The 144,179-nt window shown below is 39.2% G+C and overlaps 1 protein-coding gene across 1 annotated transcript; it reads right to left on the bottom strand.

Moving 5' to 3' along the window:
• Positions 1-48,186: 48,186 nt before the first annotated feature.
• Positions 48,187-111,185, bottom strand: NDFIP2 (Nedd4 family interacting protein 2). Its single transcript, XM_060079815.1, has 8 exons — positions 110,847-111,185; positions 75,439-75,604; positions 71,567-71,703; positions 64,966-65,059; positions 57,275-57,399; positions 53,812-53,878; positions 51,018-51,123; positions 48,187-49,615 (listed from the first exon to the last, which is right to left on the bottom strand). The coding sequence occupies exons 1-7, from the start codon at positions 111,165-111,167 to the stop codon at positions 51,020-51,022; spliced, it is 1,014 nt and encodes a 337-aa protein (XP_059935798.1). The 5' UTR covers positions 111,168-111,185; the 3' UTR covers positions 48,187-49,615; positions 51,018-51,019.
• Between the last annotated feature and the right edge of the window lie 32,994 nt (positions 111,186-144,179).

Below are 144,179 nucleotides of genomic sequence, written 5' to 3'. Positions count from 1 at the left end.
TAAAAACTTAAGTATTGAGGAGAAAGCAAATATGCTAAAAACATAATTGAGAGTGAAATGTATCTGTGATCATCCTGAGAGGTAGGGATAAAATAAGAAACACAATCACCTATGTTGATCCTTTGAACGCAGAAGTGACAGCACAGCAATTTCTTGACTAAAATAGTATTATTGATATCATCTAGGATTTTATACTGTGTGGCTCAATAGCTAATGTTCTTGACAATGGTTTTCCAACAAATACAGAAGTCCTCTTTAAATGACTCTTTCTTGTATAACCCCCAGCTTTCCAGAGAACACATCCTGGAGATAAAAATAGGGTCATGAGAAGAGTATTCTCTAATTCTATGCCAATTGAGAAAGTGCAACCCATGGTAATTCCTCAACAAATGAAAAGTCCCCAAGAAGGGCCTTCTTGGCTACAATTTGGCACCCACAATTTTCTTTCTCTCCTGTTCTATAGTGACAGCTCTGTCACTGCTGGGGCCAAAAATGGCGGCTACATCACTGTAGCTCACAGAAGTGGCCATCACCAATGGTTGGCAAGGACATTAATGTTGTTGCTAAGAGTTGATGTCTGTCCTGAGACTGCCACCTTCCATCTGAATACACTAAGCTTGACTTTACCTTAGGGGCTTGCCGTAGCTATTCCTCTGCCTGGGAAGCTTTTTCCTCATGTCTTCATGTGGCTAACTCCTTCAGGAGCCCATGTCTCTGCTCAGATAGCCTATGTTTCCCTGAACATGCTACCTAAAGTTATCATTATCCCCTAGAACCTCTCTATCCCATAACCCTGTTTTATTTTGGACTTGGATCAAGTCACCAAAACAATCAATCACTCCTTCTTTCTGATTCTTCCTAGAGGACCAAAAAACAAAACCAATCAAATCAAAACAAACAAACAACAAGAAAAACACTTAAAGTTGGCCACGTTAATGGGCAGATGGTGGGATGAGTTCCTCAAAGTTGTGCAGCATCAAATAAATAAAAAGCAGTCAGTGTCTTCCTTCTATCTGGTTTTGAAATTCAGGTTTACTTCCAATGGGTCCTGATTGGACCTTGTGCATCGATATAGCAAAATGTTAAAAGGTAGCAAATATATTTCAGGAGGTTTTTCCCAAATTAAATATCTGCACAAGGGACTTCCCTGGTGGTCCGGTAGTAAAGAATCTGCCTTGCAATGCAAGGGATGCAGGTTCAATACCTGGTCAGGGAACTAAGACCCCACATACCATGGGGCGACTAAGCCCACAGCGCCTCAACTACTGAGCTCACGAACCTCAACTAGAGAGCCCACATGCCACAAACTACAGAGCCCACACGCTCTGGAACCCGCACGCCACAACTAGAGAGAAGCCCACACACAGCAAAGAAGAGCCCATGCGCCCCAACAAAAGATCCTACAGGCCTCAATGAAGATCCCACGTGCCTCAACTAAGAGCCAACGCAGCCAAAAATAAATAAATAATTAAAATAAATAAATAATAAATCTTTAAAAAATCTGCGCAAATTAATAAGGTTAATGTACTACTAACCTCAAATTTTCCATTTGTCCCCAAAGTACAATCAATTAAACATATTTTTTTAAAAGAAAAAGTGCTGATCTCTAGAACAGAGATGCTGGCACATGTGGTGTAAATAGGAAGAATTTCGACTGAAACGAGTACATCTCTGAGAAACAGGCACTCTAAAACTTAGAGCAGTGAGGAATCCAGAAAGTTTCGTTAGGTGTGAGAGGAAGTTCTTTATTTAATGGCAAGCCAGAGCATGCGGAGATGGCAGAACTATTCCATAAGATTGCACAGTGGCTCCTTACAAACTGAAAGGATTATTTAGCCATAATCTCCGTACTTCCCAAAACAATGACACTGTGATTACAGCGCATGCCCAATACGGATAAGAATATTTTTATTACTCACCAAGTTGACTTCAAAAAGGTTCAGGGCCTCCCTTGTGGCGCAAGTGGTTGAGAGTCCGCCTGCCGATGCAGGGGATACGGGTTCGTGCCCCGGTCTGGGAGGATCCCATATGCCGCGGAGCGGCTGGGCCCGTGAGCCATGGCCGCTGAGCCTGCGCGTCCGGAGCCTGCGCGTCCGGAGCCTGTGCTCCGCAACGGGGGAGGCCACAACAGTGAGAGACCCGCATACCGCAAAAAAAAAAAAAAAAAGGTTCAGGATTCGTTTGCAGAATTTAAGACAAGATTTAAACAAGTAAATAAGTATTTGCTTAGGTTGTCCTTTTTGAATGTTGGCATGAAATTGAGGCTGGTTATGAAATATTAATATGCCGACTGCCATGGTGTAACCTGAACTGGATGACCTGGCATTGCTATTGAAGTCTCAAGGCCACAACAAGGTATATTAAACTTTGGGAAATACAGTCACAGGACACAGCAGCAGAACTTGCAAAAAACTCTGCTGTGATATCGCAAGGACTGTTTAGTTAGTATTTATAGCTCATGTTTCCCAGCCAAGTCTCTTAGGACAAAAAAGTAGACTTGGCATTCATTGCAAGGACTCATCTACCCTCTCAGACTTCCAGGACCAAGTATTCACGAGACTATATGAGAGTAAACTTAATTTTTTTCCATTATAATGTCTGTTACAAAATTGGTGACTTCAGGAAAATATTTTGACCAAATCTAAAGATAATAAACAAAAAGGAGTTGGTGGGGGGGGATTCAAATTACACTTCTTCCTATTTCCTAAAGACAAATTTGTCCTGAGAAGTAGAATCAAACATCTTTAGTTTAAAAATAAAAACTAGGTTAAAAAAAAAAAAAGAAAGATATACCATGCTCTTTGATAGAAAGGCAAAAATATCAACTTGGATTTTTCCTAAATTAGTATGTAAATTAATTCTAATAATCATGCACATGGATTTTTTAAATTAGATAAACTAAATGAAAAAGAAAATAAAAACTTAGAAATAAAACAACAAAAATAACCACAAAATTTGATGAAATAACAATAGAATATTTCTATATGGTAAAAAAAATATATGTGTATATATATATATCTTAAATCAAGTCAAAATGCTAAAAACAAACTGGAAATATTATTTGCAATTCACGTACACAATGGGGAAAGGACAGTCTCTTTAACAAATTGTGTTGGGGAACCTGGACAGCCACATGCAAAGGAATGTAACTGGACCACTATCGTACATTATACACAAAAATTAACTGAAAATGTATTATAAACTTGAACCTAAGACCTGTATCCACAAAACTTGTAAAAGAAAACATAGTCGGTAAGCTCCTTGACACAGGTTTGGATGATGATTTTCTGAATCTGACACCAAAAGCTAAAGCAACAAAAGCAGAAACAAACAAGGGGGACTACATCAAGCTAAAGAGCTTCAGCACAGCAAAGGAAACCACCAACAAAATGAAAAGGCAACCTACTGAACAAATGAATGTATTTGCAATTCATATATCTGATAAGAGGTTAATATCCAAAATATATAAAGAACTCATACAACTTTATAGGAAAAACAATTTTTTAAAGAGCAGAAGACCTGAAAAGACATTTTTCCAAAGAAGACATACAAATGGCCAACAGGCACATGAAAACATGTTCATCATTAATCATCAGGGAGATGCAAATCAAAACCACAATGCGATATCACCTCACACCTGTTAGAATGGATATTATCAAAAAGACAATAAATAACATGTTGGTGAGAATGTAGGGTGTGGAAAAAAGGGAACACTCTTGCACTGCTGGTGGGAATGTGAATTGGTACAGCCACTATGGAGAACGGTATGGAGGTTCCTTAAAAAACTACAAATAGAACTACCATATGACCCAGCAATCCCACTACTTGGCATATACCCTGAGAAAACCATAATTCAAAAAGAGACATGTACCAAAATGTTCATAGCAGCCCTATTTACAATAGCCCGGAGATGGAAACAACCTAAGTGTCCATCATCGGATGAATGGATAAAGAAGATGTGGCACATATATACAATGGAATATTACTCAGCCATAAAAAGAAATGAAATTGAGCTATTTGTAATGAGGTGGATGGACCTAGAGTCTGTCATACAGAGTGAAGTAAGTCAGAAAGAGAAAGACAAATACTATATGCTGACACATATATATGGAATTTAAGAAAAAAATGTCATCAAGAACCTAGGGGTAAGACAGGAATAAAGACACAGACCTACTAGAGCATGGACTTGAGGATATGGGGAGGGGGAAGGGTAAGCTGTGACAAAGTGAAAGAGCGGCATGGACATATATACACTACCAAACGTAAGGTAGATAGCTAGTGGGAAGCAGCCGCATAGCACAGGGAGATCAGCTCGGTTCTTTGTGACTGCCTGGAGGGGTGGGATAGGGAGGGTGGGAGGGAGACGCAAAAGGGAGGGGATATGGGAACATATGTATATGTATAACTGATTAAATTTGTAAAATAAAAAAAAAAAAAAAAAAAAAAAAAAACCACAATGCGATATCACCTCACACCTGTTAGAATGGATATTATCAAAAAGACAATAAATAACATGTTGGTGAGAATGTAGAGAAAAAGGGACTCTTGTGCACTATTGATGGGAAAGTAAATCGGTGCAGCCGCAGTGGAAAACAGTATGAAGTTTCCTTAAAAAATTAAAAATAGATCTACTGTATGATCCAGCAATTCCACTTCTGGGTATTTATCTGAAGAAAATGAAAAGACTAACTCAAAAAGATATATGTACCCTTGTGTTTATTGCAGCATTACTTACAATAGCCAAGATAACCTAAGTGTCCATCAAATGGATAACTGGATAAATAAAATGTGAGATATAAAATATATATATATATATATACACACACGTGCACACAATGGAATATTACTCAGCCATAAAAAGAAGGAAATCTTGCCGTTTGCAACAACATGTATGAACCTTGAGGGCATTATACTAAGTGAGATAAGTCATTCAGAAAATAGAAATACCATATGATTTCTTGTATATGTGTAATCCAAAAATAAAACAAAAAAAAAAAACTCCACAAAAAACAAACTCATAAATGCAAAGAACAGATTGGTGGTTGCAAGAGCAGGAACAGGGGATGGGGAATGGGTGAAATGAGTGAAGGGGTTATTAAGTAATTTTTTTATAAAAAGAAAAGTGGCATTCTTGGAATAGGCTGCATACTCACAAGAAGTAGAGAGGTAAAAACACTAGATATACTTATTTATTATGTGATGTGATACAAAATGGTTTGTGGAAAATGCTTTTGAGACACCATATCTATGGTGGTAAGGAACTAATTTTGGATCTAATCATCATTCTTTAGAAAAGACTGTAATCCAAGTTAGAGTTAAATAAATAAGTAACCTTAAAACAAAACTTTTTAAAACTCAGTATGAAAACTTACGTTATAGAAACACAACTGAGATTTTATGGATGTGGGTGGTTAAACATATGTGGGCCACTGAAAATTTAGTTAATCTGAAAACCTTCAGAATATATTTCCTTATATGTATTTGTCCATAGTAGGGTTAAAGCTTTTAATCTGCAGTCTGTCTAGTGATCAGAGAGGTAATAGTTAAGGAAGAAAAAGAAAGAAAGAAAATGCCCCAAACAAACTGAGAATAGTATTTGCAATTCATGTCAAAAAAAGTCTAATTTCTCTAACACCAGTAGCTTCTAAATATCAATAAGAAAAGACCAACAAAAAGCAAGCAAAGTTTAGAAGCAGATTAGTCACTGAAGAATAAATACAAATGTCTCCTAAATATATGAAAAGATCTTCAATAAAGAGTAATTTTAAAATGCTAAACTCTACTGAAATTCCATTTTTCACCCACCAGATTAGCAAAGTTCAAAAAGTTTGATGAGGTACAGTGCTGGCAAGTATATAGTGAACCAGGAATTAAGCTGCTGCTGGTGTGTAAATGAGTCCAAACTTCATGGAAAGCAATTGGCAATATCTATCAAAATTTACATGCACATACTTATGGAAATTCCGCCTCTAGGAATTCAGCCAGTGGAAATACTTGCACATGTGCAAAACAATATTTACATAAAGATCTTCACTGTAACATAGTTTGTATTAGCAAAAGTTTGGAAATTGCCATCAGTAGGGCATTGCTTAAATAAGTGACAAGTCATCTAAACCATGGCAGCACTCTTGCTTTTCTATATGATGATCATTCTCCAACATCTGTTTTGCTAACAGGCTGTATTTCGCTAATCCTCTCCCCATCCCTAGGAGATTAGTCTTGAAGAGTGTAAATCGATCATGGACATTCCATTCTCCTTGTTGGAATACAATAGAACCTCCAGACCACTGTCTCTGGAGGAAACCAGTGGCTGGGGGATAGGAACTGAAAGGAGATTTACTTTTCTCTAAATGCCTCTTTGAACTCTCTGAATTTTTCAACAAGGACAAGTATGTACGGAAAAAAATACATGAAATTTGTAAATAACATCATCTTCCATTTTTAATTAAGAAACTGAGGCCTAAAAATTATATTTTTGAAGGTTTTGAAAGTAGCAGCAGAAATGAAACCTAAGTCTATGTACTCTAGCTGTAAAGTGAGTCCCAGCAAGGCCCAGCTTATCTGGAAATAAGGTCTGTTATTATTTGCTTTAATATCATCTCTTTTCCCTGGTGAATATGCAGAATGGTTTAAAAACTGATAACCTGTAAATTCAGGCAAAAGAGTTCAAATTCTGTCTCTGCCACTCCTTGAGAGCTATATGAGTTTCAGCACGTAATGTACTTATTTGCACCTCAGCTTATTCATCATCAAACAAGATAACAATGAAACCTCGGGGCTGTGAGTATTCAGTTACAGCTGACCCTGGAGCAACACAGGTTTGAACTGCAGGGGTCCATTTGTAGGCGGATTTTTTTCAATAAACACGACAGTACTACTTACCCCTCCTTGGCTGAGTCTGCGCACGCAGAATCGTGGATGCACCCACCTTGGGACTTAAGTAGCAGTGGCTTTTGATGTCCATCGCGGGTCCTGGAACCAATCCCCCAAGATACCGAGGAAGGACTGTGGTTTAAATGAGATAAATTAGAAAAAGCTGTTAGCCTTGTGCTGGGCTTTTATGTAGTGCTCTAGTGGACATCGGTTGTTGTAACGTGCTCAGTTAATGAAAGTACATTCAAATGAAGTTTTGGTTCAATATTTTGGGAATTTCTCAGCATTTCTTAAAATAATCTGAAAAACCGCATCAGGGATCGTAAAACTAAGATTGGGATAACTCCTTTTAAATCAGCTAAAAGAGTATTCTGAGCAGTGTTTCTCACACTTAAGCTTTGCCTGAACATTGGAATTACTTGAAGAGTTTTTTAAACTACTGATGCGTGAGTCCCACCTTCGGCGACTCTGATTTAATTGGTTTGGGCTGCAGTCTGGGCAGCAGAATTTTTAAAGAATTTTTAAAGGTCTAATGTGCAGCCAAGGTTGAGAACCACTGGCACAGACTCTTCATAAATCATCTGCTCTTAAGTTATAACTATTCTCATGGTGTTGGTAGAGGTTTTGAGGGCTTATATATTTCTCTCAAAGATTAGAAATTTCATCAGGACAAGAATTATCTCTTTCTTTCTAATTCTTTTTCTTTTCAAGCTCTGATTTCTATCTTTCCTTTCATCTCATTAAGTGCCCAGTTGATTCTCTATCTTCTTCTGTTGATTGATTGGCTATTAAAAATTGCAAACTCTGACAGCAGCTGGAAGCCTACCTCCTTAAAGAGTTTTCCTCAGGCTCTTTTCTGGGGCTAATGGCGGACTCCGGGAGAGCTTATGCCAAAGAGTACTTCCCAGAACTTATGCTGCCAGTGTCCTTGTCCCTGAGGTGAGCCACAACCACCCTCCGCCTCTGCAGCAGACCCTCCAACACTAGCAGGAGAGGCCCTTTAATCCTCAGCACAATGTATGGCACATGCAGAAATCGTTTAGACAAAAAAGTGTTTCAAGAGAGATTCCAGGAGAGGGGGAAGATGGCGGAAGAGTAAGACGCGGATTTAACCTTCCTCCCCACAGATACATCAGAAATACACCTACACGTGGAACAACTCCTACAGAACACCTACTGAACGCTGACAGAAGACCTCAGACCCCCCAAAAGGCAAGAAACTCCCCACGTACCTGGGTAGGGCAAAAGAAAAAAGCATAAACAGAGACAAAAGTATAGGGACGGTACCTGCACCAGTGAGAGGAAGCCGTGAAGGAGGAAAGGTTTCCACACACTAGAAGCCCCTTCTCGGGCGGAGGCTGCGGGTGGCGGAGGGGGAAAGCTTCCGAGTCGCGGAGGAGAGCACAGCAACAGGGGTGCGGAGGGCAAAGCAGAGAGATTCCCACACAGAAGATCGGTGCCGACCGGCACTCACCAGCCCTAGAGGCTTGTCTGCTCACCCGGCGGGGCAGGCGGCACCGGGAGCTGAGGCTCGGGCTTCGGTCGGAGCGCAGGGAGAGGACTGGGGTTGGCGGCGTGAACACAGCCTGCAGGGGGTTAGTGCGCCACGGCTGGCCGGGAGGGAGTCCGGGAAAAGTCTGGAGCTGCCGAAGAGGCAAGAGACTTTTTCTTCCCTCTTTGTTTCCTGGTGCGCGAGGAGAGGGGATTAAGAGCACTGCTTAAAGGAGCCCCAGAGACGGGCGCGAGCCGCAGCTAACAGCGCGGACCCCAGAGATGGGCGTGGGACGCTGGGGCTGCTTCTGCCGCCGCCAAGAAGCCTGTGTGCGAGCACAGGTCACTCTCCACACCTCCCTTCCGGGGAGCCTGTGCAGCCCGCCACTGCCAGGGTCCTGGGATCCAGGGATGACGGCTTCCCCGGGAGAACGCACGCCGGCCTCTGCCGCCGCAGGCTCGCCCCGCCTCCGTAGCCCTCCCTCCTCCCGGCCTGAGTGAGCTGGAGCCCCTGAATCAGCGGCTCCTTTAACCCCGTCCTGTCTGAGCAAAGAACAGACGCCCTCCGGCGACCTACACTCAGAGGCGGGTCCAAATCCAAAGCTGAGCCCCAGGAGCTGTGCGAACCAAGAAGAGAAAGGGAAATCTCTCCCAGCAGCCTCAGGAGCAGCGGATTAAATCTCCACAATCAACTTGATGTACCCTGCATCTGTGGAATACCTGAATAGACAACGAATCATCCCAAATTGAGGAGTCTGAGCCGTGTGGATGAAAGGCTCTTGGTGCTGCAGCCAGGAGTCAGTGCTGTGCCTCTGACGTGGGAGAGCCAACTTTGGGACACTGGTCCACAAGAGACCTCCCAGCTCCACATAATGTCAAACGGCGAAAATCTCCCAGAGATCTCCATCTCAACACCAGCACCCAGCTTCACTCAACGACCAGCAAGATACAGTGCTGGACACCCTATGCCAAACAACTAGCAAGACAGGAACACAACCCCACCCATTAGCAGAGAGGCTGCCTAAAATCATAATAAGTCCACAGACACCCCAAAACACACCACCAGATGTGGACCTGCCCACGAGAAAGACAAGATCCAGCCTCATCCACCAGAACACAGGCACTAGTCCCCTCCACCAGGAAGGCTACACAACCCATTGAACCAACCTTAGCCACTGGGGGCAGACACCAAAAACAACGGGAACTATGAACCTGCAGCCTGCGTAAAGGAGACCCCAAACACAGTAAGATAAGCAAAATGAGAAGACAGAAAAACACACAGCAGATGAAGGAGCAAGATAAAAACCCACCAGACCTAACAAATGAAGAGGATATAGGCAGTCTACCTGAAAAAGAATTCAGAATAATGATAGTAAAGATGATCCAAAATCTTGGAAATAGAATAGAGAAAATGCAAGAGACATTTAACAAGGACCTAGAAGAACTAAAGATGAAACAAACAATGATGAACAACACAATAAATGAAATTAAAAATACTCTAGAAGGGATCAATAGCAGAATAACTGAGGAAGAAGAATGGATAAGTGATCTGGAAGATAAAATAGTGGAAATAACTACTGCAGAGCAGAATAAAGAAAAAAGAATGAAAAGAACTGAGGACAGTCTCAGAGACCTCTGGGACAACATTAAATGCATGAACATTCTAATTTTAGGGGTTCCAGAAGAAGAAGAGAAAAAGAAAGGGACTGAGAAAATATTTGAAGAGATTATAGTTGAAAACTTCCCTAATATGGGAAAGGAAATAGTTAATCAAGTCCAGGAAGCAGAGAGTCCCATACAGGATAAATGCAAGGAGAAACACACCAAGACACATATTAATCAAACTGTCAAAAATTAAATACAAAGAAAACATATTAAAAGCAGCAAGGGAAAAACAACAAATAACACACAAGGGAATCCCCATCAGGTTAACAGCTGATCTTTCAGCAGAAACTCTGCAAGCCAGAAGGGAGTGGCAGGACATATTTAAAGTGATGAAGGAGAAAAACCTACAACCAAGATTACTCTACCCAGCAAGGATCTCATTCAGATTTGATGGAGAAATTAAAACCTTTACAGACAAGCAAAAGCTGAGAGAGTTCAGCACCACCAAACCAGCTTTACAACAAATGCTAAAGGATCTTCTCTAGGCAAGAAACACACAAGAGAAGGAAAAGACCTATAATAATGAACCCAAAACAATTAAGAAAATGGGAATAGGAACATACATATCAATAATTACCTTAAATGTAAATGGATTAAATGCTCCCACCAAAAGACATACTCTGGCTGAATGGATACAATAACAAGACCCATATATATGCTGCCTACAAGAGACCCACTTCACACCTAGAGACACATACAGACTGAAAGTGAGGGGATGGAAAAAGATATTCCATGCAAATGGAAACCAAAAGAAACCTGGAGTAGCAATTCTCATATCAGACAAAATAGACTTTAAAATAAAGACTATTACAAGAGACAAAGAAGGACACTACATAATGATCAAGGGATTGATCCAAGAAGAAGATATAACAATTGTAAATATTTATGCACCCAACATAGGAGCTTCTCAATATATAAGGCAAATACTAACAACCATAAAAGGGGAAATTGACATTAACACATTCATAGTAGGGGACTTTAACACCCCACTTTCACCAATGGACAGATCATCCAAAATGAAAATAAATAAGGAAACACAAGCTTTAACTGATACATTAAAAAAGATGGACTTAATTGATATTTATAGGACATTCCATCCAAAAACAATACACTTTTCTCAAGTGCTCATGGAACATTCTCCAGGATAGATCATATTCTGGGTCACAAATCAAGCCTTGGTAAATTTAAGAAAATTGAAAGCGTATCAAGTATCTTTTCCAACCACAACACTATGAGACTAGATATCAATTACAGGAAAAGATCTGTAAAAAATACAAACACATGGAGGCTAAACAATACACTACTTAATAACGAAGTGATCACTGAAGAAATCAAAGAGGAAATCAAAAAATACTTAGAAACAAATGACAATGGAGACATGACGACCCAAAACCTATGGGATGCAGCAAAAGCAGTTCTAAGAGGGAAGTTTATAGCAATACAATCCTACCTTAAGAAACAGGAAACATCTCGAATAAACAACCTAACCTTGCACCTAAAGCAATTAGAGAAAGAAGAACAAAACAACCCCAAAATTAGCAGAAAGAAAGAAATCATAAAGATCAGATCAGAAATAAATGAAAAAGAAATGAGGAAACAATAGCAAAGATCAATAAAACTAAAAGCTGGTTCTTTGAGAAGATAAACAAAATTGATAAACCATTAGCCAGACTCATCAAAAAAAAGGGAGAAGACTCAAATCAATAGAATTAGAAATGAAAAAGGAGAAGTAACAACTGACAGTGCAGAAATAAAAAGATCATGAGAGATTACTACAAGCAACTCTATGCCAATAAAATGGACAAACTGGAAGAAATGGACAAATTCTTAGAAATGCACAGCCTGCCAAGACTGAACCAGGAAGAAACAGAAAATATAAACAGACCAATTGCAAGCACTGAAGTTGAAACTGTGATTAAAAATCTTCCAACAAACAAAAGTCCAGGACCAGATGGCTTCACAGGCAAATTCTATCAAACATTTAGAGAAGAGCTAACACCTATCCTTCTCAAACTCTTCCAAAATATAGCAGAGGGAGGAACACTCCCAAACTCATTCTACGAGGCCATCATCACCCTGATACCAAAACCAGACAAGGATGTCACAAAGAAAGAAAACTACAGGCCAATATCACTGATGAACATAGATGCAAAAATCCTGAACAAAATACTAGCAAACAGAATCCAACAGCACATTAAAAGGATCATACACCATGATCAAGTGGGGTTTATTACAGGAATGCAAGGATTCTTCAATATATGCAAATCAATCGATGTGATACACCATACTAACAAATTGAAGGAGAAAAACCATATGATCATCTCAATAGATGCAGAGAAAGCTTTCGACAAAATTCAATACCCATTTATGATAAAAACCCTCCAGAAAGTAGGCATAGAGGGAACTTTCCTAAGCATAATAAAGGCCATATATGACAAACCCACATCCAACATCGTCCTCAATGGTGAAAAACTGAAAGCATTTCCACTAAGATCAGAAACAAGACAAGGTTGCCCACTTTCACCACTCTTATTCAACATAGTTTTGGAAGTTTTAGCCACAGCAATCAGAGAAGAAAAGGAAATAAAAGGAATCCAAATCAGAAAAGAAGTAAAGCTGTCACTGTTTGCAGATGACATGATACTATACATAGAGAATCCTAAAGGTGTTACCAGAGAACTACTAGAGCTAATCAATGAATTTGGTAAAGTAGCAGGATACAAAATTAATGCACAGAAATCTCCTGCATTCCTATACACACACTAATGATGAAAAATCTGAAAGTGAAATTAAGGAAACACTCCCATTTACCACTGCAACAAAAAGAATAAAATACCTAGGAATAAACCTGCCTAAGGAGACAAGAGACCTGTATGCAGAAAATAATAAGACACTGATGAAAGAAATGCACGTTTCCAATAATAATTATTTTGATTGTGAAAGGAATAAGTGAAAACCTTAGGCAAATGATTAAATCGGTTCCATATAACAATCATTTAACATCCCTCATTTAGAAGAGAAATAATTTCCCTTAAGCCTTTCCTTGTTTGCCAAATCTATCAGATCCTACATCCCTGTCTAAAATTTAATGTGGTTACCCTTATTCCCAACCCTGTAAAATTTGTCATCTAAACACAAAGCAAGTATGTCATTGTTGAGATATTCCTTTTCCCAGTGAACTCTTAGAAGGAAGATATGATATAAAAAGCAAAGGGAAGGCAGCTAGTAGGCATTCATTCGCTCATTTATTCATTCCACAGGTGTGTACTGAGAACCTGCCAGGTGTCTTGAGAGCCTGCCGGGTGGCCAGAGCTATGTGAGGATCTGTGGTGAAGTACCAACCAGGACCAGCGGGGGAAAAGTGATAAATGTTACAACGAGGAAAGATGGCGATCATCAGCAGGAGACCTCACGGAGTCAAAAACTATAGAAGTGGGCTTCCCTGGTGGCACAGTGGTTGAGAGTCTGCCTGCCGATGCAGGGGACACGGGTTCATGCCCCGGGCCGGGAAGATCCCACATGCCGCGGAGCAGCTGGGCCCGTGAGCCATGGCCGCTGAGCCTGTGCGTCCGGAGCCTGTGCTCCACAACGGGAGAGTTCACAACAGTGAGAGGCCCGCGTACCGCAAAAAAAAAAAAAAAAAAAAAAAAAAAAACTATAGAAGTGAAGCTTGAATGCACCGTCCAAATGGGGCTGGGCAGGATTGGTGCCCAGGCATGGAGAACAGGAAGGTCTGGGTGAGAGAGAGCACGGTTCGTTAGAATAACAGAAAGAAAGTGAGTATACCTGGAGTGTGTGAGAGGGAAAGTGGTGAGAGAAGAGGCTGGAAAGGTAAACAGGAACCCTAAACCTTGGAACCCCTGTCAAGGGATTTGGATGGTATCCTAGGGGCACTGGGAAATCATTAGAAGATTTGAAACAAGAGTGGGAGCCTCAGATTTCTAGGGGTTTTTTTGTGTGTGGGGGGGTTTTGCTCTGTTTGGTTGCAGTTTGGAGCATGCTTTTGAGAGGAGAAGGCACGAGGCAAGGAAACTGGTTGTAATACTCCAGGGGAAAATCCTTGTGATCTAGTCTTGTGACAAATGGAATCAGAGAAAGGAAGGGAGCATTCTTCCTAAAACTCAAATCTGATGATGTCACTCCCACACTTGAAACTCTTCAAACTTTTCCCATTGTTCTTAGGATAAAATTTCAAAAACTCTTAAGACGGCTTAAAGGGCCCTTCACGTTCTGGAACCCCCTTCCTCCCCGCTTACACACCGACCCTCTCTGCTCCTTGTATGTACTAAGCTCTTTGGACCTTGAGGTCTATTACACATAAGCTGCCTAGAAACTTCATAAACTGTTTGGTTTACTGAGGAATAAATGAATGAAGTGAATGATTTAAGAGATATGTATCAGTTGGGCTTGTAATTGATAAAACTTGGAGGGGAGAAGGACATCAAGGATGAAACACATGTTTCTGGCTTGACCAACTGGTTGGTTTAGGGAACCTCTGAAGAAGAAGCAGAGAAGATCGTTCAATTTGGCTTACATTGAGCTTGAAACGGCTGCAAGTTATCCAAGAGGCTATCCTAAACAAGCTATTGGACCTCAGTACTTAACATACACCTGATTCTGTACCAGGCACTTTCACACCTATTATCTCCTGTAATTAACTAAAGCCAAATATAGATGAAAAACTATTAACTATATGATCTAATTTTAAAACAGGTGCTGCACTAATTATGTTAATCCAGACTATGAGTAGCCCACATCTATTCATCTGCGGAAATGAGAAATTTATCCCTGGAGGAGTTTTAAACTATTGATTTCAATCACTTCATTTCCAAAGTATCCCTATGGCACAATTATGGGAAGACTTAAAAAACAAAAACAAGTGTAGATGGGTTGGCGAATAATTTTATTCCCATGGAGCCATTTTAGCCTGTCCCAGTCTTTGGCATGAGTAATCATGGGGCCCAGCTCATTTTAAATAAGCCCAACAGAGGTAAAGAGGAAAATGCTCAGCCAACATTCTGCATTCCATACCACCCTCAAAACCAGTCCCTGCAAGGGTTCTCCCTTCCTACTTTTGGCAAAGTATTAAAAGCCAGACCTGTGAAATATTTCTTCTACCTGGTTTATATATTTTATGTATCTTTGTTTCATCTCCAGGTGCAATATTAGCATTCCAGAATACATTTCGATTGCATCCTTCAAACCTGCGGACTCTAAGTTCCCCAGCAATAGAACCAAGCTCCTTGCTCCATAATATTTTAAAACAATGTTTCTCATCTATAGCTCAGCACACTGGAATCAACAGGGCTGATTTCTTAAAACACAGACTTGGGTTCTTACCCCCAGATCTACTAAATCATCATTTCTCAAGACAGGACCCAGGACTCTGCATTTGTAAAAAGCTACCCAGGTGCCATATATATTCACACTAAAGTTTGAGAATTCGGATAATTTTTCTTAAGTAAGGTAGACAATTCTCACTACACATCTGGCTCTCAGAAATAGTTATGCCTTCTCACAGAGAAGTAATATACCAGAACAATAAATACATTCAATAAGTTAATAAAAATTTGAATCCACAAGTAAAAACAAGAGACTGTTTGAACACTATGAATTGGACTCCTTGAAAGAAAATTTTGGAAGATTTTACCCACCTACTGCTGCCACTAGAATAATTGCTGGAGAACAAATATTTTACACAGAACTACTAAATACCAGGTAAGTGTTCACTGATTACAAAAAAGTAAGCTAATTAAAGGGGGTACTTTATTTTTTTTAATTTTATTTCATTTTTTTAATACAGCACGTTCTTATTAGTTATCTACTTTATACATATTGCTGTATATATGTCAATCCCAACCTCCCAACTCATCCCACTAAAGGGGGTACTTTATAATTAAGGTATCTTATTGAGAGTAGGGAATATTCACGTTACAAAGTAATTCCTGTGTTATGAGGGTTTTGTTTTTAGATTTTGTTTTGTTTTGTGCATATTTGTTTGGTTTTTGGTAAGTGCTTTTCAAAGACGTTTTCTAAAAGGAATGGCAGAATTGACTCACTGAATTAAACCCTCAACTATTGCCCACAAAACTTCATTCAATGTCTGTATCTTTCCCATAGAAAGATTGTGTGTGTGTGTGTTTATATATATATATTTAATACTCAACCTAAATACAGATATTTCAGTGTGTTTAAGACTCTTGTTTTCTGAGACAAATAAATACTGTTATTTGAGAGTTGCTGGACAAACAGAGATATGTGAGACTTAATCTCTGTGTTTCTCTGCATTTTTTAAATTTGAAAAAGAGAAGACAAAATCACTTTTGTGAACATTTTCATTCACAAAGCTGCAGTCTTTCTTTTATTATTCAGATACTGAAAGGTTAATTTTTAAGTACTTTTCGTTTGCGAAATAAATAGAAAATTCTATTATCCGTCAATTAAACATAGGTAAGAAGTAACAGACTTTGAACAGAGGAGAGATACATATTATGCATGCAAGGAAAATTAAAACTCGAGATGCTGCTGGGGTGCGGGGCACGTGCTTTGATGTACAAAAGAACCATTGTTCGTGTGGGACAAAACCTCCCCAGTATGGAACAGAGATAAAAAGGCGGGAGTTTCTAGCAGATCAAGGTCAACTGAGATCTATGAATAACATAAATGCTATTAATCTAGTACCGAATGAATCACGGGAGTTCAGCAGGGTATGGTTATGTGGCAGTGTTCGTGGCAGGCGTGTTTTATGTCACTTTTGTATTAGATAATGAGCATATTCATCCAGATTCCTAAACACCATCCAAACTGGCACAGAAGAAGCCTTAAGGAGCTTGAGAGAACAAATCAAAGAACTAGATCTGAAGCTCAGAAAGGTAATAGGGATGTTCAAACAGTGCGGCAAGTTATGTCTGCAGGCATCCGTACAATCTCACCCTGCAGGAAATAGCGTGAGAAAGGATTTCTTAGTTGGATGGCTAGCAGCTTATTATGTATAATGTCGCCTCCCTCATTATGTCCTGGTTTAATACTTAGAAACGATGCAGACAGTAATACCTTAAAAGACTGGATGCTGGAAAACATGGAATTCTTTTCCTCTGATGACTAATTTAAAATACAAAATGAGCTACTTCTTTCTTCAGGGAAACATTATAAAATCAGTAAGTATCATTCTCTTTTTTTTCAGATTAGAATCTACCTAAACGTTTGGGATTCCTTTCATCTAAGTCTTATTGAAATATATTATATATATATGTTTATTTATTTACATTCCACATCCACTTATATTTTTTTATTTTTAAGTCTTTATTGGAGCATAGTTGATTTACAATGTTGTGTTAGTTTCTGCTGTACAGCAAAGTGAATCAGCCATACATATACATATATCCACTCTTACTTAGACTCTCTTCCCATATAGGTTATCGCAGAGTATTGAGTAGAGTTCCCTGTGCTATACAGTAGGTCCTTATTAGTTACCTATTTACATATAGTAGTGTGCATATGTCATATATATGTGTATACATATACATATATATATAGTAGTGTGTATATGTCAGTGTGTATATGTATATTTTAAAAGCACAATTAAAGGAGTTGAAAAAAGGAAAAAAAGAGTTGAAAAGGAAGGAGACCTGGGCAGAAAACAGAGGACTTGTAACTGGTGCTAGTAAACAATCCAACAAAAAATAGGAAGGAAACAAAAGAAAGAGAAATAAGAATAAAAGAAAGTAAAAGTAAGGAAATAATATAAAAGTGAATTTTTTTAAAGTAGACTGCAAAGCAGTACACTTTTCACTAAGGGACTGCATTTCCGTCCACCCAATGGAGCATAAAACCTTATAGAAATACATTAAAAACTCACAAAAAGCAAGCACCATAGAAGATTGGCCCATGATGACATCTTAATTTGAACACAACTGGCCACATGTACTGAGCTCCTGCCGCTTAGACCCTGTTTCCACTTTATTCATTCTTTTATTCAATAAATATTAAATGCCTTGAATTGGGCATTGAGGGTACAGAGGTGAACAAGACATACATAATTCCTGCCTCATAAAGCTTGTTGCTTTAAGATTTTTTTAAGATCCAGAATCTCAGAATGTGACCAACTGGAAACAGAGTCTTTGTTAGGATTTTGAGATTAAGTCAACCTGGATTCAGAGTGGGCCCTAAGTCCAAGGACTGTTGTCCTTACAAGAGGAACAGATGTAGAGACACAGAGAAGGTGGCAGAGGGAAGGTGGAAGCAGAGATTGAAGTGATGCATCTACAAGGCAGAGAAAGTTGAGAACTGCTAGCTGCCCTCAGGAGCTAAGAGGGCAGCACGGGATGGTTTTCCCTCAGCTTGCAGAAGGAACCAGCCCTGCTGACTCCTTGATTTCAGACTTCCTGGCCTCCAGAACTGTGAGAGAATGAATTTCTGTTGTTTTAAGCCAACCAATCTGTGGTCATTTGTGATGGTAGCCCTAAGAAACTCAGATAGTGATGCACAGAATTAATGCAGACGTCAAAACCCAGACTACAGTACCACTGAACATGTGAGCAGCCAGAGGAAACAAAAATGCAGACATCAACAAAATCCTTAATAAAGGAACCAAAGAATGAAGGTGGGCTTGCCAACAGAAGGGACTTTAAGATGATCTAGCATCATCCTATTCATTTTAGAGCTGAAGAAACTGAAGGGATCTGTCTTTTGGCTTCCTTTCTCCTTTGTCTCAAGTGAGATGTAGATGGTCTCTTCTGTGTCCGGCAGGAAATCTCTGTCTGGCTGACACCCCGAATGATTCAGCTGGATTCCCAGGGAGTGGGAAGTTCTCACCAGCAAGATGGTAACTATAAAATGCTTTTACTCTAGAGTACTTAACCCGTAGGTCACAATGGGAGAAGCAAGAAATATGGACTCCTGTCCTTTAGAAACACGTCCACAATCCCAAATATGAGACCTGTTACATTTAAGCTATAAGTAAAGTCAAACAAGTATATTTTTGGTTCCTTGGGTTAAAACTAAAGGCTTAAAACAAGGCAAAAGAAAGGGAAAGTGTAGAATATTTCCACCAGTGGCATTTAAAACAAGGGCAGGATGTTGCTATCCGGCTGATAGCAGACCAGTTCTATCAAACCAGAAAAACCGGACAACACACACACACACACACACACATACACACACCCTATTTAATTATGTTGAAGGACTACGAAAGTAGCCAAAAGCTTGAGGGGGTCAAGATCCTTGGCAGAAGGAAAGTTAATTGAGAAGCTGGAGAGAAAGTGGCTGCTGAGATGCAAAGAAACTGAGCACAACCGTGAACAGTCTCATGGGACAGGAGAGTCAACAACGGGAGCTCAAGACCATCAGGAGACACAAGGTGTGAGGAACCAAGATCCCAGAGAGAAGGGAAACACAGGAAAATAAGCCGCTTTTGCTCTTGAGATGCTCATCCGTTCGTCTGTGGTGCAGGCCAAGAGATGAGGAAGCGGATCCAAAAGGTGCTTTGCTAAGCGGCTGAAACACTGAGCAGAGCTATTGGCAGTCTCACTGCACTGGGAGATCCAAAAAAAAAAAAAAAAAAAAGAGTATGGGGGCTGCCAACGTGGAGGTGCCCAGGCAAACATTTCAGGGTTTCAAGTGAGATTTCCTACACCTTCAAGTAAGGGCAAACCCCAAGTAGAGATGCCTTAAAGATTGGAACTCGGCCCCAAATCAGCTTGTTCCCTGACTGGTTTAAGGTGATCTGCTTGTCTACTACCTGCCTTCCAGAATCTAAAGAAATTCTCTCTGAAGAAAGAGAACATCTTCAAGCCTTTCTACAGTTTTTCACATGTGAGGTCCAGCCTTCCCTAGAAGATGAGCAGACACACTCGAGAGAAAGAACTAGAAGGATAAAAACCATCATGGAACCAGACCCAGTTATGATTCGGCTATGGAAATGATCAGACCCAAACTTTAAAACCAGAGCAGATTTGCACATCCCTTTACCACAGACAGTTCATAAAGCATCACAGACAAACTTGTAGTGCATGAAACTAGAATGGGACCTGGCTAAGCATCTTGGTGACTCAGAAACTTCTCCTCTGAAGGCTGTTGTCCTGAGGAAGAGGAGGGAACTCTGACCATTGCCCCAGAGGCTCAGTCCTGTACCCCCTTAGTGGCTGAAGCCAGTATTTCCCAAAATACTGCCAACCTGGCAGTCTGCATAAGGGATATGCAGACCAAGTCCTGGCTCAGGGATATCCTTGAGGTAACAGCTTCTGGGACCAAGACAAGCAGGCAGAAAGGAAAGTGAGGGGGCCCCTGGCTTTCCCCACTGGCAGCATCAGAAAGGCTCTGAACGGAGAGAGGAGCTCTGATGCTGACAGGTGCCAACCTGGGAGGGAACCACTGGCTCCACGGTACCAAGACAGGCGACAGGCTTTGCTCTGGTCACTCACGTCTGTGCTCTGGGTGTCTTTGCATGCTAAAAACCAAGGACAGGGCTTCCCTGGTGGCGCAGTGGTTGAGAGTCCACCTGCCGATGCAGGGGACACGGGTTCGTGCCCCGGTCTGGGAAGATCCCACGTGCCGCGGAACGGCTGGGCCCGTGAGCCATGGCCGCTGAGCCTGCGCATCCGGAGCCTGTGCTCCGCAACGGGAGAGGCCACAACAGTGAGAGGCCCGCGTACCGCAAAACAAACAAAAAAAACAACAACAAAAAAAACAAGGACAGGGATTTTGCCCTCTCTCTCCCTTCCCCTAATGACTTTTAGTGGTGAAGCAGTTAACGCAGTATTCCTCCTCTTGGCTGGGACTTTGCATGTTTTATTGGCACCGTCTTATCCCAGGAGACAATAGCAGATTGTGTGCCGTGTTCGCAGAGGGATCTTGTCCTGGCAGGCAGGCTTCCAGTCAACACGCTTAACATCCTCTGTAGAGACCGTGCCGCGTGCCTTGTTCCAACCTGACTTTCAAGTGTCTTTTATAAAGACAATCATCCTAATCACAACGGGCAACTGCGTGAGAAACTTGCACAGATCTGAAGCCAAAAATACTCCTAAGAGAGTTTGATGGAGAAGCAAAGAGAGAGAGAGGATGCCCCAGAGAGTAGTAGGGAAGGTGGCCTTGACTGAAATCCCGGGACCAAAATGCTCCTGACCTCCTGCCTGTTCCCTGATTAGAAAAAGCCCTTCTCTTCCTCATACCTCTGACCTGGTTAACAGCCCTAAACAGCTTTCTGTTGGGTAATTTTAACCACAGCCATCACCCAGGTAAGGAGCTTTCCTGGCAGAAAGGTAAGAAATTTCAAGATACGCAGAACTGCCAACCAGGGCCCGAGGGTCTGTGTCCCCGACCAGCGGCCACGCCCTGAAACCACAGTCCCTCCCCAACAGCCAGGGGGAAAGCACCCCACAGGTCACCCCCAGGAAAGGCTCTCTCGGGCGACGAGAAATATGAACTAAGAGAAACAATGACTAAAGCCCTCGTATAGGCACAGTTCATAAAGCACAAAGCATGCTGGACTTCCAGATTTCAAAAACGTATGTGAAGAAGACAGATTTTAAACATAAGGAGACAGATTCATCAAGGTAAAGCGGCTTGCCAGAGGTCACGTGGCTGGCAGATGACAAAGCTGGTTATTCAAATAAACTTTCTGGAGGAGAAAAGACAAATCCATCACACAGAAGAATTCCCAAATAATTTACAGAGATGCTCTGCCCTCAAGGAGGTGGCACATAACTGCCCACTCCGTACGTGTGGGCTGAGCACCGTGACAACCTTCCAGGAGGACGGCGTGGGGTCGTGAGGGTAAGTTCACTGTGGAGAAACCTGACACAACCTCAGCCATCAGGTGGTCAATGGCAACATCAACACTGATAAGTGACATGGATAGTATGTCCCCTTGATTGGATGTGATGAGAATGGCACTTTACCTCTGTGGTCTGCCTCCCAAAAACCCATCAACCCAGTCCAATCGTGAGAAAAATAGCAGACGAATTCCAACTGAGGGACATTCTACAAACACCTGACCAAACACCTGACCACCACCTTCTCAAAACTGTCGAGGTCAGCAAAGACATGGAACATCTAAGAAACTGTCTCAGCCTAGAGGAGCCTAAGGAGACATGATGATTAAGTATACTGTGGTATCCTAGACAAAATCTAGATGGGAAAAGGTCATGAGGTGAAAACTAAGGAAATCTGAATAAATTATGGACTTCAGTTAATGATGATGTATCAATAGTGGTGCATGAATGGTAACAAATATACCATGGTAATGTAAGATGTTAACAATAGGAGAAACTGTGTGCCAGGTAGATAAGAATGCTCAGTAGTATCATCTCAATTTTTCTATAAATCTAAAACTGTTCAAAAATTAAAATTTCACTTGACTAAAATGCCCAAGTATCTCTGCCTAACATCTTTCTACAACAGCACACAGTTCTGTCTCTTATTAAGCAAGCATTTTCTTGGTATGTAACTCAGTTAATTAAGTTTAGCTCCCTGACCAGACACTAGATTCTGAGAAAGCAGGGACCACGCCTGGTTTTGCTGAGCATTTGACGCCTACCACTTTGCACAGTGGCTGGCACATAGTAGGTGCTCAATAATGCTGAATGTATGAAACTAATTCCAAGGGTGTTTAGAACAGCTTTCTCTAAACACATTAAATTCAAACATTCAATGCTAGGTCAGAAAGGATGCTAAAATATTTAAAGTATCAAAACAAGAAAACAGGATCCCAGCACTGATTTTAATTAAGGTATTAATTCTGATGGTGGGGATTAACATGGACATTTAAGAACAAAGCACAAAAATATGAAAACACTTAACACACACACACACACAAAAAAGAACAAAACACAAACCATATGATCCAGCAATCCCATTCCTGGGCATACATCCTAAGTAGATGAAAACTCTAATTCAAAAAGATACATGCACCCCAATGTTCATAGCAGCACTGTTCACCATAGCCAAGACACAGAGACAGCCCAAGTGCCTATTGATAGATGATTGGTTTAGGATGTGGTGTATATATATATCTATATATATATCTATATATAGATATATATATACACACATATATATAATGGAATATTACTCAGTCATAAAAAAAGAATGAAATATTGCCATTTGCAGCAACATAGATGGACCTAGAGAATATCATAAGTGAAGTCAGACACAGAAAGACAAATATCATATGATATTACTTATATGTGGAATCTAAAAAAATAATACAAACAAATCTATATACAAAACAGAAGTAGATTCACAGAAATAGAAAACAAACTTATGGTTACCAAAGGAAAAAGGGAGCGGGAGAGGGATAAACCAGGAGTGTGGGGTTACCAAATTCAAACTACTGTACACAAAATAGATAAGCAACAAGGATTTACACAGGGAACTATATTCAATGTCTTATAATAACCTACAATGGAAAATAATCTGAAAAAAATATATATGTATAACTGAATCACTTTGCTGTATATCTGAAACGAATACAATATTGTCAATCAACGATATTTCAATAAAAAATAAAAATAAAAAATTTTAAAAAGAACAAAGCACAAACTAGAGCAAGGTTACAAGCATGAGTTGGAACCCACATTACAAAGAAGAGGAATCAAAGAGTCAGTGAACTTCAAGATACATACAAACAATGTGGTATCACATTAAAAGTCAGTGTTATCCATGTGTACTCACAGAAATACAACATTTGTAGGCCTGAAAGTTATCCTTTCACTTTCTTGGCTTCTTGGCTTTATTCAAAATTCTTTGTACAGTATGAGTTTCCCTACAGAAAGAAGACAAAATATTTAAATGGTTACAGAATAGATAATCACCCCATGAGGAAAAGTTAAGAAGTTGAGAAAGGTTAGCCAGAAAAGGAAAAAGCTAATAAGTGATCAATAAAAACTACTTAATATGTAACAAGTGTCTGTAAGGAGAGACCTGACTACTTTTGTGGCTTCGCAGAAACCCCATAAGAGAAAAATTAGCTTAAATTGCCGAGAGCCTTTTTCATCAGAAACTTCCTCTCATATCTTGGATAGCTTTAAACTCAGAATGGCCAGCCATCTGGTTGACATGGCCCTACCAAGAAAGAAGGGTGGCCTTCAGGAAAGTCTTTTAGATCCTTATCAATCTATGATTCTATTATTTGACTCTGTCTTGACTCTGCACATAAATAAAATGATGGCCACAAGGCTTTCTTCCATCACCAGCCGGACCACAATCTTCACGTGGGCAGAAACCATTTCTGTTTTGTTCACCTCTCTCCTCAGCACCTAACCTTAGAGCCTGGCTTTTTGGTGTTCAATCAACACTTGTTGAACATGCACGTTAATAAGTAAATCAACATTGAATCATGAAAAAGATGGGCAATTATTTTCTGCTTTTTTAGACTTATGAGAAATCAAACTAGAAGAACAAGAGCAAAAGAATGTTGCTATCATTGATTTCTATTCAATCATCTAAAAGAACTTAAGTAGATATTCTACAGAAAAGCCTAGGAAAAGGCATTAACACAGTGCCTGACCCACTATAGTCACTATGGCAAATATAATTTACAAAGATGGCCACGTTTAATGTATAACCCATCCCACTCTTCTTACAAAGTGACACTGACACACCTCCATTAGGGTCCACATTCCCTTTTCTTGAACCCAGGCACACCTTGTAACTGTCCTAAATGTTACAAAAATGATGCAATGTTATTTCCGAGTCTAAGTTATACAAGGCAATATACGGCTTTCTCTCTTTCCCTTAGAACGTTTACCCTTGTAACCCAGCTACCATGTTGGGGAGAAGCCTAGGCCACATGGAAAGGCCACAGGTGGTGACCCAACATCAAGCACTAGACATGTGAGTGAATGAGACTTCAGAAGATTCCAGCCCCCAGCCTTCAAGCCTTCCCAGTGGGGCCCCAGTCACCATGGAGCCATCTCTCCTGTGCTATGCCTGAATTTTGGACACACCAAAATCATAAAAGTTAATATATGATTATTTTTATCTTAAACAACTGAGCTTCAGGTAATTTGTTACACAGCAATAGATAAGTAATACAGGGATTACTCAATGTTAGTTCAATTGGTTTAACTGGTTTGAATATCCCCAGGTCAGCTGAACAAATTTGCTGAACACCTACTCTTATATGTCTGGCACAGTTTTAGGTGCTAGGAATACACACACTTGAGTCAGGCCCCTCCCTTCTACTAGCTTCCTGTAAGGGGAATAAACACAAAGTAAAAAGTGAATTTCAGCATAATATGATCTGTCTTTCTATTACTAGTGGATCCTTCCTGGCTCAAACTTGGATCCTGAAATGGGGAGCTGGTGACCCCTGTGGGCACCTCTTAAATTGATTGGCATGTGATCTCCTGGCTTTTCTTGTGATGGCGGGGACAAGAAAAGTAGCTAAAGAAGGAGGTGGAGGTTATGTTTACAGTGGGCTGGGGCTCCTGAGGAGAGGGAGAGGTACAGAACAAGGACTGGCATCGTTTACACAACCCAGGCCTGATTCTGAGTCTCTTTGAGAGGGGAGTCCATTGAGAAGTGAAGAGAGTTAAGCTTTTGAAAGATCTTGTGACACCCTCAGTGCAGTCAGGGCTGTTTCAGGGGCCCAAGTGGCAAAGGCAGAGTCTGCAAGACATCAATACTGTGTTACCGTGTTGGTTATTTCTTATTAAGTTAATACATTCATGGTCTGGGTTTTTTTTTAATTGTGATAAAATATATATAGCATAAAATTTTTACCATTTTGGCCATTTTGAAGAGTACAGTTCAATGGCATTAAGTATATTCACAGTATTGTGCAACCATCACCACCATTTGTCTCCAGAACTTCTTCACCATCCCAAACTCAAACTGAAGCTCCACGTCCATGATAACTCCCCGCTCTCCCTCCTGCCAGCCCCTGGTAGCTTCCTTTCTACTTTCTGGCTCTACAAATTTGACTATCCTCGGTACTGGTTCATGAACTCAGGAGCATCCCAGTGAAATCTGAGACCAGCGCCTTACATGGAGGTGCAGGGAGGGACCGAGAAACAGGGTGGTAGGTGGCAGTTTTAACAAGCAGGGGAACTTACTTATGAGGCTTGTCTTTAGGGGCCGCAGGATGAGTGTCTGTCCACCCTGCCCGCCGGCGTCTTAACTGTTTATACAGACGCCTTAAGGGGGTTCAGTCACGTATGCATCAGATGGTCTCAACAACACACTGCTCCCTCCAGCCTGCGTCCTTGAAAATGTCTCCTAGTGTGGGAATGGTGAGTGAAATATACATTCACAGGACAGGGACGGGGGTAAGGAGCCTCCCATTGCCCAGGTCCAGTTCACGGGTGAACCAGCGGTCACGTTCTCGCAATGACCTCCTCCAACCCGCTACCCCTCACAACCTGCTCTGACAATTTTACACGCCCCTCATTTTTCACAATGTGCCCTGAGCGGTCAGCAAGGGGTGTCACTAGCGTGGAGGTAGTTCATTCGGTGGCCCTCTGGCTGCACTGGGGGCCGATACCACAGCAATGATATAGGCACGTGCAAGAGAAAAGACAGATTAAGAAAATGATTCCCAAAATAAGTAAGAATTTTTCCATTGAGTTCCATCATCCAAACTTTGGATTTTTTAAGTCCCCTGGGCCAGGGGTCAGATCATTCAGTGTTCACTAGTGTCCTCATGTGATTTAATAAAGATGACACATGAGCAGACTCATGAGGTATGAACACACAACAGTCTGTTTGGATAATGACACAGGTGCCTCCTGCGAGGCAGTAACAATGTCCAAGGCCATCCTGTTTTGGAGAACAGCTTTTCTCATTAGAGATTTCAGTATTCAGTAATGACAGGCTTTGCCAGGTATTACTTAAGTCTTGTTCCAGGCCAATGGAAGGGACAAAGATCGTGGCCAAATGATTGTACCAGTGGAAAAGGGAACATGCGCACCTGGCCTTGAGGAGAGGGAGGTTGGCAATGTTTGTTACTATGGGGTGGATTCTCTCCTGCGCCCAGGGAAAACCCAGGGCGCAGCTGCCCAATCTCCCAGGTGGCATCCACAGCCACAGATGTGTACCATGTAACCACTGGGTCCCACTGGGGGTGACCCAATAAATACATGGGCATGAGCGGTGCAACAAGTCAATGCCACACCAGTCACTATCCTTTTTTTTTTTTTTTTTTTTTTTGCGGCACGTGGGCCTCTCACTGTTGCGGCCTCTCCCGTTGCGGAGCACAGGCTCCGGACGCACAGGCTCAGCGGCCATGGCTCACGGGCCCAGCCGCTCCGCGGCATGTGGGATCTTCCCGGACCGGGGCACGAACCCGTGTCCCCTGCATCGGCAGGCACACTCTCAACCACTGTGCCACCAGGGAAGCCACAGTCACTATCCTTTAATGTGACAGAATGACTGCACAGTTCCAGTGATAGCCATCCCTTATTCCTGGTACAATTGTGTTGGTTCTATTTAAAGTGATTTTTCTATTCCCAACACAGGGGTGCCCAGGTGCTCAAATGTCTATTATCTGGGTGAGTGACATGAACCCACCCCAAGTCTGAGTATACTTACCCATCGGTCTAGTGATGGAATTTTTAGGGCCCTGTTGGTCAGTAGGTTGATGCTTGCCTGTGTAGTTTAATTGATAGAAAAAGAATACCCATGCATATTGATAGCGTGTGTCACAGGCCAGGTGTCCGGAGCAGTATGGGTGATATCAGATGAATTAAGAGCACTAGTCCTAGCTTGTTCTTCCCTAATGTACTGCTTTAGGGCCTTCCAATCCCCTTCCTGGAGTGGTGATGCCCACCATGGCAATCCTGACAAGCTAGAGAGGGGCAGCTGCTCACATACCCAATAGCTGGATTGATTCCTTTGCCAGGCATTCAAATGGGCCAACCTGTCCCTGGTTGGAAACTCCAGTGAACGGCTTCAGACTCCTTTGGCAGTTGCCATGGGTGTTGTTTAGAATACACAGAACGTGCTGTTACCAAATTAACCAAATCACTGTCTATCAAGGGCAAGCCGGCATCCTTGGCAAATGCCATCCCACCCAGGTGCTATGGTTGGCACTTTCTAAGTCCCTAATCTGCTGTGTCTACTGAAGGATCAGTTGCTAGGGTTCATACCCAGGCTAGGGCAGCAGCTTCCCGATTGCCAGCGGGTGTCAGCACCTTATGAGCCAGGACGAGGAAGACAGTGAGGGTGTCTTTCCACACATCCTGACCCCACAAGGACTTATTCATGATCATCCACCCTTCGGCTTCCCACTCTCCAAGCCACAGGGTTAACCCCTTTAAAACAGCCCAACTAGGGCCTCCCTGGTGGCGCAGTGGTTAAGAGTCCGCCTGCCGATGCAGGGGATACGGGTTCGTGCCCCGGTCTGGGAGGATCCCATATGCCGCGGAGCGGCTGGGCCCGTGAGCCATGGCCGCTGGGCCTGCGCATCCGGAGCCCGTGCTCCGCAACGGGAGAGGCCACAACAGTGAGAGGCCCGCGTACCGCAAAAAGAAAAATAAATAAATAAATAAATAAAACAGCCCAACTATTAGTGCAAAGGGTTAACGGCCAGGGCTTCTGAGTGAGCACCAGCCAGACAGCCCTGTTCAGCCCACTGGCTGCTGCGGTTCGTTCCTGTTTCCGTCCAGATGGTGTCAGTGTTGGGCTAATAGAGACTGCAGTCCGTGTGGACAGATGGCCCCAACTAGACCATCTGCACGCCAGACATCAGTGGGAGTTTCCACCCTCCGTCTCTAAGGGCTGCAGGGGCCGCCACAGCTATGGGGCAGGGAGGGGCATCTGGGGGATCCACATACTCCACAGGGCCTGGAAGCACCCACGTTTCTAGAGACAGTGGGCTGGCGGGCAGGGTGCTCCTGTGCTACAAATGGGTGTGTCATTTAATCAACGTGGGAGTTTAAGCCATGCCAGAGGTAGGTCAACAGAACGTATTTTTAACCCACCGCTTGATAGGAAGGGAAGTTCTTGCCAGGATATATTGTTCCTTCATGGGAGGCTGTACCTGGAGGGGCTCTTGGTACACCGCAAGGGGCTAGTGCTCTCTGGGGGTATCAGGTTTCTGCCCTCTTCCAGAACTGAGGCCAAAATCCTAGGGGTGCTCTCTCCTTCTGTTGTCTCTGCCACACTGCCCAACCCATACCTTCCAGAGTCACACATGCCTCTAATTCAAATGGTAGCCTGCTTGGGAGATGCCCAGAGCTTTCATCGGCTTCACTAGTTCATTTTTGCCTGCTTGAAGGGAGCTTGCTGCTCTGATTCCCAGGCCCACACGTGCCCTTTCTTTACCAGGCGGTATAAGGGACAGAGGCACTGTGCCAGGTGGGAATAAAAGTCCTCCCAAACCCCAGAATCCCTACAAAGGCTCGCACTTCTTTCACCTTCTTAGGGGTTACACAGGCTTGCACCTTATCAATCATAGCTTATGGGACACTCTGGGTCTTGCCCAACTAAACGACTCCCAAAAACTTTACAGTGGTGCCTGGACCTTGAGTTTTCTGTGGGCTTGCTGCCCATCCTCTCCCTCACAGATGTTCCAGTAAAGTCTGCAGAAGGTCCTGCAGCAGAGGCAAGACTTCATATGTTAACATTATATGATCAGTGTAACAGGCCATTTTTCTGCAGTGGGGAAGAAGAACAGGGCCAGATCTTGGGCTACCATTCCACGACATACATGGGATGTCAGGGAGCCTGGGGGAACCACTTGTTGCCCCTCCCACATGAAAGCAAATGGATCTTATGCCTAGGTGGCCAGCAGTGTACTGAAAAAAGCATTTGCTAAGTCTAGTACAGCATGGTACATTCCTGGGACTGCAGCCAAGGTATCTAAGATGGTGGCAATGTTGAGCACAGCCTCATGGGTGGGAGTACTACCTTGTTCCGTGCTCAGTGGTCCACGATCATCTGCCATGAGCCATCTGGCTTTTTTTACCAGCCATACTGGGCTGTTCAGAGCACTAAGGGCAGGACATAAAATACCCAGTTCTTGGATGGTTTCTTTTTTTCTTTTTTTTTTTTTTTGCGGTACGCGGGCCTCTCACTGTTGTGGCCTCTCCCGTTGCGGAGCACAGGCTCCGGACACACAGGCTCAGCGGCCACGGCTCATGGGCCCAGCCGCTCTGCAGCATGTGGGATCCTCCCGGACCAGGGCACGAACCCGTGTCCCCTGCATCGGCAGGCGGACCCTCAACCACTGCGCCACCAGGGAAGCCCTGGATGGTTTCTTTCATTTCCTTATGCCCCCAGGCAGTTAACATTGTTTGACAATTACCACTCTTCCCCAGGGGCAGTAGATTTACTGGTTCCCAGTTGGCATACCCTTCAGCACTGGTTTGATTACCCTAGCCTGGAGGCAGAATTCACTGACAGAGGTTTGCAGTTTGCTTTTGTAGAATATCAGTGCCCAATCCGTTCTCTGGTATTGGAGAGAGAAAAACCTCGTATCCTCGTGGGGGAGAACACGAAACTTGTAGTGTCAAAGGGACCTTCGCCCTCCATAACCATTGATGGCACTAAAGGGACCAGAAAACTTCAGAGGGTGACCATGTATTAGGGTACATTTGGCTCCAGTCAACCAGAACTGTCACCTTTTGTTCATTTCTGCGGGAGTCAGTGAATAGTGAACTCAACAGGATGCCTCCGATAGCCTCCAATGGCCCTCACCTGGAGGTGATCTTGGCCTGCATCCTATACCCGGGGCATGGTGGCAGGGGGCACCCTGAATAGGACTGTATCCCTGAGGCCTCTGCTGGAGCAGGCAGGGCATCGGGGATGGTAGGGGCAGATGGGCAGGTCTGCACTGTTCAGGTTTTAAGGGTTTCCACAGGCGACCAGCACTGTGTTTCAGGTGGGTCCTGGCAGCAATGAGGTCAAACCACATTTGCTTCCACGTCACTTTTACGAGATCCTTTACAGCCGTTTGGGATAGCCTTTCGGGTTTTTGAGCTCCCTTTCTATCTTGGGTCTCTCCCGTAGCCCGTACCTGTTCCACGGATTTGTCAGTTTCCCCCCAGATCAACAGTGGGTTGCCTAGCGTCACAGATGTCTTGCCCACCAAGGGGCTCAGCATGGATATCAGCGTCCAAGCTGGGTACTGGTGGCAGACTGGAGTATTTTAGCCTTCATTCCTGCAGTGAATGTGCCCTGATCGGGGCTTTCAAAAACAGGGGTGTGGGGCTTCCTTGGTGGCGCAGTGGTTGAGAGTCTGCCTGCCGATTCAGGGGACATGGGTTCGAGCCCCGGTCTGGGAAGATCCCACGTGCCACGGAGCGGCTGGGCCCCTGAGCCATGGCCGCTGGGCCTGCGCGTCTGGAGCCTGTGCTCCACAGCGGGAGAGGCCACAACAGTGAGAGGTCCGCGTACCGCAAAAAAAAAAAAAAAATTCATTCAGACACCACTTACAATTATTACCGTCAATAAGTATACCATAATTTGGAAAACTGTCTTCTGTGAATGAGATGAATGGCATTGACAGCGTACCCGTTCACCCTCTGCAAGCTCTCCTACATCCACACCCAGGAGATCCCACCATCTGGAATCTTAACTCCATCACGCATTGTCCTATTAGGAAACTTGATCCATCAGGAGCCTCCTCTCTCCTCCCATATTTTGACCTCTTTCAGCTCTTCTGGTTCCCATCTCTTGTGCTAGGACTTCATCACCTGTCCCACTTAAGTCTCCACGCTCTTCTTTCATCACACCCTACCTCTCACTTCCTGCACAGAAACACTAAACTGCTTGAGTTTTTAGCACATATTGTTTTCTCTCACCTTCTTACCATTGCCCAGGGTCTTTTCTCGGTCTATAATTCCTTTCTCTACCTCCCCTCCTCATCTGAAAAAGAAAGATAAGAATCTATGGACTGAAAGAGGATAAGAGGTTTGATTTCTTTCTTTTTATGATCTCTAATTTTAAGTGGACACAGCATATGGACAAGTTATATACGTTTGCTCAGTTTTACCACCATCCCTCATTCCCAGCCACCATTCTTTTATAAAACTCTATTATAAAATTTTTAATATTTTTTCCATTCTTTACTCTGGCATCAAAAGACCTTGTGGATGTATAATACTGACAATAACACTACCAAGTCCACAAGTTCAGCTCTGAGTACAAAGTAAAAGAAATGTGTCCAAAATGTCTCTTGCCACAATATAAAGTCGCTCTCAGCAGATATAACACATTTTTCTATGTAACATAAATTAAATCTTTAAACCATATCTTGTTGCTAAAATAAAAGTGCTCTCTAATTTTATCTAGATATCAGACAATATAAATATTTAGAAAGTTTGTTATACTTAATATAATGATCTTTCTACTACCAATTAATAATTATAGAATTACTATATATAATATAATGTTTTTGATTTGCTTAAATTATTTGACCAAGGTAATCTTTCCTAGAAGACTTCAAATGGATGGATTTTGTCATCAAGATTTTTGTTCATGTCAGTATTTGTAGGAAAGAAAAATCTAAAGTCAAATTTTTAAAATAATTTGACAGTGTTTATAGGAAAAATACTCCGTTATAGAGAGAGACCTAAGCCTCTTGAAGATCTTATGAAATTTCTTCCTAAGTTTAATTTTTCCAAGGTCACAGGAGGAACAGAAATTTTAGTTTGCCACCTCAGTTTCCAAGTCTAATACCTGCAACTTTTTATTGCAACAGTAAAGCAGCAGAAATTACAAGAACTTTCTTTCTTGCTACAGACTGCCCATAAATCCTACATTCCACTGGATTCTGGACAGTGGGTACTAGATGAGGCACATTTCAAATGCCAGTTTTTTATAGAACATGTCTACAAAAAGATTAATCATTTTAATATTGTTCATAGTTATCCTTGAAACCTGGTACGCTAGTAGTTAGAGAATATCCTATATTTTACACTTCAAAGTTCTCAACCTATAAGAACATTTTTTGTTCTTTCACATATCTCACATCATTTCATCGCAAACATAATCTTGGTTGTGAGGCAAGTGCCCTCTTTTCTTATTCCACTTCCTTCTGAGAGAATTGCCTTAGTCTGCATTTGGGGAAGCCATATGCTTCAGGGGAAGCTGGGTAATTCTGCCTCTGCTGTGATAATGAGATTGCCTTTGTCAGTGACTGGTTTGCGAATGACAAAGAAATGTGAGGGCAAATCTCTGAGGGACTTCTAGAGAGGTTTTAAAGCACACCAGGGGAACCCCTCTCTTTTCTTGTCTCTGGAAGCTGAAGCCACAGAAGAAGAAAGTGAGCCCATGAGAGGCTGTAGGTCAAAGGCCCAGGCATTAAACGGAGTGGATGGGAGGGAGGAGACGGAGGGCAAAATACTTATAAACAATAGAAAATATATATAAACGTAAAATAAATATATAGAAAACATATAGAAAAGTGTACAACGGCACGCTGACATAGATCCTTAATGCAACCAAAACTCCAAAGCAGTAGCACACCTCAACAAAAGAGAGACTGATGCAAAAAACATCAAGGAATGAGCTACAACTACATGTATCCCCTCACCATGTATCCTCTCTTATCGACTCTCTTCATCTCCCCCAACTGTAGCAACTTTATCTAGTCTTGGGGCTGGGGCGTTACCTGGATCTGTCCAATATTCTTTTATGCCTCTTGTTTGTGTCACAGGGTTATTTTACTTGGGTCCTTCAGAGTTCTGATTTTTGACACTGATTTCCTTACAACTCAAAATCTTTTTATCTTCAACTACTGTCCCTGCCATGAATGTCATACGTGCATTTGAGAACATGAAACTAAAATTGACTTTTTTTTATTAGTCAAGACCCTTACTTGATAGTCCTGGCATTGCTGTTCTAACAAGCAGACGCTGAGAACACTTAGTACTACCTTCCCTGCTGCCTGCCTAGAGAACGCATGGTATGACTCACAGGCAGATCAAGGAAAGAAGTATAGATTAATATTTTAGGTTATCATCTCATTACACTAAAGAAAAGTTTGCAATTATTTGGATATCTTATTTCAAAATAAGTATGGAAAAATGTAAGACATTTTCCTTTAACTTATCCTAAATAAGTGAAATAGAACATTTATTGATGATGTATTGATGAACAGCAAACCTCTTCATGAAAACCCTGATTCATTTTTATTTTCAGTTTAATTTTGACATATTGTGAGGGTTCTTTGTTAAAGATATGATGTCGGGCTTCCCTGGTGGTGCAGTGGTTAAGAATCCGCCTGCCCATGCAGGGGACACGGGTTCGAGCCCTGGTCCGGGAAAGCCCCACATGCCGTGGAGCCACTAAGCCCGTGCGCCACAACTACTGAGCCTGCGCTCTAGAGCCCGCGAGCCACAACTACTGAAGCCCGTGTGCCACAACTACTGAAGCCTGCGCCCCTAGAGCCTGTGCTCTGCAACAAGAGAAGCCACTGCAATGAGAAGCCTGAACCCCACAACAAAGAGTAACCCCCGCTCACTGCAACTAGAGAAAGCCCGCGTGCAGCAGCAAAGACCCAATGCAGCCAAAAATTAAATAAGTGAATAAATAAATAAATTTTAAAAAAGAAAAAAAGAAGATATGATGTCAAGTTAAAACATTTCTTAAGTATATTTCCAATGGGACAACCTTATCCAACAAAAATCCAAAGTTCCAATTTGCCCGGCCAATTTGATGCAGTCCTGTTGTGGACGTGGATCAGGACCGCAACAGTAACATGGGCACCAGTCACAACCGTGGCTCTTTCTACTGAAGAACATTTCCAGTTTGCACTGGGAGCTGCATGTTTCGCTCTATATGGGAACAGCCCTACCCAGGCTGCCTGCATCCAGGGTTTCAATGCAGTTTAATCCAGTCCCTCTACACAGTGTCTTTTCCTATCAGGTTATTTTCTCCTATCCTGGATTTCAGAGCCAGGTGACCTAGGTCAGCTCACCACAGCAGTGCTTCCTTATATAAGAGTTTGATGGGAAAGAATAAAGTCTACAACTTGTCAGCTCATTTCTGCTTGTAGCACTGCCAAATGTGGGGGCGAATTTCGCTTCTGTTTTGCTCTACATGCCAATGAATGGTTGGGTCATCCTTGGGGCTCCCTTATTCGTTAGTCTTCTCCTCCCATTCTGTCTGTCAAGTGAAGTTCTTTGTTCGAGACATAACACACAAGGCACTGCCATAAGATTACTCAGCCTGCTGTGACAGTCAGCTTGACCATTAGGGTCCCTGGAGCTGACCAAAGAACCATGATCAGAATCTTCATCCTTTTGGCTACTGTTGAAAAAAGCACTGATGTCATATTCCATACAGTTTATAGGCTGTGATTTACCACTTCTGGACAATGATTGTATTCATCGTTTAATTATTACATATAAAGCTGTCATGCAGGTCTTTATAAAGAATTTTTTCTTCAGTTGAATTTTTTCCACGTGATAAATTCCCATAAATGAGATTATTAAAACTACTACAAATGACAATTATGACAATTGTATAGAAATAAAATTTAGAGTAAAACCTTTTTTAGAAAAAAAGAGAACACAACTTGCCTGAAAATTTGTGGCAACTCTGCGTGGGGTCAAGACCTGGGAGGAAAGTGTCAAAATGAAAATTGTATTAAGGTAATGAGATTAGGAGTGATTCTTTTTTCAAAAATTTATAAACTGATGTTAAATTTTGCTGGAATTTTTAAAAAGAGCACTGAAGTTTTCTAATTATAGGGGACATGAGTTTCTCATTGAAAAAGTATTTATTCTTATTCTCTAAAGAGTATGTGGGGCTTCCCTGGTGGCGCAGAGGTTGAGAGTCTGCCTGCCGATGCAGGGGACACGGGTTCGTGCCCCGGTCCAGGAGGACCCCACATGCCATGGAGCGGCTGGGCCCGTGAGCCATGGCCGCTGGGCCTGCACGTCCGGAGCCTGTGCTCCGCAACGGGAGAGGCCACAACAGTGAGAGGCCCGCGTACCACAAAAAAAAAAAAAAAAAGAGTATGTGGAAACTTAGTGACGGTTTTCTTCAGAACATTAGAGCTTTTAATGACATAGTCAAACTATACTGATATTGTTTGCTGGGGTTTCAATAGTTGAAAAGTATCTAAAGAACAATAACAACAACAGAAAGAATCTCAAAGTACCCTGTTTTTATTGTGCTGCTTTTTCTCATAAATATGCACATTTGGGGAGTTGTAATAATGACTGATCTACTAATTCAACATAATTGAATGATCATTTTTTCATATTTTAGTCTTCATTCATTCAGATTTGAATTTAGTTTACATCTTGTATGTAGATTCCAGAGGAAAGACAAAGCAAACAATGAGAAGGAAAAAACACTGAGCGTTGGCTGGATTTGCTTTGTGTGAACCAGTAATAAAACATTTCCTCTATTTGTAAAATTGTCTTAAAGGATGGAGAATAGCATTAATGCATTCTAGTAGCTTACTTTAAATCAACATTTAAACTTAAGTCTTTATTCCTTTTGCTTCTAAGTATCATTATGTATCACTTTGTCCTTACTTCGACAATTAGGTAATCTCTAGCATTTAATAGGAAGCTTTTGTTTTATGTCTAGAATGCCCACGTTCACTAAAGTAGATACTATTTTTAAAAATTAATGTGCCTCATTAATTTCATTCTGAAATCACAGTACAAAAGTGCTGTAGACTGCTGCTGTGAATGTTGGGTGTTTTTTTTCTTTTTTTGGAGGGGGGAGGTTGTGTGTTTTGGTTTTGGTTTGGTTTGGCTTTTTGCTTAAGATTTTATGCTGTATGGTGCATGTGTGTGTGTGTGTGTGTGTGTGCGATTCCCACCTTGGTAAGTTTCAGCAGGGGAAATACAAGGAAAAAGAAGTTACAAGAAGAAAGTTTCTATCACCTCGTATTTGTCAATCTGGAAGAGAGTTTTGCAAATAGGTCACTCATTAAAAGTTTATATGGTAAATTCAGGAAGGCTCACCCCAGGGAGAGCAAGAGTGAAGGTTTTATAGAGCATTCTGGGTGGGCAGAACCCAAAGCTTATGTAAACCATTGCTCTTTCAAATACCCCTCTAGCTCCTCAATGAACATTCAGCTACTCCTTACCCTTAAGTAAACACACTCAAGAATCAAAGGAAGACAAACTCGGTTACACAATTCAACAAACTATTCATTTCTCATGCACCTTTTACAGATATGTGAATGCTAAAGAATGCTGGACCTGGAGGAGAAGAGGGATGTACAATAAATTACTTAAGGAATTAGCAGTACTTTTTATTTTCTTTACTTAAGAATGTTATCTTTTCCATTTTTAAAGATTTTCGAAAGTCACCCCCCAAAACGCGGCCGCTCCGGCTGGCCTTGGGGGCGGGGCTGTAGAGGAACGTGCCAAAGCCGCAGAGCGCAGTGAGAATTCTACTAGAGAGGAAATGGCTGCCTCTTCATCATCCTCCTCAGCCGGTGGGGTCAGTGGAAGTTCTGTCACTGGATCTGATTTCAGTGTCTCAGACCTTGCCCCACCACGGAAAGCCCTTTTCACCTACCCCAAAGGAGCTGGAGAGATGTTAGAAGTGGTTGAGAATCTGCCTGCCAATGCAGGGGACACGGGTTCGAGCCCTGGTCTGGGAAGATCCCACATGCCGCAGAGCAACTAGGCCCGTGAGCCACAACTACTGAGCCTGCGCGTCTGGAGCCTGTGCTCCGCAACAAGAGAGGCCGCGATAGTGAGAGGCCCGCGCACCGCGATGAAGAGTGGCTCCCGCTTGCCGCAACTAGAGAAAGCCCTCGCACAGAAATGAAGACCCAACACAGCCAAAAATAAATAAATAAAATACTGAATACATAACTACTTTAAAAAATAATAATAATAAAATAAATAAATAAAGTGTACCTTTCTGGCTCAAAAAAAAAAAAGTCACCCCCAAATCTGTGGCATAATCAACAACAATATACACTAGAGATGGAAACATCTAAGATTTTTTAAAGCATTTTTAATTTTTATGGACATGGGCAACTAAATAGATGATCTGCTTCCTTAGGAAAGCATAAAACACTTCTCCAGTAAAAGCTAAAAATGATTCCTACCTCCAAGAATCTTGCTAGCTTTATTTCCCAGGTAGTTTTAGAAAAATTTCAGTTTATGGGCTCCATTGTACCTCTGGACTCTTTAGTCTCATAATTCAAGGTCACTACTTCATAGTTCTCTGGGTAACCTTGTTCCTAGAATTCTCCTTCCAAGCTCCCATCACCAGGGCTCTGGCTCTTATACTTTCCACACAGCATCAAGTTCAGGGCTTAATAAGCATAAGGCTTTACCTGCTTCTATTAGCATTCTTGAGATACATTAAAATAAATAGCCAATGACTAAAATTGCTTGGATTTTTCTCTACTCTAAATGACTTAAAAGATTACATACTTACTTGAACAGTCACATGAGAATTTCTTGACATTATTTTTCCTGGTTTAGATTTTTAGTTAACTACACAATTGAAATCCCTGTTATATGACAAGAGATTTCTGAATGAAACCTGGACGTTTCACATTATGTTTTGAGACTGGATCTTAATGAATACCTTCTGTTTTAGAGGGCTTTCTCTGGCCAGGAAAAGGAGTTGCTGCCTTGTTACTGCAGGCAGAGTAGAAGCCCAGGTCTCCCACTCAGCCTGTACTGACACCCAAGGAGGGGGCCCCCTCATTACTGCTGAGGACGGAAGGGTGTTCCAGCTCCCCACATGGTGTCCACTAACCCTGAGGAGGGGTGGCCTTGTTATCACTGGATGGCGGAAGTCCTGACTCCCCTCTAGGCCTCTCCTGACACCCAAGTGCAAGCTCCCTACTTGGCCTTCTCAGCCCAGGGGAGGGAGGGTGCCTCGTTACAGCCTGGCAAGCATGGAAGTCTAGGCTCCCCACTTTGTTGGTGAAGGTAGCAATGAAACCATGTTTATTTTCTGTGTGTTTGGCTGCAGCAGAGTGGCTATTGTCTAACAGTTTTCTGTCTTGTTAGGTTGGCCCTTTCCTGGTCCTTTGTAGAGAGATCAGAGTTTTGCTGGGGGCTGTTTGTGTCTGTGGCCTTTAGTGTTTCCCGGTTGCTGGCTTCTTTGGCTCCATGTCTGGGATATACAAAGCAAGGAAAATTCAGGGAACTCACCCCCATGTTGTCTCCTTGGTCCCAAGGTTCCTAGCTGGTCTGCCTTCTTCCCTCCACCTTTTCTCAGTTAGGTATGTTCTATGTAATGTTCAGATACAAGCCTAGCAAAATATGTGCAAGATCTGTATGTGAAAAATTACAAAATTCTGACTAATGAAATCAAAGAAGAACTGAATAAATGGAGAGAGTTTCCATGTTCGTGGATGGGTAGACTCAATATTACCAAGATGTCAGTGCTTCCCAACTAGATCTATATAGATTTAATGCAATCCTACCTAGGATAGACTTTCACATATTTGGTCAGAACTGTTTTGAGAGCAAAATATTTGGGCTTTGAAGTTAAATGGAATTTGAGTGTAAATTGTGGTCATCTCATAATGGTACAGTTTCTTCAGATTTTGTTCTAGATAAAATAAAACTGCCTAAAAGATTTCAGCTGAGGACTCCAGCTTCTAGGAAGATGGTATAAACATACTTTCCCTATTCCTCCCACTAAATACAACTAAAAATCCTGCTTTCACTACATCTGCATCAGAATTTTGCTACAAATTTTGATAACTTGACTTTTCATCTTCGTTTAATTCAAAATATTTTAAAATTTCTCCTGAGATTTCTTCTTTGAACCCCATGTGTTATTTAGACGTGTGTTGTTTAATCTCTACATATTTTAGGATTTTCCTGTTATCTTTCTGTTATTGGTTTCTGGTTTAATTCCACCGTGGTCTGAGAACAAACATGGTATGATTTTTATCCTTTTAGATTTTTGAGGTGTGCTTTGTGGCCCAGAATGTGGTCTATCTTGGTGAATGTTCCATGTGAACTTGAGAAGAATGTGTGTATTGTGCTGTTGTGGATGAAGTAGTCTATGATGTCAATCATATCCAGTTGACTGGTGGCGGTGCTGAGTTCAGCTCTGTTCTGACTGATTTTCTGCCTGCTGGATCTGTCCAAATATCCTGCCCTAGAAGACTTCAAATATAAGAATTCAGATAGTCTTGCGTTTGAGGCATGTGTATTGAAGACAGCTAATGGGACATCTAGTCAACAGCAGACCTAATGGGATGTATACTGTGAGTTTCTGAGGAACCCCAGATTTGGGCAGAATTGGGCAGATGTGCTCTCCCCAGGTAGTACTGGACCGTGGCGGGCTTCCCTGGGCAGGGGTGGAGCAAAGCATCCCTGGAGAACAGAGCACAGCTGGAGCTCCTGTGAGCCACCAGCTGCAGGAGGAAGAAGACGAGCTGAGCAGAGCATACCCCGGTATGTACAGTTCAAATTTACCCATGAAATAAGGTATTCCCCTGGGGAAGAGCTAATAAAGAGGTGGAAGAGGTCAGGAGTTATACCAATTACATGCCTTCCACACAGATGAAACATCAGAAGTGGTGACCTCCCACCCCTTCCAAGAGTACACATTAAATCTTAAAAAAAAAAAAACAACTCACAAACATGTACGATATTAGCATTATTGGAAACATTTTCCCAGAATGTGAGGACCCAGAGATTTGCCAACTGTAGATGAATGGCTGAAGTTAATACACAAGATGAAGCTCACATTACAAGTAATGTCTCTTGCAGAATATTTTATATTCAGCCTTTACTCTTGCCTTCAGACAATGATACACTAGGTTTGCGCTAGCCAAGAAATGGTAAGAGAGAGAGGAGGGGGAAAGGAAGAAAGGGCAGGAAGTCAGGGAGGTAAGAACAAAGAAGAGACAGGGGGAGAGAAAGGCAGGGAAGAGGTCATCGCTGTTAACAAGGAGGTGTGAACAGTCCCAGGGTTTTTCTACCCAGAGTTGAGAGCGTGGTCAGTTTCAGAATCTGGACCCTGAGCGGGCAAGAGGAATTTCTCTCTGTAGGGCTTCTGTATATCTTACTGCTTTAACTTTTCTCTGGTAAAAATTATTTTTGTCTGGGGAAGAGAATTTGGGGTGGGGAAAAATGTATTTCTGATTAATATTAAGGGGGAAGGGCTTCCTTGGTGGCACAGTGGTTGAGAGTCCGCCTGCCGATGCAGGGGACACGGGTTTGTGCCCCGGTCCGGGAAGATCCCACATGCCGCGGAGCGGCTGGGCCCGTGAGCCATGGCCGCTGGGCCTGCACGTCCGGAGCCTGTGCCCCGCAACGGGAGAGGCCACAACAGTGAGAGGCCCACGTATCACCAAAAAAATAAATAAATAAAATAAACCAGGTGCAAGGAGCTTGGATGGTCAGTAACCCTGTGGGCATGCAAGACTTGTAACTTCTTTTTCACGTTGATGGCCTGAGCAGTTCTCCTGTCAATTTTTGGGGAACAGATAGTTATGCCTGTGTATCAGTTTGAACTGCTCTTAAGTATCAGTAGTAAAAAACTTGACTAGTAACAACCAAGCAAATAACTTATTTTTCTCATTGAGCAAAAAGTTGGAAGGTAGGTAGGTAGGTCCAGGGCTGGTGCAATGCTCGATGATGTCAGGGAACCTCACAGCTCCTCCTTCCTTAACACTCTTCATACTTAGTCTACCAACTGTTGCCTCAATGGCATAAGATAGCTGCTTAAGCTCCAGATGTCACATTTGAGTCCAAGGCAGGAAAAATTGGGGAAAAGGAAAGGAGGGGCTTTAACCATCTGTTGCTTTAGCCAGAGAACCCTGGGACACAATTTTGGCACTGAAGCAAGGAAAATTAACTTTAAACCCAGAATCATTTTGTTCTTCTCTAAACCTGCCCAGGTTGGTTATCCTCATCAACCCCAACCCCTTTCCACCTAATAACCTGGTTCCAGAGAAATTCTCACCAAAACAGCTGTAAGAGATAATAAGACAGGACATTTAAATGCTGCAAATACCTGATCCTGGAGCAGCCCAGCTCCCAAAGGGCTTGAAGCCACAAGTCACTCTTCATCTAGAGACTATAGGACCACGGAAATAAGCCTTGGTTTCTCAGGAATAAACTACATTCGCAGGAAGAAATAATACTCTCCCCTGAGAGCTGCCCCCTGGAATACAGAGAAAAAGGCACGTTCTCTCCAACATTGTGCCTGGGAACATCTCACCTTGATGAAATTAGAAGTCATGCTGACATCACAGAACACAGGGCCATTCTAGTAAAATAATGTATGTGGAAAATGTCTGTGAGAGTATATGATAGTTAACAGTGGTTAGTTCTGGAGAGGGAGAGGGAGTTGGGAGATAGGTGAAAAGGAGATATCACAATTGATTCCATATATTTCTTGTACCCGTGTATTTGGAGAAGAGGGTGCTTGTACTATTGCTGGCTTCTGAAGTTAGTAATATGTCAAGTGGTAAAGTGAATGGCTCCAACGGCAGGTGGAGAATCTCGGACTTGATTTTTTAAAGGTGTAACCGTGTGCTGGGCACACTGGACTCTGAAGTTGCACTGGGCCTGGATCCTACCCTCAGCGGAAGTGACTAGGCGTGAATGCAAATTACTCCGACCCAGAGAAGAGGTGAAGAGGTTCAGGTGCAGTATCATGGGAACTGAAAAGAGGATTAGTTCCTTCTGAGGAGGAGGAAAGAAGGAAGGGAATCATGTAAGAGATGGTAAAACATGAAACGTTTAAACATACGTGCACACTCCCATCTTTCCCAGATCTAGTTCCAGTGTCATCTCTGCAGTGGAGGGTGCCTTAGTTCTCTCAGAGATCAATTACTCAGGCCCATGATGTTTGTTCCCATCTATCTCACGTTAGCACCTTTTTCTGTTTATAAATCTGCTCCCATTAGCCTCTGAGTTAGAGGCCAGAAAGCATCTTACATATCCAGGGACACACACAGATCCCGGCCCTAGCAGCTATGCCACCCACCCCATCCATCCATTCATTCAATTTGTCAAGATCTGTGCTAGGTGCTGGGGAGGCAGGCAAAGCTGAATAAGATAAAATATCCACCACTGGGGACAGAAACACAAAAATCAACAGTGATGGCGCAGTGTCATAAATGCCTTGACGGGAATAATAGAGGGGTCTAAGAACCAAGAGGACCAGAGTCAGGGCAGGAGGATGAGAAAGGCTTCCCCAAAAGAGAGAGAACTGCAGCTCTTTTTGAAGAAGATGGGAAGAGGAATAAGGTAGGAGATGGATTTCATGTGGCAACGACAGCATCATCCCTTCAAGAACTATGAACTGGCACTCAGAAACATCTCACCCCAATTACGGTCACGGTAGAGTCCAAGGGACTTAGCTCCAATCTATGTGTTTCCCTTTCAAAGTCACAGACATTAAAAAAATAAATAAATCCAAGACTAAGAACCCATCATTCATAAGAGAAAGCTGGTGAAGTAATTTATTCTACAATCAGAAACCACCTGCCCACCAACCTATTTTCCGTTCACTTCCCAACCAGGATTTCAGTGCACCGGCTCCCTGAGCAAAAGCAATGAGTCACCAATGAGAGAGTGACAGCATCTCATCAACTCACAGCGGAACTCTGAGGGACTGGCCTGCAGGCTTCCGAGCCCGGGGACCTGTGTGCGCTTCCTCTGCCCCACCAGCTGGAGCGCTTCCACTCTTTGCATAACTGGGCCCCTTAAAATCAATGGTCATCTAGGCAACTGTTGCTTTAATTCCACTTGCCACAGAGGAGATACAGAGAGCCAGCGCTCGATCAGCATGATGCTACTATAATCACCCTTTCCAAAGGGACTGGCAGATAAAATGCCCACATCAGGCAAGGGCTTACTTCAGGTCCTGGAGGCATCTGCTAACACTAACTGGCAGCCCAGTCAGCAAACACAGAGCTGAAAGATGTAATAATAATGTCTACCTTTTCCTTTTGCATAAATCTCACCTAATCCTCAGGTACATATTGTGCTTCCCAACAAACAGATGGGGAAACTGAGGTGTGTCGGTTAAGCAAATTGCCTGAGCTTGCATGAGGGCTGATATTTGAGTCCGGGGGTAATCTAGCTCTAAAACCCAGTCTTCCTGTTACACAAAGCTCCCCTCTCTTAATCATCCACAGGCTCCTCAAGGATAGAGAAGGGAAGATACTAGTGGAAAAACGTTATATTTTTTTGAGGCGAGAAAAATCAACTATATGGTAATTAATCCAATTCTGCTCGCTTTACAGGATTATGGAGAAAGTAACTGCCTTCTCAGCACAAACAGTTCTATTCTGTCCCAACGCTCCCACACTGCCCTGCAGATACAGCCCTGCGGAGAGCCACGCTGTGTGTTTAAAGGCAGGAAAACCAGAAGGCTCTCAGTGAGAGAGGTCATGAAGCAAGAACTCCAGAAATGCTCATTAACCGTTTGAGATCTGTATTACATGTCTTTTCCTTGCCCTGCAAAGTCTGACTTATGCGTTGATCCGAACACTTGTAACTTCCTATCACTTATACACAAGGAGATGGATATAGAGAGAAACACATGATAAGAGAGGGATCAGCAGGACTACTAGACCAAAATCCCACAACTTCAAACTATGGGAAGGAAATGTGCTGTCACGGGGCAGACGTACTGCATTGGAATCTCTAGAAATGGAGGCTGGGATGTTAATTTCCCCCAAATTCCCAGTTGACTATAATGCACCATATTGAATAACAATCACAGCTCCAGAGAGATATTCAAAGAATCATTCAATCAAAAATTCACCTCTGGAGATCCTGTAGAATTAGGGAAATGTACGACCCAGCTGTCTCTTAAAAGTTCATAACCCTCAGCTGAAAATGGTATTTAAGGTGAGGGTTTCAGCCATTTTGGCGAGTTACTCAGTTTTTCTGGGTCTTTCCCATGTATACATGTTATTAAACTTTTGTTTGATTTTATCCCGTTTGAAAAAAGAAGGTTCATGAATCTCAGTGAACTGACGCTTTCCAGTCTCATCATTTAAAAAATCTGGATTTAGAAAGTGATATTTCACACTTTATTATATTAGGATGAGTGGTCACCAATGCTTGCTAGCAATTAAGGGTCTTTAGGTCTTCTCTCTGAATGAATAAAATGGGAATTAAAGGTTTACAGCCCAAATGCCATAGTTAGTCAAACCAAATCACTATGCAGGAATTTACATGGCTGAGAAAACTAAGTTTGATGGAAAAGAAATAACATATTTCCACACTAGGGATTTATGCACGAGTACAGTTCTTACACCTCTGAAGAGTTCATCTTTCCAACAAGGTTATTTGTTACTCTTCACATTCTGAATCCTCCAGATTGCGTCTGAGCTTTGGGCAAACTTTTGTTGTATTTGCTGATCTCACTATGCTTCTGGTAAAGCTAAAAGAAGAAAAGAAACTGCTTTAAGGAAGGATAGTCTGTGGCCCCTCTTGCTGTCACTAAAGGTAAAGCACTGATTTAATTAAAACAAACATGAAGGAGTAGGAAAGTAATAAAGTGGGTTTGTTTGTTCTTTTTGTTTTGCAAGCTTGAGAGGAAAACCACCTCCAAGATTATGTGAACCAGCGTGTGATCTGGGCTTGCTATAACGTCAGCTGTTAAAGGGGCAATAACCCTATCTCTTCCCTATTTAGATGCTGAATTTTTTAAATGGTTTCCATGAAAACTAAGTGGGTTTTTTAGAAGCAGGTAGCTTAATCTCTCAAAACAAAAACAAACAAAAAAAGAAAGCTAAGTTGAAAACATCAAGAAAGAAAAGTGAAAACAAGCAAACATGTTGAGCTCAAAATAAACATTTTCTTTTTAACTGCTTAACTTTTATGAAGTATGGAATGAGCTTTTTCTGTTTTTCTAAATAACTTTAGGGAAGGTTGCATTTTAGGTCATATGTCCCAAATAAGAATACACACCCATGGGGCTTCCCTGGTGGCGCAGTGGTTGAGAGTCCGCCTGCCGGTGCAGGGGACGTGGGTTCGTGCCCCAGTGCAGGAAGATCCCACATGCCGCGGAGCGGCTGGGCCCGTGAGCCATGGCCGCTGGGCCTGCGCGTCCGGAGCCTGTGCTCTGCAATGGGGAGAGGCCACAACAGTGAGAGGCCCGCGTACCGCAAAAAAAATAATAATAAAAAAGAATACACACCCATAAGCAGGTCTGATCTAAGGTGACGACTAATCTTTTGCAAAGTAGAAAGAAACATAAATTATCTTCATAAAGCTGATGCTTTTGCATTTATTAAAATTAAATTGCAATCTATCTCCCAACATACAAATTACTGTGACAAGTTAAATGATGTTCCCACACTCCAACCTAATTCCATGCCAGTTGTTTTCATGTAACATAAGTTTGATCATATAAACATTTTGTGAGGCCAAGGTGGTGATAATATACTGTGAATCAAACTGATTTTGAAAAACATGCATGACAGGTTCACATTTCCACATTTACTGAACTTTATTAACACGTATAAAACATGCTTTATATATGGGCAAGGACATTCAATATTAAATGGCACATTGTCATCTAACAGTTGAACTTTATCAAGAATGAGGTTTTAGAACATAATACACTAATTTTCATGACTATTTGAAGAATTAAATAGCAAACAATTAAAATAACAATTAACAGCAGTTTAAACATACAAAAAGCTCAGTTTACTATTTACCATAAGCGGAATCATTCCAATACAACTTCTGTTTAAAAAAAAAAAAAGAAAAAAAAATAGTACTATGTGTGTTCTACAGGCCAACAAAACGGGTGTCTAGACAGGGCTGATTAGGTGACTAGGTGACTCCTGCCCTAATACTGCAGTTACTTCTCTCAAAGGGCAGTGGGTTTAGGCAGTCACTTCTCAGCACAGTGTACAGGGTGATCATATAATTTCTCCTCCAAATTAGGACACTTATGAGAGAGGAGGCACTATATAAGGTAAGGAAATAGGAATAACCAGATCTGTTATGAGCAAACTCAGGATATATATGTCACTCTAGTTAAATACAGTATCAGCTGCACTATCATTACCTTTGTGCTTTTGGGGACAGTATAGACCAGTTGAAAAAAATTATATTAAATTAAGAAACCCTGAATTTTTCTCCAACTGGACTTTCTGAACTCCACTTTTCCTGTCATCAGAGGTTTTGCTGGAAATATCAGTGATTATTGTCTTAACAGGTTAAAATTTATGAACTTCAAAGGCATGGGATATAGCTTATAGACTCAATAAAAGGCTAGAGATTAGTATTTTTTTCTATTAAAAAGAGATTTTCATTTTAACCAACTATAGAATTTGTCTTTTAATTTCTAAGATGTATCCTGAACACACCATATAGAAAATGTATTTTTACCTTAAATTCAGTTTATTTCATAAAAACATAAAAATGGATTTTTCTGGCCATAACTAGCTTATTCAAATATAATAGAAATAATGTAATATATTTTTTGTATTAACTTCCGAGCTCCAGTTCACACTCATTCAAAAATTGTTTATAGATACCCTAACAAGGATTTTGATTTTCAATCTTTAAGGCAGAGTGCAAAGGCAACTAAGTATCTCCAAAACACAACAGCAGCTACTCTGTCCAAGCTCATAGGAAATGAAGGGAAGTACGTAGGATCTGATAAATCCAGAAGAGAATGTTGTTTTTTAAAATAATATTCTGATTCTCCTGATTGGATGATGAGATTTAAGACTACCAATGAATTGTACCAATTAAAGAGGATCAGGTAACATCACACTTGAATCTTACAGATTTGGGGGGAAAAAAATCAAAACAAAAAGGGAAGTTTTGACATTGGGTCAACATCCACATGCAGAAACTAAGTATTAACACCACAGAAACAAAAATAAAATTTTAATAAATTGATGTATGATAGATGATCTAGATATTTTAACTTACTATGTATCATAGCTTAATTTCATTAAAAACTATTACAAAGAACAAAGTACAGGTCTACAGGACAATTAATGTGCAATAAAGAGATCTAGCACGAGTTCACATTTCTTCTAAGTAAATTTTAACTTTAATTAATTTCCAAATCAGGCAACTAAATCAAATATTTTGTTTCTTTACCCCAGGCTATTGTTTTACTTCAATGGGTGTAACAAAGGTACTTTAACCAACAATAAAAATTCTAGCAGGGGAGGAGAATAAATGAGGGAAAACAAGAAAATAGGAGTCTCAATTAGCAAAACAAAACATGTTTTATTTATCAAAGACAATGAAATAAATCAGAAAATACAGAGAAATACAAAAAAAGTTATAAAGCATAATAAATTTTATTTTTTCAGAAATGGAAAAATGACCCTGAATAGTTTTAGATGTATCTTTTAGTAGTCAGTCAGTGTCTAATAATAAACAAGCAATCAATTTTATATGTTCTATATAGCTGTATCAACTGATTTTTAAGTTTAAAAGATAATTCCCATCATTTTTAATGTTGCATTTCAAAAGCAAAGATATAACTGAAGAGAAAACAGATGAGACATAAAATGATTTGTAAAATGTAGTAGCTTACAAATGTAAAATAGATTCCAGTTGTAATAATATTCACACACACTCTCGCAACACACTCACACCCCTATATTCCACAGATACATTTCCATAACTTGAAAACAGATATTTCACATATCTCAATTCAGGAAATGATTTTTACAAGTTAATCCTACAATCAGAAAGCAAGAAGCTATTAAAAGCACAAGTTTTTATTTGCTAAATTAAACTAAACATCTAAAGGAAAAAATATTACAATGATATTTAAAGATACTTTTTATTGGCTTTTTAAAAGACAAAATGCAAATGAGAGTATCTTATTCAGAAAATTAATTTTCAAAAATGTCTTAAATGAAATAAATATAATATCGAATACAATCTCTTCCTGCAAGAATCTCTAAGATGGACAATGCTAAAAACCAAACTTCTCATTTGAAAAACCCTAAAACTGTCATGTCCCTATAAAAAAAAAAAAAAGATTTTCTTATAAAGGACATGTGGCATACCCACATTTTCTTAAAATTTGTCCTAGAACTATCTTTAACACCCAAATTTTCTATATATATTAAGTTCACTTAATTTAAAGTTAATGAAGAGATATCTAGACACAATTTCTAAGAAAAAATGAAGAAAGTAATTTATGCATGGTTATTTACAGAAAGTTTTGCTAAATAATGATGTAAATATTGGCTCAACAATCTGACAAAGCCTAATAATCAGCACTGCAGGTTTCAAAAAACTCTATATATAACAAAGGATGTTTCATGTGTAGAGTTACTAGATAAATCTAAGAGCCAGAAACTAAAGTATTTGACATGGTTAATAGTTTCATTTTTATTATATTAAATGTCAGGTCAGAAGTCAATGGCATTTACATGCTGGAAGACTGTTTATCACTCAACTCTTTCAATTATATCAAACACTGATTAATCAAATGTGACTCCACTTTACTGCTACAACTTTATGGTTTCTTTCAAGTATACCCAAATCTTTTAAATGGGCACATATGCAACTGTGCAAAACAAATGAAATATAAATATTTAAGAGAATGAACAGAAATGGCTTTTAAGCATAAACCACTCTGCCATTCAGTTATGAAGCTCTATCTTTTCTTCACTAATTTGTCTTCTGCTTTTAGTAGTCTTCTATCTTATTAAAGTTGCAGGTTTACAGACGATCTGGAAATTTCACATTGATATAAGAAAGGAATGTCTGGCCGATGCAGTCTAGGGACAAAAAGAATTAGCCTTAAAATGTATTAAGTTGCAAACGACAGCATAATGAAAACCGATCTTATAAGCAGTATTACATCAAGTATATAATATCCTTTTGGTAAGAATGACATAAGGTAGCATATATCAAAATATATTCTAAAGTTTAGGTTTCTAACCATCTAGAAAATATTTACATTATAGTTTACTCTTGAAAATGCAAACAAGGTAATCACACTGAATATTCACAGAATATCATTTAAATTAGTAAAATTACTTTGCCTTTTATCTTACAGGTAATACCGACAAACTCTTAAGGTCACTGCTTATAAAGACATTTTACCAGTTAAAGAGAAAATGTGACATCTTCTAGGGGGAGGAAGAAACCTTAGTGGAACATTTAAAGTGATATTTAAATATAATCCATGCAATTGTAATCATTGTTCTCTTTAGCAGAAATAAGTAAATCATGTCAGCTTATGTAAAACTCATATAAGCATAAAATTTAAGCAACCAAATCACAAACCATACAATTTATTTATACTTAAGTCATAGCAACTTGAAACATTTTGTACTTAAAGATACATCCAGAAGTTAAGTGCTTTAGTGGACATTTTGCTTATGCAGTTCAACTACTTTAAAAGTTCAAATCAATGAAGTGTATGGTACTTGCTTTAAAAGTATGAATAGTATAGCGAGTAGAGATATGAGGTCTCTTCATGTGAAGATCTACTAGCTGCACAATAAATAAATGCCTTTACTATAGACACAGCCTCCAGAAAATCACTGGATAACCAGTAAGACAACCTCTGCTCATTTCTTTATACTCCCATTTATTCAAGTTGCAGCCTTCGTTGTTGATACAAACTGGCACACATTAAGAAAATAGTAACAAAGCTCCTATTTTCTTCACACAACTTTTATTCATTGATCCAGTTTGTTAAGAACAGTGCATGGCAAGTTGCTTTTCAATCACAGATTTGTTTTTTTGTTTGTTTGTTTTATCCACCAGATATCTATGTGAATTTCACACTGTTTTATGCAAAATGCCCATTCTCTCTGTGTAAGTGCTTTGTTATATTTTGTTTTTCAAGCTTTCAAATGCTGTGCTGGTGGTTACTTCGTATACATCCTGTGGTCAAGCTTTAAAAAGAAATTTAAAAGTCTGATTTAAAGTTTCAGTTTACTCATAATACATTTTTAAAAATTAAAATGTATGAAATTCAATTTTAAAAATGGAAGTTATCTTAAAAGTCCACAACCTCTTAAATTTCGGTAAGTGACTGTTAACAGCATAAAAATCTATTAAATATGCTGAATTTGAGTAAACAACATGAGTACACATTAAGCATTTAATATGCATCTGGTGAATTTGAATACAAAAGGAATAAACAATTAATATACTAATATTTCTTACCTCTATAATAAGAAGAAATATCTTGTTCTATGAGCAGCTGCCATGCTTTCAGACATGTTTCTGACTTTTAGATAATTAACAAATCCTCTGAAGAAAAGAAGCAGGCCTGAGAAGGTTGAAATAATACAGATATGTTATGTTCTTACACAGAAAGGGGACACAATAAATTTTAGATAGACAATTATAAACAAGATCCTCTTCGTCTAAAGAATTTAACATGTAGGATTACAGTCATTCCATAATATATTTTACATTATAATGACAACTCTATTGTAAGGAAATATAATAAAATTTTACTGCCACCCCCAAATTCTTTCAATTTGTTACACCTAGATGTATCTAAAATAAAGCAATAAATCTAGCCATGAAAATCCAAAATTACACAAAGATACACACTTACTAAATTATTTCTTAAAAGCAAAGCTACCTAATGCATTTAACTCATAGAAATCCCATTTTATACCAAACTTTTTAATTACTATAACTACTAAGCAAACTAAGACATATTTACTGATATAAAGTATTCAAGAGAGAACATATGCATGTAATTGCTAACAATTGTGGGATAAAACCAATAATAAGCCTGTCTAGCAAGATCAGGTGCCTGTCATCTGCAAGATCTGCATTTAGAGATATGTGCATTATGTAAATAATTTACTTATTAGTTATTATTTTCAAGTAATAAAAGATTAATTTATAATAAAAATTAAGTTGAGAAAAATCAAGAAGACTTTGGAAGCAGCCACTCTAGTGATTTCTTAAATGATTTGAGATGCATCTTCTATCTACCTCAGTGTTCTCCTCTGTAAAATAGCATTTTTAAATAATAATCATTTACATTAATAATCATTTATAATAATCACAGGTATCTTTAGTAATCAATAAAACAAAGCCTGTGAAATGCTTTAAAGTTTCAGGTGAAAAATATGAGCTAAGTATAAAAAGCATTACCATTATTAGTAGAGCTAAGTCTTTGATATACTTAAGCATACAATTCTAAGGGCAACATTTATTGACTCCAGTAAATTTTTAACTAGGTAATGGTGGGCAGGAGGGCAGGGACCAAAATATATGTACACATGCAACTTTCCTCACCAGGAGGAAGAGTCTGTCAATTTAAAATGTAAAGTCTCAACTGAAATTTGTAACCCAATTCTAAGACAATAATCGAAGCACTAAAATAAGAAGCATGGTTATAATAAATTAGAGAGGAAAGATAGAAGAGATATACAAATAATGACTTAAACAAGTGGTATAAGTTTCACCTAAATCTGATCCCATCTGCTCCCATATCCTCTTTCCACTTGTGACTCCCGCTCTGAATTCTACCCTCATGCCCTTCCAGATGCTGTTCAAAGATAATGATATTGTGATCCAAACGTAAAAGTACTACTGAAACATGTACACCAAAATTACTTGTGAAATCCCTTCTTTTGTCTATGAAGCTGCTGATTCTAAGACACATTTTGTTCTGCTCAGGCATTTTCCAAAATAAGCCAATTCGCATCTAGAAACCGATCACTCAGCAGCTATTGTTTCTCAGCGTTCTATGATGTGCTCAGCACTCTTCTGAGTATTATGTGAGAGGAACATTTTGATCATGAATTAAGTCTTCACATTCCCCTAAATGCTAGATTATGGCTCTGATATGGAGCTGGGGCTGTCCTCTGCATTCTACTCTGTCTCACAGTTGCCTTCCGAAGGCTCCTCAATCCGCTAATAATATTTGTAAGCAAGTATCTCATTCAATATGCTTAAATACCTAACAGACTTCATCAATTTTTTCACTTTTAAGGAAGAAACTCAATAATGAGCACAGAATCAGTCAGAAAACAATTAACAATACAAAAAACTAGCTAAACTTTTGTACAAGTCTGACTCCCCAACAAAACCACAACATTAGAATAATTTCATTATAAATATTAGAGAAACAATCTAGGATTTTTAGTGACCTTAACCGACCACTAAGATTTTGTTTCCCCAAAGATCCAAAAGATGCAACAGCAGGACTAAATAAAAACTCAAGGAGAACACTGCCACCTACTGAAATGCTATTTTCTGTATAATTATGTTACTAGAGAAATGTGGGCTCTTAAACCTAAATAGAAACAAAATGTATTCGTCATGTCAGTAAATAAATTTGAAATGTGGATTAAAGGTATCATGTGATTTTAAGACTAACTTAATTATCATATATCTAAAGAGGAAAACACAAGGGATCAAAAATCGGAAATCCATAAAATTCATCAATATTAATAAAAGACATGCCTTGTAAGAAGAAAACTCAACAGAAGTACTGTGATCATTAGGCATGAAGCCTTTCCTTATGCCTGACTGATTACTGATTAATGCAGGGTACACTTCCAAAGTGTAAAGAATGTTTCAATGATCCAAAAATAAAAGAATGGACAGAATATCCAACTATCCTCCTCTCAACACTTCCTACGATCATTAAAAGAAAATTATGCATGTATATTTTCCAAAATAAATGCTGAAGGCAACTATTTTTTAATCATTTTAGGATTTTCAAGTTTTGTAGGATTGACTTATCATTCAACCACTGATTCTTTAAATTGACAGGCTCTGAATTTTAACTCAGAAATCCAGAATGCTACATAGAATTATCTAAATAGCCAAGATGATATAAGTGTTTGGATATGAGGATATTACAACAGGAAAAATTTTTTCCACATAAATTATAAAACAGTATATTTACATCTCACATTTTTAGGAAACATCAAAGTTAAACTAAATGCAAATTAGTTATACTGAAATGCATTAACAATAAACTTACCAAGTACAAGAAATATCCACCAAAGCCAATACTGTCCATTGAAATATCCAGTAAAATAATCAGAAAACTGTGGAGTAAACATAAATATATTAACCGTATTTGTGTACCTAAATTTGAAAATCATAAGTCTTAGTTTCAGAATGATTTACCTCAAATAATCTTTAGCACTTAAAACAGCACGAAAAGAAAAACAGAAGAGAAAAAAAATACTTAATGACATACACATATAATTATTTGAGAAAAAATAACAGCAAACACACTTATGCAAAATATTTTAGAAACAAAAAATAGTTTCAAACTGCTTGTAAAGAAGAAAGATAAGTGCTATATATCTGAATCCAACATTTTCTCATTAAGGAGTTCACATGTCAGTTCTTTTTTCATAATCTCTCAAAGCCACAACTACCATCCCAAACACACTACAGCAACCTGCTGCTTTAGATATTAACACCAAAAGCCACATTAGTTTAATCTTATCAGATGGGGATGTTCTGCTGACCTCTAAAAGGAAGAGCTTTTGACCTTCTATACACCCCCTACTGTTAATCACTGCCAAGAATACTAGGCACATAAAGACCCCCAACTCATTAGAGTCTTTTTATTTTCAAACTAGATGCTCCAGCATTCATTTCCCAACAGTGAGCTGAGAACAGCTAAATGAACCTTGAAGCGGCATTTCAACAGTTCCTATTAGTGGCCGTGGTAGACAGTTTATATCCTCTGTGAAGTGAGGATATGAACAGGCAGATGGAAGGCAGGGTTTGATGATACTGGACACAGGTATCTTCTCCTTGATTAGACTAGGGACATGATGATTTATTATCTTCGAAAAGTTTTCTTTTTAAGTCAGTCTAATCTTCCTGCTTATTTAATCTACTCTGTTTCCATTGGTCTCTAAACCGAATCTGATTTAACTAAAAATGAGTTTGTTAAATGCAGATTTGTCCTCAGATGTATCTATCTCCAACTTTATAGGTAATTATTTCCAACTATTCATTGGTAATTTCCATAAAAGCTTAAAAATCTTATAGGTGTGTTTATAACAAAAATGCCTACAAATTGTAGTGTTACTAGTGAGGAAGCATATCCACTAAAGGTTATCTAAATCTGTTTTTAAAAGCTTTTAAGTTATTCTCACAGGAAGTATTTACAATATATGAACCATGGTCTAAGTTCTCAGCTTAGAGTTTTAGAAATTACAAAGATTAGAGATTTCAAAGTACCATCATAGATGCAAATCCCACATGCTCCTATACCTTTAAAATATGTACAATAAAGGGAGAACTAGAAAATTGTGGAAATATAGCTTGTAAAGTAGGAAAGCACTATACTACTTTTTAATCAAATGATTAATCATTAGAAATAAAAGGTTTTCATACAGGTTTTAGAGATTATAAGAACAAAAGGAATAAAGAACCAAAGCAATACATTTTTAACTTTCTAATTTTTAAATATATTTAAATATATATATTTCTAATATTTAAAATATATTTAATATATATTACCCGACAAGAGGCAACCAGAAAAGAACAATGTCATTCTTCACCAAAAGTACGAACCTGCAGCTATTCTTTATTTATTCCCAAGTGAAGAATAGAATTACCTTCACTTTGAAGTCAAAGAGAAAAACTCACCATGTAAAAAGGATAAGCTTTTGGGCTCATTACTAAGTTATCAAGTGTTTCAAAATACTAAAAGTCGGGCTTCCCTGGTGGCGCAGTGGTTGAGAGTCCGCCTGCCGATGCAGGGGATACGGGTTCGTGCCCCGGTCCAGGAAGATCCCACATGCCGTAGAGCGGCTGGGCCCGTGAGCCATGGCTGCTGAGCCTGCGCGTCCAGAGCCTGTGCTCTGCAACGGGAGAGGCCACAACAGTGAGAGGCCCGCGTACCACAAAAAAAAAAAAAAAAAAAAAAAAAAAAAAAACTAAAAGTCATAGGGCTGAGCCAAGCTGTGTTTTTGGGTTTTTTTAAATAAGTAAATAACTCATGTTGACTGGTCAACCGCAGGCTGCAGAAATCAAGTTTTGGAAAATAAATTAACCAACAATAAGAATTTATCTGATTTAAATTTGAAAAAAAAGAATTCATCTGATTTCATTTTATTATATAAAAGTATATATTTTATTAGTTGTAAATAGCATTTAAATGTGTGGGTAACTTTTAAGAAGAGTTATTAATTAACAAAGCCACTTTCCTAGCCTTACCTAAAGAAATCAGGAGAAAAGCTTTGTAAAAAGGAGCCAAAAGGGGCCTTCAAGGGGCAAAGGAAAAGAGCTGGGGGAAGATTATGTTAACAATACTACTGCCTGTAAAATGGGTACAAAAAATTATTCAGGGGCTAGAAAAGCTGTTGAGATAGGAGAAAGAAAAGGACTTCTTGTTATCCCCCTATACACTACCTTGTAAATGATACGAGACAGACAGAGGGTGATTTCCAGGGCCAACAGGAAAATAAGAAGAAAGGCTTAGAAGGAATGTAAAAGAAAAAAAGATGAGTTCTCATAACTACCTCAAAGGCCTGTACTGTACTTTTTTAGCTCTTAATGTTACCAAAAAAGAAAAAAAAGAAGAAAAATAAAAAAGAAACAGTGAGAAGATATTGAAGTCCATGATAATTTCACTAACCAATGGAAATTTTTATGTTTTAAAACTGATTTTAGGCAGACCTACACTATATCACAATAGTGGCAGCCATGATTTACTGAGCACATATACTTGTGCAGCAACTGAGCAAGGTACTCTCAATATGTCATGTTCATGCCTCACATAAATACTGAATGGCAGCTATCATCAGCTTACCATGAAGAAACTAATGCTCAGAACAATTTAAAAACTTAAAGTTAGAACACTGATATACAAAAAGATGAGATTCAAACTCAGATTTATCTGATTTCAAAGTTCTTTCCACTTACTGAGACTTCCCTGGTGGCGCAGTGGTTAAGAATCCGCCTGCCAATGCAGGGGACACTGGTTCAAGCCCTGGTCCGGGAAGATCCCACATGCTGCGGAGCAACTAAGCCCGTGTGCCACAACTACAGAGCCTGCGCTCTAGAGCCAGCGAGCCACAACTACTGAGCCCGCGCGCCTAAAGCCCATGCTCCGCAACAAGAGAAGCCACCGCAAGGAGAAGCCCATGCACCGCAACGAAGAGTAGCCCCCGTTCACTGCAACTAGAGAAAGCCCTCAGGCAGCAACGAAGACCCAATGCAGCCAAAAATAAATAAATAAATTAATTAAAAACAAACAAACAAAAAGTTCTTTCCACATACTAACAAGCTCTCATATAATACAGTCATAAAATGTCCACACCACAGAGATCACTATGATAGTTAAGGATAGAAGTTAAGAATGTCTCAAAATAATTGAGCTCATATACACAAAATGAACATCTGTGAACCACGTAGGAAATTTTATGTATTTTAATTTTAGAGACAAAAGTGATAGAGGCTATCAAGACACTCACCCTGACAATAAGGATCCATTTGATCAATGAAAGGCCAAATCCACAGATGGCACCATATCTTCCAGCTATGGTATTGGTGATACAGAAGGATAAACAAAATCCAAGCCAGTTGAAAATAAATGCCACTGAAAGCAAGAGAAATAATTAATTCTTTTAAAGACCCCACTTTGGAAGCAAATTAACAGAGACATAATATAAACATCAATAATACTTCATGACTCAATGGAAATAGCAGTTCTTTCTCTTAATTCTGTACTAATTAAGTCTTGTTTATAGACTATAGTTTACCTTTTGCAAATGTATTAGTTATTTACTATACATTAACAAGTGGGTAAGCTTGGTTTCTTGTCAGTTTGGTCAACAAGGATCAACACCTTACAGCTTATCACCAAAAGGTGAAACTGCATTTTTTTTTCTTTTATACACACATTTGTTATTGAAGCTGCATTTTTAAACCAGTTAAAAATTAGGTCACAATGTAGCTCCCATGTGATCCTACCCAAAAAGTCTAGTCTAAGCCATCATCAGCCAGCCAAATTAAAAAGCAATATTAAAGATGAGCCGAATAAATTATAAACTATTGTTCCCAGAGCAGATACTGTTCATTGCCTTCTCTTCTTACCTAACAAAACCTGTTGTTCCCCTTCCCAGGAACCCACCAACCTTTAGAGCCTGTATTTTTAGGAAAGGCTGGACCCCATACTTAGCCCCCAAAGGTGAGTCCTCTCTGGGACAACCACAGAAGGCCCAAATTCCTTGCCAGTGAATTTTTTTTTAATAGGACCTCTGAAAAAATTCTTAAAAACACAGCAAGGAGAGGGAAGATGGAATATAGGTAAAACAACAGTGGTTTTAAACTGATCATTGTTGAAGCTGGGAGATGGATACACAGATGTTTATTATTTATTACACTCTTGTCTAGTTTGAGAATTTCTACAATGAAAGTTTTTTAAAAAGAAAAGAAGAAAAGGCCCTTCTTCCACTGGGTATCACGTTTAACTGTAATGCCTGGAACTGCTGCAGGGAGCTTGCTATCAGCCTGAGGATTAAACCATCCCTCCAAATAGTGGGGGAGTGAAGAAAACCAAAGCAAAGCAAAGTAGAGCCACAGCACTGATGTGGTCTGTGCCTGAGGTCTGCTCATCCAGGGACTTCTTGTTTTGTGAGATAATCTCCTAACTATTTAAAACAGTTGAGTAAGGGTTTTCTATTTCTCATAGCAGAAACCATTATGACATAGGTCCTTGAGATATAATCAGAGTACCTTATTTACATCCAAGATAGCAACATCATCAAAATAATAATAGTAATAATAATAAAACTAAAGATCAATTTGAACCTAAATCTTGTTCAGTGCCCAGCCTCTTACCCTAAATATCTCCAACCAAGCCTCAGGGAGAATAAAGTAGATTACCTAGAGAAATTCTAGTTTTTCAGAATTCTAAAGACAAAGAGGAAACATTTTAGGATAAGTTTAAATGAAATGGCTATTTCTTCGAAGTAATGCCCCTACTCCTGTTAATTTCTTCCTTCCTAATACTTTCTAGTCGCAGCTTTTTTGATCATTTATGGGAAACTGTACTATATGGTGTGATAGTCAGAAAAATCAATTTTGAAATAAGAGACTCGTGTTTGAGTCACATCGTACTCACTCACTAGATATATGACCTTGGACTCACTGCTGACTTCTGTTGAGCCACAGTCCTCTGATCTTTAAGTACCTACTTCACAAGATTGATAAGAGGATTAAGTGAGAATGTGAAGAGCTTAAGCATAGTACAGAACCTGGCACATGGTGACTGCTAAAAAAATGCTAGCCATCATCACTACCCATACAAAATGATCTCTTCACATTACAGACTAGGTCCCATCTTTCCTGCAAAACAATTTCAAGAGACACTACTATAAATAAAGCTTGCTTACGCTCTACCGTACTGTACGACAGAGATAGGATATTTCCATCATTGTAGAATAATCTATTGCACATAGCCACTCTGTATCAAACTGGCTAATATTTGTGTTAGCTGTAGGGAAAGCACATAACAAAAAATAATTTTATATCTATTTAAACTAAAGAATTTATATTACCAAACAGCAGTAGAGATTCCCAACTGGTTGCTACCTATGTGTTAATGACAGGCTGAGATATTTCTCTCCTCAGCCCTTAGGGCAGGCAGGTGAGGTCTGGGGCAGAGGACAGACTGCCACCAGTCCTGAGCACCTTACTCTTTCATCTCAGTGTGCTATAAACATTCTATCATTTTGCAAGCATGTCATGTTGTTGAAACCTAGGAGGCACTGATGGAGAAAATCCAAAACAGCAAAACATTCCAAAAGTGTATTTTCACCTTTTCACTTGAGTATGTGTATGTTTAGCTTTGGGGAAAAAATAACTTAAACACTGTCCAATTTCTTCAAAATCAGATTTACCGATATCTATTATATGTATCATTGTACCCAAAAGAGAAATAAGGTTCAAAAGAACGTGAGCCACCATGTTTTCTTTATGCTCTCCGCCAGCAGTATGAATTCCTGTAAATTGTGCTCACGTGATATAATTTGTCATAGACTGAACTCTGTCCCCTCAAAATTCATAGATTAAAGCCCTGACCTCCAGTGTGACTGTATTTAGAGACAGTGCCTTTAGGGAGGTGGCTAAAATTAAATAAGGTTATAAGGGTGAAGCCCTAATACACTAGGATTGGTGTCCTTATAGGAAGAGGAATAGACACAAGAAAGCTCTCTCTCTGCACACATGTAGAGAAGAGGTCATGTGAGGACACCACAAGAAGACAGCCAACTGCAGGCCCTAAGAGAACCCTCACCAGAAACCAAATTTTCTGGCACCTTAATCTTGGACTTCTACCCTCCAGAACTGTGAGAAAATAAATTTTCATTGTTTAAGCCACCCAGACCGTGGTTTTTCATTATGGCAGCCTGAATAGACAAATACATAACTTAATCATCTTTAATTGGTTTAAGCACTAGGAAAACAGAGAAGTTATGACTACTGAAGCATAAATAGGTTCACTTTTTATGCCCCTTGGCCTATAAAATAGCAGTAAAGCTGAATAGGTCTTTACAGTACAGAAAGAGCAAAGCATTCAATTCTGGATCCTCTATGACATGTCTGTCTCAGTTGTCAAAAAAGAGAATTTAATAAATTGTGCACTAAACCTTAAGTATGTAAAATCCGTAAAAGAAATAATGTGTAGTAGAGGCAGGTGAACATATACATGCCTAAGAAAGAAGACAAGAACAGAAGGACAAGTTAAAACTAAGAACAGTTAGGCTCCACACAAAGTCACAAGGCAAGTAAGAAGCATAGCTGGGACTGGAGCATCCAAGTCTTTCATGCCTATATCCAGTGATCTTTTTATTATATATACCTCCCACTTACCCAAAGAGGTTAGCAGAATAATCTAGAAAGCAATATTGTACACTGTAGTTTATCCATTAACTAGTAAGGCTACACTTTAAAATTTTCAATAGCCACAAGATACTTATTAATAATAAAGGGGAAAAGAGTAACTTCATAGTGAAGAAAGCTGGCGGACACTATCTTAACCTGATGCAAGTTAGCATCGCTAGTAATAAGACATATCTAGAGGATTAAGTGAGAATGTAAAGAGCTTAAGCATAGTACAGAACCTGACTGCTAAAAAATATATAATTTGTTGCTTCTGATTTGATGTACTGAAAAGAACACATCATTTCTGTGGTATTCTTGAGGGGGAAAAAGAAAAAAAAGGAAAGAAATGCAAAACCTGAATCTAATCATGAGGAAACATGAGCTAAATCCAAACTGAAAAACATTCTACAAAATAACTGACCAGTATTCTTCAGAAGAATCAAAGTTGTTATGAAACAAAGAAAGACTAAGAAACTGTTCCAGGTTGAGGCAGACTAAGGAAACACAGAAACTAATATAATATAATCCTGAAATAGATCCTAGATCAAGAAAAGGACATCAGTGGGACAACTGGCAAAATCTGAATAAGGTCTACAAACTAGTTAGTAGTATTTCGTAATGTTAATTTCCTAATGTTGATCATTGGACTGAAGTTACATATGTTAACACTTGGGAAAGCTGGATGAAAGTTATATGGCAATTGTACCATTTTTGCAATTTTTTCCTAAATTTAAAATTATTTCAAAATGAAAAGTTTAAAAAGTTTTAAGTTAAAAAAATTTTTGATACTTGCTTTGAAAATAAACAAATAAATATCATAAATGAATGAATACCAATATACTAACATTAAGCACTTATTAATTTTTTTATCACAGAAAAATCCTCATTATATATAAATGCACCAGGTTTCAAACACAGTAAGTTCCCAGACAAAGAACAATCAGTTTCACTATACTTGATTCTGAACTGCATAAAGGCAAATTCCTGTCTTATCCTCATGCAATTCTCTTTGTTTAAACTATCAGCCATTGAGAAAAACATGAAGCTAACAATTTATTAATTTTAAGACATTTCTACTAAATTATAAGCAATGAAATGACAAAATTATTTTTCTTATAAACAGAACAAATTCAATAAAATGTTCACAAATGTTATGAGTTTCTTAAGGTGTAGTTATTTCTTAGATGTCCCCCCTTTCTGGATTCACTTACAGTATGCAACCTCATCTAAAAGCTATATAAAAACATAGCTTTACATGAACAGAATAAGTCATCAATGCATTGTTTTTCAATGTGTAGTGCCCAGATAACCCCTTTAAGAACTGTCACTTTTATGACTCATCCATGGTAGGTACTTGAAAGAATTTACTGAATAAAGATGCTCAATATCACTAATCATTGGGGAAATGCAAATTAAATCACAAAGAGATACTACCACACAACTATTAGATTTCTAAAATTTTTTAAACTGTTAATACTAAATGCTGATGAGGATCAGAGCAATAGCAACTTTCATTCACTGCTGGTAGGAATTCAGAACAGAACTGAAAGACAGTTTGGCAATTTCTTACAAATCAGAATTCACATTTCAAAGCACCTTTCTAATTCTTTTTAAAGTTATGTATAAGTAACTTAATATCTTTTTAATTATGTTTCCCTAAAGTCTAAAATGGGAATAATGCTGGTGATTAATTATTACTAGAGCATGCTGACGTAAAGATTCACACACAGTACGAAAGGCTAAACCTTAGAAAAGTTTTCTAAACAGAATCCATTACATTTTTAAGCATTAGAGGTCAAGGTCATTTCCACAGAATGTCAATTATCCAACGAACCAAACCTTAATTTCTAGCTTTTAACTAACATATAACTGACTTCTATTCCATTCTTTTAGAGACAAAATCTCTTAAAAGTATGCTCAGATACAAGCACATAAGGCACATATAAGGCATTTTTCAGTAACACTTCAAGGGATTAGGAGAAGCAAGACATTATCAGGGGATACACACATTTCGTTCTTTACATTTTCTGAACATGGACGAGCAATTATCTTACCAAATTTACGCATAAACTTTTTTTAGGGTTACATGTGGTAAGAGACTGAATTGTAGACATTGAAAACAGGGAAAGAATTAAACCAATAAAAGGTTTTAACTGAAATATTCTTATTGATAATCACTGAAGTTTTATTTGCACAACTTGTATAACCTGAAATGCTTAAATTATAAACCACGCTAAAGAAAATCTATTTCCAGACCTTAGAAATAGACAATAGAACAGAACCTAGACAATAGCTACTGAATAGTTTAGAGTTTGGAAAATATAGCAAGTTGCAATTTGTAGAACAGCCACTAGATGGTAGTGACTACAAATAAATCTATGCTCATTAAAGCAAATAAACTGAAGTAATGGCCTACAGCCTACCCAAAGAAATGTATCAGGAAATGAAGGTGAAAAATAATTTATCATCTTACTCTTATAATACTGGTGCAGTATTTGTAGAATAGGAAGCATAAAGATATAAACTGTAGAAACATAATTTAGTAAAAATGTAATAAAAGGCAGGTAATTTACATTAATATATTAAATGTAAATATTTATATTCATATTAATTAATGTACCACCAGTGGCCAAAAATAAGGTCAACCTTATTTTTGTGCCTAGGTTACTGTGCATTTACAACACTGGTGTATCAGTGAAATGCTGTCAGATCTAAAAAAGAAAGATTGATAAGAAGATAGCATGGTTAAGTGAAATATAGAAATGGAGAGATAATAACTAAGCTCTGAGTCAAATAATTAGATGGTGTCAAATAACATGTTTTTATTCCTAAGAAACAGGTATTTATACTAACTACAAATAACTACAATAAATTTCAATTCTTTCTTTTTCTAATGAAGATTTCTTAAAAGACATAACCATGAAAGGAATTAATGTTTACACTACTCTTTTTGTAAAGAAAATATGTGGGAAGCCTGTTATTAATATAAAGGGTTACCAGGTTGAACTTAACCTAAGAAAAAAATTAAAGTTCACTAGACTAACAGTACAAAACAGAGTTATTTGTAGCCAAAGTGTTCATTTCCTTTTCATCATACTTAACATCATATCTAACTACAAATTATAACTAAAACCACAAGACACAAATATTGCATATACATTAGCTGATTGCCAACCTGAATATAATTTAGTAAATCTGAAGAGAAAAAAGTAACTGCCTGCCCATCCACACACACAGTTCTGAGCGGTTCAACTACTTCTATTCTTCAGTAGATGAAATGAAATAAGGAAAGGAAGCAAGAAACCATTTCAAAATGGAGGAAAAGGTAAGGGAATTTTCAGACTCAAAAGTAACTCAACTTAGGAAGTATGTATTTTCTATTTTGTCTATTTTTTTTTGTCTATTATTAAAGTTGAATGTGTACTTTACATAGGTAAAACATTCCTCAGTTCTATCATCAAAATTAACTCTACAGCTGAAATAAATTAAATCAGCATTCTATCAAAGAGGGTATGAAAGCTTGGTCATTTAACCAGGTTGAGGGCAGAAATTAACCCTATCATAATCTAATAAATGTACTTAGTTGAATACTGGGTTTCCAAAAATTATTTTAGCAATTTAAACAGTTTGAGTGTCATAATATTATTTACTGAGTGTACCATGTGCCATTCCTGAGATAGGAACTGAAATAATGAAGACTATAATGAAGTCTTTCCACAAGTAGCTTAAGTCTACTTTATAAAGTCAAATGTTAATTTAAGAATGTTGCAAAACGTTAAAAATTTACGGTTTCTGGTCTTCTAATTACTCGCCATTCCGCACAAATAAGACAAACCTTCATATTCCTGTGTCTCAAATCACATTGTTCCAGTTCCCCAGAATATCTCCTTTTCCAACCCTTCCTCCTGTTTAAAGACACTCAAGTGAAAGTTCTCTGCTCCAAAAGCAGAATTTATCATTTCATTATACATGCTCCTATAGCCCCAGCATTCACATACAAAAACATATTTAGCTTTAAATATGCTTATATATATCGCTATACAGTCAGCATCTAGCATAATAACTGCAATACAAAGTTACCTGATAAGTGTTTAACAAATTCTAGGATTTGTATCATATGATCACAGTTAGTTAAATGTCAGGAGCAATTTACCTTTTAAACAAGGTAAGACACACACTGACAATATCTGCCTTCCCTCACTGTCTATGTTACTTTAAATACATACACAACCAATAAATGCAAAAAAATAGTTTGGAAATAGTTTCAGTTTTCACTTACTGAAAAACGCCAGCATGAAAATCCCATCATTACCCACTCTGAGCTGGTCTGCATCACTGAAGTCATCTCTTGTTGGACACTCTTCCTCCTGAATCTGTAAAACATAAACTATTAGAATAGCTCACTAAACTATTGATAATTACAACTTTATTATCTTAAGTGTAAAGATAAAAATTTAAATAAAATTTAATGTCCTCAATGTATAGTACAGGCAAAATGAGATAATGAGTACAGTATCTGATACATAGTAAGTACTCAAAAAACATTAGCAAGTATTAATTTTTCATGGACATCCCTGAAAAGAGTAACTTTAAAAGTAAACACGGGGCTTCCCTGGTGGCGCAGTGGTTGAGAGTCCGCCTGCCGATGCAGGGGACGCGGGTTCGTGCCCCGGTCCGGGAGGATCCCACATGCCGCGGCACGGCTGGGCCCGTGAGCCATGGCCGCTGAGCCTGCGCGTCCGGAGCCTGTGCTCCGCAACGGGAGAGGCCACAGCGGTGAGAGGCCCGCGTACCGCAAAAAAAAAAAAAAAAGTAAACACAAAAAAGATAAAAATGGAATAACATCGAATTAATGAAAATGACATCACAGAAGATCGACGTGACACTGCTGCATCAGTGTCAAATGGAAAGAGGATTTTTCATAATCAGTGGTGAACTCTAAATTGGTACAAACTCTATGGTTGGCAATACTGATCAAAAATTAAAACGTACACATCCTTGACACAGTAATTCCAGCTCATGAAATATACTTATAAGAAATGATGTATTACAAATAATTCACTGCAGCAATGTTACTAAGAGCAAAAACTTAGACACAGTCTAAATGCCCATCAATAGTAGGCAACCGTCAGGGGATAATTCTCTGTGAGTCTTTCATGTTTCTACATGTCTCCCAGGTAGAGGCACTGGCTACCTTTTTTCTGTATTATCTTTTCAAGGATATTTATATAGTAGATGGCTTTGGGAGAGACAAATAGTATCTCTCTCCAGAGCAGAGATGTAGGCATGCTTATTGGCCATTAGAAAATATTGGGTTCCCCTGAACTCAGGGTTCCACACTGCGAGCACAGGCATCACTTGGCCCTCTCTTGAGTTGCCCTGCAGGATCTGAGGCTCAGGAAACTGCCATGAGAACATGCTAATACCCTGGCTACGACTACTGCTGTGAATAATAAAGTTTCTGTCTCTGACCCAGCAGTCCTGTCTTCTGTGAGCATCCACAAAACTGTGACAAGCTAATCAGTTATCTTGCAAGTAGGCTAAAGTCTCAGACCGTTTATAATTCTTGAGATCAATGAAATAAATTATTGTATATCTAAAACAATGAAATTCAAAAAGCAATGTAAAGATTTAAAAATAAATTACAATCTCCAAAATATATTAAGTGAAAATCATTTATAGTACAATACTTTTGTGTACAAAAATAATATACAAACACATTATTGTAATTGCTTATAAATGTCGAGAAACTTCTCTGGAAGCACGTACAAAGTCTGTTATCACTAATTGCCTCCAATATTCAACAAATATTGATAGAATACCCATTCTACATAAGACTGTGCTTCCTGGTACTTGGGATATATGAATGTACGTAAAAAAAAAAGATGTTTGCTTTTCTGAAGCCTATATCCCAGTGAGGGGAGCCAGAAAATAAATAAAGACATAATAAATAAGTTACTTATACAAAAGGTATATAAATGCTCTGCAAAAAAAAAAAAAGTAAGGAATGTATGTTTAGCAAAAAAAATGTAAGGAAAGGATGTTTAGAATATTTAGTAAGGGCTACAGTTTTCAATATGGTGGTCACATAAGCCTCATTAAGGTGACACTGAGCAAAGAATTAGAGAGGTAAGAGAGTCAGCCATGCAGATATCTCATAGAGTGTTTTAGGCAGAGGGATAAGCCAGTGCCAAGTTCCTAAGAGAGAATCAGACCTGGCATGTTACAGAAATAGTAAGGAGGCTAACATGGTTGAAACCAGTGAATAAGAGAGAAAACAGGAAGAAATAAAGCTAGAGTCCACTAAAGGACCCTGGATTTTACTGAGTGAACTGGGAGGTCTTACAGAGTTTTGATCAAATGATTGACATGACCTGATTTACAAACTCATTATCTCCATGTTACATATACATAACCTCATTGGGTGTTAATTTTCAATTCTGTGTTAGTACACACAGAGGCACAGAGGCTCAGAGAAGCTCAGTGCCTTGCCCAAGATCCCATAATTAGTTAGGTCAAGGCAGGACTTAAATCCAGGATACCAATGTTCTTTCCATGCAATCATGGTAGTCTCACTACATATACTGCTTTTCTGAAAGAAAAAGACTTTCAAAACCATATTGCTCATTATTTAGGCAAAAGATCCCTTGAACTCTGCAATCATATATCCTTATGGACTTATGGTCAAGTTAATAATTGGCAATGATTAAATACATATTAATGAATTTTTATATCATTTCAAGCTAATTCAAGAAATAAACATTAAAGCACAGTAGAAGGCCAAAAAAAACACTGTCGATATCATGGCAAGAATATAAAATTTCATACTCTTTTTGAAACACCAGTCCAAGAGATTTTATCATAGGACATCATTTTTTTTTCTTTTTTAAAATTTATTTATTTTTATTTTTATTTTTGGCTGCGTTGGGTCTTTGTTGCTGTGCGCAGGCTTTTCTTTAGTTGCGGCGAGCAGGGCTACTCTTTGTTGCGGTGCACGGGCTTCTCATTGGGTGGCTTCTCTTGTTGCACCTAGAGCATGGGCTCTAGGTGCGCAGGCTTCAGTAGTTGTGGCACTCGGGCTCAGTAGTTGTGGCTCGTGGGCTCTAGAGAGCAGGCTCAGTAGTTGTGGTGCACAGGCTTAGTTGCTTCATGGCATGTGGGATCTTCCTGGACCAGGGCTCGAACCTGTGTCCGCTGCATCGGCAGACGGACTCCCAACCACTGCACCACCAGGGAAGCCCAGGACATCATTTTTATTTTGCGGTACGTGGGCCTCTCACTGTTGTGGCCTCTCCCGTTGCAGAGCACAGGCTCTGGACGCACAGGCTCAGCGGCCATGGCTCACGGGCCCAGCCGCTCCGCGGCATGTGGGATCCTCCCGGACCGGGGCACGAACCCATGTCTCCTGCATCGGCAGGCGGATTCTCAACCACTGCGCCACCAGGGAAGCCCCCAGGACATCGTTTTTAAAAAGATAGAAGACATATGCACAAAGATGTCCTTTACAACATTAACACTGGAAAACACAAACACTCTTGAAAAGAATCTAATTGTTCACTAGAGAGGAATGGCCACTATATTATAGTATATTGATTCCATGGAATTTCACTCAACCATTAACATAACAGAAAAATATTTACATAAAATGCTTTAAAAAATAAAGATAGTAGCTATGCAATAATTTCAATTACATTAAACATTGACTTATAAACCCTAAAATTGGTAAAAAAAAAAAAAAGAAAAAAATTAAAATGAAGAGCTGTAATAGGACAACAGTCGTATTTTTCTTTCTAATTTCCCACAGTGGCTAATTTAAAGAAAGCATTCATTAACTTAATTAACTGTTATTTACTAAACACCAAAGATGTGCCAGATAATAACTAGGTGCTAGAAATGTAAACACAAGGTCGTCTTGGAGTTGTTCACAATTTATCAAGTGCTAGCTCTTACATCAAAAGACAAGTTACTGACACACAATTTTAAACAAGGTACAAAAAAATGAACCCTATCCACTATATATGGTCATAATATGAGACTAAGTGACAAGCCATGTTCTAAAAGTTTTATAAAGTGAATCATGTGAAACAAATATTTTTCAGAGAAGTATTAAAAATGGGCAATACACTTCAGTAGATCAATGAGTCATCAGATAATCATACCTGCAACCCTACTCATGAGAAATAAGAAATAGTAGAAAACAGTATTGTTTCCAAGTCTCCAGGCTACCTACATTCCCCCAAAGAGACTGGATTTAAGAAATAAACTTTCAGCTCATCCAGCTGAGATTCATTTACAACTGAATGTACTCAAGTGCTAATCAGACCAGTTTTTTATCTGAATCAGGTATAGAAATTCATACTGAATGACACTTTGCAGAAAGAGGGTGCTGGAGCACTGGGATAGAAACTGACAAATTTGAAAGATTTTTTTACAAGGACCTAAGTTATGTTAGTCTCTTCATACAACTCTGTTTTTGCTTTCCATAAAATTTTCCACAATTCTCACAAGCTAGAGTTACAATGGTATTGGAAATGGGTAAAAACAGAAAACTTTTCTTTATGGACATATTCCAGCTCAGGCTGGGAATCACATTACTTTCTAAAAACAAGACACTGGAAATGATGAAGGGTTTTTAACAGTAACACTTCAGAGTTTTCTTTCCAAAAGGTAAAATCACCTTTATGCTTACCTCAAAGCACAGAGAGCAAGACTTAATGATTCCTACTTTCTCTTTAGAGTTCTATCCAACTGTGTAGAAGTTAGGGCAATAGAGGACCCAAGGTCCTAAACATCCTTTAAGGACCTTTACCATTTCCAAAGTCCCTAGGAAAACACTCCCTGAGAAAAGGAGTTACTGTCCTACTTCACTGAGAGTGTGTGCATGTAAATATAATGCATGTACAAACACACAGGCACTAATAAAAACGCCACACCTTAATAGATCTATCCTCCTTCTCCATAATTCTCCCCTCCCAACATCAAAAATCCTTACTGACTGAGCTATATTTATGCCACGGTCTTATCAGAAACTTACTTCCCCCTCAGAAGGAAAAGAAATCAATAATAGGGGCTTCCCTGGTGCAGTGGTGCAGTGGTTAAGAATCCGCCTGCCAATGCAGGAGACACGGGTTCGAGCACTGGTCCGGGAAGATCCCACATGCCATGAAGTAACTAAGCCTGTGTGCCACAACTACTGAGCCTGAGCTCTAGAGCCCGTGAGCCACAACTGCTGAGCCTGTGTGCCACAACTACTGAAATCCACACGTCTAGAACCCGTGCTCTGCAACAAGAGAAGCCAGCACACCGCACTGAAGAGTGGCCCCCGCTCGCCACAACTAGGGAGAAGCCCACGCGCAGCAACAAAGACCCAACACAGCCAAAAATAAAACAATTAATTAATTAATTAATTTTTTAAAAATCAATAATAAATTTGAGGTTTACTACCTTTACTTATGTGCCCAAAACTATTTATGATGACTTTTAACTCTGTGTGTGTTGGAGGATGCGAGTGGGAACAGGCCTGAAGAGGGTTGTGGCTGATGAAAGAAACCTGTCCAGGAAAAACGCTTGCTTACCCATCAAATAATCTATGCGCTGGGCTCTGGCCTGATGGCAGCAGGATAAGAATGCTATACATACAAGCACCTTCTTCTCCCTTTTCCCCTCACCTAATTCTAGCTCTCCTGTGTCACGTGATATTTCTGTGTCTTTTTCCTGAACAAAATGGGGTTAACCCAGAATCTGACATCTCTAAAGACTAAAGCAAGAAATAAAGGTAACAAACTCTAGTCCTGCTTGCAGCCACATTAAAATGTAAATAATTTCTACCTTTTACCTGTCTGAAGAATAGCATACATACACCTCATTGATTCTCCATTACTGAGACAGCCACTCCTTTTACCAGAACAGGAAATAACACACGTGTGTATCACTGACTCTATTATTAAGACAGGGAGATGAGGGAGAAAAAAGGGCGGTGGAATCTTTGACCATCATTCCCAAATTCTAGGGTGGCATGTGTTCAAAGGACCAAAAAAAAAAAAAGCGAATTGACAAACATAATTTTGTAGGCCTGGTAACTTCTTTCTTTGTGTCTTTAACCTACCTTGAGTTCATTCATAGAGTCACAAAACTGGCTATGCTAATATATAAAAAATGAATAGAAAAAAATGATCTATAATTATAGTTATGCACCACAGAATCTAAACTATATAAGAAGGGAAGTAAGGACATTGAAGACACTTCAATGACAGTGAAGAGGTCAACGGGGTGGGGGTAACTTGAATGAGGGAGTCGGAAGTATGGGGGATGAAGGTTAGTGCATGAGATGCCTGAAATCAAGACTTAGGAAATGATAAATTATTGGTAAAGATTCCACCCAGGATGACCACAAGCGAAGACAGGGTGCAGGAGAAGACCAATCGAAATCGAAATCGAAATGAGAAGGTCAAGGAATGCAGAAGGTAAATTTTAATAGGAGAGTGCCCCAAAAGGATGACACAAATAAGTAGTAGTAAATACTAAAACAACTACAAGCACAAAGAACTATTATTTATTTATTTATTTATTTATTTATTTATTTATTTATTTTTATTTTTTTTGCGGTATGCGGGCCTCTCACTGTTGTGGCCTCCCCCGTTGCGGAGCACAGGCTCCGGACACGCAGGCTCAGCGGCCATGGCTCACGGGCCCAGCCGCTCCACGGCACGTGGGATCTTCCCGGACCGGGGCACGAACCCGTGTCCCCTGCATCGGCAGGCGGACTCTCAACCACTTGCGCCACCAGGGAGACCCACAAAGAACTATTCTTGATATTACTGAATATACGTATCAATTAACACAAATAATATTCTCAAAAGGAAATGATAACATTGTCTTACTCTTTGAGATGTTTCTGCTGCGGCTGCAGCTGCCATTGCAGCAGCTTTGGCCTTCTCGGCTTCATCGTACGTAGGAAGAGAGGTAGCAACACTGTAAGGAGGTGGCACAGGGTAAAACTCACTGTAAACGTCTGTATCTGAAGAAAAGGATTTTTAAAAAAGATAACCATTAAAACATACTAATATTATGTTCATAGCCAGAACATAATTTAATAAGTTACAGAACGCCACTAAAGACTATCACTGCTATTTGTAGTCCTATGTTATAAGTTATATAACATATAAATTACTACTACGTTGTATATATTATTTAGTCCTATATTTATTATCAAGAGAAAGAACTGATAAATATCATCTAACAGCTGATACACCACCAAACAAGAACATCAAGAATGAGACTCTGAAAATGTGGGCAACCCAAAGGAGGTAGACTCACCTCACCATATATGAGCATCATCTATGTTCCTACTGCTATGCTCAAAGACTTTATTGGCCCATAATCTCACAGCCAAAAAGTAAAAATATCAGGAATAATGGTAACAAACACTGAAACAGCACTAGCCATTTACTATAACACTGCTAAATACATTAACCTTAGCAAGCAACTCTGAGGTTCAGTTAAGTGATTTGCCTGGTATCACACAATCAAGAAGTGGCAGAAGCCAGGGATTTCCTGACTCCAAATACCTTATTATTTATTTATTCTCATATTTACTTGATAATATATAAGACGTTAATTTTTCTACACAGGTCAATTTTAACAACTCCTAAGAAAACTCAGTATTTCTCTTTGCTAAAAGATTGATGATTTTTAGCTCCTTTTTTACCCTTGTCCCTCCTCCCATTTTTCCCCCAGCTACCTAGTTCTTTAGGTTTTCTTTTGCAGAAGAATTTCTTCCTCCCCAATTTTTAAGCTATTTTTGAAATATGATCTCCAGAAGTATATTGCAATATTAAATATAGACTGCTAATTTTTTTAAAAAACTGCATCAGTTATTGCCAACTTTGGTATAAGTAAAATCATACACACAGGTCAATCAATTGATTAGACTTATGCTAGAATCACTGACATAAAAAACAGGCAGATTCTAAAAGGAGTACATACCACAGTGTTTGACATCACCTCTGTGGTTTCCTCTATCATAACTAAAGCATTTTTACGTCTTCTACATTGTTTACAATTTTACCTATCTTTATCAGATTTTCTTGCATTTTCCACATGAAAAAACACTGCACTCCAGCAATATTTTTCCTGTTGTGTTTTAATGTACACAGGTTTTAAAATAAGTATTTTTAATGCTATCAATAAGAGCTAAGGATCTGAAGTTAGGCAATTTTCAATCTAATAACAGGAAGTGGTTAGTGGGAGTATAATACTGAATGTTATCCACCAAAAGTCACAAGAGTCATCAATTCTTAGAAAAGACTTATTATTAGGATGTAAAAACACCATACACCATCAAGTAAATAGATTTCTTTAATTCTGAAGACTAGAGTAGAAGCAAAATTTAAGTAAAAACCATGATTATGAATTTAAGCAATAACATTAAAACTATACGTTTTTAAAACTGGAACAATGGCATATATTATCCAAGGAGATGAGATCCTTACATTAAAAATAGATAGGTAAGTTTGTGAAAAGTTTTAAGACCCAAGATAGAAAAAATATCTCCACCAATAACAGGTGAAAGTTGGGAAGGAGCACCTTTAATTTTCACTTAATTTTACTTACTTTTCTTCTACCCTTTGAGGCAGTGGTTGGTTCTCAACCACAGAATTTAAAGTCTGGGGAGCTCCAATCCCAGCTCCTCTTCTTAGAAGTTATGTGACCTCAAGCAAATCACTTAAGCACTGTGAAGTTCCACTTTCTCATCCATAAAACTGACCCAGCGAGGCTATTACTTGCTATTGTGGGATGAAATAGAAGAGTATTCAAGAGGACTCTGTAAACTGTGAAGCATTATGCAAATGTCACCTTTTATAACTGATGTTGCTCAGATCGATAAAAGCAGCCATAAAGTGACCTACTGAAGAACATAATCTCCATAGAAAATGGGCACTGCCCATGCCTAAAATATAACAACACTGACTAAGAAGCTGAAGAAAAATAGTATCAACAGTTTTCATTAAACAGAAACCCAAAATTCTAGAATTACTCAGTTCTTATGCTCTATGATAGTCAGGAATAGCCTTTTAGCACAGGTGAAAAAATTAAAAAGACCAGAAATCACAGAGGAGACTGTGAGAATAACTGAACTTCTAGGTACCAGGCTCCACTTGTTTCACAGTTGAAATTTATCTAACCTTTAAAAATGTCATGCTACATTATCAAAACGATTCCAGATCATAGAAAAATGAGAAGCTTCTCAATTCACTTTATGTTGCTTCTATAATATTAATACCCAAACCAAAAAGACAGCACATAAAGTTATAGATCACACTAATAAAGCCGCAAACACTCTAAATAAAATACTAACAAATTTAAATCCAGGAAAGATTAGAACATGATGACAAAAAGAATTTATTCTAAGAATATAGGGATGGATTAGCTTAAAGAAGAAATCTGTTGATAATACATTTCATTACAACAACAACTGAAGGAGAAAAACCATGTAATTTTACAATAAGGTACCAAAAAGATGACTCCCAGGTTTCTGGCCTGCTGGAGCCATTTATTGAAATGGGGAAGACTGTCAAAGGAGAAGCTCTGGTGGTAGAGGGAAGAAGCTGTATACAGTAGTGGTGGTGATACTCTTTGAAACTCTTCCCATGAAGAGGTGGAGACTAATTCCTCAATAATCTTGAATAGAGACTAAGTGACTCACTTCTAACAGCCTGAATGTGGCGGATGTAACACCGTGACTTCTGAGGCAACATCACAGATTCCATCTGGCTTTCTCTCAGAATGCTTGTTCTTAGAAGCCAGCCTCCATTCAGTGAAGAGCCCAGGCCACAACAAGAGGCCACATACAGCTGTTCTGGCCAACAGCCTCAGCTGAGGCCCTAGCATCAGCCAGCAAACGTGTGAACAAGGAAGCCTGCAATTACCTCCAGTCCCAGAGTCACCGTCAGACAGCAATCACATGAGACTCTAGCAGAGAACTTCATAAAGAAGCCCAGTTCCCCCCAAACCGTGAGAATTAACAAGAATAAATGATTGTTATTTTACTCCATTAGGTTTGAGGTAGTCTGTTAAACAGCAATAGCAACAGTAGCCACAACAAAGGGATTGCAATTTCACTCTCAGCATCTTCCACCATAGAATGATTAACTTAGCATTACTGGGAAAATACAAATTGTGACCAGAGAAATAGATGAGGATAGTTCTTGAGAATGACCTGCAAGGATGAGATGAACAGTAGCAAGCAGTAATCACTGCCTTGTATCCAGGAAATATTACCATGAGTAGGGGGGACATCATGTGAACGCTTCACCTCCATTCACATGCACTTACCACATTCTCACATTCATCATTAATAATACCTTGTTTATGACTATATAAGTAAACACACCCACATATGGGTATGTTTATATATTCATGTGTGTATGCATTATATGTGTGCATGAATATATATGTATATATGGTTATTTCTTCCAAAAGTTATATGGCTAATCCACTGGGAAGGGATTCTAGTAAGCATAAGAAAGTTTAACAAGCCACACTTTTAAATTAATTTTTAAAACAATGAGACAGGTAATCTATGAAATATTTTATAAACTATCTTTAGAAAAACCTTTTTTAAAATAATCATAAAACCGAAGAAGCCCATTAACAGACTTGATAACTACACAAAACCATACAGGTAAAAACAAAATAAAACATCGAGCTATTAAAAACATTACTAGTTGTTTCACACTAAAAACAACAATACCTGAAGTTGTAGGTACTTCCACAGTAATACTGCTATAAGGTGGAGGAGAAGAGTCAGTCTCAAGTCCAGATGCTGAAGGAGCAGCCTGCACGTTTTGTGGTGTTGGGTTTGAAGTTGACGGCTGCTCTACAGCAGATGATTCTGAATTATCCTCTTCATTGTGAAGCTAAGAGAACAAAGGAAAATGAAAACATTAATGTGAATCAAGTTAAAAAAAATTTTAAAGATTGTTTCAGGCAAAGAATCATTTTTTAGCTAAAAACAAGGTAAAATAGCATTTAAAAAGATGAACAAAATTTTTAAGAGACATAATCAGTCATTAAGAAGTTTATAATTTTTATAGTTTCTTTACAATAAGGATGAAGTTCAAATTGTTAGGATTTATAGAGGAAAAAAGTCATGATTACAAATAGATTCAAGTTCTCTCAATCCTACAATAAATATTGCCTACCACGCATCAATCACTGTGTACTGCAAAGAAAACTTCTAATACAACCACAATACCGTATCTATTACACTAGTATCTAAAATAACTAGAAATGTAAAATGAATTAATGAAATAGAATAACAATATATATACATTCCAAAAACATGGAATACTCTGAGGTTTTCCCAAGTACCAAAAGAATTACTAATAAAGCAAAATAAGTCAGTGTGCACATAAAATTCTGAAAAACGTCATTACAACAAATTTATTGAAAGTTCAATAAATGCTAGATACTATATTGAGATCTTTATCACTTAACTCATTCAATCCTCACAACAAACCTGTAAGATAGAGACTATTAGACTGTTATCCCCATTTGACAGATTAAAAGAAAAAAAGAAAAAAAACAACCAAACCAAACCAAACCAAAACCATCCTGGACGTGTAGAGACTTGGAGTAACTTGCCAAACAGCACAACAGCTAGGAAGGGTAAAGCCACGAATCACACCCAAGCAGTGTGGCTGCACACCTCTTACTTCACTTATATGGAAGGAAGGAAGGAAGGAAGGAAGGAAGGAAGGAAGGGAGGGAGGAAGGAAGGAAGGAAGGGAGGGGGGAGGGAGGGAGGGAGGGAGGAGGGAGGAAGGAAGGGAGGGAGGGAGGGAAAGAAATTTTGTCACAGAGCAAATCCGTGTGTTGTGATATAATGCATTTTTGGATTTTAGAAAGAATAGGCGAATTATTACTCCACTTTCTAGGAGCTTCGATAAACTTATTTTCTCTGTACCTCAGTGTCTCCATATGTAAGTTCTGAATGCAACCAAAATCCTCACAGAATTGTAAAATAATATTTGAAAATCATCTAGCATAATGCCTAACACACAGAAGGCATTTAACAAATACTAGTTCCACCCTTCTTCCCTTTTATTTAATATACTTTATTTTATAAACTCAAAAGCAGAAATTATGTGGTACTCTGTCAGTCCAATAAGTAGTCACTCACTTGCCTCTAAAGAATTTTTTTAAATATGCCAAGTAAAACAGGAGGCCAGTTTACTTCACTGCTGTCTGCATGTGTCTTGGTAAGCGATTACACTAGCAAAACACTTTTGGGAGTTCATAAAGGTATTATAACTTTTAACAAAACAGTATAAACAAACCTAAAATCATCTCAAGTTTAAGAAGACAACTTTTTCCATAATACTATGGACAAAAAATGTTGCCTGTCGGGCTTCCCTGGTGGCGCAGTGGTTGAGAGTCCGCCTGCTGATGCAGGGGACACGGGTTCATGCCCCGGTCAGGGAAGATCCCACATGCCGCGGAGCGGCTGGGCCGGTGAGCCATGGCCACTGAGCCTGCACGTCCGGAGCCTGTGCTCCGCAACAGGAGAGGCCACAACAGTGAGAGGCCCACGTACCGGGAAAAAAAAAAAAAAAAAATTTCCATTTTCTTAGATTGACAATTGTTTAATTTTTTCGACATTTGATTGCCTTTTAACTAAGTTCTTACAAGGGTTCAAATTAAGTTACATGTTTATCAAATTAGACAATGCCAATTTGTAGAAATTTTTCCTTAATCATGCTGCTATGTTGTTAAATGGTTCTATTTTATATTCTATAACAATTACCTAAACAGCAAAAAAAAAGGGTGGGGTAGGAGTGGGGTGGGACCTATATATATTCAGTAATGAACCAGGCTCTGTGTCCCATCCACACATCACCTCAAAAGTTATCTTCCCAGGAAATTCCCTGGCGGTTTCACTGCAGAGGGAGCAGGGTTCAATCCCTGGTCGGGGAACTAGGATCCCGCAAGCCAAAAAAAAAAAAAAGAAAGTTATCCTCCCAGCTTGTCCTATTTATGAGCCTCCTGGAAAAAAATGTGGGCAATAGCACGTGAAAATTAAAATATCTTTAATCTAGTGACCAGGGTGATGAAAAGTTGCACACTAAACCACAGTTTTTTAGTCCGAAGGGTAAAAGGATGACAAGAGGGCTTTGTTAAACGGATCTATCTATCGCTAGCTTTTATAGATGTATATTAAGTATTTTTTTTTTCTTTTTTTTTTTTTTTTTGCGGTATGCGGGCCTCTCACTGTTGTGGCCTCTCCCGTTGCGGAGCACAGGCTCCGGATGCGCAGGCCCAGCGGCCATGGCTCACGGGCCCAGCCGCTCCGCGGCATATGGGATCCTCCCAGACCGGGGCACGAACCCGTATCCCCTGCATCGGCAGGCGGACTCTCAACCACTGCGCCACCAGGGAGGCCCTATATTAAGTATTTTTAATGATAAGGAAACTGTAATCATTATGATTAGCTAGCTGGAGGTCTAGCCTTCCTGTGTATAAACTATTGTTTCTTTTACTTTAATTGGCATCTCCTATACATATCCCTTTATTCTATTTTAAGGTGATAAAATACTAATGTAATAACTAGAAACTTTATTTTTGAGAAGCTAGAGATCTCACTGAATGTTTTCTAACATACCAAGATGAGAATTATGGAAGCGCAATCAAGTGTTGTTTAGTGAACAGTGCCCTGTACCAGGGCCTGGTAGGTTAGCCAGTTGTATGGTCTTTTTTTCACCTTTCTTCTCATTTCTTTTCTCTTCTTTTCTGTTTCAGTTTGGGCACAGAACTGTAAGATTTTGGGGAAATAAAAAACGATCTATCTCTAAAGTTGTTTATTTACAAAAGTTTCTAAAGAACTAATATATGTTGTATACTGCCATATTCTGACTACATTTATTACCAAAGGGCAAAACTGGGAAGAAGAGTTAGTGGTTGCAAGGAGATCAATTTTAGCTCAATAAAAAAACTTAAAAATTTTTAGTTAGAACTTTTTAATGTTTAGAGTACTAGCTTTTCTGTGGGGCAACAAATCCCTTCAGGCAGATTTTGGATGACTATCTGGCAAGACTGTTTTATAACTAGGATGACCATACAGCTGTTTCCCCCGGACAGTCCCACTTTACACCTGTTGTGTCACAGCTCCATTCAATTTAGCATCTGCTCCACCCCATTCATTCTCAAAAAAATCGTACGGTACGGGGCTTCCCTGGTGGCGCAGTGGTTGAGAGTCCGCCTGCCGATGCAGGGGACACGGGTTCGTGCCCCGGTCCGGGAAGATCCCACATGCCGCGGAGCGGCTGGGCCCGTGAGCCATGGCCGCTGAGCCTGTGCGTCTGGAGCCTGTGCTCCGCAACGGGAGAGGCCACAGCAGTGAGAGGCCCGCACACCGCAAAAAAAAAAAAAAAAAATTGTACTGTCGGTCAACTGACATATAATGGGATTCTTGCCCTCTGTACAAAATTAGTAGATAACAAAGGTTCCTTCTGACTCTAAGATAACATGATTCTAGAAAAAAACCTCTGGTAGCCTCTATCATTCAATGTTGCCTTATCTAACACCTGATTTAGAGAAGGAAACAGATATGTGTTGCAGTAAAATCAATCTGTAGAGTCAAGCTACTCATTTTAGTCACCCAAGAAGAAAGTGAGCTACCTTATCTATGCTCCTAGGGATAAGGTGCTAAGAAATTTCTACAAACAGCCCAAGTGTTAAAACCAATAGCTCAGAAGATAGAGTCCCACAAAACAGTGCTGCTTAGCAAAGGGAGCTAGATTTTCTACCAATAACACTGAATTACAGCAGTCGTCCTCACGCACACACATACCATTAAGCTAATGAACAGAATCTTCTTAATTTGAGGTTTACTCCCCACTAAATTTTTTCCACTGAACTTTTGCTGTCTCTGGATACCTTTCTTCTAATGAGAACTAGCCTATGATAAAGCAATGATTAGCAAATGATTCGAAAATGATACAAATGATTAGGAAAGAGCACATAAGCAACAAGTAAATATTAAAGGAAAAATATTTGCCGTGCCTAATTTTCAGCTTCTTCTTTTGAAAGTACAGAAGTCTGGTTGCAGTTCTATATTTCATAATATAATACAGGCATATTTCTGCTGGTAAAAACCTTTCTTGTTGTATGAGAGAATCTCATTATTTCATGGTGTTCTACAAAGAACACAGTGGGCTTCAGATGTTCTTTCACCTGAACAAGCCTGCAAAACAACTGTTAAAAACCAAGTATCATCAGATATTTTATCAAGACATAACAAGGTGTCTTTTAAACAAAAAGGTTCTTACTTCATTTTTAAACTGTTACTGTCTGCTCATGACATGTCAACTGAAAGGTGCAAAAGAATATATACAGTATAACTGAGTCTTTTTAAATAATGAGAGAGATAAACACAACATTGCAGATCAACTATACTTCAGTAAAACTTTCTTTTAAAAAGCTCTTTCCTACAAATTCCAAATAAAAAATAAATAAGAGATTATTTGTGTAGTACATATAGGCGATCAAAATTTCTGGAAGGATACACAAGAAAGAGCAAAGAGCTGCAGGTGGGGAAGAGATTTCATCATTCTCTACTATTTGATTTTTCACCCTAAACATAAATTACTTTGAATTTTTAATTTTTAATAAATAAAACCAAAATGCAGAAGTCCTCTAATTTCTGGTTTGGCATGTCTCACAGGCAACAATGTTAAGGTAAACACTATATCCTATGATAAAAAGCTTTTTCCACATAAAATGTAGTATCATTATAATAGCTTCCCTGGGTTTATGTATATACAACTTTCTATTAAAAATGACACAATCTGAAACTGTAACCATAGGAAAAATACATGTGAAGAATGCAAATGAGGAACTGTATCTGTTTTTTTAAAGGAAAAATAGAGAGGGATAATTAATGGGGCAACAGAGTGATTAAAGAACATAAGACCAAATTTATATTGCCACACTAGACAGTTCTTCTGAGCTTCTGACCTAGATATCCACTCATTAATTCATTTCTTAAAACAACATTAAACATAATCACATACTAAAAAGGGGCTCTAGGCTCTTTATGTACAATTCTTGTCCTCCCATACTGCACTGCCTAGTTGACTTCTACACACAGTTCAGGTCTTAGCTTAAAATCAAGTTCTCGGACTTCCCTGGTGGCGCAGTGATTAAGAATCCGCCTGTCGGGCTTCCCTGGTGGCGCAGTGGTTGAGAACCTGCCTGCTGATGCAGGGGACACGGGTTCGAGCCCTGGTCTGGGAGGATCCCACATGCCGCAGAGCGGCTGGGCCCATGAGCCACAACTACTGAGCCTGCGCGTCTGGAGCCTGTGCTCCGCGACAAGAAAGGCCGCGATAGAGGCCCGCGCACCGCGATGAAGAGTGGCCCCTGCTTGCCACAACTAGAGAAAGCCCTCACACAGAAACGAAGATCCAACACAGCAAAAAAATAATAATAATAAATTAATAAACTCCTATCCCCAACATCAAGTCATGTTCTTCATACCCCCGTTATTAACTGGATGCTTTATTAAAATAAAAAAAAAGAATCCGCCTGTCAACGCAGGGGACACAGGTTCGAGCCCCGGTCTGGGAAGATCCCACATGCCGCGGAGCAACTAAGCCTGTGCACCACAACTACTGACCTTGCGCTCTAGAGCCCGCGAGCCACAACTACTGAGCCCGCGTGCCACAACTACTGAAGCCTGCATGCCTAGAGCCCGTGCTCCACAACAAGAGAAGCCCCTGCTTGCCGCGACTAGAGAAAGCCCACGCAGCAACGAAGACCCAACGCAGCCATAAATACATACATACATAAATAAATTTTTTTTAAAAATCAAGTTCTCAAGAAAATCTTTCCTATCTCTCAAAAGTAGATTAGGACACAATCTTAAAGCACCCTGTTCTTTAGCACACTTACTACAATAGCAATTATTTATGTGATCATTCATTTACAATCTGTTTTCCCAGCTAAAGTAAGAGCTCTACAAAACTGGAGGTTATGTCTGTCTTGTTGAACACTACAAAAATAAGCTCCGAAGTATTTGGAATCAACTTTGGTTAAAATTAAAAGGAAATGCAATATAGGTCACCAGTCACAACAGTATAAAATGGAAAGACTGGAGAAATAACCTTGCTATAACCCAAGTACTTTGAAACCTCTAACAGCTAGTTATTACCTTAGAAAGTTAAAGGAGAAAGAGTTAGAGTATATTTACGTCTCAATGACCTCCAAGGAACAAAGAAACCAAACAGATGGGATAAAGATCTTATATAAATTGCTATTTTCAGAAGAATTCAGCCTCCAGTTAAATTCCTTTTTATATGCTAAAACTGCAATGTAAATCGGCTAGATCGATCCTAAGATTCTCTCTTTGAATATAAAGTGCTCTATATGGTACACTCATTAGTCCTGTTCATAGTCCTTTAATTAAATGACAAATAATTGATCTTATTCTTAAACATTTATATCAACAGAAAGATACACTTTTCAAAATTCTATTCAGCTTACTCAGATCTTACCTAAGAAAATACATATTTACAAATCTGCCCTATAATTATGACTCTTTAGCAATAGGTCAATATGATCTTAACACAGATTATCATAGTCCAAGGGAAAAAAAAGAGAGAAAAGAAAAAAAAGAAAGGAGAAAAAAATATTTGAGTGCTGGGCTGGCAATTTCTCATACTTTCATCTAAGGTTGTCTGTCTATGGGGCACTGCTCCCTGCCATCCCCCACTTACCTTCTCGGTCTCCCGCTAATTTCTCAATCTAGCACACATGAATTGAGCATGAAAAGACCATAATGTATGCCATAACTGTCTATATATTTCATCATAGGAAGATGTGCAGCTTCAGCCTCATCTTTCGTGGTTTTATACCAAAATATGTATGTTACATAACATATTTTAAGTTTACTTTTAAAAGACTGCATTTTTCAAATCTGGCCAGTACTTGGGTTTTTGTCCTCTACAACTCAAGCAGCTTTCTGAGATATATTTGTTGACAACTACGCTGTGGTCTTAAGCAATTAAGTTATCTGTGGCAGACATGTGATTGTCTCCCTCAAATCCCTTCCATCCCTCTTTCATTACAGATTCACAGTAATGTGAGTGGGACCGAGCCCACCCTACTATCTACGTTGGTCAGGATAATTTTCTCCTTTGGCACTGCAACTGCTTCCCAACCAGTCTGGCCCTCCTCCTGGGCTGGGTGCCTGTGTCAAAGGTGGGCAATAAAATAAGCTAAGATTATCTACTTAGAGTATATAGAAAACTGCTATGGAAATAATGATACAGAGCAATTCCAGGCTTTAAGATTTCTTTAATTGGTTTGGGGACCATAATTTAGAAACCCCGATGGAGAAGGTGTCCCTACGCATTTTTTATAAGCAGAAGAAAAGTTTAATGATAATGTTTGAATTTACAAAACTATTCAAATGCTGAGTTTTCAAAATAGTTCAATGTTCTGATTTTTATAAGCTAACATACTGGTATTTGTAAAGAAATAAATGTTCCCTGCCATTCCAGTTCTACAAGGATAAAGCCATTAGCTACTGCCTTGGGCCAGGGACAGTGCACCCTGAGGGGGATTCAGGATGGTGAAAAACAGGAAACATTCTGTGCTTTGGATATACTGGCCCTTAGATAGTTAAGATACATATCTAAGAAAACATTTCAAATGACCTCAGATTCTTGCATCTTCCCATACACAGAAAAGCACCAAAATCATTCACTTCAGAGGTCTTCTTTGCGCTCAGCAGTAATCTTTTTATCTTGACTATCTGGTTTTCCCAGCAAATAAAGTTCATAGGCATCCTGGCTCCTCCCTTACCTCTCTGGAGCAGTTCCTCGGGAGCTGAGAGGCTATCTGTCAGGCTATAGTCCTCAGTAAGGTCCCTAAATAAAACTGAACTCACAACATTTATGTCGTGCATGTTTATTTCAGTCAACATATCCTATCCAACATAAGCAATGATAAATATAATGCCAATGGCAACTTGTAATGAAAGGTTCTTTTCTGTTTCCATAATCAAGTTAAATAAGAGCCCTTTGACAGATTCTCCAGAAAGTTTTTTACCTGCATGCACCAAAATAAGTCAGGAAATGTCATAACTGGTAAAGTTTAAAAAGCAAAATTGGCTAAAGAGTATACTTCATAATAGAGAAGTGAATCTCAGATATTAAAGTATAGTAATAATATTAAAATAAGTCCCCTTCTAGCAATCAAAATCTGAACATTCAAGAGGTTTTAAAAAGCAAAACTATTCAGGCACGAGAATAAAAAACAAGAGCTAGTAAACTCTAATTGCAGCCATTTCCTTCCAGGAAACTACCAGTTCCAAGTTTGTGCTGTACTTCATGAGTCCCTAGAAGCTTAGAGACCCTTTAATTAGATCTGGGAATATTATTACCTTCCTAGTCAGATCATAAGGCATGTGAAATTTAGGAAGTATGCTTTATTCATCGTGGTATCCCCTAAAACAGGTAGCAGAGTTTAGGACACAGAATAAGCTCCACATTAAATATGCAGTCCCCTAAGCCTCCCAGAGTTTTTCTTCTACCAAAGGCAAGAGAGAGCTTGGTCAAGTAATGGATGCACTGAACATCTCAAGATCAATAATCACAACTCATATATTCTATGATTCCCATGGTGTTTTTACACATAGTAGAAACCTGAAATATTTAATCATTCAACTTTTGCAGGCAATCACCATAACTTAATAAGTAAATATTTGTCCCCCAAACCTTACTGAATTAAACTAACGGTGTTTTCCAAAAAACATAGATAACTGAATTAATACATGCTAAAGAAGGATATAAATTCCATCCCCACATCACCCAAGTTTTTAGAGTAACTACTCTAGAGACATTCCTACCACAGCTAGACAAGACAGTCAATAGTAAAGAAAGTCACAAAAATCACAAAGAGCTGTCCCCTCCCAACACAAAATCAAAGAGCTGGCAAGGCTAGGTCAATGCATAAACTACCTGAGACTCTCTACACACTGAAGAAAGAAGCATCAGTGACTTAGAGCACAGAACAGTAATAAATGTTCATACATAGGACTTTTATCCATCAAAAAGTAGTTTCCTATTAAAGAATATAGATACAAAAACCAAAAACAGGTCACAGCAGGGGTGACCTTTTGATATAAGTTAATAAAAATGAAGACTAGGAAAAACAGATTTTATTAGACAAAAGAAATGAAACAACAGCACACAGGAAGAACATAAATTATTAATTTAAAAAGTAAATATTTCTAAAAATTAAAGAAGCAAAAACGGTGTGTTAGAATGGAGCAGAAGTCGAACTACTATTAGTAAGAATATAAATTCATTCAACCACCTTGCAGAGAATTTGGCAATTCCTAGTAAGGCTGAAGGTGTGTAGGACCCAATAATTCCACTTGTAAACGTCAATACTAGAAAACTCTCACACTTGCACATAAAGAGGCACATACAAGAAATTCGCTCATGGTAGCACTATTTGTAATAGTGAGACACTGATAACAACTGTCTGGTCAGCACAAAATGAATAAATATTATTCCACTATTTGTATAACACAATTCATTTTAAACTTATTAATTAGACCTACATGAGTCATCATAGATAAATCTTTAAAACACGGTAAGTGAATAAAGCAAGCTGAAAAAGTATAAAATAGTAAAATACTGTAACAAATACATGCTAACATCTGTTATCTCCACAGTGGATATAGAACTATCTTTTACATCATTTTCTATACTTTCCTTTATGCTTGAAATGTTTCATAGTTTTAATATTTACATTTAAAAAAAAGCTAGCTAGCCAAGTTGTCTTCCATGTATAAAGTATATATACGATCCATAAGTCCTTGGGAAAAACTACTCCATGATGAAAACCAGGCAATCAAAAAATTAAGCAAATAAAAAGTAAATAAGGAGAAAAGCAATGTGAAAAGGTATGGTGGTTAGCACTGAGTCCTTTCAAAGACAGAACTAATGCTAAACATTGAGCTAAAGACTAAATAAATAGCCGCTGGCAAACAGACAGCAAACCTGAAGAAGTAAAAATATAAGCAACATAAAAATCAAGAACTGGGGAAAGAAAACATGAGAGAAAGTATTAGTACCACTCACCTCATCTTTCACAGCAGGGATTTAATCTCTAATATCTAAAATTAAAACATGAGGTTTTAAAAATTACTCCAATTTCTTACTGATTTTTATACTCTTTTAATTTTAGTGAAATCCTACAGAACCTAACAACTCTGTGGTAAAGGAACCTTTATCTAGAATTCAGCAGTTCTTTAAGGATTTTTTCCTTGCTGTTAAATCCAAACAAAACCGTATTTTGTATTCTCATTAAAAAAAAATAGAATAGTGGGACTTCCCTGGCAGTCCAGCATTAAGATTCCATGCTTCCACTGCAGGGGGCATGGGCTCGATCCCTGGTCTGGGATCTGATCCCGTATGCCATGTAGTGCAGACAAAAAAAAATAGAGAGAGAGAGAAAAAAAAAAAGAATAGTATCCCATTCTTATTACATTATTCCTGTCCATAAGCACAAATGGAAATGTATTCACCAAATGTCAACATAATTTATTTCTGGTTGGTAAGATTTGGGTGCCTAGATTGCTTTATTTTGTACTTACACTGCCTGTATTTAAAAAAATAAGTATATATTACTTTTTATAAAAATATACTTTAGCCTAGTAGTTCTCATTTTAAGAGAATTCTTAAATTCTACGTGCAAAGAAACTAATCAGAAGCTTAAAACAGGATTTCTTTGTAAAGCTGTTCATCATAGGGCTTCACTGGTGGCACAGTGGTTGAGAGTCTGTCTGCTGGTGCAGGGGACACGGGCTCATGCCCCGGTCCGGGAAGGTCCCACATGCCGCGGAGCCGCTGGGCCCATGAGCCATGGCCGCTGAGCCTGTGCGTCCAGAGCCTGTGCTCCGCAACGGGAGAGGTCACAACAGTGAGAGGCCCGCGTATTGCAAAAAATAAATAAATAAATAAAGCTGTTCATCATAGTGTTATAAAAATGGAAAACTGGAAACAATCTATTCATCCAAAATAAAATAAACACACTGTGTATCAATATAATAGAATCCTATACAGCCATTTAAGGTGGTGTTTCCAAAGGATACTTAATGAAATAGGAAATGCTCATGATACAGTGTTAAAGAAGTAACAAAATTGTGTGTGTAAATCATATATTATTCATATTATTTTAAATAAGATGAACTGTTAGCAGTTTCAAAATGATTGTTAACAGACAAATGGGTAGCATGGGTGCTTGAAAACTGTATTTTGTTGGTTTTTTCTTTTTTACTTTTCTGTATTTTTTCTAAGTTCTCTAGAACAGAGATGAAAGAAAGTACGAAACAATCTTTTTTTGTTCTTAATGTAGGACATATGTGATAAAGAGATTTCCATCTATGCTTATGGGAATAAGTTTCTATAAGTTAGAAAACTGACATTTATAAAATTGCTCAATGACACTAAAAATGAAAGGAAATCACCACAGACTTTATATCCATTCAATAACCTTTTATAATCATTCTTGTCTTTACAAGAAAAGAAAGGTACATAAACCCAGATAGATGATGCTTGTTATTTTCCATCACCCAGTTAACAGTACTAATACATAAAGTAATACCAGCATGTAACCATTTGAGTGTGATGATATTCTAGTGAAACCCATTTGGAGGTCAAAATGATTCATAAAGGCTTTTTCTTTGTCTCTTTCTCACCTATAACAAGAGTTTTCTTCATGGTGCCCTTCTGTCTTAACTAGTTGTTAATCACATTATATATTTGTCTACATAATCTATTTTCACAGTCAGTAATATTATCTATTCCTTAGAACTTCAATGAGGATGGCACACCAACACTGTGAGCAACACACCACCAATGTTCCAACTGCTTTATTCTATGCCCAGCTGATAAAAAACCTCCACAAACTTTCCACAAACAACTCTGAGAAAATGCTCATTAAGCACTCAGCATAGCAGCAGTAAGCTACTGTGGCAATAACTGTTGTATCGGTCACCATTCTTCCACTGCAGCCCTACATATAAAGCATAGACAGTGCTTCCTCTATCCAAACTAAACTTTAGAAAGCAGATACATTCACATTATCTAACTGTTATATGGTAGGAAAGTGCAAAAATGATAGGGACTTGTCACAAGGACATACGAGCAGATAGTCAAATCTGGGATGATCTGAGCCTCAAAATGATGATAGTATGAGATTATAATCAATAGAATAAAATTAAAATCCATGAATTCATACTAATATAAATGAATAAATAAACTGGAGGCTACAGGAGTTCTTCCTTATAGAATCCTACATAATAAATGCAGAAGAAATGACAGAATTAGGAAATCACCATTTGACAACCATCGTTATAACTCTTTCAGGTAATCATAAACAACGAGTTCTAACACCAATGCGTGAAAGTATAATTTTTTATACTTTTTTATACTTTTAAGTATAATTTTTTAAAGAATCTTTGTGGGGTATACTATAAAATAACTGATATGAATCTTTCCAAAACATTAATGCAATCCATGACAAATAAGATTAAAGAATTGTTCCAGGGCCTCCCTGGTGGCGCAGTGGTTAAGAGTCCGCCTGCCGATGCAGGGGATACGGGTTCGTGTCCCGGTCTGGGAGGATCCCATATGCCGCGGAGCGGCTGGGCCCGTGAGCCATGGCCGCTGGGCCTGCGCATCCGGAGCCTGTGCTCCGCAACGGGAGAGGCCACAACAGTGAGAGGCCCACATACTGCAAAAAGAAAAAAAAAAAAAAAAAGAATTGTTCCAGCTTAAGGGAGACAAAAAGACACTAACTAAGCACAATAGCTAATCATGGACTAGATCCTAAACTAAAAATAAGTTTTTTCTTTTGCTATAAAAGACACTAGTAGGGAAACTGGTAAAATATGTTTATAGATTACAGTATTGCATAAATGTCATTGATTCTGATAACTGCACAATAGTTTGTAAAAGTATGTCGTTTTTAGAAAATATACACTGAAATATTTAGATGTGAAGGGATAACATGTCTGCCACTCATTTTCAAATGCTTCAGAAAAAAATATAGCATATGTGTATATATACACATATATACAAAGAAAATATCACAAAGCATATGTGATAAAACGTCAATATTTGAGGAGACTGGGTGAATGGTGTACAGGAAATCTGTGTACTATTTTTTCCACACTTTACTGTAAGTCTAAAATTAAAATTATTTTAAAATAAAGTTAAAAAAACAAAATGCTATATGGCAAGAAAATAGAAAAGAAAATACGTTGTATTAACAAACAGATTAACTTAAAACTCTACAATCCCAGCTTCTAACTTCCACTCTATCACTATGATCTGTATCATAGTATGATCTGGATGATCATAAAAAACCGCTGTATGATCATTAAAACCCTGTCTGATCATTAAAAACCGCTACACCTTCAGTCCGCTTACAAAATGATTTCTCTACATTTAATCAAAATCCTAGTTTCCCTGGATGGCACTACATCCTACAAAAGCCTCTCAAACGCGAAATGTTAATCCTCACACACACACCCCCACCTGATCTGGAAACAAGAAGACAAAGAAAATGTTCTTGGATACAGCCAATGCCAGATCAAGAGCCTTTCTTGAAATTCACACTGTCTATACAGCCTGCCAGACTTTCTCTCATCCTGTTCTTAGTATTTACTAAATTTACTTAGTATTTACTAAATCATTCCCCAGTGAGTAAAACTTACAAGCCAGCCCCCTACCTCCAATATCATCTCCTCTACCTTAATTTCTACTATAATACAAGACAGCTAAACCAACTTAACACTTCAGCTATGAAACAGGAAGCAATAATATGCAAAGTTGAATGGCCTAGTAACTCCATCAGTTCTCTACTTCTCTGACCTGAGAGTCATCTAGAACTGCTTCTACTAGAAACTACTAGATTTCTACCTCTTAATTCCTGGTCACAACCTCTTGCCCTTTTTCACTCCCTTACTTCCACTAAGTCTATTCCTTGGGCCCTCCATTTGCTGCCACCTGGTTTACTTTCCATCCTACGTAGCCTGGACGATAAAGTGAAAAATTTGCATGACACTCACCCTCAATTTCCTAGTTCCCATGTCCTCTGCCACAGCTACCCCACCGACACCCAATTTGGGGTGAGTCTGTCTACCATCTCCTGGTAGAAGGAGAGAAGCAAATCCCATAACTGTATAGACGGGCGCCAAGTACAAATTTAGTTTCCAATTCCAGCAGGGCCATCAGAACTAGTCATCACCATGGCAGGCGTTTCAGCTCCGCCACTCTTCCAGCCCCCGCTTCCAACCATGGAACTCTCAGTCCAAATCTTTGCCTCCTACTTCTCAGAGGAAAGCAGGATTTCAAGCAAAAACTCCTTCAGTTTCTCTCCCCTGAAGCTCTAAATTTAGCGTACGGCTTCCATTTGTATTCTTTACTCCTAAATGCCAAATAACTGTACAGAGAAGATCCTGCCTCTCGAAGGATTGTTTATTTGTTTTCTCTTTATGATATGTCTCTCCTTTCTCTTCTCTACTAACTTCTTTCTCTCTGCCCACATGTATATTTATTCACACCATACTTAGAAAGACCCTGCCCCCAGCTAAAATTTAAATTTTTATCTTGTGCTTTTTGAACTATTTCCATCTCGTCCTTCTTTTCCTTCAATGACAAACATCCTAGAAGAAGAAAAAAAAAAATCTGTGCACTTCTAATTCCCATTTCCTACCCAATCCATTACCATCTGGCTTTCACTCAAACAGCTCTTACTAAGAACAATGACCTTCTTTCTAACTGTTATATCCAAAAACCTACTCATCCTATCAAAAATCTTGAATACAGTCGTCCCCGGATATCCTGGTATTTATTCCAGGACCCTCCACTCCCACCCTGCAGATACTGAAGGCCCACAGGTGCTCAGATCCCTATATAAAATGGCATAGTACAGTCTGTCCTCCATATCCGCAGATTTCAGAACCCAAGAATACGGAGGGTATGGTGTACATTCAACACAGTTGAGTGTAGTTCTAATTGGTTTTTCTTTAGCTGCCAGCGAAGTGTTCCCTCTGGTTTTCCTCCTACCTTTTTTTTTTAAGATTTATTTTATTATTTATTTATTTATTTTATTTTTGGCTGCGTCAGGTTGTAGTTGCGGCACACGGGATCTTCGTTGCAGGACGCGGGCTTCTCTCTAGTTGTGGCGTGAGGGTTTTCTCTCTCTAGTTGTGGCGTGCGGGCTCCAGAGCGCGTGGGCTCTGTAGTTTGTGGCACGCAGGCTCTCTAGTTGAGGCACGCAAGCTCAGTAGTTGTGGCGCGTGGGCTTCGTTGTCCCGTGGCATGGGGGATCTTAGTTCCCTGACCAGGAATCAAAACTGCGTCCCCTACATTGTAAGAAGGATTCTTTACCACTGGACCACCAAGGAAGTCCCTGGTTTTCCTCCTACCTTTGACTATTCATTGTTTCTTTTGTAGGAGTCCTTACTTTCCTCTGCCAACTTTAAAGAGTCTTAGCAAAAACTGAATCCAGAGCTGTGGATACTGCCTCTTACACAGAGAGCAGACTGAAGCTCCAGTCTACGTCATTAATTAGTTTGATTTAGTTTCATATGCAAAGGCATAAGGCAACTAATCCCATGTAATACTGGTAAAGTTACTATCACAAGCATTCATTTCTCGTTTAAAAAATTACTATAGTATACTGTCTGGTTTGATTTCACATTCTTTAAGATAATCAAGTAGTTGCTAAATGAAGAGAAGATAGTTTGAAGCCAAAAAAATCTAAATTTGAGTTATAGATATACCACCTCCTGTATAACTCTGACTGAGTCTTCGAGCCTCATCTTCTTTCTGCAATTCATTCATTTTCATTCAGTCGGCCAGTTATCAGTCGCTCAACCAATGGTTACTAAATGCCTAATACGGTATGGGTGCAGGAAATCGGTGCAAATCCCAGCCCATCAGTCCCTAGAACTTCTAAATTCTAACAACTAGGAGTTCTGAGGCAAGGGCATAATACAGTATGACTAGAGCAGCAACAGGGGGAATAAAGAAAATAAAAGTTTGCATAATACTGCATCACAGGTAAACCAGGGAGCCAACACCAGCAAGGACCACGCCTGAAATACCAACTTTCTTCAGAGTTAGCTTTGTTCTTTCCTCAGCAAACACAGAGAAGCTAAGAACAGAATCCTCAAGCAAAACTAAATACAGTAAGATCAATTACCAAGACATGCCGTTGTTGATTAGTCACCCAAGAAGCACAGAAAATGCCAAGATGCCATTGGCGGCAAAAGTTAAAGGGTTCATCCATGAAGCGTTACATGCCAAAGCAAACCCTCAAAAACTGGCTGATAAAAGTAAACACATAATCTGAATAATTTCATAATATCAAAAGCTAAATACACATACAAATACACACACTCTCTCTCTCTCTCTCAAAAAGTTGACATTTGTGTGCCTCTAAACTGATTTCTTTATTTCTGTATAAATACTTATTCTCATGTTACAATGATCACTATAATGTCATATTTCTAAAGGTACTTATCAATAAAAAAAGAAAAAAAAACACTGTTACACCAAGATTTTCCACACTTGACACGACTGACATTTTCTAGTAAAAATTTACACACACGTGAATTCATTACTGCATGGATTTGCACTAGGAGCAAAGATGCACAAGACAAAAATATGTTATAACTTGTGCCTTTGAAGAAACCAGAGTGAAAATACTATCCAGAGAAAAACTGCATAGGTGGTTCTTTATGGTACTCAAATTCCAAATGTCAGCAAACCCATCTCAGCACACATAATAAAACAAATTTACCAAATAGTTTTGGAGGGGGAGAAACTCCGGTAAACTAAGTTTTTAACTTTACCTTTTGAAAGACTGGATTCTCCTTTAAAGAGAAGCCTTAAATGTTTTAGCATACTAAAACACTGATAAATGTTAGTATGCTTAATGTTTTAGCACACAAAACATTGATAAAAGAGGACTTAAAAATATTTCATTACATACTACAGTAACTTTGCTTTTAATTAATAAGTCAATGAAAAGCACTATGTAGGAATATATCATATACCAATAAGCAAACTAACAAAATACTGGCACGAATAGTTCTGAGACTATCCTCAACCACCTACGCTGAACTAAGGATATGAAGCATACTGGTTAAGTACAAAGGCTTCGGAATCAACTTTTTAAGACTCAAATCTAGACGCCAGCACTTACCAACTCTGTGACCTGCTTGGACCTCATTTTTATCATCTACAAAATGGAGTCTATTTCCTTACAGGGCTTTCACAAGGATTACAAAAAATAACACCTATAAATACTTAGAATAATGCCTGACATAGTAAAGGACCAATAAATGTTACTTTAAAAAAACAGAGACACTTTATGTATAGCATCTATTCTAGTTTCTACAACAATCCTCTGAGGTGAGTATGGCGGAACAAACTTTAAATAACTGAACTGACACACCTAGTTAGGGGCAAAGACAGGATTCAAATTCAGATTTTACTGTCTCTAAATTCAGACTCTTTCTATGTCAAGATGCCTCCAAAAAAAATTCACAGGTAGTAATCTACCCTTCCACAGGATTACCCTTACGAGTATTTCTGATGCTGATTCAAGTACACACACACACACACACACACACACACACACACACACTACACACATCTGTGAATCTACCCATCTACTTCACTTTAATGCCACTAATTATCTAATCCAAGCCACCATTATCGCTTACCTAACTATTGCCATAGCTTCCTAACTAAATGGCAGACCCTGACATTTGGGAGGTCCCCAATGAAAAGGCTGGCTCACCAAGAAATGACACAAGCCTCGATTAACAAGTCAAAAACACACAAACACAGCTTATAGAATATAAATAAGCAAAGAAAGAACACCCAAATTTAAAGAAAACCTCCAACATGAAAGAAAAACAAAACAAAAATGTAAGAAGGGAAGTTAATACAGGGAGTAGAAAAACAAAAACCTCAAAAATCTTTCGTTGGCTCAAGTTCCAGCATGGCAGTATAAACCCCCTACAGTCCAACCCTCCCACTGACAGCCACTATAAACTTGAACAAAATATGAAAAACAACTATCTGAGCATTCTGAACATTAAGGAAAATAGGGATTTGGAGGGAAATTAAACCTTGGAGAAGCAACCTGCACAAAGAGTTTTCCCTTTTTGTTCTTTTTGCAGCTTTGCTGCAAGGCAGAACCATAGTTGTGGAGAGGCACCTTGTCTTGGGCTACTAAAACCTCAGTAGAACCCTTGCTATTTCTAGCCAAAGGAAGCATGGAACAAATGGAGCCCAGGCAGGCCAGAAAGTGAGGGTAAATTACTAGCCCTTGAACCATGCATGTGTAGGACTTAACTAAAACAGATGAGTAAAGGCCTAAGGAATTAACCTTAGATCTGAACCACTGCACACAGAATGGGAGACAGTATTTAAATTTTCCAGAGTACCATAGCAAAACGCTCAGAAGATCCAGGATAAAATCCAAAATTACCAGAAATACAAAATACTAGGAAATATAAATCACTCTACAGGGAAAAGGCAATCAAGAGATGCCAATTCTAGGATGATTCAGATTACTGTTACCATACAAAGATTTTAAAGCTGCTATTACAACTATGTTCTGGGAAGTAAAGCAATATTACCTTGAAATCAATGAAATGGCAGGGAATCTCAGCAGGTAAATAGAAAACAAAAAATTGAACCAAATAAAAACTTTAGACTGGAAAAATAAAATACATGAAATAAAAAATTCACTGTGTGGGATCCATAGCACAATGAAGATAGAGGAACTAGATAGCGAATTTAAATTGACAGAATTTATCCATTCTAAAGAAGAGAAAAGAAAAAGGATTGAAAAAATAAATAAGTTAACAAACAAATAGAGCCACAGGGACTCTAAACCTTTAAAAGGTCTAGAAAACATGTCATTTGAGACTCAGAGGAAATAACAGACTGCAGCAGGAAAAAAAAAAAAAAACTGAAGAAATAATGTCCATAACTCTTCAAAGTAGTGAAAGGAGTAAATTTACAAATTCAACCTCAGTGAGGCTAAAACAGAACAAATTCAAAGAACACTACACCTAGACACATCATAATAATAGAACTTCTAAAAATCAAGATAAAGAAAAGTTATTGGAGCAACCTGAAAAACCAATATATTACATACAGAGAAACAATGATTCAAATAACTACAGATTCCTCATCAGAAACCATGGTCATCATAATAAAATGGAACAAAACCTTAAAGGGCTGAAAGAAAAAAAAAAAACTCAGCCAAGAATTCTACACCCAAAATATGTATCTATAGGGGAGATCCCTGGTGGCCTAATGGTTAGGATTCCACGCTTTCACTGCCGCGGCCTGGGTTCAATCCCTGGTTGGGGAACTGAGATTCCAAAGCTACGCAGCACAGTATCGCCCCACAGAACAAAAAATCTAATACTTCAGGAATGAAGGTAAAATAAAGACATTTCGAATAAAAGAAAGAAAATTGATTAGAGTTGATTTGCACTTTAAGGAATGATAAAGGAAGTTCTTTAGACTGAAAAAAAATTGATAGTAAAGAAAAACTTGTTTCTTCAGGAATGAAGAGAGAGCATAGGGAATGGTAAACGTCTAAGTACACATAAAAGATTCTTTTTTCCTCATAAATTTTTAAAAATATGTGTTACTATTTAAAACAAAAATGATAACGTTTGTTGGGGATTTCAGTGAATGTACAGGTAATACATATGACAACTATAGCGTCAAGTTTGGCAGGGGGAAGGGCGTACACAGTATACAGTCACAAAGTTCTACTTTTTACATGAAGTCATATGACATTAATGTTAAACATATATGTATATACATATACCTAACTTTTCACTGGTTATTATAATCTTAGCGCAAGCACAAAAATAATAAAAATAATAATATTAACATTAATAATTGATAAATAACAATATTATTAATATTAATTAATAATAATAATATAAAGAGGAATAGCTTAAAAAAGCAATACAAATTTTGAAAAGGAAACTAAAACAATTATTTTGATCAAGTGATCCAAAAGGCAGAAAAGGATGAAAAGAGGGAAAAAAAAAAAGAGAGAGGACAAACAGAAGGCAAATAATACAGCAGTAGAAGTAAACTAACCATACCAATAATTACATTAAATACAAACACTCCAGTTAAAAGGCAGAAGCTGTCAGAGTGAATAAAAAAGCAAAATCCAACTATATGCCACCAACAAAAGGCACACGTTAAGAACTCAGGTTGAAAGTAAACAGAAAAAGATATGCCATGCAAAAAATAAGAAGGGAAATTAAAAAAAATAAGACAGGAATGGCTATATTATTATCAAATAAAACAAACTTGAAGACAAAGAGCACTGCCAGAGATAAAGAGGGGCATTTCATAACAATCTCAGAATGTAGGAAGCAAGAAATTGAGATAATTAAAGGGAGATAGACAACTCCATCACCACAGCAGATTTTAACACCCCCTTGCTTAGCAACTAGTAGAATAACACAAAAACAAAAATCAGCAAGGAATTCCCTGGCAGTCCAGTGGTTAGGACTCAGCACTGTCACTGGCAGGGCCTGGGTTCAGTCCCTGGTCAGGGAACTAAGATCCTGCAAGCCATGTGATGTGGCCAAAAACAACAACAACAAAAACAAACAAACAAAAACAAAAACAAAAATCAGTAAAGACACAGAAGATTGGAACAATACTCTGAACCAACTTGATCTGACATTTATACAACACTATATCCAACAACTCAAGAATATACATTCTTTTCAAGTGCACATAATACATCACCAAGATAATATACTGGTCCATAAAACAAGTCTCAATAAATTTAAAAGGAATGAGACCATACCGAGTGCAGTCTCTTACCACAAAAAAAATTAAATTAGAAATTTTTTAAAAGATATACAAGAAAATCCCAAATAAATGGAAATCAAATGGAATTCAAGAAATAGCTGATCCAACAGAGCAAAGTGATGAAGGGAAGTCTCAGTATGACAGCTGTGTACTAGGCCTAGAGAACAAATACTACAGGTAGAAACAGGAGGATGGTGGGCTCTAGGAAGAATGTCTTCAAAGAACAAAATAAAGGAACTAATACTTATCCAGTGCATGTGACCATGCCAAAAAAAAAAATGTAGCTGAAAAGCAAATTCTGAAAAATGACCATAGGATCTGCAAAGAATTAACAACAGATACACAAGGGGGGTGGGGGAGGGATAAATTAGGAGTTTGGGATTAACATACACACACTACTATATGTAAAATAGGTAAACAACAAGGACCTACTGTAGAGCACACGGAACTATACTCAGTATCCTGATATATATATATATATATATATATATCAATATACTCAATATCCTGATATATATATATCAATATATATTTGCTATACACTTGAAACTAACACAACATGGTAAATCAACTATGCCTCAATAAAAATTTAAAAACAATAAAGAAATAAAAGTCATAAAATGTAAACATTAATTATCGATTTAACCAAATATTAGGAGCTTTTCATACCTTAATCCTCACAATAGTTCTATGAGGGAAGTACCTATACTATCCTTACTTTATAGATGAGGAAGCTATGGCAGAGAGAGGTTAAGTAATCAGCCCAAGGTTACAGCGCTTGTCAGTGAGAAGCCAAGATTTGAAACTACCAGGCTCATCCTATACCATCCGTGCTCCTCACGTCTGGCATCGCCGTCAATTAAAGAAAGTTAACTATGATGAAAGTTCTGTTTCCCAGGAACTTTTAACTCAGCTGACATGTTTACAAGTAATAGAATAAAATTTGTCCTCCAAGCTCTGCTGCATAACCTTAAGCAGAACCTCCCACAGGCAGTCTTCTGTAAAATGAGACGGTTGAAGAAAATGATCACTAACTACTTCCACAATATCTGGAAACAATTTATTTTCCTTTTTCCATAAGTAAACCAAATAACCTACCCATGGTTAATTATCTGGCAAACGCAAGTCACCAGTCAGATGAGGAATTATGTAAAACTACCAGAATTCATCTAAACAGGTTTCTCGGCACTATTCTAAAAGCAAAGTACATACCCTAATTATGGATATGCAGAATATCAACACTGTATGGGCTGGGCAACATATTGTTACTTTTACGTAAGAGAACTCTGGAAAACTGTTCACTATAAATCTATCAGTAACCGCATGGATACACTTGAAATAATTCAAAACGGCATTCATTTATTTCTTCAGTAAGTATTTACAAGGCACTATACAATGGGCCCAGAACTACACTGTATACTATTATAAACAAGACAGACCTAAGCCCTACTTCCCATTGAGTCTACAAAATACATACACCATGGAATAAGGACTATGATAGGGATAAGTGCACAGTGTTAAAAGAATACACTGAACTTGGTAAAAAAATAGAGGAAATGGAGACGGTGAGGGAAGGTTTTCTGGAGAAAAGAACATCTGAACAGATTTGAATAAAGAATAGAAATTCATCCTGGAGGAAGCAGAACGAAAAGAAAAAAGGGCAATCATATGTTCAAAAGCCAGAAGAGTCCGAAGGCAAGCGAGAGCACGGTCGGGAGTGGCGCCTGGAGAGGAGCCGGGCAAGAGAACAGAAGTATTACAGGTTACAGTTCAAAACACGGCACGCGTGCAGGGCAGTAACAAATTAAGCAAGGTGAGGTTAGCGGAGGCTCATGTTCTCTAAGGTTACAAACAAAAACTTAAAAGGGTTTCAAGTGTTATTTCAAGTGTTAATCCTTCCCCTTGTGGGGAAATCACACCAAAAGTCATGCTGATATAAATGAATGCTCTACCCAAACGAGAACAAATGTTCTCTAAACTATTGGATTTCTTCAGTCTAACAGCCAACAGGCTACAAGTCCTATGAGCCTCAAAATTAGTAAAGAAGTAAAACTATCTGGTTTATTTCCTTATTCTCAAAGCCTCTGCCAAATAGCACAATTTCTTTACATAATGTAACGGGTAAATCTGGAGAAACATCATAGACAAACTAAACCACAGCACATTTCTAAACTTTTAAAATACTAAATCACTGATATTCAAATCTTAAAAGTCAAAACCTTGAAATAATCTGATAGTAAATCTTAGACTATTTGCAGTATTTCCCAACTTGCACTTGGCATGTCTTTAACAAGAATTTTACCTACACCTTAATTCCAGCTAAGTGATCAAACTTTTGGAAGAAACCATAACAACATGGCATGAAAACATAGAGGATGATTTATATAAACAAAGGGTAGATAGGCTAGCCTTAATTACAAGGATCTTTTGAGTAAATTTACATTTAATAAAGTCAGCAGAATGTATTCCATAGTTATTTAAATTTAAGTCAGGCCTACACATGTAGAATATGTATAAAATTCTAAAATAATATATTATTTATACACATATAATGAGACAGTGTTTTAGCATGTAGGTGTGACATTAAGGAAAGAATAAAAAGAAAATAGTCTCTAAGTAGTCAACATAAAGCAGATGAGAAAAATCAAAGCAGTACCCACAACTCCACAGTCAATGAAGGTACTAAGCAGGACCACTGCACATGGCTTCATGGGTTCCTTACTGAACAACACTATGGGGTCAATCATATATCACAAACAACCTGAGAGAGCCCAAGTCTCAGTAGCAAAAAAAAATGAATTCTTATAAAAATAAGTGTGTGTGGGCTTCCCTGGCGGCGCAGTGGTTGAGAGTCCACCTGCCGATGCAGGGGACGCGGGTTCGTGCCCCGGTCCGGGAGGACCCCACGTGCCGCGGAGCGGCTGGGCCCGTGAGCCATGGCTGCTAAGCCTGCGCGTCCGGAGCCTGTGCTCCGCAACGGGAGAGGCCACGGCAGTGAGAGGCCCGGGTACGGCAAAAAAAAAGTGTGTGTGCGGTGCTTTGTGACCGCCTGGAGGGGTGGGATGGGGAGGGTGGGAGGGAGGGAGATGCATGAGGGAAGGGATGTGGGAACAGATGTATATGTATGACTGATTCACTTTGTTATAAAGCAGAAACGAATAAAAAAAAAAGTATGTGTGTGTGTGTGTGTGTGTGTTTAGACAGAGAGAGAGGGAGAAGGGGAGAAGGAAGGAGGAGAGAGACACAGACACTGAGCAACATACGTTAAGCTGTAAGGTAATGCAAAACATGCACACACACACACACACGCACACACAATCTGAGAGAGCCCAAGTCTCAGTAGCAAAAAAAAAAAAAGAATTCTTATAAAAATAAGAGAATAAAATAACATAAGCAAGGTTTTGAGTCTATGGAGTTGCTCTTGAGCTAGCACCACTCCTTCAGTCATCCTCATCAAACACGTCCTAAGTGCCTACCACATGCCAGATACCGGAACATATAGCAGTGAACAAAACATACCTGTCCTCATGAAGCGCACACTCAGGGGAAAGAAGGAGGTAGGAATTAAACACGTAAAATATTGGAAAATATCAGGTGGTGATAAGTACTATGGGAAAAAATGAAGCAGGAAATGGGGCTAGGGAGTACTGTGAAGCGGGTATTGTGATTTTAAATGGCCTCAATGAGGTGACCACTCCAACAGAATGAAGATTCCATCAGACACGAGAAACTTGTCTTTGCTGTTCTCATAGGAAATTTTATACTCTAACTGGGGTCTCCACACCAATTCTAGTGATAGACCAAGTGCCTGCCTGATTACCAGGTACAAAAAGTAAGTGATGCAAAACACCCTTTACCACGTTCCTAAGGGTTTATTTCAAGACTCGGTGAAATAAAAATTTGTCAGAAGCATCCTGCAACAGGCCCAAACTTAAGGCCTTTATGAGGTGCATTCCTCTTTCATCTACACCAGGGGTGGGCAAATGACAGCTAGCAGGCCAAATCCAGCCCACCATCTGTTTCTGTAAATGAAGTTTTATTAGAACACAGCCATGTTAACTTGTTTACATATTAAGTACGGATACTTTTGCACTAAAGCAGCAGATCTGGCACACAGCTGTGACACAGACCACATGACCTGGAAAGCCTAAAATGTTTACTATCTGGTCCTTTACCAGAAAGTTTGCTGACCCCTGGTTCTAGATCGTCACCACCACCACTACCACCGTCATAGTGAGATTCCTTTCAGGGCCCTCTTCACGAACACATGGCCAGTGCGGTCACATGGAACCTTGCCTCAGGAGGGCCTCATGCTTGGGGTTTAATGCTCTATGGTCACCTTTAAATTCTTAATAATTTTATCTTTGAATCCACGTTTTATAAGTGAACTCCAATGGGACAAAAGAGCATGTGCCAGGGACCTGGTGCCTCAGCTCACAGGCAGTCTGCCTCCCCAGGAAAGATTCTCAGGCAGCTGAGCGCCCTGGCTCAGCTCAACTCACCACCTCATGACTAGGAGTACAGCAAGGTGGTAGCTATGCCCATCCCAGGCTGGCGTCACCATGATACATTCACGAGCAAAGCAGTATCTAGCAAGTCCTGGCATGGAGGCTGCAATCCCTTGGGGGTGCTGTGGGCTAAGAAGGCAGGCCCGTCGGAAGTGGAGACTGGCTTTCCTACCCAAGGCCAGGACCCCACGTTTTCATCTGGCAATGCACCTTGCAAGGTATGTAACCGGACTTGACTGCTTTCACAAAACAAAAATTACAAACGAGAGTTCCATCCTTCTATCAAATCTATCATAAAATTGATTTCTTTGCTTTGTCCCATTCCCCTGAGCCATCTCCCTTCACCTTGCTCTAGGCACACAGCTCTCTTCTTAGTTCTTAAACCAACAAGCTCATTTGCACCACAGGCCCTTATCACACCTAAAATACTCATCAGCTAGAACATTTCAATCAAGTCTTGGTCTGAGTGTCACACCTGCAGAGTGGACAGAGGTTCCTAATAATCCTGATTCCAATCCACTGAGGAGTCAAACCCACTGGTGAGGCGTCCCATCTCCAAAGCTGCCACCATCAATTTTTTGCCTCCATGTATGTGTACTGTCTCTCCCTCATTGGGAAATGGAGTTTATTTCCCCTCCTTATGAACCTGGGCTGGATTTATGGCTGCTTTAACCAACAGAATGCAGCAGAAATGACATTCTGGAGTTCTAAGCTGAAGCCTTAAGAGGAATGGCAGCTTCCTCTTCCTTCTGTGATGTGAAAGGCCAAGGTCACACTGAGAGGGCACATGAAGAGGACACACAGAGAACTGAAGTGATCAACATTCAACTCACTCAAAAAATAAGAAGAAGAAGAAGAAGATGGACTGACAGATATATGATAACACAGATGCAACAAAATGTTGGGAATTGTAGACCCTACAACTGGTATATGGTATATGGAAGTTAACTGTGCAATTCTTTCAACTTCTGTATATATTTGAAAGTTTTTTGTTTTGTTTTGTTTTTGGCTGTGTTGTGCGGCTTGTGGGATCTTAGTTCCCAGACCAGGGATCGAACCCATGCCCCCTGTGGTGGAAGTGCAGAGTCCTAACCACTGGACCACCAGTGAATTCCCTGAACAGAACCGCTCTGCTGAACAGAGCCAAACCAAGGAATCTTGAAACATAGTAAAATGCTTGTGTTTTGAGTAGTTTGTTACAAAGCAATATAAAACTAAAACACCAAGATTTGAATACCAGATCCATCACACCTAGATCCACACACATGCCTGTATATATTTAACCTCTTTATGTCTCATTTTTTTCATCTTCAAAATGAAGATCATAACATTATCTATCTCACAGAATTATTCTAAGGAATAAATGTGCTCATGTGTGTAAAGCACATAGCAGAGTTCTCAGCATATTCCTGACATAATGCAAAAAGATATTATTCTATTATTTCTATTTTATTATTGATAAAATGTATTATTTATACCATCATCCTGCTTTACCTTCTTTAAACCATCTATTACTATCTGAAATTATGCTCACTTATTATCTGCCTCCCCTCCACCAAAGTATGAGCCATGAGACACGAACTTAACTGTCTTGTTCACCAGCACCTAAAACAGAATTTGACTGACAGAGATACTTTATAAATTAATAATGAGTTATAGGACCTCAGTTTCACAGTTAATCAATAATGATATCTAAAAACTGCTCCCATACCTTATCTTAAGTATAAATCTAACAAGAGGCACTCAAAACACAAGATACACACATAAACTATCTATAATATGTTATTTTCAGGATATAATTCCAATGCATTTACTTGTTACTGCACAAATACTACACCATTATTGGATCATGTACGCTCAAATATGCCTAAGTGATGGCTAGCATCTGACTCAGCACCGTTCAGGTGTTCTAAAGTAGCTTACTCGTTTGTATAATTTTTAAAAAATGAACTGTACTCAATCAAACTAATGACACACTCTCAGTTACTATTGCTACATGCACAGAAACAGCCAGAGAAACTTCCATGTGGGGTCCATTCAAAACCAAATTACCCTGGCAACACAAATTAACATAATACTAATCTTCAAGCTATGGAAACTTGGTTTTAAACACATCTGAGAGTGAATTTCCTCAGTTACAGTATTTTAAAATCTATATTAAAGATGAAATAAGAATCAGACATTCACAGAACCCTGAAGCACCTCTGAGGAAAAGCAGCAGTCTAGAAGGTACACAAAGACACACAAAAACACAACTCAGTATAACAAGTTCTCTAATACTGTGATCCTCAACTTTTCCTCTGCCGTGATGTAGAGATGACAGATGCAAGAAACTCACCCTGTCTCCCTCTTCCAATTATAATTTCGTAGGAGTTTTTACATTTAGGAACAGGATTTTATAAGGCAAATGAACCACAGGGGTGTGGTACAGAACTTTAGGTGAGAAATAAACACATGTAAAGTCAGGGAAGTAAGTAAGAGAGAAGACATTATAGTTGAAGCTAATAATAAGTATGTCCTGATGAACTCCAGCAGTTAGTGCATAAAAATTAAGGCAGGCAGGGGGGCGGGGAGGAGGAGGGCGGGATTGCTAAGATGTGTATAGGTATGGAAAGGTCCATTCAAGGAACTTGTATGTTAAGAACAGACATTTATATTTCAAAATCCAATAAGCCTGGGCTTCCCCGGTGGCGCAGTGGTTAAGAATCTGCCTGCCAATGCAGGGGACATGGGTTCGAGCCCTGCTCCGGGAAAATCCCACATGCCATGAAGCAACTAAGTCCGCGAGCCACAACTACTGAGCCCATGTGCCACAACTACTGAAGCCCGTGCACCTAGGGCCCGTGCTCTGCAGCAAAAGAAACCACTGCAATGAGAGGCCCACACACAGCAACGAAGAGTAGCCCCGGCTCGCCGCAACAAGAGAAAGCCCACACGCAGCAACAAAGACCCAACACAGCCAAAAATAAATAAATTTATAAAAAAAAAAATCCAATAAGCCCACCAGAATGGCTAAAATTAACAAGTCTGAAACACCAAACTTTTGGCAAGGTGGTGAAGCAGCCAAAGCTTCCATACATTGTTTGTCTAAGTGTAAAATGGTACACTTGGAAATGGTACACAGACTTGGAAAAAAGTCTGGTGGTTTCTCATAAAATTAAGCATACGCCTACCCTATCACCCAGTAATTCTACCAAAGAGAAATGAAAACTTCACCCACAAAAAGATTTGCACAAGAATATTCCTAACCACTTTGTCCGTAATAGGCAAAAACCGGAAACAACCTAAGTGTCTATCAACAGAGCAATGGATAAACAAACTGTCCTATATTCGTACAATTTATACAATGAAATACTATTCAACAATAAAAAGGGATGCACTACTGATACACACAATAACAGGATCCATCTCCTAAACTTTTTGCAGAGTGAAAGAAGCTTTGTAGACTCTATGCTGTATGATTCTAGAATAGGCAAAGCTCATTCGAAGAGAAAAACAAAAACGAAACAGTATAGCGATCACCTGGTGGGTAGGAATCAACAGGGGAGGGTCATGAGTGAACTTTCTAGGGTGACAGTAATGTTCTTTCCCAGTGGTCAGGAAACTTTCTCTGTAAAGGGCAGAATAGCATATATTTCAGGCTTTCTGGGCTCTGCCACTGTAAATGAATGGCACGGCTGTGCTACCGTAAGACTTTATTTACAAAACAAGAGTTAGAATGTAGTTTGTTGATCCCTGCTCTATATTTCAAAAGTGATTTGGGTTACACAGATGTATGTAATTGTCAAAACTCATCTAATTGGCCGTGGAAGATATGTGCATTTCACTATATGTCACTTTTATCCTAAAGGAAAAAAACCATAAAGAAATATTGAACTCTAGGCTAATGATAAGCATGTGGTTGGCACTGAGTTACACTGATATCTGCAACTTATTTTGAAAGCTCAAAAAATAAGATGGAGGGGCTTCCCTGGTGGCGCAGTGGTTGAGAGTCTGCCTGCCAATGCAGGGGACACGGGTTCGAGCCCTGGTCTGGGAGGATCCCACATGCCACGGAGCAACTGGGCCTGTGAGCCACAGCTACTGAGCCTGCGTGTCTGGAGCCTGTGCTCCGCAACAAGAGAGGCCGTGACAGTGAGAGGCCCGCGCACCACGATGAAGAGTGGCCCCCGCTCGCCGCAACTAGAGAAAGCCCTCGCACAGAAACGAAGACCCAACACAGCCAAAAATAAATAAATAAATAAATAAATAAACTCAAAAAATAATAATAATAAGATGAATTGACAGATATATGATAACACAGATGCAAAAAAATGTTGGGAATTGTAGACCCTACAACTGGTATATGGTATATGAAAGTTAACTGTGCAATTCTTTCAACTTCTGTATATATTTGAAAGTTTTTTGTTTTGCTTTGTTTTTGCCTGCATTGTGCGTCTTGTGGGATCTTAGTTCCCAGACCATGGATCGAACCTGTACCCCCTGAAGTGGAAGTGCAGAGTCCTAACCACTGGACCACCAGTGAATTCCCTGAAAGTTTTAACATTAAAGGGGGGGGGAGGATATTCAATAAGAGGCCACTGAAGATTTTTAAGCAAAGAAAAGAAAATCAAATTTATATTCTACAAATACAATTTATGTAGCACAAACAATACACAGAAGGATGGTCAGATGAAGGAAGAAAGCACTAAGCAAGCTATTACAATAGTCTATGCCATAGAAAGTATCAACATTTGAGGAGTAAGTACAAAGTGAGTTCATGCAGAGAAGGAAAGTCAGGGGAGTGAAGAGTAGAAAGCTCCTTCATTTCAGGAACGAGGAAGGAGTTTCAAGGAGAAAGTTCACAATGTCAACGTAAAAGAACTTAAGCAAGAAGAGAACTGAAAAGTACCTATTAGATTAAGCAATGGACCTTGATGATGTAAAAGAGGTGTGGTAAGAATGTAAACCAGATAAAGGATATTGGTAAGTTCAAAGCAAACAAACAAGTGATGATCAAAGGAATCCAGCTGGGCCAAGAGAGGAAGGCAAAACTAGAGAGCAACGTAAAGTAAAAGACTGAAATAATTCTTTAAAATGGAAAACAAAAGTAAATAACTGCACCTAAAAATCACCATATATTATCTCATCCAGAAAATGCACTCTTGGGTAAGGCAGCCTGCTATGAGCCAGTGTGTCCCTGCACATTCTTGCTGAGTGTGAAAGAAGGTCAAGGTTACCACAGCATTTAACTGCCTCTCAGGGAGAGGTGAACTAGCTTGTTTGTTATTTGCTACAATGTTTGCAGCTTGCTTAAAAAAAAAAAAAAAAAAAAAAAAAGTGCTAGACCCCTGGTCCTGAGCTCCTTAGCTGTGATCCACCCTGTTCTTCCATTAGACCCATCACCCTCATGGGACCTGGTTACAAGGAAAACCAGCACAAATATGCTGATGTTCATGAGTCTGCAGGGCTGTGAGTAATAATGTCATTTGTTTCTGACCTGGGAGTCTCCTGTTTTTCTGCCAGCAACCATGAAACATTAACAGACTATCAGCTTGTAAACACGGTAAAATCAAATCTTAAGACTTTTCACTGCTCTTGACATGGACAACAAAGAACTAGTTGATATTCATGTTGCTAAATAAAACAAGAGACAAAAACGTAGTCACTAGCAAAAACTGAAATATATACAATATTTTATAGTTTATTTACCTTACATTATTCATAATATTTATCATGTACCAGTCTCTACACTATATTTTTTACTTACACTACATTATATAATTCTCATAATAATCCTAATGAGGTAGGTACTAATATGAGGAAACTGAGGCTTCAAGATGCTAGGTAACTAAGCCAAGGGCTCAAAAATTGTAATCAGCACAACCTAAATATAAGCCCAGATAACTTTAAAAGACGTGAGGGTTTTTGTTAACTATTAATAGTCAACCTCCTTCCCAGCTGATTTATCAAGGGCAACTCTAATTCATATATAACAGCAAAGTATCTATATCATCACAGTATGGATAGTTCATTATTTTTATAGAAAACTAACATTTTGGAAATGTTAATATAATCAAAGTTTTCTCTAAAAATCTGTGGTCAAGGTTTAGGAAGAGCTAGGTTAAACAAATCCAAATCACTGTCTTTACGGCAGAAGCTCTCATGGTTTTAAATATGCAAATGTATGTCTTTATATTCTAATATATATTATAAACCTTCTAAGACCATCTATTATCATCATTCTGAATGATACAGTTTGGGAAACTACTGCTACAATCCACAGTGCCAATTTAACTTATATACAGAATACCTCTAAAAGCTTAGTAGTCAGCTTGGTGGTTCACATACACAAAACCTTTAAAATGGAGAACATCAAAGTTAGAATGTGGCATAACAGCTCCAAGCCAAGTCACCTCCTTCATAGTTTGGCAACACTGCCCATTTCCTACCAGACAAAATTGAATTTCCCGTAACACAATGGAACTACCTGGCTTTTTCTGAAATTAGAAGGGTAACAAGTCAAGCCTTCTTGTATTTGTAGCTCTGTACATTGTTATCACTTAACAAAATCTGGACACTTTTAACAATGGAGGAGAAATCACAGAAAAAGTAGTTTCCACATAAAGCTTGTGCATTGGTTAATGGTAGTAAGTCATTCTAATGGTCCTAGGCATCACCATTAACTTACCAATACAGAAAGCTAAAATTTAACTCTATGAACAAGTGGAAAATTAACATCGTACACCATTTCACCACCAAGCATGTCTTCCTGTCTCCTACTTAGTCAGCTCTAAACATTCAACAACTGAACCTGTTTATTTATCCATTGTTATTAACCATTCCAGGGTTTTTAAAAAAAAACAAAACTGAGCTAAAGTCAGCCACACAACAGTTGTGTTCATTATACAAGCCAGAGCTGTAAGCTGTAGATTGGTCCCTAGCTTACTTGCAAACCAACTCAGATGCCTTTTTTTTTCCTTTGCCCTCTGCTCTGAAGGAATGCCTCCACCCATTCAAAGTCTATGTAGACACATCTCCAGTAGTTTTGTTGGGGGGGGGGGGTGCATATACCTAGGTAAAGTTACTGATCAGGCCATTCTCAACAAAACTAAGAGTTACTCTAGACAGATGAAATTACCATGTAATTACACAGGAATTGGAATCAAAATCTGAACGTAAACTGTACTAAGATTTTCAAACACTTCACCTTACAAGGAAAACAAATTTATGTCCTACCTACTTTAAGCAAGAAGTATCTTTAGAAGGACAGATTTTTGCCCTCTGCTCTGAAGGAATGCTTCCACCCATCCAAAGTCTCTGTGGGACACATCTCCAGTTCGAGGGGAAAAAAAGGCAATAAAATATGATACTGTCGGGACTTCCCTGGTGGCGCAGTGGTTAAGAATCCGCCTGCCAATACAGGGGACACAGGTTCGAGCCCTGGTCCGAGAAGATACCACATTCTGCGGAGCAACTAAGCCCGTGCGCCACAGCTACTGAGCCCGCGCTTTAGAGCCGGTGAGCCACAACTACTGAACCCCGCGCGCCTAGAGCCCGTGCTCTGCAACAAGAGAAACCACTGCAATGAGAAGCCCGCGCACCGCAACAAAGAGTCCTGCTCGCCTCAACTAGAGAAAGTCTGCATGAAGGAACGAAGACCCAACGCAGCCAAAAATAAATAAATAAATTTATTTTAAAAAGAAAAAAAATGATACTGTCTACTTATTTTGAAAGGGGTTGTAGAGAAAAAGAAAACATCTTAAAGCTGACAGCAACTTCCAACATTTTGGTGTTAGGAATTCTTAAAAATAATAATCATAACTACTGAAAGCAAATATGACACTATAATAAATTACTTTAAGGCACAAATACATCAATTAAAAATGTTTTGAGGGCTTCCCTGGTGGCGCAGTGGTTGAGAGTCGCCTGCCGATGCAGGGGACACGGGTTCGTGCCCCGGTCGGGAAGATCCCATATGCCACGGAGCGGCTGGGTCCGTGAGCCAGGGCCGCTGAGCCTTCACCTCCGGAGCCTGTGCTCCGCAACGGGAAAGGCCACAACAGTGAGAGGCCCGCGTACCGCAAAAAAAAAAAAAAAAAAAAAATGTTTTGAGCAGTGATTTGTATATGTGAACATGGTGGATTCTGATAAGCAAAACCCCCAAAGAGAAAAAATTCGAATCAGTTAACACCATTAAGGGAAACAAATAGCAACAGGAAAGAAAAGAGATTAGAGAAAAGAAATTCCACTGGTAAATGCAATGGGTATTCAATATTTACCTATTGCATTTTATTTTTACTAACATCTGCAAAAATAGGAATGCCTTAAAAAAAACCCAAAACAAACAAACAAACAAAAAACCACCCAATGTGTATACACTAGCAACTTGAAAAATGCCTTCCCAAACTGGCAACATTTTCCAAACCATTCCAAAAATACTGATAAATTTTCACAGAATTCAGAATATACATCATTTGGAGGTTTTACCGGATGTAAACCAGATGAAGTGGAAGCCTCCTGAGCTTTTATCTTAAAAAAAAAAAATGCAAAATTACATACATTGGGTTTTCATCTTTCAGTAGCCTTTGCATTTGTCAAAATACACTTATTAATAGAAATTCTTTACTTCACAACTAAGTCTCTCCTGTGCAAATAGATCTGAAACATGAAATCTGCACTAACATATCTATATTTGTAAATTTCACAAACAGTACTATTAAAGTGCATCATCGGTGCTCCATATTAACGTTTTTCTCCTCTCCCTCAGTAAATAGGTTTAACTAAATTTCCACCTCAAAGTTTACAGAATAACATGCTACCTAGCTGCAACGAAACAGTCAACTATTGCTGAGTCCATTTTTTAAATAAGGTTTACGTAGGAATCTCCAATGACACCACCGGAATTAGTATCAGAGAAAAAAAATATTAGAAAATTTGACACGGAAAACACAGAGGGGCACTTTTCACTCATTTCAACATACAAAGGTTTATACGGTTAAGCTGGAAAACCTTGTATTTAAAGAAAATTTTTCAAACAAGATTAGCATTTTTTAAGTAAAACTTCCTGTTTCCCCTCCTACCAAAAAAAAAGTGATAGAAAACAGAATGCAATCACTTTTAATTCTAACAAAACAGAGAAGGACAAAATGACAAGGTTAACTAGAACTGAGAAACAAGTTCAGCCCCATGACTATTCTCTACAGTTGCACGATTTTTAAGCCCACATTTTTTTTTTTTTTAACCAAATCCACTTCCCACCCTACGTAGGGCTTACACCTGCCTCCTCCCCACCGACTCCATCTATGACGGCGACACCTTCCCAGCAGGTATGTGAACTCATTTCCAGTATACAATCCACAGGAATATCTCTGAAGTGACTGGGTCAGGGCATAACGAAATGATCGAGAAAGTGAGACATAAAACAGATACAAGTTTTAAAGGGAGGCGTAGGGGTATCTAACAGCGGAGGGATGGGGACCTCGAAGGAGACTGGGGTCTGGAAAGAAAGGTCTCAAAGGAGCCACAGGCAGGCTCCATCCGAGAGGTGTGAAGGAAGCAAGGTCCTGCCAGAAGAGCCAAAAATAAATTAGCCAGCACGTCCATTCCGCGAATAACCCGAGGAAAGGGACTCTGGGGGCCACGGCGGGGGGCAATCCCGGGGTCCTCGGCGGCGCAGGAGGCCTGGGCTGGGGCCAGAAACTCACCACCTGGTAGCGGCCAGTCCCCGGCTGGTGATGATCCATCCTGCCCGGCTCGGGATCCGGCTTCCGAGCGGGCGAGTGCCCTCGGCGCTCAGCCCCCTCGGTCACCCGGGTCGACGACGTCGTCGCCGCAGCGACCCTTCCGCCTCTGTTTATGTCGCCGCGGTCGCCCAGCCGGACCACCTCACTTCCCGTCACGGCCGCAGAAACCACCGAAACCTCCGCGTCGGCCGCAGCTCTGGGCCGAAGCTCCGGGGCGCCGCGAGCGCTACTGAGCATGCTCGGGATGGTCGCGCATGCTCGCTGGGTCCTCCGCCGTCCCATCCGCGTCGCGAGTTCGGGGGCGGTGGGGGGGGGGTGGTTAGCTGGGTGGGAGGAGGTGGAAAAGTCAGGCAAGTCCCAGGGAGCAATCTAGGTTGTCAGCCTGTCCGGAGTGGGCGGTGGCAAAAGGATCAGGGGAAAAAATAGCACCGTCCTTGATTGGTCTTTTCGTTTGGACGGGTTTCGCGCAGGCACAGTCACAGCGCACAGATACAGATGTCGAGGAGAGCGGGGACGCACTCCTAGAGCACCTGAGGACAGGTCACCCTGTTTCCCAACACTTCCTCGTATTACTCACCCAGCCTAGGGCAAGGCACAGAGATCCGTCTCTAGGACCTTCCTAAAACTCTTATTCAGAATCATTAGTGAGCTAAGGGATGTCTTGTTAGCTTGTTTTGTTTGTCCCCTTCTTGGTAGTAAGAGATTTAAGAATCCAACAGGGACTCTTCAGCCATACTCATGTATCTCGCCAAGGAAAGAGGCCTCTAGCCTCTAGAGCACTAGGTTGCTGGAAGGATACAAGAAAATAATGAAAAAATATAGGACTCTTTTGTGGTCATATTCATATCAATAATTCCAAAGGGTTTAACAGTAAGGAATCACTCCGTGTGCAACATTGTCAGTCGATCTCAGTATCCGGTTAACCACACATGACGTACTATGTGTGAGTATCTCCCACGGGGTGCAAAGCATGTTTCTCTGGCAAGTAGAAGAGTATGATGGGGCAGCAAACTCTTTAACCCAAAGACCTGCTTTCTATACCCTGAAAACTATGATCCCACGTGACTTGGCTCAGCTATCTTTTTTACTTAACCTCCCTCCTGAATCGCCAAAGGAGATTCTTGGAATGAAGAAGGAAGGCTACTGGATGGGCCTGATCACCTAGTTAAAATTAAAAATACAATAAAGAGAGAAACTCATTGAGAGATCAGCTGAAAAAATGTAAGCCTTCCTCTGATTGCTTTATTCAAAGAGATGAGCATTTCTTCGTATTTTTGCCGTCTTGACACATTTGGTGGTTAGAGAGTATTAATAGGCTAACAATAAGAGGCAATGATATTGTCATACTTAAATGTCCTTAAACTTTCTTTAGGTCTAACTTGATGTGTTTTAGACTCTAAGATAATAAACATGACATTTCATTTTGTTACTGTACAGAGCTCACCCTCACAATTTCACCCCAAATGGTATCACCTTTCAGTGATCAAAACAACCCCCAGTTCAGCAAAATGAAATTAGATTCCTACACCATTTATGGTCTATACGGTTCATTTAGAACTTAATTTTATATGCAGTTGCACTTTCATTAATCATTTATATGTCCATTTGTTTTTCAAATAGACTGCTGCTCAGAACAGAGGCCATTTTTTACACCTAGCACACCCAGAACAGTAATGGGAACATACCGGTGAAAACCAACGTCCTGACAAAAAGCAAACATCCTAATTCTTGTTAGAGTAACAGATTCTTTCAATTTTACTCTCCTCCCAAGTTTTGTGAATGCTTTGCTAATCTAGAGAGGTGACAAAATTCAACAGGAAAGGGGGTCTTCAGTGAAGAGGAGGAAGAGAAAGAGGGGAAAGAGAAGTAGAATAACAGCTGATACGTATTGAGCCCTTCCCAAGCCAGGAACTGCACGTGTTATATCATTTCATCCTCACAACAGTTCCATGATGTAGGCACGATTGTAAATCCCGGTTTAACAAATCAGGAAACTAAGGCACCAAGAGCCACTTGTCCAAAGCCAAATCACTCGTAAGTAGTGACAGACTCCAGAGCCTCCACTATATTAGGCACAATGGTATAATACATCCTTAAAACGAATAAAGAAACAAACAAAACAAGTCTTGTCTCTTTCTGTCCACCACTACTATGAAACTTCTGCAGAAGACCAAAAAAAAAAAAAAAAAAAAAAGTGATGCACCAAAAAGAGCCCATCTGACTTCCTTAAATGCCACCTCCTTGATCTGTATGAAATAAGAGATTCTCGTTGTTCTCTAAAGAGCCATTCTGAGCTCGTTTTGCCCATTTTGCCACGAAGCCAGTGTGACCTGTAATGGGCCATCACAAGCAGAGGCCCTGAGTTGTCCCACTAGGAGCAACTTTTTTGGGAAGATATGGGGGTAATGATATTCTTATCATTCTAGAGGCCTTAAGCAACATTTGAGATGTTGATATTTAATCTTTTGGTGGCGACAATTTGTTATTTAATCTTTTGATGTTGACAAGTCTAGTTACCTAAGGAATTGGTGGTGGTCTACCACCATAAACTCAAGTGGGATTGTAGAATTAGAGTAAACTTCACTAACACCTCTTGTTCTGGCCTAATCAATATTCATCTCCAAATACACAGCCACCCAAAATTTAACTAGTGCCACACTGCAGTGTGACAGACATGGAGATAAGATGGCTGGATTCCCTGTCATGAAAGCACACTCTGCCTAGCGCCATCCAGCTGTTAGTTTTGTTGGTGTTTCCTCTGGCTTGGCTTTCTACCTTGGGGTCATGCTGTCTTCAGGGTGGCACCCTGCTGTTTACTAAACAAGGCAGTGGTCTAGCCCCACCTTTGCCTGACATTGGACCCATCTAAGGGGCAATCTCTGCTTCAGAGTTCCCTGCTGAACCAGCTGAGATTTTGTCAGCTCTGCAGCATGTTGTGACAGCTCTCCGTGCCCAATCCTTTTTGCTCTCACAGATATTAACTCTCCAGTAAAGCTCCTGCACTCATAACTTCATATCAGCATCTGCTTCCTCGAGAGCCCAACCTAGACAAGTACCAATATTGTCGACTGAAAGAAAAACGCACAACATTGTTGTGAGTTAAGTTTTACTCAGGTACCTTTCTGAGGACTGCAGCTTTGAGAGAGCTTCTCAGATAGCTCCGAGGAACTGCTCCGAAGAGGTAAGGGAGGGGGCAGGATATCTATGAACTTTTTTGCTGGGAAAAACATGTAGTCGAGCATAAAAAGATTAATGCTAATCACAAAGAACAGACATCTCAAGTTAAAATGATTTTAGTGCTTATCTACGTATGGGAAGATGCAAGAATCTGGGGTCCTTTGAAATTTTTCCTTAGATGTGCATCTTAACTATCTAAGGGCCAGTATATCCAAAGCACAGAATGTTTTCTGGTTTTCTCCATCCTGAATCCCCCTCAGGGCACACTGTCAGAAGACAACTGCTGTGCCTGATGGCTTGATCCTTGTAGTAGAACTGAAATGTTGGCAGGCAACTCATTTTTATAAGATATAAAGTGATAAAACATTATTATCAAAATTATGTCAAATGACTACAACTGCCCTTTCACATAATTGATGTTTCATCTCCAGAATAACCCTCCGTACCCTCCATTGTTACCATTTTCTCATGTGGACATAATGTATCTACAGCCTTCCTGTTAAGAATGACTTTTTTTTTTTTTTTTTGCGGTACACGGGCCTCTCACTGTTGTGGACTCTCCCGTCGCGGAGCACAGGCTCCGGACGTGCAGGCTCAGCGGCCATGGCTCATGGGCCCAGCCGTTTCGCGGCATGTGGGATCTTCCCGGACCGGGGCACGAACCCGTGTCTCCTGCATCAGCAGGCAGACTCTCAACCACTGCGCCACCAGGGAAGCCCAAGAATGATTTTGATTTTGTTCTTTAGAGCGATGCTGTCAGGCCAAGTCACAGGCACCCCTTTGCCTAGACATATTTCCCACTGGGAATCCCTCTTACCTTCCCAGAAGCAGAGGCATTCCCTCCAGAAGTAAACCAATTTCTTACCCTCCCTATCCTCCTCTTACCTCTAACCAGATATGCTAAACTTTGTATACATGTGTAGGATTTGTGTTGAGATTCCCACCAATTAAAGGGCAGCAGACATGCCATTGCCTGCAGATGACCATCTATACTGGCCTAAATCACAGGTAGGCAAATGCTCCAAATTTTCCTTACTTCTTCAGTGATTTTTAGTTTTTATATCCCTTCCTCTACAACATAGAACTACTCCTCAAGGTAGCTACTGATGCTTAGTGTGACCATAGGTCCTAATAGTTGGTTGCATTTGGAATATGTATGATTTTGTATATTTATCTAGAGAATGATCAAAAAGAGGTAAAAATCACATTCTCTGTCTGAAGATTTCTATCTCTACCTAATAAAAATTCACTAGCCATTATTTTCTGTATATTAAATTCTAAAGTAGATTTTAGAAAATACAAGAAACTATCATCATTTTAGTAAATGAAAATAAGCATAATTATTACTGCAGTTTTATCTCTGTTACCACGTATGTGGATTTTTTTACGCAGTTTATAGGCTCGAACCTCAATTTAGCTTCACATGGTGTTCCTTATTTAACTGGTTCTGAGATTCCCGTCATCTGTTCAGCTCTATAATTTTAGAGAGGAAATCTTGTAAAGCGAGCTACTTGACAATCAGGTATTTGTCTCTTTATTCTCCTCCAGTATGTTGAAAGACTCTAAAACATAGCTAATGTTCTTTTTAAAAAATTTATTTATTTATTTATTTATTTATTTATTATCTTTGGCTGCGTTGGGTTTTCATTGCTACTCGTGGGCTTTCTCTAGTTGCAGCAAGCGGGGGCTACTCTTCGTTGCGGTGCGTGGGCTTCTCATTGCAGTGGCTTCTCTTGTTGCAGAGCACAGGCTCGAGGTGCGCGGGCTTCAGTAGTTGTGGCACGTGGGCTCAGTAGTTGTGGCACGTGGGCTCAGTAGTTGTGGCGCACGGGCTTAGTTGCTCCGCAGCATGTGGGATCTTCCCGGACCAGGGCCCGAACCCATATCCCCTGCATTGGCAGGTGGATTCCTAACCACTGAGCCACCAGGGAAGCCCCATAGCGAACGTTCTTTATCAGTCAGAGTTCAACCAGAGACAGACCAAGAGCAGACAGATATGAAGAGATTGATTGCAAGGAGTTGGCTTACCCTGTTGTGGGGACCTGCTAGGCAAGTCCAAAATCTGTAACTCAGGCTACTGGAACTCTGGAAGCTGCTTTCTACAGGCAGAACTTCTTCCTCCTCAGAGAAGCCTCAATTCTGCTCTTAAGGCCTTTCAGTAGATTGAATCAGGCCCACCCAGATTATCGAGGCTAATCCCGTTTACTTAAAATCAACTTATCTTGGACTTTAGTCATATCTCTAAGATACCTTCACATCATGCTTAGATTAGTGTTTGATTAAATAATTGAGACTATAGCCTAACCAAGTTGGCAAAGAAAACTGACTATCACGTGTTTATTTAAATGCTACAAGCAGAAATTGTCTCTGTATAATAAAGGACGGGGGCGGGGGGGCAGAAAAGAGAAAGGGAGAAAGTACCAGAGAGTTAGCTTAGAGAATTAAAATAAATTTGCATGTTATTTCCTATCAGCTTTATCTTGTGTAAGTACTGTTGTGTAGAGAGGCACCACCAGGCAACAATTAGAAAAGGTTTGAATTTCGATAAGCTACAAGATTTTTATTTAGCATTTTCATTTTTCCTTTGTTTGGCCATGAGCAACAGATGTGAGCAAATCAACAGCCATTTTGCCTTAAGGATTACATATTTTAAATTGGGCTGAGTTATAAGTTATTAAAATGGTCATTGCTTTACCTTGAATATGGAAGGCTGTTCTTTGACCATACTAAAGCAGGACATTTTTGTGTTGTTATTTGTTTCCTTTTTTTCTCTGAAAGCCTGATAATCACTTTCATCCCAGAAGAGCAGGGCTGGCACTGAATATATTGCCTATTATGACAGGTTTCTCTTGACTAACGTGTGATCATCGTGTAAGAAGACAAACACTCTAAGTGTGTGGGAGCTGTGGGAGAGTAAAAAATACTAGGAAAGAAAAATGTCTCCTACATATCACGGTGTTCTTAACATGTTAAAGATCATGCGCTTGCTTTCTTCATAAGAGGAACCAGGCCTTAACAGCCTGCTGTCAGTATGCTGCTTCACCATTAACAACATATTACAACATTAAAAATAGGGTCGCCATATAACAAAGTTGCCTGATTTCAGTACTGAGGATAAAGGGCATTCAACATCTGAAGGGACAAAATGATGACAGTAATTAGACAGAGTGACTTACCAGATGCTGCCTTTCTAGAACTAGGAAAAAACTCATAGCCATTACCTGGCCTTAAGATTCAAATCGGGGAAAAAAACTAAGGGCCTAACAGAGCCAAAGTAAGCCAAGATAATGAAAAAAGGTGGTGGTGGGGGGTGAGGGGTGGAATTCCCTTTATATCTGGAAGTTATGTCCTAGAATAAATAAAATATTTATAATGTATTCCACTTCACCTGTCAATAATATGTAAAGTTCCCATGAAATATCTGTAAATTCTGCTTATAGAGAATGATCACTGAGAAATCTGGCATTATTTCCCCAATAAGGGTAAAGACACCAAGCTCAAATCTTCTTTATCTAGCGTCTTAGTCTGTTTGGTCTGCTATGACAGAATACCACAGATAGGGTGGTTGATAAACAATAAAAATTTATTTCTCACAGTTCTGGGGGCTGCAAGTCCAAAATCAGAGTGCAGCATGATCTGGTTCTAGTGAGGGCCCCCTTCTAGGTTTCAGACCACTGACTTCTCATTGTATTCCCACAGGGCAGCAGGGGCAGTGAGGGATCTCTCTAGGGACTCTTATTATTATTATTATTTTTTAAGGTACGCAGGCCTCTCACTGTTGTGGCTTCTCCCGTTGCGGAGCACAGGCTCCAGATGTGCAGGCTCAGCGGTCATGGTTCACGGGCCTAGCCGCTCTGCGGCATGTGGGACCTTCCCGGACCGGGGCACGAACCCGTGTCCCCTGCATCGTCAGGCGGACTCTCAACCACTGCGCCACCAGGGAAGTCCAAAACTTTAGCATTTAAAGGGACCTTCCAGATCACCGATGCTTCATTTTGAAAACAAGGAGACTGAGGCTCAGAGCGGTGAATGTAGCCTTAGAGTGCTGTCTGCGAAACTGCCACTCCACTTTCAGCTTGGTTCAAATGCTTGGTTCAGTAACTCATAAAACAATCCAAAATACTCCATTGACTGTTCCCACCACATCCAGCGAGAAATAGCCATCCAAAACAGTACAAATAAAAATCAAAAATTTAGAAGTCTGACACATCAAGAACTCAACATGTGGGGCTTCTCTGGTGGCGCAGAGGTTAAGAATGCACCTGCCAATACAGGAGACACAGATTCAATCTTTGGTCCAGGAAGATCCCACATGCCGCGGAGCAACTAAGCCGGTGCACCACAACTACTGAGCCTGTGCTCTAAAACCCGCGTGCTGCAACTACTGAAGCCCTCGCACCTAGAGCCCATGCTCCTCAACAAGAGAAGCCACTGCAATGAGAAGCCCACGCACCGCAACGGAGACCCAACGCAGCCAAAAAAAAAAAAAAAGGAACTCAACACGTCAAAATTTCTTTGGAAGAAATATTATAGTCAAATGTATTGCCACCAAAAAGGATTAATTCTGAAATACTTGCTAATTCTCTCAGGGGTTGCTGTTTTGGAACAAGTAAAATACCTTCTTTTTAAAATACAATAAATGGACCCTCCAAAAATACAGTCTTTGAAAGCTGAGTAGATACCTAACATTAGTTGTATGCATGCAAGCTTAAACACCAAACAATCCCAACCCCATACATACATACATGTCCATTCATATAAGGTTGGGATATAAAATGACCTAAACACATAAAGTTAGCCCCTGACCATGGGATTTTACCATGCATGATTCCTGAGACAATACAGCTGCACATACATACAGTAGCCCCTAGCTACATGTGACCATTTAAATTCACATTAATAATATTAAAAATGTAGCTCCTCAGTGACACTAGCCACAGGTGTTTAGTGGCTACCGTGTTGGACAGCGCTGATAAAGAACGTCTGCATCTTCACTAAAAGTTCCACTGGACACCATTGCTCAAAGATTCACTTACTATTCACCTTAATCGTCTTCATTTACTTACTGAATTATCCACAAATTTTATAATAGCTTTTGTCCCAACTATGCCATATCTTAGCAATGAGGCTCCTGAGTAAGTCACTGAACCTGCTGAGCTGGTTTACTCATCTTTTTTTTTTTTTTTTTTTTAATTTATTTTGGCTGTGCTGGGTCTTCATTTCTGTGCGAGGGCTTTCTCTAGTTGCGGCGAGCGGGGGCCACTCTTCATCACGGTGCGCGAGCCTCTCACTGTCGCAGCCTCTCTTGTTGTGGAGCACAGGCTCCAGACGCGCAGGCTCAGTAGTTTGTGGGTCACGGGCCTAGTTGCTCCGCGGCATGTGGGATCTTCCCAGATCAGGGCTCGAACCCGTGTCCCCTGCATTGGCGGGCAGATTCTCAACCACTGCGCCACCAGGGAAGCCCCTGGTTTACTCATCTTTAATATCAGATCTTTATCTGTCTCACAGGTTGTATTGAAGTTCAAAGGAAATGTAACCATACAAATAAAAAGGGTAATTGTTTCTGAAGACCCCTTTCCTTTCTTTCATTTTCCAGTGACTGCCAGAAAAAAAGTGATGTTTAATACCTTTTACACTTAAAATGTGGAATAAATATTACAATACAGGGAAGATAGAGACTACCTAAAAGAACACAGAAGCTGGTTAGACCTCCCAACTAGGCCAAGTGACTGGGCTTATGCTCTACGTGAGTCATCATAAAATAAGTAATAGCTCCAATCTGTGTAACCATAGAAAGTACATCGGTTGTTGTTATCCAGGAATAAAACTTTTCCATAGTATATTTGTCAGCCATTGTAATTATCATAATAATGGCTAACATTTGTTGAAAGCTGCCGCCATTTTTGCTAAGTGCTTCATATATATCTCACTATATTTCATAGCAAACATATGCTGTAAGTGCTACTGTTATTACCATTTTACATATCAGGAAACTGAGACTTAGAATCTTAAGGAATTTACCAGAGGTAACAAATCAGTGAAGGAAAGGGGATTTGCTGAGTTGGTTTTTATTTCACTTTTAACAATTTTTTTATTGAAATAAACATACATACAGAAAAGTAAAATTCCTAAGTGTACAGCACAGATTTTCCATAAACTGAACCTATGCTACCAGTACCCATTAAGAAATGGGATATTTCCAGAACCCCAGAAAAACCCTTGGCCCACGTTCTGTCTCTACTCCCATACAAAGGGTAACCATAATCCTGACTTTTAATACTTGTATATAAACGTTTGACTTTATCTACATAGAATCATACTCTGTGTACCCTTTTGAGTCTGATTCTTTTTTTTTTTTTTTTTTTTTTTTTGCGGTACACGGGCCTCTCACTGCTGTGCCCTCTCCCGTTGCGGAGCACAGGCTCCGAACGCGCAGGCTCAGCCGCCATGGCTCACGGGGCCAGCCACTCTGCAGCATGTGGGATCTTCCTGGACCGGGGCACGAACCCGTGTCCCCTGCATCAGCAGGCGGACTCTCAACCACTGCGCCACCAGGGAAGCCCGAGTCTGATTCTTTTGATTAAATTTATGTTTGTAAGATTTATTCATACCATTGAGTGTAGTTGTAATTAGTTCATTTCATTGTTGTATAGTATTCCATTGTGTGAATATACCATACTTTATTTATCTGTTTTACTGAATAAATACAGCTGATAGACATTCGGGTTGTTTCCAGTTTGGGATTTGTATTAGTTTGCTAGGGCTATGGTAACAAAGTACCACAAACTGAGAGGCTTGAGCAACAAAAATTTATTTTCTCACAGTTTTGGAGGCTAGAAGTCAAAGACCAAATGCAGGATTGTTTCTTTGGAGGGATGTGAGGACTAATGCATTCTATGCTTCTCCCCTAGCTTCTGGAGGCTTACTGACAATCTTTGTTGTTCCCTGGCTTATAGAAGCATTACCCCAGTCTTCCTCATCTGTACATGGCATTCTCCCTGTGTGCATGTCTGTGCACAAATTTCCCCTTTCTGAAAGGTCTTTAGACATATTAGATTAGGGCCCCCTCCTATTTCTGTATAACCTCATCTTAACTTATTTTTTAATAAATTTATTTATTTTATTTACTTATTTTTGGCTGCGTTGGGTCTTTGTTGCTGCACGTGGGTTTTCTCTAGTTGTGGTGAGCAGGGGCTGCTCTTCATTCCAGTGTGCGGGCCTCTCACTGCGGTGGCTTCTCTTGTTGTGGAGCATGGGCTCTAGGCCTGCAGGCTTCAGTAGTTGTGGCTCGTGGGCTCTAGAGCACAGGCTCAGTAGTTGTGGTGCACAGGCTTAGTTGCTCCACCACATGTGGGATCTTCCTGGACCAGGGCTCGAACCCCTGTCCCCTGCATTGGCAGGCGGATTCTTAACCACTGTGTCACCAGGGGAGCCCCTAACCTCATCTTAACTTATAACATCTACAACAACTGTATTTCCAAATAAGGACACAGTCTGAGATATTGGGGATTAGGACTTCAACATATGAATTGGAGGGGGGACATAATTCAACCCATCACAGGACTATTATGAACAGTACTGCAAAGAATATTTGTGCACATATTTTGGTCAACATATGTACTCATTTCTGATGTGTGTATTCCTACAAGTGGATATGCTGGATTATACAGTATGTGTATGTTCAGCTTTAGTAGATATTGCCAACCCATGCACTTATGGTTATGCAATCTATGACAAAGGAGGCCAGAATATAAAATGGAGCAAAGACAGCCTCTTCAATAAGTGGTGCTGGGAAAACCAGACCGCTACATGTAAAAGAATGAAATTAGAACTCTCCCTAACACCATACACAAAAATAAACTCAAAATGGATTAAAGACCTAATTGTAAGGCCAGACACTATAAAACTCTTAGAGGAAAACACAGGTAGAACACTCTTTGACATAAATCACAGCAAGATCTTTTTTGACCCACCTCCTAGAGGAATGAGAATAAAAACAAAAATAAACAAATGGGACCTAATTAAACTTAAAAGCTTTTGCACAGCAAAGGAAACCATGAACGAGACAAAAAGACAACCCTCAGAATGGGAGAAAATATTTGCAAAAAAAGCAACTGACAAAGGATTGATCTCCAAAATATATAAACAGCTCATGCAGCTCAATATCAAAAAAACAAACAACCCAATCTAAAAAATGGGCAGAAGTCCTAAATAGACATTTCTCCAAAGAAGACATACAGATGGCCAACAAACACATGAAAAAATGCTCTCCATCACTAATTATTAGAGAAATGCAAATCAAAACTACAATGAGATATCATCTCACACCGGTCAGAATGGCCATCATCACAAAACCTACAAACAATAAATGCTGGAGAGAGTGTGGAGAAAAGGGAACCCTCTTGCACTGTTGGTGGGAATGTAAATTGATACAGCCACTATGGAGAACAGTATGGAGGTTCCTTAAAAAACTAAAAATAGAGCTACTATGTGACCCAGTAATCCCACTACTGGGCATATACCCAGAGGAAGCCATAATTCAAAAATATACATGCACCCCAATATTCATTGCAGCACAATTTACAATAGCCAGGTCATGGAAACAACCTAAATGTCCACCAACAAAGGAATGGATAAAGAAGATGTGGCACATATATACAATGGAATATTACTCAGTCATTAAAAAGAACGTAATTCGGTCATTTGTAGAGACATGGATGGACCTCGAGACTGTCATACAGAGTGAAGTAAGTCAGAAAAAGGAAAAACAAATATCGTATATTAACGCATATATGTGGAATCTGAAAACATTGGTATAGATGATTTATTTACAAAGCAGAAATAGAGACACAGATGTAGAGAACAAACGTATAGATACAAAGGGGGAAGGGGGGGTGGGATGAAGTGGGAGATTGGGATTGACATATATACGCTATTGATACTATGTATAAAAGAGGTAACTTATAAGAACCTACTGTATAGCACAGGGAACTCTACTCGGTGCTCTGTGGTGACCTAAATGGGAAGGAAATCCAAAAAACAGGGAATATATGCATACGTATAGCTGATTCACTTTGCTCTGCAGTAGAAACTAACACCACATTGTAAAGCAACTATACTCCAATAAAAATTTTTTTTTAAAAGTAGGTATTGCCAGATGGTTTTGCAAAATGGTTATACCAATTTCCCTCCTCTTATCAACGTATGAGAATTTCAGTTGCAAAACAACCTCACAAACATTTGGCAACTTCTGTCTTTTTTATTTCAGCCATTACAATGGGACTATAGTTCCATCTCATTGTGATTTCAGTTTAGCTTTTCCTGAAGATTAATAAAGTCGAACTCCTTTTCATATCTTTATTGACCATCTGGAGATCATCTCTGCTCATCTGTTCATTTACTTATTTTTTGATTGAATTGCCTGCATTTGTTTCAGATTCGCAGCAACCCATTTTTTCTGAGAATAATTGGTCCTTTGTCATATTTACGGATATGTACATCCTTTTTCACTCTTCTTGGTGTTAAGAACAAGGCTTCAGGCAAGTGGACAGATCTAGGTGATCTGCTTTACTTTCTGCCTCCTCCTCTCATGCATGTGTTTAAAATGCCAAAGGTGGGGACAGGGGGAATCATACTCTAAAATAGGGTCAGGAGGAATAAATTGGTGCAGAACTATCCATCATCATCTGGTCTATTTGAATATGTTTTCCTATCTGACCTTTAGTTTCAGAGAGTGAGAGCAAGTATGTTTGTCTCTGTAAGTGTCAGGCTGCCATCTCTCTATTCCTTTCAATGCTCCCTTCAAAAGGCTTTAGCCGTTTGGCCTGCTCACCTCTCTTTTTTACAGCTTTTTGTACTTCCCCTGCCTTCAGGCTGGCTGTAGAGGATAAGATGTGTCTACTTTCAGTACCTAACATGGGACCTTGCATAAAGTAGGCCCTCATTATTGATTTATTGACTATAATTGATTGAAGCCTTCATTTCATTGCTATGTAATAGATGCATAGCATCCATTCTTAGGATGCGGTCTTATTTTTTAAAGAATTTTTGATATCAACAAGGAAATAGGCCAAAAGGTAACCAAAATATCACGCTTTGTAAATGAGGTTTAGGAAATATCCAATAGTTTTCTATGAAATTTTCCCTCATTTATCCTAAATATAAATAGAACTAGGTCTGACCACTTAAATGGCATCTCACTAATGATCTCCTTCCCACTTTCATTTATTATTATAGGCAGAGACTTTTATGATCCGCAACCTTGTATTTGTTCTATAATGGGCTAGAACTCTGCTAAAGAGTTTTCATGAGTTACTTTTTATTATGGTAAAATATATATAACGTAAAATTTACCATTTAACTCTTTTTAACTGTACATTTCAGTGGCATTAATACAGTCAAACATTGTTGTGTTACCATCACCACCGTTTATTTCCAGAACTTCTTCATAATCCCAGACTGAAACTCCCTACCCATTAAACTTTAACTTCCCTTTCCCCTCTCCCCTTAGCGTCTAGCAACCATCATTCTACTTTCTGTCTCTATGAATTTGACTATTCTGAGCACCTCATACAGGTGGAATGCACAATATTTGTCCTTTTGTGTCTGACTTATTGGATTTAGCATAATTTCCTCAGGTTCATCTGTGTTGTAGTACGTGTCAGAATTTCACTCCTTTTTTAAGGCTGAATAATATTTCGTTATATGTTATAAATCTTCACAGTTACTACCCCTGGCAGACCTGAATTTGAAAGCTGGCTCTGTCACTTATATAGCAACTGACCTTGGCCACGTTGAATTTTCTCTTTGCATATCAATTTTCTCCTTTGTAAAATGGAAATGAAATTACCCAGCTCACTGGACTGGAGTAAGGATTTAATAAGATAACAAAATACCTCGTGTAGTGCCTGCCAGATAGTCAGTGTTCAGTAAATGGCAGCTGGTAGCATAATGATTCACGTTGATAGTAAGCAATTCAAAAGTCTGTTCCAGGGCTTCCCTGGTGGCACAGTGGTTGAGAGTCCGCCTACCGATGCAGGGGACACGGGGTTCGTGCCCCGGTCCAGGAAGATCCCACATGCCGTGGAGTGGCTGGGCCCGTGAGCCATGGCCGCTGAGCCTGCGCGTCCGGAGCCTGTGCTCCGCAACCAGAGATGGCACAGCAGTGAGAGGCCCGCATACCGCAAAAAAAAAAAAAAAAAAAAAAAAAAGTCAGGAGAAGTCCAGACTAGTGTGTGAAATGTAGTCTCTGCTTTATGGAAAAGTCATCTTAGGTCATATACATATGGCATATCCAAAAGGTATTTTTGGTTTCTAAAGTACTCAGATCAATGAAGGAAGACAAAAGTCATTTGTGAAACATGTACTTTTTATTCCACCCACAATCTATTTGCCAGCCTTAGAGAGGTTAAAATGTCAGTTCAAAGAGGTCAGTCTTAAGGACTACCAATGACTTGTTTTTTCAGGGAAAAAAATGTTTCATTTTGTTTATCAGACAAATAAGTAAAATCATATCTTTAAGGAGTATGGACTTGATAACTTATTAGAAATAAAAGTATCTTCAGAGTCAACTAAGTCATTCTCAGAGTGAGCATCTGGGAAAATAAATAGCCAAAATTTTCAGGAGAATTTTTAATAAACTTTCATAACAATCTCAATTTAGAGTTCCTCTAATACCAAATATTAATATTAACCAAAAAGAAATTTTAAATATGCTTTATAATTTTAATAACTAAAGTTTTTTCATAAACATTTTTTAAGATTTATTTTTATTTATTTATTATTTTATTTATTTTTTGGCTGCGTCGGGTCTTAGTTGTGGCACGCAGGATCTTCACCGAGGATTGCAGAATCTTTCACTGTGGCGCACAGGCTTCTCTAGTTGTGGCGTTCAGGCTTCAGGGTGCGTGGGCTCTGTAGTCTGTGGCACACTGCCTCTTTAGTTGAGGCACACGAGCTCAGTAGTTGTGGCACATGGGCTTAGTTGCCTGGCGCCACGTGGGATCTTAGTTCCCTGACCAGGGATCAAACCCACGTCCCCTGCATTGTAAGGCAGATTCTTTACCGCTGGACCACCAGGGAAGTCCCATAAACATTTTTCTTATTATAGAAAATTTGAACATATAAAAAAGATAGACAAAATATTTACTTCCGGCCTTTTTTCTTAAGCATAGTTTTTTATGGGGGCAAGTAGAAATAAACATAGTGAATGATTCTCTGTATTCAATTTTATATCCTTTTTCACTTAACCTTATAATGCAATACGTTGCATAGGATTTTTCCAAAGTGATGAGAATTCTTTATGAACACATTTTAACAACTAATTAATCATTTTTTCTTAATCCTTTTCTAGGCAAATTATTTCTGGAGAGGAACTATAGCAAAGCAATTAAGAATGTGAATTTAAGCCAAATTTCTGGGTTCAAACCCCAATCCCACAAGTTGCTAGCATCAACCTGAGTAAGTTACTTCTTCACCAAAAAAAAAAAAAAAAAAGGAACTATTAATAGTGTCCCTACCTGTTAGGTTTGGTATAAGGATTAAATGTGTTAATCTTTAACACATTGAATACATAGAAAATTATTAGGTACATATAAAATGCCATAATAGTGACTCACATTTGCTAAGGATTCTATAAATGTTACCTATTATTAGCTATTAAAAATCCTTGGTATGGTGCACTAAAAACTATAATTGTAAAACAAGATAGATGTAATTGACTAAATTAAAAATATGTATCATTATTTGTAGATAACTTATAATGCTTTCTCAGTTTAAATTTTAACATCATCTATAAAGTATTTCAGATCAAGTATTATTAGACTTCTAATCCTCAATTTTTAATTTATGGACTAACTTTGCGATTGTTTTTCACTTGTCAAAGGCATATACATCTTCACTGACAAATATAATTTGTCAGATCTTCTAATGAAAAGCACTTAAAAATACGAGTGAAAATCAATAAAATTTAAATTTTTATTCCCCAGTTGCACTAGCCACTTGGTCATACCAACTTGGTCAACTCAATAGCTGTATGTATAGTGGCTACTATATTGGAAAAAACTGATACAGAACATGTACATCATTGCAGAAAGTTCTGTTGAACAGAGCTGTATTATGTCTTTTGACAAAAGTAGCATGTTTGCATTATGTATCAATTTATGAGTAATGTGTTTTTGCCCCAATTTTATTCAATTAATTATGCAAATTTTAGTAATTAAATTTTTTCTAATATTATAAAAACTTAATATCATTTGAGAACTGCACAATCATCTATGGTAAGGATCAAATGCAAGAAAAGCAATATGTGAGTGTGATATACATGTTTTATTTCATTTTTTTCTTTTCTGCATTAATTGAAAGGTTACACTCACCTTACTTAACAAATATTATCTTTTAAAATACTTAATTTACTAGATTAAACACAACTTAAATTTTTTTTATAATGAAAAATGACAATTTCTTCAGAAGTAGAGAGACTAATATAACAAACCTCCCCAGACCCATCACCCAGTTTCAACAATTATCAATTGATGACTTATCTTTTTTCATCTATAACCTACCTGCTCTTACCCTCCATCCTCCACTGGATCATTTTGGAGCAAATTGCAGACATTATTTCATTTTTTCTCTAAACATTTTAATAGGTATCTTTAAAAGATAAGAACTCTTTTTGTTTACTTGTAATATTTTGTTTTGTCTTTATTTTTTCAGTTTTATTGAGATATAATTGACCTCCAGCATTGTATGAGTTTAAGATGTACAGCTTAATGACTTGACTTACATATATTGTGAAATGATTACCATGAAAAGTAAGAACTCTTTTTTAAATATAAGCATAGTAACCATTATCACAGCTAAAAACAAAGAAACATAACAGTAATTTTTAATATATTCAAATATAGTCATTAAACAAAAAAAGGCCAGTCACTTTTTCTGACTTTAAAAGCAAATTTTGAGGTTAGGAAGTACATGTGATATTGTCATCAGTTCAAGGTCACTGATCATTTAGTGTCAGAAACACTATGGATCAATATTCAGGAAATGAGAGCAGTGTGTTTTATCTGTTATTTGCTAACAACAACAAAAAAGCTTCATACGTGAACTCAAAAATAACCAGTGAAACAAAAGTAGGCTATCCAATTATTCAAAATAGGCCAAATCATCCTAATAATAAAAACAAGTTACTACCTCACACCGATTAGGATAGCTACCATCAAAAAAACAGAAAATAAGTGTTGGTGAGGACATGAAGAAATTGGAACCCTTCCCCACTGTTGGTGAAAATGTAAAATGGTACAGCCATTGTGGAAAGTAGCATGACCCTTCTTAAAAAAATTAAAAATAGAGCTACCCTATGATCTAGCAATTCCACCTCTGGGTATATACTCAAAAGAATTGAAAGCAGAGCCTCAAAAAGATATTTGCACATCCACGTTCATCGCAGCATTATTCTAAACAGCTAAAACATGGAAGCAACCCAAGTGTCCATGAATGAATGAAATGGATAAGCAAAATGTGGTATATACGTACAATGAAATGTATTCAGCCTTAAAAAGAAAGGAAATTCTGACGTATGCTACAACATGAGTAAACACCACAGACACTGTGCTAAGTGAAATAAGCCAGTCACAAAAAGGCAAATACTGTATGATTTCACTTATATAGGGTACTTAAAGTAGTCAAAATCATAGTGACAGAAGGTAGAATGGTGGTTGCCAGGGCCTGGGGGAAGTTAGAGTTAAGTTTTGCAAGATGAAAAGAATTCTGGAGGTGAGTGGTAGTGATGATTGCACAATAATCTGAATGGACTCAATACCACTGAACTATACACTTTAAAATGATTAAGCTGGTAAATTTTATGTTACGTGTAGTTTACCACAATAAATAAGATTGGAAAAACACAACGCACTGTACTATGCTCTTTGCAACAGAAGACAAACTGTGCATAAAGGGTGAAACAAAATAGATTAATAAATATTTTGCACATGTGTTTGCAAATATACCATACACAAATACAGGAGTGATTCCTGTATATCTTGAAGAGGATGATATTATTCACATAGGAACTCATTTTAGCTCAGAGTTTTTATAATTTCTACATAATGTGGAGAAAATAATAGTAAAAATGTGCAGAAAACATAAAAAGTTGATGATAAATGCTTGCACAGGTGGAAGGAAATAAGTTGTTTGACTCAGCTAAAACATCCTACTTATAGGCCAGAAATAAGAGACAGAAAATGGATAGTGAAACATTCAACCTGTTTGGCACAGAGATTCAGATACAGGGATGAATAGACAAGACATGCCATCATTCAAATTGAGGTTATTAGTTGGATTTACTGGATGCATTGAGAAATTTGGTAGCCACTCTAGGATTTTATAATAAAGAGAAAGATAAACAAAGGAAAGGTCAAAGAATTAAGAGTACAGGAAAAACAAAACAAAATAAAACAGGGAACATAGCTGAATATAGACTTAGTTGGTTCTGATAAGATGTATGTGTAAATTGGAATTACATTTATTTTTTACTTATTTTTTACAGTATTTCTGTTAATTAATTAATTTATTTTTAAACATCTTTATTGGAGTATAATTGCTTACAATGTTGTGTTAGTTTCTGCTGTATAACAAGGTGAATCAGCTATACATATACATATATCCCCATATCCCCTCACTCTTGCGTCTCCCTCCCAACCTCCTTATCCCACCCCTCTAGGTGGTTGCAAAGCACTGAGCCGATCTCCCTGTGCTATGTGGCTGCTTCCCACTAGCTATCTATTTGGTAGTGTGTATATGTCAATACTACTCTCTCACTTCGCCCCAGCTTACCCTTCCCCCTCCCCGTGTCCTCAAGCACATTCTCTACTTCTGCATCTTTTTTTTCTTTTTTGAATTTTACTTTATTTATATTTTTATACAGCAGGTTCTTATTAGTTATCCATTTTATACATGTTAGTGTATATAAGTCAATCCCAATATCCCAATTTATCACACCACCACCCCGTTGCTTTCCCCCATTGGTGTCCATACGTTTGTTCTCTACATCTGTGTCTCTATTTATGCCCTGCAAACATGTTCATCTCTACCATTTTTCTAGGTTTCACATATATGAGTTAATATACAATATTTGTTTTTCTCTTTCTGACTTACTTCACTCTGTACAATAGTCTCTAGATCCATCCACGTCTCTACAAATGACCCAATTTTGTTACTTTTATGGCTGAGTAATATTCCATTGCATATATGTACCACATCTTCTTTATCCATTTCTCTGTCGATGGGCATTTAGGTTGTTTCCATGACCTGGCTATTGTAAATAGTGCTACAATGAACATTGGGGTACATGTGTCTTTTTGAATTATGGTTTTCTCAGGGTATATACCCAGTAGTGGGATGGCTGGGTCACATGGTAGTTCTATTTTTAGGTGTTTATTTATTTATTTATTTTTTATTTTTTTGCAGTACGCAGGCCTCTCACTGCTGTGGCCTCTCCCGTTGTGGAGCACAGGCTCTGGATGCACAAGCTCAGCGGCCATGGCTCACGGGCCTAGCTGCTCCGCGGCATGTGGGATCTTCCCGGACCGGGGCACGAACCCATGTCCCCTGCATTGGCAGGCAGACTTTCAAGCACTGTGCCACCAGGGAAGCCCCTATTTTTAGTTTTTTAAGGAACCTCCATATTGTTCTCCATAGTGGCTATATCAATTTACATTCCCACCAACAGTGCAAGAGGGTTCCCTTTTCTCCACACCCTCTCCAGCATTTGTTGTTTGTAGATTTTCTGATGATGCCCATTCTAACTGGTGTGAGGTGATACCTCACTGTAGTTTTGACTTGCACTTCTCTAATAATTCGTGATGTTGAGCAGCTTTTCATGTGCTTCCTGCCCATCTGTATGTCTTCTATGGAGAAATGTCTATTTAGGTCTACTGCTCATTTTTTTTTTTTTGCTGTACGCGGGCCTCTCACTGTTGTGGCCTCTCCCGTTGTGGAGCACAGGCTCCGGACGCGCAGGCTCCGCGGCCATGGCTCATGGGCCCAGCCGCTCCGCGGCATGTGGGATCTTCCTGGACCAGGGCACGAACCCATGTCCCCTGCATCGGCAGGCGGACTCTCAACCACTGCGCCACCAGGGAAGCCCTACTGCTCATTTTTTGACTGGGTTATTTGTTTTTTTTGATATTGAGCTGCATGAGCTGCTTGTAAATTTTGGAGATTAATCCTTTGTCAGTTGCTTCATTTGCAAATATTTTCTCCCATTCTGAGGGTTGTCTTTTCGTCTTGCTTATGGTTTCCTTTGCTGTGTAAAAGCTTTTAAGTTTCATTAGATCCCATTTGTTTATTTTTGTTTTTATTTCCATTTCTCTAGGAGGTGGGTCAAAAAGGATCTTGCTGTGATTTATGTCATAGAGTGTTCTGCCTGTGTTTTCCTCTAAGAGTTTTATAGTGTCTGGCCTTACATTTAGGTCTTTAATCCATTTTGAGTTTATTTTTGTGTATGGTGTTAGGGAGTGTTCTAATTTCATCCTTTTACGTGTAGCTGTCCAGTTTTCCCAGCACCACTTATTAAAGAGGTTGTCTTTGCTCCATTGTATATTCTTGCCTCCTTTATCAAAGATAAGGTGACTGTATGTGTGTGGGTTTATCCCTGGGCTTTCTATCCTATTCCATTGATCTATATTTCTGTTTTTGTGCCAGAACCATACTGTCTTGATTACTGTAGCTTTGTAGTATCGCCTGAAATCAGGGAGCCTGATTCCTCCAGTTCCGTTTTTCTTTCTCAAGACTGCTTTGGCTATTCAGGGTCTTTCATATCTCCATACACATTTTAAGATTTTTTGTTCTAGCTCTGTAAAAAATTCCATTGGTAATTTGATAGGGATTGCATTGAATCTGTAGATTGCTTGGGGTAGTATAGTCATTTTCACAATGTTGATTCTTCAAATCCAAGAACATGGTATATCTCTCCATCTGTTGGTATCATCTTTAATTTCTTTCATCAGTGTCTTATAGTTTTCTGCATACAGGTCTTTTGTCCCCCTAGGTAGGTTTATTCCTAGGTATTTTATTCTTTTTTTTGCAATAGTAAATGGGAGTTTTCCTTAATTTCTCTTTCAGATTTTTCATCATTAGTGTATAAGAATGCAAGAGATTTCTGTGCATTAATTTTGTATCCTGCAACCTTACCAAATTCATTGATTAGTCTAGTAGTTTTCTGGTGGCATTTTTAAGATTTTCTATGTATAGTATCGTGTCATCTGCAGACAGTGACAGTTTTACTTCTTCTTTTCCAATTTGTATTCCTTTTCTTTCTTTTTCTTCTCTGATTGCCATGGCCAGGACTTCCAAAATATGCTGAATAGTGGTGGTGAGAGTGGACATCCTTGTCTTGTTCCTGATCTTAGAGGAAATGTTTTCAGTTTTTCACCATTGAGAATGATGTTTGCTGTGGGTTTGTCGTATATGGCCTTTATTATGTTGAGGTAGGTTCCCTCTATGCCCTCTTTCTAGAGAGTTTTTATCATAAATGGGTGTTGAATTTTGTCAAAAGCTTTTTCTGCATCTATTGAGACAATCATATGGTTTTTATTCTTCAATTTGTTACTATGGTGTATCACATTGATTGATTTATGTATCTTGAAGAATCCTTGAATCCCTGGGATAAATCCCACTTGATCATGGTGTATAATCCTTTTAATGTGTTGTTGGATTCTGTTTACTAGTATTTTGTTGAGGATTTTTGCATCTATATTCATCAGTGATATTGGTCTGTAACTTTCTTTTTTTGTAGTGTCTTTGTCAGGTTTTGGTATTAGGGTGATGGTGGCCTCATAGAATGGGTTTGGGAGTGTTCCTTCCTCTGCAATTTTTTGGAAGAGTTTGAGAAGGATTGGTGTTAACTCTTCTCCAAATGTTTGATAGAATTCACCTGTGAAGCCATCTGGTCCTGGACTTTTGTTTGTTGGAAGATTTTTAATCACAGTTTCAATTTCATTACTTGTGTTTGGTCTGTTCATATTTTCTATTTCTTCCTGGCTCAGTCTTGGAAGGTTATACCCTCTAAGAATTTGTCCTTTTCTTCCAGGTTGTCCATTTTATTGGCCTAGAGTTGCTTGTAGTAGTCTCTTAGGACACTTTGCATTTCTACGGTGTCTGTTGTACCTTCTCCTTTTTCATTTCTAATTTTATTGATTTGAGTCCTCTCCCTCTTTTTCTTGATGAGTGTGGCTAATGGTTTATCAATTTTGTTTATCTTGTTAAAGAACCAGCTTTTAGTTTTATTGATCTTTGCCATTGTTTTCTTTATTTCTATTTCATTTATTTCTCCTCTGATCTTTATGAGTTCTTTCCTTCTACTAACTTTGGGTTTTGTTCATTCTTCTTCCTCTAGTTCCTTTAGGTGTAAGGTTAGATTGTTTTTTTGAGGTGTTTCTTGTTTCTAGAGGTAAGCTTGTATTGCTCTAAACTTCCCTCTTAGAACTGCTTTTGCTGCACCTTTCTGCTGTTTGCCCTCTGGTGGATGAGGCTAAGAGGCTTGTGGAAGTTTCCTGATGGGAGAGACTGGTGGTGGGTAGAGCTGACTGTTGCTCTGGTGGGCAGAGCTCAGTAAAACTTTAATCCACTTGACTATTGGTGGGTGGGGCTGGGTTCCCTCCCTGTTGCTTGTTTGACCTGAGGCAACCCAGCACTGGAGTCTACCTGGCTCTTTGGTGGGGCTAATGGTGGACTCTGGGAGGGCTCACACCAAGGAGTACTTCCCAGCACTTCTGCTGCCAGTGTCCTTGTCCCCATGGTGAGCCACAGCCACCCCCCGCCTCTGCAGGAGACCCTCCAACACTAGCAGGTAGGTCTGGTTCAGTCTCCTACGGGGTCACTGCTCCTTCCCCTGGGTCCCAATGTGCACACTACTTTGTGTGTGCCTTCCAAGAGTGTCTCTGTTTTCCCCAGTCCTGTTGAAGTCCTGCAATCAAATCCCACTAGCCTTCAAAGTCTGACTCTCTAGGAATTCCTCCTCCTTTTGCCAGACCCCCAGGTTGGGAAGCCTGACATGTGGCTCAGAACCTTCACTCCAGTGGGTGTACTTCTGTGGTATAAGTGTTCTCCAGTTTGTGAGTCACCCACCCAGCAGTTATGGGATTTGATTTTATTGTGATTGTGCCCCTCATCCTCCTGCCATCTCATTGTGGTTTCTCCTTTGTCTTTGGATGTGGGGTATCTTTTTTGGTGAGTTCCAGTGTCTTCCTGTCGATGATTGTTCAGAAGTTAGTTGTGATTCCAGTGCTCTTGCAAGAGAGAGTGACAGCACGTCCTTCTACTCTGCCATCTTGAACCAATCTGAGTTACATGTAATATTTTAACTTTTTAAAATCTGCAGGCGTTTATAAAATAGACTATAAGAACTCTGGGATCCTGTCCACATCTACGTTTAATATTCTGAGTTTCAGTTGCCTTTTGAAAGTTTAATTTGCATTCTTACTCTTCTTATCTGGGAAAAAACTTGTAGCTTTTTAATATTTTGTAATTCAATCCTTCAGGAGTTCATCCAGGCATTCTTTCTTTTATGGTATACCTACAACAATATTTTATGACACTGTGGTGTATAGTGAGTACACAAAAAAGAATCAGATACCTTGACTGCCTCAAGAAGGTCATTATCCGTATAGCAATGGTAGAGAGGTGTACAGGTAATTCCTTTATCTTTAAGATAAGGATAAGGTTAAAGGTGTTTCAAGTAGAAGGAAATTTTGAAAGTGCACAAGTATAACCTGGGAAACGAGAATGCACAGTGCCTGAAGAAACTGCAGGTAGTTAAGTATTCTTGGGGAAAAGGGTGGTGAGTGATTGGGCGGCACAGTTAGGAGAGGCCACATAATTAAGGACTCTATTTGGCATGGTAAGGAACGTGGATTTTATCCTGAAGGCAAGGGGAAGTCAGATGAGGACTCCAACTAGGAATGTGACAAGATAAATTATGAATTTACAATTAATCTGAGGATCAGGTGGAAGTGTGTTCAGATAATTAGAGGCATGTAGGGCAACTGGAAGACACTTACAGTAATCCTGGCAGGAGTTATGCTCCCCTGGACCAAAGAGGGGACAGTGGACTCTCAGAGGCAGGGATAAAGCCCAGAGATATTGAGGAGGTGGAATTGTCTAAATATGGTGAGGGTCCCACCCCAGGAAATTGGGTGGTCTGGAGAAGGAGCTCGTGGCAGATAGTTTAATCAGATTTCCCAGGTAATGCTCTTGCTTTGTGGGGTGTGAAACCCACCAGTGTAGATTGCTTCTCAAAGAGCTTGAGTTTCAAAGAAAAGAGGAGAGAAAGGATGCCATTAGAGGTCCAAGGGGCACCTTTGGTTAAAGATCAGAGCTATGACTGTTCACATGCCAAAGAAAATGAACCAGCGGGGAGGGAGAAGTTGAAGGAGCCGAGATCATAGAATTTTTCTTGCAGGGAAATGACTCTCAGTGGGAGCAGGATCTCAGTTCTGAGATAGGAACTAAAAAACTAAGTATAGAAATGTAGACACAGATAGCTGGAAAGGGAGGGAAAGGGATAAGGTGGAGGGAAAGGGATAAGGTTGAGGGAATTCTACCTTCTATCCTTCCACCACCACTGCCCCCACCCTCCGCAAACCCATCCATCCCAAGCAGGTGATGAGAGGGGGCTGGTGAGAGAAAGATAAAAAAAGATCAAGAGCCCTGTTCAGGGAAGAAGTTGTGTGTTTGTACTGGTACCAATGGGCACACTTTGTTATTTTCTTCCTACACGGTTGCTAGATTTAGCAAATAAAAATACGACATCCAGCTAAATTTGAATTTCAGACAAACGATGGATAACTTTTTAGTATGTCTCATGCAGTATTTGTGACACACTTAAACTTTTTAAAGTTTATTCTCAATACTAAGCTTATACATACTTTTAAAAATTATTCATTAGTTTTATAAAATTCAAATTTAACTGGGCATTCTGTGTATTACCTGGCAACCCTATACTAGAACTTGAAAAATCGGCCGTGAGGCTTATGACCTAATACTTAAAGTTAAGGTTGAAGTTTACTATGAAAGTCCTCTTCATTTATTAATACTTATTTTGTTTGTAAGCATGACACATTGTCAGCAGCAGACAGAGCCACAAACACAGGCTTATAACATGGCAACAACAAGAAGCAAGACTGATAAGCATGTGACTGCTGAGCTGTTTCTTTCCTACCTGCTCCTGTCCCATTTCCAGAAGCACCCTCCTTCACCTCTGGCTCTGGGAATCAGTGTTTCCTAACAGTGAATCATCTGTTAGGTTTCTGTTATCTAAGTCTGGAAAAATTTAATCATTTCTCTTATACTACCCTAAACCAGCTACCCTGATATTAACTAAAAGTAGAATAACAAACTGTCCTGGTTTGCCCAGAACTGAAGGTTCCCAGGACTTAGGATTTTCAGTTTTTTGGTTTTTTTAAAAAAAATTATTTTATTTATTTATTTTATTTTTGGCCGCGTTGAGTCTTCGTTGCTATGCATGGGCTTTCTCTAGTTGGCAGCGAGCTGGGGCTACTCTTCATTGCGGTGCACGGGCTTCTCGTTGCGGTGGCTTCTCCTGTTGCGGAGCACGGGCTCTAGGTGCGCAGGCTTCAGTAGTTGTGGCGCACGGGCTTAGTTGCTCCGTGTCATGTGGGATCTTCGCGGGCCAGGGCTTGAACCCATGTCCCCTGCATTGGCAAGCAGATTCTCAACCACTGTGCCACCAGGGAAGCCCGGATTTTCAGTTTTAACACTGGGAATATCCCAGGCGAAGCAGGATCTGCCTTGACCATGGTAGATTCCTTTAAGCCAGCGATGTCTCTGTGCTGATTATGAAGTTTTAATTCTGACAGGAGAATTATAATTTTTCTCCTCCAAAAAACTTTATCTTCATTACTTAAATTGTCTCTCTTTTATATAAAAGGAAAGAATTTATAAAGGAAAAGGTATATTTTTTATATATTAGGCCATATTACATTTTAGTTCTTAGGACATTCTTACTGGAAATGTTTGTATTTTTTTTCTAGGCTAATTTGTTGTGCCATTTTTAAGTGATTGGGTCAAGAAAAGAGCTGATCCTTATATATAGGTTGACTTCATCCCTTATATACCAATTTGGAGATAGTCTAAGGTTCATGAATAATACAGGATGACAAAATACATATACATGTATATATTTATATACTAAATGCAAAATACAAATGACTGGCAACCTGTCTTACTTTCAGAATTGAAAAATCTTAGTTTTGTACCTTGAAGTAAATTATCCTCATATAAATTTCAAGGAAACTTGCATTCCACTGGCTCAAGCATATCTTTACCACAGGGCAAAACAAAAACAACATAATTCTGGATCAGTGAAAACCTTCATTATGATGGCAATTCTAGGGTCCTGATTTACAGTTGTGGAAGAAGCTAGCTACCAAACCAATACCAATTCTCTTCTTCTTACTTAATAAAAAAAAGTTTACGGGACTTCCCTGGTGGTCCAGTGGGTACGATTCCATGCTCCCACTTCCAGGGGGCCAGGTTCAATCCCTAGTTAAGTAACTAGATACCGAATGCAGCAACTAAGAGTCTGCATGCAGAAACTAATAGAAGTCCGCACGCCACAACTAAAAGATCCCGCATGCTGCAAGGAAGATCCCGCATACCACAGCTAAGACCTGGCACAGCCAAAATAAATAAAATAAATATTTTAAAAAATAAAATAAAATAAAAATAAAAAAAGTTTGATTTTATTCTAAGTAACAATATGACCAACTAAAGAAGTCCTCACAGCCCACATTGCAGCTAGACGTGGAATTCAGAAAGGATCCTTAATAGAGGCACAGCCAGCTTACACAAACCCTTCTTACTTTTTTTTTATTTATTTATTTTTGGCTGCGTTGGGTCTTCGTTGCTGTGCACAGGCTTTCTCTAGTTGCAGCGAGTGGAGGCTACTCTTCGTTGCAGTGTGCGGGCTTCTCATTGCAGTGGCTTCTCTTGTGGAGCATGGGCTCTAGGCACGTGGGCTTCAGTAGTTGTGGCACACGGGCTCAGTACTTGTGGCTTGCAAGCTCTAGAGCGCAGGCTCAGTAGTTGTTGCGCAGGGGCTTCATTGCTCTGCGGCATGTGGGACCTTCCCAAACCGGGGCTCAAACCTGCATCCCCTGCATTGGCAGGCGGATTCTTAACCACTGCGCCACCAGGGAATTCCCTGCCACTTTTCATTTCATCTTGTTTTCGTTTTTGTTTTTTAGGGATGCTATGTTTGGGGGGAGGTTAGGAATGCACGGGGATGTTTATATTTGGGCATCAGGTTAGGAAGAGATGGTTGGCAGCCTTCTTTGGAGAAATATGAAGAACTAATACATTAACACACTTTCTAGGATCACTAGGAATGATGTAGGATCAGAATTCTTCTCAAAATGACTTCAGGACTGCCCTTGTTTAGACTATGGAACAACATTTTTTTTTTTTTTTTTTTTTTTGCGGTACGCGGGCCTCTCACTGTTGTGGCCTCTCCCGTTGCGGAGCACAGGCTCCGGACGCGCAGGCTCAGCAGCCATGGCTCACGGGCCCAGCCGCTCTGCGGCATGTGGGATCCTCCCGGACCGGGGCACAAACCTGTGTCCCCTGCATTGGCAGGCGGACTCTCAACCACTGCGCCACCAGGGAAGCCCAGAACAGCATTTTTTTAGTTCAGATACAACTCAAATATGTGGATTAGGTTACAGTAGGTATTAGGTAATCTAATGGACCAAGAATGCTTTCTAACAAAACTATTTTCTTATTTTGAGCTTATTATATTAAGCTCTCACCAATACCAAAAGATCAATTTAAACTTCATTTTGTCTTCTAATTTTCTGGATACAGGATTATTTAAGTTCAGAAGTAACTCAGACTGTTTCAGAGATGTTAGGTATTTGCTCAACTTTCTATTTTGATGCTATGCACAGTAATAATTGAGGTCCACAAACTTTATCACACAGAATTATTTCCCTCAGCTTCCTTGTTATTTATGACTCTTTCTCTTAACTAGGTTAAACTTACACTTTGTAGTTCTCTCCCTTTTTTGTTTGTTTGTTTGTTTTTGTCTTTACTAAAAGACCAATCAAGTAGCCAAAATCTATGCACCTTATCTAGCTGTCAAATTAGCTTCCGATTTGTCTCTTTCTCTCTCTTTTGTTTACCCCCAAAAGGATCCAACTGTATTAACTTCTCATTATGAAATTCTACAACAGTTTGGGCGGGGACAAATATCACAGCCTCACCCTTCCACCCAGCTGGTTAGCCAACATTTCTATACAGGCAGAATTGCATTTAATATAAAAACAGAAGCAACTGGAATGTTGTTTAAGAAGAATAAGGTAGAAGCAATCCAGCTCTTTCTTTTGAAGGCAACGGAAGCTGGTATGTACCGATTATACAGACACAGACTTTAGGCCTGTCTCTAGCAGTGGCTGAGCCATTTCCTCTCTCTCAGAAGGAGTCGCTGCCCTGAGTCACTGTCTAGCTGTTGCTAGGTGCTTGTTTTCTAAGTAGTCACACTCTCCACCCTCACTTCCCCACACACAGAGTTCTGGGGAATTGCCCCAATTTTCAGCTCTGCTGAGGTGGTTTGTGACTCATCCTCTTTTCTCTTTAATGACCTTTGAAAGCAACAGGAATAACCCTTATTTTTATTTTATTTTATTTTATTTTTTAGTCATTTCTCTTGTAGGTCTCTTACTTATTTGAAAACAGGCATAATGAAGTCTAAAATCAATAACTCTGTTTTGCATACCATTTATATAAAATTGGCTTTCTATTCTGCTTCCTAGATAAAATATTTTCTTTCCATTGGGGGAAAAAGGGCAGGAGGATCTTATTTCCTATGGGACAGTGGACGATATTTCCCATAAAATGCTCTCAGTAATTGTTCTAAGTAAGGTATAGAACTGCAATCCTAGGCATTCTATTTAGGTTCTGTTTATTCATAACTTTACATACAAGATCTCTCCTCAAATGACAAGGATTGCCAGCGCAAGCAAAATTGCAGTATTCGATTTTTGCATTATGCTGCAACGTCAAGTAATTTTTTAAAAAAAATCTTAACTCCAGTATCTTTGTTTTATTTTATTGTTATAATTTAAAACTGTTATCATAACTAAATATCCTCACCTTAAATAAAACCTCCTTAACAATATTTTATGTTAGAGTTCTTGGCATGCTTATTAGCATTTTGACCTCCCATAAAGTGAAGAAACCCTTGTGGATGGGCTATGGAAGATGTCTTTGTGTATGTACTTAACTCCCATCACTAGCCCTGGAGCCGACTGGATTAGAGAATTTTAAGCAGCCCAATTTTGTTGGAACATAAGGTGTGAAGGTGGGAATAGCAGGAGATGATGTAGGAGAGATAGTGTTAAAGAGCTTGAATTTTGTTATTTTAGAGTTTGTCGTAGGTCTGGAGAGAAAGGCTGGGCATAATCTAATTTTAGGAAGTCTAAAATCTAATTTAGATCAATTCTCCTAAATTTAAGAAATTATATTTTTCAAAAATTTTAGAGAAAAAAAGTATAAGGCTCCTATATAGTTCAAGAAGGTTTAAAACTCCAGAAATACATTTCTCACTATATAATTCAAATGGCACTAGTAATCACACTGAAAAGTGTTATTGGTTAGTATATTCGCGAGTGGGTGAAGGAGGAGATATCAAAAGAAACAATGAGATTCACATTGAATTTTTCTGTAATCTCACATTTAAATTTATGTGTATAGATATTTATTTTTATATATAAAATTTTTGTATATGAATTTGTATATATGTGCTATTACACACACACAGATGCATGTGTGTATGTCTATGTAGTGGGAATAAGAAGCATATAACTATGGGCAATGTCAAATGAGAGCAATATGCCTAAAGAATATACAGATTAGTTTTAAATACCATACATAGTGAGCTATTTCTTTTTTTTCATTTCTGCTTGCTTCCCTTCCTCCCACCCTTCCCTTCTTCCTTCTTTTTTTGGTTATATAAGAAGAAAGAGAGAGGGAGAGGAAGGAAGAAAAGACAGAGAGAGAGAGAGAGAAAGAGAGAGAGAAAGGAAGGAAAGAAGGAAAGGAGGAAGGGAGAAAGAGAAAGGAAGGAGAGACCAAGTTCTGGCTCCAGGGGCTGGCACCTGCATGTGGTGGGTCCCAGCCAGGCCTGCCAAGCCTCATGCATGTTTTCAGGTTGGTCATTGCTGCCCAGTGCCGATGAGACATGATTGTAGTGCCATTGTACACAAAGAAGGCCTAGTCATTTTTTTTTTCTTTTTTTTTTTCCTATGGTGTAACTGCCCCATCCTTAAACTTTTTTTTTTTTTTTTAGATGTTGGGGGTAGGAGTTTATTAACTAATTTATTTATTTTTGCTGTGTTGGGTCTTCGTTTCTGTGCAAGGGCTTTCTCTAGTTGTGGCAAGTGGGGGCCACTCTTCATCGCGGTGCGCAGGCCTCTCGCGGCCTCTCACTGTTGCGGCCTCTCCTGTTGCGGAGCACAGGCTCCAGACGCGCAGGCTCAGTATTTGTGGCTCACGGGCCTAGCCGCTCCGCGGCATGCGGGATCCTCCCAGGCCAGGGCTCGAACCCGTGTCCCCTGCATTAGCAGGCAGACTCCCAACCACTGCGCCACAAGGGAAGCCCAGTCTAGTCATTTTTATATAACCTATGGACCAGGTAGCAAGATGGTGTCTATGATAGAGAAAAAACTGTACCTAGAACCTGGATGAGACACACGTAATATAGTTTGCTTAAGACAGTTTTAGAAACCATAAAATTTAATTATCCTGGAGTTTCAGGTGAGCATGATTTATGTAAGAAGAGCAGCAGCAAATCCAGGTTTTATGAGGTCTGAAATGTATTCAGTTTGGGAGAAGGGCCTTATTTAAGACAAAATAAAAACTAACAAATTCCAAATTTCTGTGGTCTTTCCCAAGGCCTTGGGAAGGACTCATGCAAGCAAGGGACCCTAAAGCTTAAGCTTTAATCTGCCTTTGCTTCAATAAGGGACTTTCTTTGATGTGGCAGGACCTTATCCTGGACAATCACAAAACCATTTCCACCACCCAAACACATGTACTTTGTAGGACTCAAGAAGCCACATTCTCTGCCCACCTGAGCCAAAGAACATGGAAAAATGATTTGAGTGACAATTTTCTCAATTCTCCCCAAATGGTTACATAACTAGAACTACTCTAGATGCATAGGAGAGAAGTTAATTCGTTGCATACAGGGGATGCCTTAGTGCAATTATGGCCTAATTTGCTCTGGGAACTAGTTGAGAAAGACTACGCTAGCTTCATATCTTCTAGTATTCTTTGCTGCATATGTATCACTGGAAGCTACACAATAAAACGTGTATGATATATTTGTCAGAGTGACCACTTCTACTACTCTTTAAAGCCAGTTTCTACAAGACTGAGTCATCACTTTAGACTATGATCCCAGAAAAGGCTTACTCAGACTGGACACATCTAGGCAGATATGATCCTCTGGTTATCAGAGGACTAATATAAATCATTAGGGCCAAGAGGCAAAGATGAGGTCATAAGCAGGAAGTGAGGACAAACATGAGGAACGATGGTGGTCAGAAAGAGGTATCAAGTCTAAACACAGAGGAAGTGTTGCAACCCTGTTCTTAACTGGGGCTAACCACATGATACAAACACAAGCTTGACAGGATGGGTCCAAAGTGAGAACCGATGGTGTACTAATAATATAAAGAAAGCCTACTTCTCATTTTCTATGCTGTTCTAATATTTTCTCTCAAGGGAGAACAATTTTTTGGTGGACAATCATGAAATGAATATTAGTAAAAAAATAGAAACCTACGATTAAAGAAGAGGTTGCAAAGAACATGTCAATAATCTACATGAGATGAAGTCTCCTAACTTAGGTAAATTCCATGTCAGTTGTGGGATATAAAGTATAGTTACATATTAGCTATGCCTATGGGGAGGAGGCATCTAGAAGGATTCTCAGAAAAGGCAATGCTTGAGATGGATCTCAGAGATGAACAGAACATTACAGGTGGACAAGGCAGGGTAAGGAAGGCTAAGTAGTGTGAACAAGAACTTGCACGGGGTGGGGGGCTTCCCTGGTGGTGCAGTTGTTGAGAATCCACCTGCCAATGCAGGGGACACGGGTTCAAGCCCTGGTCCGGGAATATCCCACATGCCATGGAGCAACTAAGCCCGTGAGCCACAACTACTGAGCCTGCACTCTAGAGCCTGTGCTCCGTGTGCTTCTAACAAGAGAAGCCACTGCAATGAGAAGACCGCGCACCACAACGAAGAGTAGCCCCCACTCACCGCAACTAGAGAAAGCCCGCGTGCAGCAATGAAGACCCAACAGAGCCAAAAATAAATAAATAAAATAAATAAATTTATAAAAGAAAAAAAAAGAACTTGTACGGGTATCAGTGATGCTTGCAGGGCTGTGAAAGATGGATTCAGAGCAGGAGTAAAACAAAGATTATACAACATTCAAAAGAGGTAAGAAGATTATGCTACAAATTTCTAAAATGGTTGATCCCAAGGAGGATTTTAAATTGGATTACTAAAGAATGCATCATGTCCTTATAGCTTCCAGCATTGATTAACTTGAAAAGATCAATACATCCTAACCTCGCCTCTCCAAATCCCACACATACCATTCATTACTGGCAGTAGAGGAATGTGTCTGAGTGCTTAAAAGAGGGGGAGAGGAGGAAAGGGGGCATTGGCCGAGGGGCTGCAATGAAAGTTAGTATAGCATAACCCTGGGGATTAAAGCAGGCAATGGAAAGCTATGCAATAGGAGATGTTAAGGCCAGATGATTGAGGAAAGCCAAAGAAAAAAAATGTGCCAAGTTTCAAAAACGTTAGGAAAAAAGTTACAGGAATTGAAGGCAGAATATGATGCCAAAAATATGAATCTCAGGATAATAATAGCAAGTGCCAACAGTCAGGCATTAAATCAGAGGAAAGGGAGAAAAATAGAAGACAGGAAGTAAGTCCTGAGTGGTTGCCCTAAAACATTGGTTTGTTTGTTTGTTTGTTTTAACATCTTTATTAGAGTATAATTGTTTTATAATGGTGTGTCAGTTT

The sequence above is a fragment of the Mesoplodon densirostris genome, chromosome 17 (assembly GCF_025265405.1).
Source record: "Mesoplodon densirostris isolate mMesDen1 chromosome 17, mMesDen1 primary haplotype, whole genome shotgun sequence".
In the NCBI taxonomy this organism is placed as follows: Eukaryota; Metazoa; Chordata; class Mammalia; order Artiodactyla; family Ziphiidae; genus Mesoplodon; species Mesoplodon densirostris.
Note: the sequence above shows the minus strand (reverse complement) of the source record. Positions and strands in the feature narration are given on the sequence as shown.

Coding starts and splice junctions, on each gene's coding strand:
- NDFIP2 (XM_060079815.1), bottom strand. CDS start 111,167: ATGGGACGGCGGAGGACCCAGCGAGCATGCGCGACCATCCCGAGCATG. Junction 71,704..75,438: donor GGAAGTACCTACAACTTCAG/GTATTGTTGTTT, acceptor CCTTTTCTTCAG/ATACAGACGTTTACAGTGAG. Junction 53,879..57,274: donor AATGGATCCTTATTGTCAGG/GTGAGTGTCTTG, acceptor TTTACTCCACAG/TTTTCTGATTATTTTACTGG.